Raw genomic sequence first — 138500 nt, 5'->3', positions numbered from 1 at the left:
AATGAAGACAACTCGTGGCTTGGTCAGGAGATAGAATGAGGACCCAGCCTGGAAACTCATGTTTGTCAAAAGGTCTGCAAACAATGCAGCACACACAGTAGCTAAGTTAGCTATTAAAGAAGTTAGGGAAAATGTATGGTTAGAAGATGGTCCAGTTGTGATAAAAAATGCTGTAATGAAAGACACTTCATGTATGACCTGAGCTTTTATTCAATGATATTTAACCTTTCAAAAAAAATAATAATAATAAACGGGGACTCCCTTTGCAGGCCTCATGTATATGCATGTGCCTTTCTGCATAATGACCATACTGCCCTTTTTTCTGAAACTAAAACCAAGAATGAAGTCTCCTATAAACGGAAATCTGAAAAATATTTCTCTCCTCCTGTACAAAGAAGTTCGAGGAGTGGTAGTCATTTTCTCTCATCAACATCGCCCGCATCCTCCTCCATTGTCTGATGGCATTGACTCTCTATTCCCCTCTACCACCGTTAGCTGCCGAGCACGAAAAGAATCTATTTGTGCATAAAAGGAGTCGTTATAATGCTGAGATCTAAGAAGTTTGGTTTCGTACAAACATACACCACATAGATCTTGCAACAACAATCAATAGCTCAAATTATTATCGATCAAGTAATCAGACATACACTTTTGAAACTTTATGAAGCAATCACTCCATACATCTTGAGCAACTGGATAAGACCAAAAAGCATGTTCTATATAGCATATCACTACAAAAAAAAAAAAAACTAAGAATTGCTGACGTTTATATTATCGGCATTTGTCTATGTGCCGGTAAAAATATATTATTGCTGGGGCTTATTTTTTACGCCGGTAAATTATTGAGTTTGCCGACGCTTATATTATTACGTCGGTAGTAATATATAGCTTTGGCAGCGTTTAAAAAAATGCCGACAATTGATTAATTATACGCCAGTAAATTAGGAGTTTGTCGGTGTTTATATTGTTATACCAGTAATAATATATAGTTTTGGCGGCGTTTAAAATAATGCCGATACTGTATCAATTATACGCCGGTAAATGGTTCTAGTAAATTTGAATGAATTACATTTCATAAATTATAACTTGAAGCTAAAGTTATTTTTTAAGTTTTAGTGGTCAAGCTGTATATATCCGTGTTATTTCAATGTCTGTTTTTGCATGAATCTAACTATATTCTATTATTTAAAACTAGGAGATAAGAGTTTGTTTAAGTTCTAGTGGTCAAGTTCTCTCTTTCTCCGATGGGTCTCCACTCACATACGTACGGTTGCACCGCCGTGCACCACCGTACACGGCTATCCATGGTGTTTCACCACCACCACCTTGTTCCTCTCATCACCACGACCTTCCCCAACAAATTTCATGGCCTACAGAGCTGTACACAGCTCTCACTCTCCCTCACTCCCCACGGCACGAAATACACTTCTAGTGGCCGATCCGCTGCCGTGAGCCACCGTATGGCCACCACCTCGCCACCACAACTCCACCACATCATCCTCTACCTTTCCCTAGCTTCCCATGGAGTTCTATGACCTTTATCCACCTCAAGCAAATTCCTACCATTTTGGATTCACTGTTCACGGCGTGATGCCACCGTGCTCCACCACCTTTGACCACCACGAGGCCACCTTGAGCCTTTCCAAGGAGACGCCTAGCTATCCTCAAGCCCAAACCGCCACTTTATGTGGTGGACAGCCACCATACACGATGTTACCGCCATGTACACTCCTTCGACGCTTGATCGTGACGAGCAGCGAGCGACACACGGGTTATCCCGTCGATGGTATAATCCTCTATCTCTAGTTATTTACGTTTATAGTACTTGATTGGTTGGATTATAGACTGTGTAGTTAGTATTTGTAGAATTCGCTGCGTAGTTATGTAGTGAAGTGTTGGGCTTGATTGTGTAGTATTATGGACTGTGCTGTGAGTATGGGCGTGAAATGGATGCCGTAGTTTGGATACGGCGTGAAGTGTGAAGAGAGTATGCGTGGAGCGTACTCTGTGTAGTGCAGCGACGCGCCTTGTGACATGCGTTGTAGTGATGTGTGGCGTAAAATAAAGGGAGTGCGCGTGGAGTGTACTCCGTGTTATATGACGATGCATCGTGTAGTGTGCATCGTGTTAATAAACGTGGTAGCGAAGGGATGTACCGTAAGGCGTGTATCGTAGTGATGTATGTTGTAGTGCAAATGGAAGAGAGTTCACGTGAGTGTACTCTGTACTAGGTCGTGATACACCGGATGTCGTGTCACGAAGGGTTGGATGGCATAGCAGAGAAGTGTGAAGTGTATGGTGCAACGTCGGGAAACTGTGTAACAGTGTCCTGAAGCAATGGGAATGTGGCTGTAGTCCAAGGTGATGGGTGTCACCTTGAGGCTAACTTGTGGCTGAAGGTATGTGTGAAGTGGTGAAAAATGTATCAAAGAGTGCAGCGGAAGCATGATAGGCATCGTGCTGTTATTCGGGAATTTGTCTCGAGCTACATAATGTGATAGAGACGCATTTGTGGATGCAGTCCTCTTATTAAGTGCCTGAAACTGTGTAACAGTGTCCCGAAGTAGTGGTGATATGGCCTGTAGTCCGGGGTGATGGGTGTCACCTTGTGGTTGACTATGGCTAAGAGTATATGGAAGTGGTAGAAAAGTATCAGAGCGTGCAGCGGAAGCATGATGGGTGTCGTGACGTGACTCAGGATTTGTCTCAAGCTACGTGACATGACAAAGGTGTATTTGTGGATACAGTCCTCTCCTATCAAGTGTTGGGATGAACTTGTATAGGACCAAGAAGTAGGAAAAGTCTTATTGACCGGATCTGAGCAAGTTGGTATTGGAGTATGGAGCTTGTTTATACAAGCGGGCATTTATTGGGATTATAAGTTGCTCTTAGGTGATAAAAGGGGATCAGATACAAGTGTCTCTGGCGAGACACGTGTACCAGACAGATTTACCATATGTAATGGTAATCTGTCCTGAGCATGGTTACATGGTGTTTTAGTCCTAGAGTTGGCTTGAATTCATGTAGCCTGTCTGGATGGGAATGAGGATTTAGTATGGGTTAGGATACATGAAGGTAGTAATCGGTAAGTTGTCTAAGGTTGGGACGCATGACTCTGTCGATTGGAATCATGTGTCAGATTGTGGAAATAGAAGAATGAGACGGAGGTCTTAGTGTCTTAACCCTAAGGTGAATCACGAAGGTTCACTTTAAGGAATAAGACCTCGAAGGTTGTAGTATAGTAAATGGCACATAAGAGCCTAGGGATGGACGAAAAGTGTTCCAAGTGAGGCATAGTTCTATTTTTAGAATAGTTCCAAGTAAGGTTATGTGTATGCATGTAGGTTTCCATCTGACATGTACATGAATGGATTGCATGGATTGAGTATGGCATGAAGTCTAGGTAAGTATTACGTTCATACTCTTCTAGAGTTTTTTTCTATATACAAACAAAGAGGAAGACGAAAACTTTTCTCTAAAAGGAAAACGAACCTTTTCTCCACGAGACACGTTTTACTAAAGAAAAAGAACGAAATGTAAGTTTTCAAGTATAAGTACGTAGCGGCCTTCTTTGGCAGCCCCTTTTTATGCACCCAAAGTATGTACGTGTATGCATGTGAATGGATGTTAATTATGAAATATAATGTTTTCCGCTGAAATCTTTAATTAAGAAAAATGAATTTTATTTATGACATGGAATCTTTTGTATCCTGGCATGAATGGAAAAGAAATTTCAAAGGAATCATAATTCCCATCGATTTTTATCAAAATCATTATGAAAAGGACCCACCATAAGGACGGGCGTTACACACTGCTAACTCCCAAAATCGACATCTGAGATCAAGAATGAAAGACAATGTGGTAAGGGAAATCGCGATTTGAGGTCTGCTGTTTTGGTAGAGGAAATCCACATTTGCGTGTTTGCCCTAGATTGCCTCTCCAATCTCCCTTCCATCGAAATCTAGGTAAGCTTCACAGTATTGTTTGGTCTCTGTATTCCTTCGAAATCTAGACTGCGTGTTTGCCCAAATAGCATGATTGGTCTGTATAGCATTCTGGACAAAGTGGACTACCTAGCAACTTTCTTTTTGTGAGATTTGATCGTGTTGATAAGCCATCAAGGCATTATTCTCTCCGCATAACTAAAGTGCATTTTCCATAACTTCTGCCAAACTCCTTTCGGTTTTGTTCCATTAGAGGTTTGTCCCTTTCGCCAAGTAGAAATTCTTTTTTGGAGGTGATCTGGACTCTTGACTGTAAATTTGCCATTTATTATGTCTCTCCAAATTTGCTTGTCATCACATTACAGTGGACGAACAGGCACCTAAATAATTAACTTTGCTTTTATGGATCAAATACTGCATATATGAAGGGTAGTTTACACCATTGTGTGTCAAGTTAATTAAATCAAGAACTTTAGCCTCTTCATTTAACATTTGGAGTGTAGATAGAACAGTATTATAAGAGCAACCCTGCAACCACTTATCTTTCTAGATTTTGATTCTTCTACCATTCCCACCCAATTCTCCACACAATATCTTTAAGGAGACCTATAACAAGAAATATACTTCACCAAGCATACAATTGTTAGAGCCCATCCGAACGATAGAAGGAACCCCATGCATAGTAACCAAATAAGCCTCGTTTGTTTTCACAGATGGGATAAAATGAGTTAAGATTAAAGTTGAAAGTTGAATAAAATATTATTAGAATATATTTTTTAATATTGTTTTTGTTTTGAGATTTAAAAAAGTTAAACTATTATTTTTTTATTTTATGTAAAAATTTAAAAAAGTTATAATGATTAGATGTGATGAGACAAGATAAGTTGAGATGGGTTGTGAAAACAAATGAGGAATCGACTCTCATAGTCTCGAACGTAAGGAAAAACCTTAACGGGTGAACAACTAACAAAGCCCTAGGTAAGGAAAGGCTTCAGCAAACTGAAATAATTGAACGCGTCATTTGGCCAAATAAAGACTTAGGGGATGTTTGGAGAATGAGATGAGATGAGAATTTTATGAATAATAATAAAATGATTTGTCAATAGTAGTGAAATTATTTGAATTAAGATGTTTTATTGCATTTTGAGAAATGAAAGAGAAAAAGTTAAATAAAAATATTATAAAGTTAAAATATTGTTATAATATTATTTTTGTTTTGAAATTTGAAAATGATGTTTTATGTTTTGTATTTTTTTTGGAAGTTTGGGAAAGTTATAATAATTAGGAAATGATTAGATGAAAAAGTTGAAATTTGAAATTGAAAAATATTTGTATTTGAGTGATATTTTGAAATGAAATTTTGAGAAATTCTAAGATGAGATTAGATGGGATGTATTTCCCAAACAAGCCCTTAGGCAAGCAAAGACAAACGAGCAATGTGTGAGCAAGTAACATAAGCAATACAACATTTTGGGTAAAGCAATAACATCGGCGAGCAAATAATAGTCGCTTGTAATGTGGTTGGACAAAGGTTATACAACGGGGAGCAAAGTGTAGCACAAACACTAAAAAGGAGGCGAACAAGAACTAATTAAATAGGTGATGGGTGAGCAACAAACAACATAGTACGAGTTCATGCAAGTGTTCTGAAATGTTTTCACCCTGTCCTACTAAGAGATTTGACTAGTGCCCAAACACATTTCCCTCACTAAAATGTGAGTTTAAACAAAGCGCCTGAAATTGGGAGTGCCTAGAAGCAATATGGGAGCACTTGGAAGTGATGAAGTGCCCTCACAAACTCCTTGTTTCCACCTAAACGACATTGCAACAAACAAAGTCACGGACTCATCATCTATCCAACCACATAGGAATTTTATCGCCACGTGGAAGACATTCAATCACGGCTGACTAGGAGACTAACCCCATTTAAGGAGCCTGTTTCTCCTTAGCTAAACTTCTAGAACGAGGTAGAATTCATCATTACTGCCACTATCGTCTCTTTCAAATCCAGCATACCCTTGGGCAACTAGGAGCTCACCGAGTAACAGACCAATCCTAAAATCAGTGATAGAAGGCCCGTGATGTCTTTTTTTTTTCTTTTTTATTCTCCACGATGATCATCTATTTCCCTCATCTTCCTTCTAAAAACTTAGTCTTTCTCTATATCTCTATCTCCCTCATTCACTCTAGCTGTAACACCTAGGCCTATTGGATTCTTTTTCTTTTCCCTCCTACTTCACCTAGCCCCGATAAACTTCCCCAATCTTTTTTTTTCTCCCATGTTTTTCACGCAGCCATGACACTGAGTAACCTCCCCTAGCCCACGACTTCGTTTAAGGTGAGCTTCATCTTCCCATTTGCATTTTATCATTTCGACAGGTTTCACTTTCGTTTCTGCACATTCTGAAAACCACTCCTCCCAAATCTCCACCATCTCATGTCTCAACAATTTGAATCTCTTTTGTTTTTATTTTCTCTTCATTATTTCATTCCCCATCCAACACTTAGTGCATTTTCTCTATCCATACCTTTCATGTTCTCGGTCATATATCTCTCTCTCTCTCTCTCTCTCTCTCTCTCTCTCTCTCTCTCTCCCATTCACTACAAACCACTAGTCTGTCACCATGATCTATAAGAACCTGCTTCACCACCATAAACCAAACCATGCACACAGCCACCCTCCTACCCCTTCATGTCACAGCCATGCACCATGGTGGGAACAAGTAACCCCACTGCCCAGCACCTTGATAAACTGCTACCACCTTGTCCCCTACCTTAAACGGCAACGCCACCCCTATCTCACAGCACAATAACTCCGAATGGAAACTGATAAGAATGCAAAATGTCATATTTTTCTCCCTTAATGTCTAGTCTCTTATACTTATTTGCCTAAATGTACTCATTATTATCTTATTTTGATTTAGGATGCAACTGGAGTCGTTAAATGCAAAACGAAGTTAATTGGGCAATTTTGGACAGTTTCAACATCGCTTCGTAATCTGGGCATAACTCTCTCATCAGAGCTCTGATTGAGATGATTCAAATGATATGGAACACCAAGAAAAAACTCTACAACTTTCATGTTTGAGTTTTGAGAGATACAGGCTGCATCAAGATCGAAATCGGGCTTGAAGTTGACCCACCTGCACTGCTGACGTTCCGAAACATTCCTTATCATGAAATTCAAATATGTGATTTAACTGCGGACGTTTTGAGATCTGGTGCACGAAAGTTCTAGCTAGAAACACCACTTTCCTATTTATATTAGGACTCTATTTTATTTTTAATATTTTTCATTAATTAGTCAGATTTAGATATTGTTATTTTAGGATAATATTTAGAATATTTTTAGGAGATGTTGTAGGCTTCTAAGAGGGCATGAATGTGAAAGGGGGGGGGGGGGGATCATCATACTACACTACGCATCTTTATGCCATTTTCTCTAACTTCTCCTTTGAGTTTTCATCATGACCATGTGCGGCTAAATTTTCATAATTGGTCGAAGGAAACGGAAGCCTCGGAATCAATAAAATTGTGAGATCTAATTTGTTTTTAGTGTTCAACTTATGTTGAGTATATCAGATGTTCTTCTATGCCTCTTTTCATAATTATCTCGTTTAATTACTAGGAGGCCTACTAGTTTATTATTCATTACAATCTACTACTAGATTAGATATCAAATTCGTAATTGTTTGATCCCTCTAATTTGTGAAACAACTAAGATATAATAATTTCTGATGCAGCAAATCATTAAATCTTAGGAATTATTAGATCTTAGGAAGAACGCTCGATGAAATTAAATGCAACCGCTTGTGCTTGTATTGTTTAGCTTTATCGATCTTTCTAATTCTTAAGGCTGCTACTAGATTAAACCTTTAACGCTTGTCTTGGGTTGTTTAGTAGTTAAGGTTAATTAGATCGCTTGTTTTCAAATTAACTACAACTAAGGAAAGATAGGAAAATAATTCTAACATTGAATATTCAAAGTATGAATTAATATGAAATTGTTGAGAAGCATGATTCTCCTATATTTTAAAATATTAAAAAAAGAGTTGAAAATTATAATTTTCGTAAAAGCCATATATTATATAAAAAAAATTTCTAAGTCATTAAAAAGCATAATACTAACTAACATTTTCCAAAATAATAAAAATATATAAAAATGAAAAAAATAAAATGCATGCAATCCACTACATATTATATTATTTTATCATTTACACATTACATTATAATACAAAATACAAAACTATAAGATATGAATTACAAAATAAATCAAGCAAGTAGCAATTTCGAGTGATCTGATTGAGAGAGATCCTGCACAATTTGTATGTAGAGAAAGTCAGTAGTCTTTAGAGGCTTTAATTGCATAGTATTAATTAGCTAATTTACTACTAATAAGATTATTACTCATTGGAGTTGATGAGGTTGTTGTAATATGGGCATGATCTTCAATCCACCATGCCCATATTACAAATGGGTAATGAAGTGATAATAAATTATATTGGCACAAAAAGTAGGACCAAACATGCTAAAACATGATTAGATTCAGAAATTGGTTCAGTTTCCCTAGAAGAAGATAATTCTCTAGCCTAGAGTGAAACCAACTCAAGAATTGTGAATCCATAATTTATTTTTTACCCATAAAAATAACAAGCAGTTCATGTCAAGGCAAGAAAAAGTAATTTCACTAACACATTACTACAAAAGCAGGCATTTGAAAAGCCCCCCCCCCCCCCAAAAAAAAAAGCATAATATTAGACCTTTAACGTGATTTTTTTTTTTTTTGGTCTCTGATTTGTTATACTTTGAAACCATTTTCACTGGATGGAGCGGTCTCCCCCCTCTCTTCTAAAAGGTGGGGTTTTTCTCTCTACTGTTCTTTAGAATGTAGAGGTACTCTCTCGAACTTAGTTCGAAGAGGCTTAGTGTGGTCTTATTTCTGACTATTAATTTACATAGTAACGTGCATGGCTGAAGAATTATCTAGCCTCTATGAGGGCCTCCGCCTCACGGAGGAGGAGAAACAAGAAGTTTTCATCCCATTAGAGGAAGCCCTAATCTCCATTGAAAAGACTAAGAAATGCTTGGCTGCCCTCGTTGTAGTAGAAAAAGAAGTTAACAGGGGAGCTTTTCAGGCTACTATGAGCAAGGCATGGAAAGTGGAGGGCCAGACTTCTTTTAAGAATCTTGGTTCCAACAGGTTTTTAGTTGAGTTTCAAAGCTCTAAGGAGAAGGAACGAGTACTAGCGGCTAGGCCCTGGTCCTTTGACAGGTCTTTGGTTTGTTTGTTTAACTATGAAGGCTGCTTGGCTCCTAAGGACATAGCCTTCAATGAAGAACCCTTCTAGATATAGTTGCATGATCTGCCTTTTGCTGGCATGAATAAAACCATGGGAGAAAGGTTAGGTGCTGCTGCAGGCACTGTGCTATTGGTGGATGTAGATGCTAGTGGAATGGCCTGGGGCAGTTTCCTCAGGGTTAGAGTACTGATTAATATACTTAAACCCCTCACCCGTGGTAGGTTTATCATATTGGGACAGAAAATTTTTGGATCCCTTTCAGATATGAAAGGCTTCCCATGTTCTGCTTCCATTGTGGTGCCATTAAACATTCTGGATCCTCCTGTCCAACATCACCTTTAAGGGGTAACATTCATGAAGGAACCACTTCACAATATGGTTCTTGGCTGAGGGCTAACACCCAGCTGAGAAGCTTCCAATCCTTTAGCAGGAAGGAGGGTGACTTCGAAAACTCGAGTAGTTGGCACCAAACCAAACCTGCGGACAGTAGATACGAAGAAGGTGGGATGGGACAAAATGCTTCTGGGACTTACAATGCAGATTTCGAGCAAGCCGACCTTGGAAGTTCTAACAACTACCAGCTGAGGGGACCTCTACTTGGAAAAGGCAAAATGAACAGCACCAAGGATCACACAGGATTTCCTCTTCAGGCAAGTTCTAATAGCCTCGAGACCCCTCATCTGACTAATGTGCACTCTAAGGATATTCTTGTCTCTAAAGGGATTCTGTCTAACCATTGTCCTCCCATGGATCCAACTGGACTTGAAAATTCTAGTCCTCCTAGAGACACTGCCCAGGTTAGTTCCCCTTCACATAACTCTCCCATGAAACAACCACTACTGGCATTTCAAAAGGGCCAACGTGGAAGAGGAGAGCAAGAGGCTTGGGCCTTAAAACTCTTTGCCCACCTGACACTATCATGGATGACACTACTGTCCCAAAATAAAAGAAAAGGTCTGGTGCAGACCATATGGGGCCCATCATGACAAGGAGAAGAGCAAAGCAAGCTAGATTGGCAGTGGCTGGTGTCCAGCCCTGCCAGTCTCCATGAAACACCTTGCTTGGAACTACCGAGGGCTTGGGAACCCTCAGGTAGTTCGTGAGCTTCACCTAATGGGGAAGGAAAAGAGCCCAGAAGTAGTTTTTCTCTGTGAAGCCAAATGTAGAAGAAATAGGATTGAGTATACTTAGGACAAACTGCATTTTGATCATTGTTTTTCTGTAGATAGTGTTGGAAGGAGTGGAGGCTTAGCCTTTCTGTGGAAAAAAGAAGTTGATGCTGTTCTGGATTCATACTCTAATCACCATATTTCAATCTCCATAACCTCTGATATCTTTAATAGAAAGTGGACTCTAACAGGCTTCTATGGGCAGCCTGTGTGATGACCCGCTTTTGCGTGTATTTTCACTGAATGAGTTGTTTTTAATTTAATTATATATTAGCTCTTTTATTTTAAATTATTGTAATTTAAATTGGTTTTTATTTTATTTGATGTGGTTAATTTATTTTAGTCGTTTTATATTTTTAATATCGTTTTTGGCGGATCAGTTTTTGGACTCCAGAAGTGAGGATTGGATCTCATTTTCTCTCTCCTTCTTTTCTTTTCTTTTTCTTTTTCTTTTTCTCTTTCCTTTTCTTTTTCTTTTCCTTCTTTTTCTTTTTTCTTCTTTCTTTCTTTTCCCTCATTCTCCCCATGCGCGCTGCTGCTTCCTTTTCTCCTTCCCGTCGCTGACCCTTCGGCCGCCCAGTTCGCCGCCGTGTAGTACACCACCCCCACCAAAATCTTTCCCTCCCACCAGTGATCATCCCCACCAATTTTCAGGGCCATCCATCTAGCCGTTAGCCGCCACGCACGGCTAGAAGTCACGGCACCAGCTCTCCCTTCCCTCTCTGTCGCCGGTTGCTTTCTCAGCCCAGAACCGCCGCTCGCCGGTGACGTGGCCGACACCACCCACCCAGTTTTCTTCCCCTCCCACCGGTGAACATCCCCACCAAGTTTCACCTCAATCCAAGCCACCGTTAGCCGCCACGAGCTCCTCCAAGCCACATGGTTTTTGAGCTTTTTCCGGCGTCGTCGTTCCACCTCCGGCCACCATCTCTTCACAGCTTCTTTCCCTACCTCTTGCGACCTAACCCACCCAATTCCGGCCCCGATCCGTTGCCGGAGCAGCTCCCACGAGCTCAACTCCGTTCAGCCCCTTTTTGGCCTTCCACCGCCACCCACGGCCAAAGCTCACTTCCTTTAGCTTCATAATCATATCAAGGCCATTCCCTATCAATTTTGTGTCTTGGTTTATCCCCGTTCGAAAGTGGGTAATTTATTACCCACGGCCACAGTGTAAAATACACTGTTACGTTGCTTTTCCTCCGCCTTTTAAAATGCCGCGAGCTTTTGAAAAATACCGTATACCGCTGTAAGTATTTTCCAAACTCTAATTTTAGATTTAAATATATTTTACTCTTACAATAAATTATCTGGTTGGTTGGTTGATTCCGGACTGAGTCCGAGGAGTTCGGGGGTCGGATGGATTGAGGACGGAGTTGATTGGTTTGGCTGTTTGTGATTGGTTGGTTGTTTTGTGCCTTGAGGTTGCATTTACATGGTGCATTCACTTGCATTTTTATTTAATTGAGAAAAAATCATGTTCTGTTGGCGTAAATGGATTTTCGGGTGCGTGTGTCTCACGAGCCCAAGCCGGGATGGGTTATTATCTCGGTGGAGCTCCTCTGGTCACTCAGGAGTGGATAATACTGAGTGACGTTCCTTGGGTTGTCGCAGGGCGACGACCGGATCGCACGATACGGTAACGCTGTCGTGTCGACTCTGTGGTCCCTAGAGTGGCGGGGACTAGAGGATGGCCTGGCCAGGGACGCGCTGGGCACGAGTACTGGGCATCGCTCGTTTAGGTGTCACACGCGTAGACGTTACCTGCGATGTGGCACAGAGCCAAAGTGTGTGGATGATCCCTAGGGGAGATCGTGGTGCATGCAATAATTAGATCGTTTTTATGGTTTTGGTTATGGGCCATTTTCTGGGAAAATGGCGAGGTTTGGTTTGAGGCTATGTGATCCATTTTCTGGGAAAATGGTGGTTTGTTTAAGCCATTATCTTGGATAATAGCGAGGAATGGTTTTAATGGTAATGTTTTTGGGCCAAATGGGTTTTTGGCGTGCGTGGAAAAAATATGGTTTTACGGGTCATATGCATTGGCTTTTCTTTCATGCATGTTGTTTGAGTTAATATGTTTTTATCTAGTAGTGTTTGGATCTTACTTACCCGCGGCACCATTTTTGGTACCGTAGATTTTGGTGCAGAGTTCGAGGAGGAGGAGGAGGCTGAGCCCGAGGATGCGGCTCCGCCAGAGTTTTGAGTTGGAGTTTCTGCTTTGTTTTTGGCTTTGAAATAATATTTGTAGTTTGTAATATTTTATTATGTATGATTTGAATAACTTTGTATTTAACTAAGAAAAATTCTAGTACTTAGTTATATGACTTTGCTATCCGCTGCGTGTTTCTTCGTGCACATTTGTTGCTTATACACACACTTGGCACTCGTCAATAGGATGGTGACCCGTGATGTCAACATCCGGACATCTCGATTTTTCCGTGTCCGTACATGGGGATTTTGGGGCGTCACAGGTGGTATCAGAGCGGTTTGGCTCTGGGTAAAACCACATGTCCCGTAGGGAGTACCAGAATGTTTTTTTTTTTTAAGTTGTGTTTTAAAATTTATTTTAAGTAAAGTTGCTATTTGACATGTTTTATTTGTTTTGAATTTATTTGAGCTTGTTTGCTTGTTTTTATTTATTTAGTTATGTTATTGCATGCTGGTTTCTTTTTGTTTCTTGTTATGTGGTTTGGTTTTGGTTTTTGGTTTTATGTTGTTGGTTTTATTTGTTTTTCTAAAAAGGGGGTCAAAGGTTGTGTTGTGGCAGGAAAAATGGGTAGGCCAAGAAAGTCTACTCAAGAGCCTCGGGACGATACACTGAGAGATGATGTTATAGCCCAAGCGATAAGGCAGATGACTGAGTTCATGCAGCAGAATTTTAGGCCGCAACAAGGAGGGCCTTGGCCACAACAAGGAGGGCCTTGGCTACTACCAGGAGGGCCTAGTGGAAGGGTGCAAACTGGATGCACCTATGAGCGCTTTCTGGCGCATAAAACTCCACCCTTCACTGGAGAAGAGGATCCACTTCAAGCTGGAAAATGGGTCAGAGGCTTAGAAAGAACTTTTGAGGTATGTGGTTGCACTGAGGCACAACAAGTACTTTACGCCAGCTATCTGTTGCAAGGCACCGCTTCTGAGTGGTGGGATACCAAGAGGGTAATGCTGGAGTCAGAATTAGGGTCTTTCGCCGCTGTGACCTAGCAGCGCTTCAAGAAAGAGTTTAATGATCGCTTCTTTCCCGCTTCTGTAAGGCGGCAAAAAGCAAGAGAATTCTCAAGCTTGGTCCAAGGGAGCATGACCTTGGAACAGTACGCCCGGAGATTTATAGAACTTGGGCGATTTGCTCCCCACCTCATCGCCTCGGAGGAGATGCAAGCCGAGCGTTTCCAGGAGGGTCTACGTCCTGATATACGCCGAATAGTGGTCAGCCATCGGATATCCACTTTTCAAGATTTAGTGGACATGGCCACCCTTGTAGAGCGAGAGAATAATTTGAGTATGGGCTCCCCTCCAGGACATAAGAGGCGGAGTTTTTCTGGTGAAGGAAGTAGTTCGGGTTCGCCTCAGAAATTTATTCAGCGGACCGGAACTCGACCGCAAGTGGCCTCGGGTGTTCGTATGGGAGGACGAGTGCCAGTTTGCGGAGTTTGTAATAGAGCCCATGTGGGTGAGTGCCCTTCTGGTGGGGCTCGATGCTATAATTGTGGCCAGCAGGGTCACTTTGCTCGTGAGTGTCCTAGGCCAGTTCAAGGAAGCCGTGGAGGTAGACGTGGCGGAAGAACAAATCCAAGGCAAATAGTGCAAGCCCGGGTTTATGTTGTCACACCCGGAGATGTTGATGTTGAGGCACCAGCGACCCATGATGCTGGAGTAATTATAGGTATGGATCTAATTTAATTCAATGTTAGATTTGATTTTTGGTATGCTAACTCGATCTATCTTAGAGTTTGATTACTCTGTAACCATTATCATAGGGGTGATCAGAGTTAAGTTTTTGATATGGAAATTTTCGAGGAGCGTATTTTCTAAGGTTTAGGGGTATTGTTCTAGTTCATAAATGGTTATTATTATGTTGGAGTTATAGTATTCCTTTGCGTAGATGGAGGTTTCAAACCTTTTAGAGTACAATGATGGTCCTAGATAGAGTGCGCGTACTTAGGTTAGATGGCTATTTACTGATTTAAGCTTAGGCAGGGAAATGTCGTGGTTTAGTTGAATCCATAAGGACGAAGGCATGAGCCGTGAATGAACAGAGGTAACAACTAATAAGAGCGCAAAGAATCTAAAGTTAAAATTCTATAGGATTTACGGAATGAGTTTATGGAACCTGAGATGGTAGGTTCAACGAGCATTTGAGGAGTCGATTAAGTTGGAACTTTCAGATTTTGCCTAAAGCAAATTGATGACATTTTGTGAGTTAATTTGTCTACAGCCATTAAGACATCAATTCGTCTAATTTAAGTAATCGATGTGTAGATTTTCAAGAAGAGATTTTTCTCTATGAGACTCAAAGGTAATGTTTTTGCTGACTCATGAAGAGGGTTGTTTTTTTTTAAAGTTTTGGAAATTTATGGTTTAGAAGATGCTTATTCTCGAGTTGGGGGTTATAGGGTTGGTAAATTTTAGGAAATGATTTTTTTTATCGATTCGAAAGATATAGGTCCATCAGGGTGTTGGAAATAGTAGATTTTGTGTTGGTATTGAATACGATTGAATTTGAGGCTATATGATCCATAGACTTTTGCGAATGGATTCTTAGCAGGTTTAAGGTCATTCTCGGTACCAAACTTTAAGCAATGGCTAGCTGCTAATTTAAGGATATAAGTTGAGTAGATTTAGGAATGAATCTTGTTGAGTTGAGGATATAAGTCCAGATGATGGAAATGTGGTAATGGATCACTTGTACGCTTGAATGATTTATGGTGTTGGCTAAGAGTACATGAGATCGATGAGTAGTAATGGTAAGTGTGTATGGGTTTCGGGGAGTGCTGGTCTTAGTCTCATCCATTTTTGACTTGGTAAGAGTTGAAGAGGAATCTGTGTGATAATATTAAATTCAAGAGATTTTGGCTTTGAGTTGTTTGGTAAGTTGAACGGAATGTGTAGTTAGAGCAGGTTACCCATTGGGATGATGGTTTGAAACAACTGTTGTATTTATCTTGAGAATTAATCGTGACTTGAGTTCACTTAGGAATTTAAATTCGGGAGCTATATTATGTCTTAGAGACTAGGTGTCCAGTCGGAAGAATTATAGACATTATTATTTAGTTTGAAGAGTGTTTGTTGGGTCACCATGTGTGGTGTATGATGAAATCTTGGAGGTTGGAACTTAGGCATCAACGGTGGATAACATAAATAGATTTAGAAGGTAATATGGCTTTAGGATCCAAGAGTGATGTGGAATAATTTTGGAGGATTGAAGATTTGAGTAGTATGGCCTGCCTTGAGATTTAATGGGGATGTGCAATTGAAGAATCTAGTCGTATAAATACTGGCTTATGAAAGTAGATATAAGTGGGCAAGTTACCAAGAAGGTTTCAATAATGTTTTGGTGAGTTTTATGGTGGTTCGTATTAAGATTAGTCATTGTCAGGTTATATGATATTCGGAATTTAGGTGATGAGCTTTTAAATATAGATTGTCAGGTAAAAGTTCATAGTCGCTCTTGTGGGTTGGTCGATATAGATTCGAGCCTTTTAGGTTATGTTCCTTACCTGAGATGTGGTAGTTTTATTTTGAAAGGATGATGCTTGTTTTCATTTTGGGATGTTGAGGTTGATGGGTATTGATTTCTGTCAACAATCATGGACATATTTTTGCGGAATGTTGATTTTGATTAGGGCAGCGATGGCCAACTAAGGAATGAGTGGAGATTTGTGGTTTTAGAGGTATATTATTTTCTATAGAATTGTGGTAAAGGTTTTTTTTTGTGATTAGGTGTGGATTGAGCTTGTACTTCATGATGTTAATTTTTTTTTTTTTTTTTTGAGGATATAGCCTTTATGTATTTTGGTGAGTTATCAGAGTGCGCCCGAAAGCATGATTTTTGGAGATACTTAGATATTCAAATTTTGTATTGATTTTGAGGAATTAGTAGTGATTCGGAGTTTTAATGGGAGATTAATCTTTTGGTCGTGCAAATTTTGTTTATTGATGGTTAATTTTGGAAGTGGCTATTAGGTTAACAAGGTTGGAATATGATGAAAATTCGGAAGGTAAAGTAGAGGCATCGTCGATATTAGCAATTTATGGTGTGAAGATAATAACCATTGGATTTGTTGGGAGTTGTCGATGATATATCTCTCAATTATGTTTAGAGTTGTATCTTGTATCTTTTCGGCGCTAATGGTTGATCTTGCAAATTTCGAGGACGAAATTTGTTTTTAAGGGGGGGAGGATGTGATGACCCACTTTTGCGTGTATTTTCACTGAATGAGTTGTTTTTAATTTAATTATATATTAGCTCTTTTATTTTAAATTATTGTAATTTAAATTGATTCCGGATTGAGTCCGAGGAGTTAGGGGGTCGGATGGATTGAGGACGAAGTTGATTGGTTTGGCTGTTTGTGATTGGTTGGTTGTTTTGTGCCTTGAGGTTGCATTTACATGGTGCATTCACGTGCATTTTTATTTAATTGAGAAAAAATCATGTTCTGTTGGCGTAAATGGATTTTCGGGTGCGTGTGTCTCACGAGCCCAAGTCGGGATGGGTTATTATCTCGGTGGAGCTCCTCTGGTCACTCGGGAGTGGATAATACTGAGTGACGTTCCTTGGGTTGTCGCAGGGCGACGACCAGATCGCACGATACGGTAACGCTGTCGTGTCGACTCCGTGGTCCCTAGAGTGGCGAGGACTATAGGATGGCCTGGCCAGGGACACGCTGGACGCGAGTACTGGACATCGCTCGTTTAGGTGTCACACGCGTAGACGTTACTTGCGGTGTGGCACAGAGCCAGAGTATGCGGATAATCCCTAGGGGAGATCATGGTGCATGCAATAATTAGATCGTTTTTATAGTTTTGGTTACGGGTCATTTTCTGGAAAAATGGCGAGATTTGGTTTGAGGCTATGTGATCCATTTTCTGGGAAAATGGTGGTTTGTTTGAGCCATTATCTGGGATAATGGCGAGGAATGGTTTTAATGGTAATGTTTTTGGGCCAAATGGGTTTTTGGCGTGCGTGGAAAAAATATGGTTTTACGGGTCATGTGCATTGGCTTTTCTTTCATGCATGTTGTTTGAGTTAATATGTTTTTATCTAGTGGTGTTTGGATCTTACTTACCCGCGGCACCATTTTTGGTACCGTAGATTTTGGTGCAGAGTTCGAGGAGGAGGAGGAGGAGGAGGCTGAGCCCGAGGATGCGGCTCCGCCGGAGTTCTGAGTTGGAGTTTCTGCTTTGTTTTTGGCTTTGAAACAATATTTGTAGTTTGTAATATTTTATTATGTATGATTTGAACAGCTTTGTATTTAACTAAGAAAAATTATGGTACTTAGTTATATGACTTTGCTATCCGCTGCGTGTTTCTTCGTGCACATTTGTTGCTTATACACACACTTGGCACTCGTCGATAGGATGGTGACATCACATCCGGACGTCTCGATTTCCCCGTTTTCGTACGTAGAGATTTGGGGGCGTCACAGCCTGCAACTTCAAAAAGAAATGAAAGCTAGGACCTTCTTAGACTAATTTAGTCCAAAGTCCATAATCCCTGGCTTTGCATGGGGGACTTTAATGAAATTTTGTTTCAGGATGAACAATTTGACTCTACTACCCGTCCTTTTAAGCAGATGGAGGACTTTAGATTGGCTTTGGTGGACACTGGACTTATCGATATTGGCTTTATAGGCTTAAAATTCACTTGGTGTAATAAGAGGGTAGGGTCTGAATTCACTAAATGTCGACTGGATAGGACCTTAGTTAATGATGAATGGCTAAATCTCTTTGAAGTAAACCAGGCTTATGTTCTACCAGGAATTTGCTCAGATCAGAATCCCTTACTTATTCAAAGTTTGATCCCAGCTCAAGTGGAAGGCCCTAAGTAGAAGGTGTTTAGATATGAAGTTGCTTGGGGGAAAAGTGAGGATTGTGCTGAAATTATAAAAGCTGCATGGATGCAAGGTTACTCTTAGGGTTCTAAGCTAGATATCACTCGAGAAGGTTTAAAAACTTGTAGGGATAAATTGAGGGTATGGAGCAAATAAGCCTTCAAAAACCAGAGAAGGCTACTCAATCAACAAATAGAAAAGATAAGAGTTTTACAAGATTCTAATACTGGCCAATTTACTAGTCAAATTAACTCCCTACAGAAAGAAGTAGATGGTTACCTTGAAGAAGAAGAACTGAAATGGAGGCAAAGAGCCAAGCAAAGATGGCTTCAGGATGGGGACAGGAACACCAAATTCTTCCACAAGAGTGCTTCTCAGAGAAAAAAAGTGAACACTATCAAACAAATAAAAAGTGAAAATGGTATTCTAGCTTCTAGCAAAGAGGAGATAGCTAAGACCTTCCAACACTTCTACCAAATTTTTTTCTCCTCATCTAACTTGAGAAATATAGAGGCTGCTCTTCACTCCCTTCGACCTTCAGTTATTGAAGAGATGAATTGCTCCCTATCTAGGCCTTTTTCTGTTCAGGAAGTGGAAATAGCTATCAAAGACATGAACCTTCTCAGATCTCCTAGCCCAAATGGCTTCCCAGCAGTAGTTTATCACCAACATTGGGCCAACATTGGAAATGAAGTAATAGCAGTAGCTCTTGAAGCACTAAACACCAGAAAGGGATTTAAAGAGATCAACCAGACTTTCATTTCTCTGATTCCTAAGAAGAAATGCCCTCAGTTTGTAACAAACTTTAGACCCATCAGCCTCTACAATGTCTTTTATAAAATCATCTCCAAAGTGATTGCAAATAGACTCAAAATCATATTGCCTAACCTTATCTCCCTTACTCAGAGTGCATTTGTCCCAGGCAGGCTGATTTCTGATAATGTGATTGTTGCTTATGAACTATTACACTCTATGCAAACCAGATTGAAAGGGAAGCATAATGGTTTCATGGCTCTAAAGCTTGATATGAGCAAAGCCTATGATCGAATTGAGTGGGATTTCCTGAATAGAGTGATGCTTAAAATGGGTTTTGAGAGCAAATGGGTGGACCTGGTAATGCAGTGTGTTACCACTGTTAACTACTCCCTTCTAATCAATGGTGTCCCCCAAGCTTCCTTTTCCCCTTCTAGAGGAATCAGACAAGGGGATCCCCTATCCCCATACTTGTTCATTATCTACTCTGAATTCCTAAGTCATAGTCTTAACCCAGCTGAATTGCAGGGCCTCATCTCAGGGATCCCAACTGCTCGAGGGGCTCTCCATGTAAACCATCTTTTCTTTGCAGATGACATCTTAGTCTTCTGCAGATCCAATCCAACAGAATGGATTAAAGTGCAGCAAGTGCTGAGCAACTATGAACAAGTCTCAGGGCAAAGACTTAATCTTGACAAATCCTCTATCTTCTTCAGCAATAATACCAAGATTGAAACCCAAAATGCCATCCTACAGCTTGCAGGAATTAAAGTTTCAGGAACCTTTGATAAATACTTGGGCCTACCTTCTTATGTGGGAAGAAATAAAGCCAAAGCTTTCAATTCAGTGCTGGATAGGATCAACGCTAAAATGGCCAATTGGAAGATCAAGGTGCTGTCTCAGGCTGGAAAAGAAACTTTATTAAAAGCTGTCCTGTAGTCCATTCCCACATACAGTATGGGAATCTTCAAATTTCCCAAAACCATCCTTAAAAGGGTCAACCAGCTTCTACATCCCTTTTGGTGGGGTAAAAAAGATAAAAGTTTAAAAGCTCATTGGTTGAGTTGGCAAACACTCAGGAAATCCAAATAGAATGGAGGTTTGGATTTTAGGGACTTTGAATTTTTCAATTTAGCATTACTAGCTAAACAAGGATGGAGGGTGATCCAAAGCTCTTTATCCCTTGCTGCTCAGGTCCTTAAAGCTAAATATTTTCCTACCTCAGACTTCCTCTCAGCCAAATGTAGACCCAATGACTCCTATGTATGGAAAAGCTTCATCTCTGCAAGACCAGTTCTTAGAGAATGACTTCTTTGGAAAGTTGAAAATGGGAGCAAGATTAGAATTTGGAAGGACAAATGGATCCCTTGCTCCTCATCTTTTCAAGTGCAGTCACCTGTCAATATATTGGAGGCAGAAGCTGTAGTCTCTGAACTCATTAATCCAGCTTCTATGCAGTGGGATCTTCCCCTTATCTATGCAATATTTTTAGAGTCTGAGGTAGCCTTAATTAGCAAGATCCCTATTAGTCCTTGTAGAAGCCAGGATATATTGACTTGGAGATGCTCAGCCAATGGTAAGTTCACTGTGAGAAATGCCTATCATCTACAAGGCTCAATTAAAGAGAACAGAATGGGGCAATCCTCAAACCAGACTTCATCCTCAAGGTTTTGGAATCAAATCTAGGGTATCAAGGCAACTCAAGCTACGAAATCCTTTCTCTGGAGAGCAGCAACCGAGTCCCTTGCCACAAATCTCAACCTGCATAGAAGGAAAATGATTAAGTCACCCCTTTGCCCAATTTGTTCCCTTGAGCCTAAATCAATCTCTCATGCTATCTAGTCCTGTAATGCAGCTCAAGATGTGTGGTCTATGAGCTCAAGAAGAATTCAAAAGCTGAGTATCCCTGCAGGTTCTGTCAAGGAAATCCTGATGCCTATCCTTGCCCAGTTCCTTCCCTTGGAAATCAGTGAAATTGCTGTCACGGCTAAAGCAATCTGGCATAGAAGAAACACCTGGCTTTTTGAGCAGCAGTTCCAATCCCCTTCCCAAGTCTCTAAGCAGGTCAATCATCATATGCACTCAATAAAGTCCTGGCTAGAGGGTGAACCAAAACAGGCAAAGACCTGTAGGCCTCCAAGTAACAAATGGACTGCCCCCCCACCAAACATTTTCAAAGCCAATTGGGATGCAGCCATTGATAAAGGTAACTCAAAACTGGGTATTGGAGTGGTTATTAGGGACTTAGATGGCTTCTTTGTTGTGACCCTTCGCTCATCCATGGACTTGGACCCTGATCCACTACTAGGTGAAGCAGTAGCTGCTCGAAGAGCTACCTCCTTTTGTGCTGAATTGGGACTGAATGATATCATCCTTGAAGGAGATTCTCTTGCAGTGGTTAAGGCTGTCCAACACAGAGAAGACAGTTGGAGCTCCAGTGGAATTATCATTAGATATGTCAAGCTCATGCTTTCCAAGACACGCCACTGGTCAATCCAATATGTCCCTAGGGAAGTCAATGTAATTGCTCATCACTTGGCTAAGTTTGGCCTCACTTACTCAAAAGAATGTATTCTGATTGAGGATTATCCTCCTTGTATTCAACATTTGCTCTAATGAATGAAATATTTTCCTTTCAAAAAAAAAAAAAAAAAAGCATGATCTTTTTAGGAAATGGGCTAAGGAATATGACTACCTTCAGCTCATGAGTCCTTTGCAAAATAGCATCCCCAGAGAAGTAATGCCACAGACAATAGGCTTTTCAATCTGCATGGCTTATCATCAATCTTCATTACAATCATAGTTGTTTATGCTTGCAAGACTTTCATATAAATGCTAAAGTAAAGACTTGATTTTTCTTTTTTTGATAAGTAATAAGTTAGTAAAGACTAGAATTTTTGTTTATTATAATGCCTTTCGTAGGCCACACTTGCAGGTTGACATATAGAGTAGCTTCATCACAATGCTTTGTAAAAGCTAATTCAAGAAGAAACTATTTTGATTTTTTGGAATTTAATCGTAACCGAAACCTTATATTTTTTTGAAAAATGGAAGAACCATAAAAATAAAGAGTTAATAAATAATCTCATAATATGGAAACGTGTTACTTCTATCCCACCATATTAGTAAATTTACTTACATAATCTTTTGTGGCAGAACAAGAATACTACATCATTTATACCATAAAAATAAATCTCTAGTCCCTAAAAAAATTTCACACTTTATCAAGGTTATAAAAATTGATTCATCTATAACCAAATTTCACAAGCTTCCATCAAATATTTGTTAGATTTCTTGGTTACATCATAAGTGAAAAGGGGAAAAAAGGGCATGGATTAGTATTCAACTAACAGAAACCCTAGCTCTCTTCACATAGTCGTTGTGAAATTTCGTGATCTCCATTTCATAGCAACAATCCCATTCTTCAGATCTAAACCTATTCTTCCAAATAATAATAACCCACGGCTCTACCATTTTGCAGCTAAATAGATCTAAACAGAATACTCCTCAAACATTCAAACAGATCTAACCCATAAAAATACTTCTCAAACATTCTAAAAAAAAATCAAAATCAACAAAGAGAGAACACAACAGAGGGAAGAAAGAAAACTTACCCAAACGGAAATACGTTCTAATCTCTTGGATCCTAAAGCACTTCCATCATTTGGCATCGTAGATAGCATATTGAGACATAGAGTAGATGAGAGAGTGATTTCAGGAGGGGCTAGGGCATCATAGACACAGACGCAAAGTAGAGAGAGAGAGAGAGAGCAGATGAGAGAAAGGAAACTGGAGAGGGAGACGTAGGCATTACACTTCGCAAAGCAGAGCACAGAGAGAGAGAGAGAGAGAGAGAGAGAGAGAGAGAGAGAGAATTCTGGGCAGATGAATGGGGTTGGGGGGCGGCTAGGGCAATTCACACAAAACTTTGTTCATTTTATAAAAACCGGGAATTGGGTTTAAAATCTGGTACCTGGCCCAGATTCATCTGGTTTTCTAAATCCAGGTTTCGGCCCGAATTTGACCAGGGCCGAAAACCGGAACCGGAATCTAGTTTATCCGGATTCCAAGCTGGGTTTCTACCAGGCCCGTATTGTGATGACCCGCTTTTACGTGTATTTTCACTGAAGGGTTGTTTTTAATTTAATTAATATATTAGTTTATTTATTTTTAATTAATGTATTTTAATTGGTTTTTAATTTATTTGATGTTGTGTTTAATTTATTTTAATCATTTTACGGTTTTAATATCGTTTTCGGCGGATCGGTTTTTGGTTTCCAGAGTGAGGATTGGACCTCATTTCTTTTCTTTTCTTCCCCGTTTCCTCTCTCCCGCGCGCTGCCCCTTCTTTTTCCCCTTACCGTCGCTGCCACTTCGGCCGCCCATTGCGCTGCCTTCCAGCGGCTGTGTTGTACACCACCCCCACCATTCTCTTCCCCTCCCACCAGAGTTCATCCCCACCAATTTTCAGAGCCATCGGACGAGCCGTTAGCCGCCACGAGCCCTTGGAAGTCACGGCACTTGCCCTGTTTTTCTCCCCTGTCGCCGGTTGCTTTCGCAGCCCAGAACCGCCGCTCGCCGGCGGCGTGGCCTACACCACCCACCCAGTTTTCTTCTTCTCTCACCGGTGAACATTCCCACCAAGTTTCACCTCCATCCGAGCCACCGTTAGCCACCACGAGCTCTTCTAAGCCACACGGTTTTTCACCGATTCCGGCGCCGTCGCACCACCTCCGGCCACCATCTCTTCACAGCTTCTTCCCCCACCTCTTTCCGACCTAACCCACCCATTTCCGGCCTCGATTCGTTGCTAGAGCAGCTCCTACGAGTTCAACTCCGTTCAGCCCCTTTTTGGCCTTCGACCACCGTTTCCACCACCACTCACGGCCAAAACTCGTTTCCTTTAGCTTCATAAATATCTCAAGATCATTCCCTATCAATTTCGTGCCTTGGTTTGTCCCGGTTTGAAAGTGGCTAATTTATTACCCACGGCCACATTGTAAATTACACTGTTACGTTGCTTTTCCTCCGCCGTTTGCAACGCCGCGAGCTTTCAAAAAATACCGTATAGCGGTGTAAGTATTTTCCAAACCCTAATTTTAGATTTAAATATATTTTGCTCATTCAATAATATTTATCTGTTGGTTGGTTGATTCCGGAGTGAGTCCGAGGAGTTCGGGGGTCGGATGGATGGAGGACGGAGTTGCTTGACTTATTGATTTATGGTTGGTTGATTGTTTTGTGCATTGAAATCGCATTTACATGATGCATGCACGTGCGTTTTATTTAAATTGAGAAAATCCTGTTTTATTGGCATAAATGGATTTTCGGGTGCGTGTGTATCACGAGCCCAAGCCGGGATGGGTTATTATCTCGGTGGAGCTCCTCTGGTCACTCGGTAGCGTAATATACTGAGTGACGTCCCCGTCGCTGGGCGACGACGGGAGCGAGGGCTAGAGGATGCTTGGCTACGAACGCACGGGGCGCGGAACTGGGCATCGCTCGTTTAGGTGTCACACGTGTGGTTGTTACCTACGGTGTGACACGGGAGTCAGCGTGTGCGGATGACCCCTAGGGGAGGTCATGGTGCATACGGATTAATTGGTTAATGAATTTGAGTTGGATATGGGCCAAATGTGACTTTTGACGTGATATTTGGAAATGTTATGTTTTTGGGCCAATGGGATTTTTGGCGTGCGTGGAAAAAATATGATTTTATGGGTTTTGAGATGTGGTTTATGAGACATGTGCTTTGGACATACTTCATGCATATTGTTTGAGTTTTATATGTTTTTATCTGATGGTGTTTGGATTTTACTTACCTGCGGCACCATTTTTGGTTCCGTAGATTTTGGTGCAGAGATCGAGGAGGAGGAGAAGGCTAAGCCCGAGGATGCGGCTCCGCCGGAGTTCTGAGTTGAAGTTATGCTTTATTTTGGCTTTGAATTATATTTGTATTTGTAATATTTTATTATGTATGTTTGAACCGCTTTGTATTAAATTAAGAAAAAATTCTGGTACTTAGTTATTGACTTCGCTTTTCGCTGCGTGTTTCTCGTGCACATTCGTTGCTTATACACCCACTTGGCACACGTTGATAGGGTGGTGACCCGTGATGTCATCATCCGGACGTCTCGATTTCCCCGTGTCCGTGCGTGGGGATTTGGGGGCGTCACACGTATGAACAGTCCTAGCCGTTGCCGGGGAGTGATTCTAGTTGCTTTTTATGCTTATTATGATCCTTATTTCGTTCTTGAAATTAAAAAATTTGGTGTGCTATCGCAAGTAACAAGTTCCTAATTGAGTTTCAACTCCTCTCTGACAAGAGGAAGGTGCTTCAGGCCCTCAGGGGATGCCTTGGTCTTTTGACCGTCACCTCATCTGTCTCAAAAACTTCGAAGGGGAACTGTCCCCCAACGAGGTCCTCTTTACCTCGAAACCTTTCTGGGTTCAAGCGCATAACCTGCCTTTTGCAAGCATGAACTAGAAGTAAGGGGAAAAGATCAGGGCAGCCATCAGTAAAGTCCATAAAGTAGAAGTTGACGAGCAGGGTTGTGGTTGGGGCTGTTTTCTAAGACTCAAGCTGGAGGTTAACATTACAAAGCCTCTGATACAAGGATGGATGATCAACCTTGGTGGCAAACAATGCTGGACCTATTTTAAGTATTAAAAGGCTTCCCAACTTTTGTTTCAAATTCGGGCTTTTGAAGCACGTACATGGGAAGTGCACTAGTTTCAGCTTAACTCCACAAAATCAGGATCAATATGGGCAATGAATGCAGGCGCCATCTGCACCTCCTCACTCTTCCTTTGTAAAGAAATATGGAGGCTCATTGGAAATGTCACCACAGGGCACCTCCTTCTGGGAGCAACCTGAGGTAGCAAGTGACCAAAAGGGTGTTTCTGGGAAGTCCCACATTGCGAAGGTCACAAGTTAGAACACAACAGTCATTGCCCAGGAGTCAATCAAACCCATCACTCTACAGGGCAGAGCAACCAGAATAGGGACATGTCATTGCAACAGGACTGCTGTCTAATGAGGATATACGAGGATTCCCAAAATCATGGGAACCTGATTGAACCAAAGAGAGGGCTACCGCTTCACTCAGCAGGATCAATGCAACAGGTTAGCAATATAAAACAAGCCTTGCATTTTTCTTTGATAGACTGTGACAAGCTACCTAACAGCAGTACCCCCATAAAGTTTACCTTCCTAAACAAGTCAACCAGCTCAAAACCAACACCTCCCATCAGTGACTCTCAAGCCCCCCCACTAGCTACTCTTGTAGGCACAAAATGGAAAAGGATGGCTTGAGAACTGCCCCTTACTCTCTCAGATATAACTAACATCTCAAGTGCCCCTATCCATCCTTCTAAGGCTAAAAGGCTAGCTTCGGGTATAGAAACCAAGTCCAGTACCAAGGGCCTAAAGAGACAGAAAACCATGCTCATACCTACAAGGAGCTCAACTCAGGTACCTAAGGTGGAGGCTGCCCAGCAGCCTCACCCATCCAAATGAATTGCATAAGCTGGAATTGTCGGGGGCTTAAGAACCCCCTAACAATTCATGAACTTCTCCTACTGGTGAAGTCCAAGCTCCCACACTTGGTGTTCACTTGGTGTTCCTCATTGAAACCAAGTGCTCAAATGATAAAATGGAAAAAATTCATGTGAAACTGGTGTCTGAAAACTGTTTTAATGTAAAAAGAAGAGGAAAAAGTGGTGCTTTGGCCCTTTTGTGGAACTCCAATGTCAATGTGAAAATGGACTCGTACACTAATTGGCACATATTAGTTTATGTCAAACTGACTAGAGCTGAGAATCCTTGATTGTTGACAGGGTTCTATGGCCACCCTATCACTGCCAAGAGGAATGAAACATGGAACCTCCTTAAAGCCTTAACTCCTGGGCCACTAGTTCCTTGGTTGTGTTTTGGGGATTTTAATGAAATCACAAGTTTAGATGAAAAACTAGGAGCTGCCTCAAGACCCTACAAATAGATCATGGAGTTCAGAAACACCTTACCTTAGATTTATGTGATCTTAACGACCTTGGTTGTGAGGGGGATACATGGGCTAATAATAGAGAAGGAGGGCACTTTACCAAAGAGAGGATTGACAAGGTGCTTGGAAACCCCACCTGCATATCAAAATTCGAGGACCACTCTGTTCACCACTTAGCAGCTTCATCATCAGACCACAGGCCCCTTCTTATTTCCATCCATAACAAGCTGGGTATGAAAAAGGAAACAAAGGATCTTTAGGTTCGAAGCAAAGTGTAGTAAAATGGAGGGTTGTGAGAATCTAATCAAAAGAACATGGGAAAGATCCATAGATCAAACAGACCCTTTGCATAACACATTGTTAGGCCTAAGGAACTAATAAGAAGCTCTGAAGATATGGTGCAGAGATCTTTACAAGTGTGATAGGGAATCCTTAAAGGTAAAATCTGACATGCTAAACCACCTTAAAGAACAAAATGAAGGACATCTTCATGCTGAAATCCAAGGGTTACAAAGGGAAGTGGACTCTCTACTTGAAGAAGAAAACACCAAGTGGCAACAAAGGGCAAAGCAAAACTGGCTTAGGTAGGGGGACAGAAATACAGCTTTCTTCCATAAATGTGCTAGCCAAAGGAGAAAGCAAAATTCCATATCCAAGATATGCAATGAGGCAGGTCAAAAGCTAACAAGCCAGCAAGATACCAGTCATGCCTTCCAACAATATTACCAAACCTTGTTTACCTCCTCCAACCCCACTAGCATTGCAGCTTGTCTCACTGCCTGCCTAGTAAATTCACAACAAAAATGAGGGCCTTGCTCTCCCAACCTTTCACTAAAACAGAAGTCAAGGAGGCAGTGTTCAGTATGAATCCAATGGGATCCCCTGGTCCAGATGGATTCCCAACTATGTTTTTTCAGGATCACTGGTCCATAGTGGGTTCAAGAGTCACCAAAGTAGTCCTATCAACCCTCAACAGCGGTAGGTGGTTAAAGGCTATGAATGAGACCTTTATTGGTCTTATCCCCAAGAAATCAACTCCCTCACAGGTAACTAACTTCAGGCCCATAAGTTTGTGCAACATTTTCTTCAAAATCATTACCAAGACTTTGGCAACAGACTTAAACTTGACCTACCTGCTCTAATATCCCCAGCACAGACAGCATTTGTCCCTGGCAGGCTAATAATAGGAAATATCATAGTTGTCTTCGAGTCTCTCCACACAATGAAGGCCAGACTGAAAGGTAGAGAGGGTAGCTCTCAAACTCGATTAAGCAAGGCCTATGATAGGATAGAATGGCCTTTCTTGAAATCTATACTGGAACAGCTTGGTTTTAACCAACATTGGGTGAGATTGATAATGAGATGTGTAGAGACAGTATCATACTCCATTCTCATTAATGGAGACCCACAAGACAGTTTCTTCCCCACACATGGCCTCAAGCAAGGGGATCCCCTATCCCCTTATCTGTTCATAATGTTCACTGAGGTCCTAAGCTGCATGCTTAACAAAGCTGAGCAATCCAAAGTCATCACAGGTCTACCTAAACTATCTATTAACCACTTATTTTTTGCACATGATATTTTTTTATTCTTTTGCAAAAACCAACTCAATTGAATGGAGCAACCTATATTACTTGCTGGAGTCATATGAGGTTGCATCAGGCCAGAGGTTAAACAAAGAGAAAACCTCAATCTTCTTCAGCACTAATACTCGAGAGGAAACAATGGAGATTATAACCAGCATCGCAAGGATAAGAGGAACCACTTCTTATGAAAAATACTTAGGCCTTCCTGCCTTAATTGGAAGATCACGAGCTCACTCTTTTAAAAGCATCCTAGACAAGGTGAAAGCTAGGATATCAAATTGGAAAAACAAGTTTCTCTCCCAAGATGGTAAGGAAGTACTCATTAAGTCATCATTCAAGCCATACCAGTTTATAGTATGGGCATCTTCAAATTTCCTAAGCAGCACGAAATAAACAAAATGGTGAGGAACTTCTGGTGGGGCAAGCAAGCTCAGGAGCACAAGATACATTGAGTCAACTGGAACCAAATGAAAAGGGCTAAAAGTCAAGGTGGCATTGGTCTAAGGGACTTTGCCAATTTCAACCTAGCTCTCTTAGCTAAACAAGGGTGGAGATTAGCCTCCAATCCTATCTCACTAGTTGCCCAAGTGCTCGAGGAAAAATACTATCCCAACAAGACCTTTCTTACTGCAAAACTGGGCCTAAATACATCTTTTCTGTGGCAAAGCTTCCTAGCTACAAGATCCTTGCTCTCAGAAGGAACGGTTTGGAGGATTGGTGATGGTGAAATAGTTGAGATATGGAAGGACAAATGGCTTCCCAAGAAGAACACTTTCAAGCCTCAGGATTCAATCAGATTTTTACAAGTGGACTCAAAAGTCTTGATCCTCATAGACAAGAACATTTGTGGACCGAAACCATTTGGTCCGATCCCAAGGACCATAAATTTTTTACCGGACCGAATTTCTATATATATTTTAAAAATATTTTTAATAATTTAATATATTAATTTTATATAGTAATTATGTAAGTTAATGATGTAAATTTCATCTAATTTATTATCATTGACCCTATAAAATATTTTTTTAATGAGTTAATTGCATAATCTACATTAATAATTCACTTAATTTTAATTTAGTAATTTAAATAAATTTTTTATTAATTTATTTGGAAAAAAAAAAAAGAAAAAAAATAATTGGATAAGACTGAACGGATCGGGACCTTATGGATGTTCGTTCCATTCCAATCTGGTCTGGGGAAAATGATGCACCGATCATCACCCCTAGACCGGAACGAACCAATTTACACCCCTAAGTATAACATATTAATTAAGGTTTTTTTTAGTACATAATATAGTAGTATACTGATATTATAGTATAGTACTGTTGTAATATAGTACATAGTAGAATATTATAAATTCATTAATAGTCACTTCTTTAACCATTAAGAAAAAATAAAAATAAATAAAAATATACTATACTAGGCACATTTGGGAGTCATATTATTATTTTCCAAGATTTCTTGTCAATTAATAGTATATTAGTGTATATGAGGTACCATTCGAATGGTAAATATTGGTGTTCAAACGATACCTCGTATGAAACTTTGGTTGAACGTTTCATTTTAATGTTTGAACGGCACTGCAAGAACGTAAAACATACATTCAAACAATATAACACATTTAAACGTCTAAATGTCCCTTCGATTGCATTCTCTCTCTCTCTCTCTCTCTCTCTCTAAACCATCCATGTACGCTGCCAAATGCTCCTCTTGCCTTTGAACCGTCGTCTTCATCGTCGTGTTACCGCCACCATCAAATACCACTTCCAGTAAAGAGGTACACAACTTAATAACGTTTAATAGGTTTATTCCGTATTAATTTCATTATTTTTTTTTATAAAATAGGAAAATGAATAGTTTTTTTTTTTTATCAATATACACGGTATGTGCCGCAAAACACAAGGTTGCGATGGCTTTGTGCACATCCTGGCCTTGTATGTGTATTATTTGTGGAAGAACAAAATGAATAGGTGGATTCCTTTCGTTTCAATGGCCATTGAGTTGACTCAACCATTGCTAAGCTCGATCCAGAAACTGTTCGAATGATGGTTTATTCGTTCGAACGGTTGCGAAATATCTCAAATGGTTGAGTGACCGAAATGTTCGAATGATGGTTTATTCGTTCAAACACATATGTTTGATGTTCGAATGCTTGTATGATGTTAATAACGTTTAAACGGTTTTGTAATTATTTGAATTTTTTGTACCGCTTGAACGCTTAATTATTTGTTCAAACGGTATAACACAAAATAGTTTTAAATTATATTAATTAGTACATAATTTTGTGAGGTTTATGTATGATATTTTATAACTAATTTTCTTAATTTTATTTTTTGAATTTTAGGTTAATAATGTCTTATAGGGGACAAAAGTGTGGTAGACCAGGACAACTCTCTAGCGAAGCAGTTCGAGAGAGGGCTATTTTGTTAGAATGTCAGAAGATCTCCGACTTTTAGGATATTCTCTAGGAGGATCGTTCCTTGCTAGCTGTATTCTTCGAGCATGGTTGGACACCAATCCTCGACCAGAAGGATGAAGCATGAGACCTTGTTGCTCCTCCTTATGATGGGAAAAAGAGTATCAAACAAGCAAATCTATCTAGTTTCTTCAAGATTATGAACTTGATTATCGTCAACAACATTGATCCTCAGTAACACAAGACAAAGGCTGGCATGGATAGGGCAAAATTTATGATACACGTCGCTCGTGTGGTGCCTATAGACCTAGTGGGTTATATATTAACTAGCATTCATTTAGAGGCCCAGTATATTACAATAGATATACTGCTATTTGGGATCCTAATCACATGATTTCTACTAAATGTTGGGGTCCTACTTAATATTGCAAAGTGTATCCAGGAGCCGATTGGATCGATCAACTCGTCCACCCTGTCACGAAGCATGGGTCACTTGAGACTTTGTCTTCATGGTCCTATTCCAGACCTGGTCGATACTTAGGAAGATGCATACTTGAGAGATCATGGAGTATCGGTTGGTAAGACATCCACGCAGGTCGAGGCACCACGCAAATGGCATCTACTCTTGAGTATATGGTAGATATAATGCATGTAGAGATCCACAGACAGACATCAGTAGTGATTGATGCAGCGAGTACAGAGATCCGTGGCGCCATCTTTGACTTGCATACAGAGATTAATGCTAGCATCTCTGACGTACATATAGAAATTGATGCCATGTCTACAACTTAGGTCACGATTATTACTTGATTGACACAGCTAGGGACACGCCTAACTGTAGTCGAGGATATGAGTAGAGTTGGGATCGTAGTAATCTTTATCTTTTATTTGCATTATTTTTCTGTATAGATAATATTTTATGTTTTGTAAATTTAATTTAATGATGAATTAAATTGTCTTTGTCTTTTATAAATTAGTTATTGATTTCTAGTATTCATATTATTTAATTGCTAATTTGGATATAAATTAAATATTTAATCATAATTAAGTCAGGTATTTTGTTGCCATTAATAATTGTAAAAATTCTGTAACCATTCGAACAAAATATATCACGTTCAAACATTTCTCCATTCTCGCTAAATATTTCTGCAATAACTCTTCATTTGAACTCTTTATTTTACGTTCGAATATTGATTAACGTATTCATTCAAATAGTATAATAATATATTCGAACGGTAAGTCAATGTTCCTCTAAATTTAGTGACTAAACCCTCTAATTTCCCATTCGATCATATATAATATTTGTTCGAACATTGATTAACCTTGACATTCGAACATTGTTGTATGTTATTCGAATAGTAAGTTAATATTCCACTAAATTTAGTCACTTAACGCGTCAAATTGTCATTTGACCATATATAATATCCATTCAAATGTTTATTTTATTTTGTTTGATGGTTTTTTTGTGGATGTTCGAATGGTTATTTGATTAGGGATGAAACTTTTCGTCTTTACATATACCGTTCGAACATGTTTGAATGGTAAACACCTTCCGCCATTTTTTAGTAACAAAATTTGAATTTCGTCCCTACATCTCATTTTTTGGGACAATTTTCATTTCATCCCAAACAAAAATCATCCCAAAAACAAATTTTTGTTGTTGTGAAGATATATTTATAGGAAATGCCTAATTCTAACAACCAAATTTTACTTGACTAGAGAGTTGGTTTAATAGATTATTTATGCAAATCCAGACCAACCCTACACAAAAAAGAAGAAGAGAAAAGACTCAATTATATATATAAAACAACAAATAGGATATATAGTTTGCTTACGTACTAGTCTATTGTTTAGTAATGGCCGTACAACACAAAAACCTTAATTTATTCTTTGGATTCATTCCAACGGAACTAGATGATTGATTCTTTTTGATATAATTAATTAAGTCTTGATACCATAAAACAAAGGGTCTAAAGTTTCAAACATTAAAAATTCTGAAGATATTGCAAATTATTTGCTGGTAGTTTTAGATTAGGATGTAATTAAAGAATAAAGAAGCTAATGTAGAATATATTTAAAATACTCATTAGCATATCCTCATGATGATAAGAAGAATCTTTCTTTAAATTACCAAGTGACAGTTATATCACATGACCTGTGGTGGATCGAGTTGCAAGTGACCCTCTCCCACTCATAACAATCACTCTTGAGTGGTCAACCTATGAAGGAAGAAGTTGGTAATCTGAATAAGTGTAAGGGATGGATTTAAGATAAGACGACTTGAAGTTAATTAAGCAAGCCAATTCTCTCTTCCTCCAAGCAACCTTTCTGGACAAGAGTTTGAACAAAAACCACTAGCACCCACATAAGCAATGCCTTCATTGGTACTAAGCACGTTGACATGCCCATGTCCATTTCTTTCTAAATGTTTTAGCTGTTATGAATTTTTTAGTTCTGTAACTAAAAATAACCATTAATTATGAGATTAGAAACAACTTGATTTTTCTTACAAATATTTTAATTAATTGCAAGGAAAATAAATTTGTTGGTAAGAAAACTATTTGCAGCCAGAAATATTGTAGTTGGTAATATAAAGTAGTTTTCAACGAAAGTCCGATGAATATAAAATCCAACAAAAATGTTTCCTTGCTAATACCTTGAAATATAACCTTGCAATTAACTTTTTAGTACTATAGGTCATGAAAACTTTTATTGCAATGACAACGTTTATTTACAGGAACAAATTTCATTAGAAATAATCATAGTTGTTGCAACAATTAGATTATTTACAAGGAGTTAATTTTCATTTGCAAAACTCATTATTGTTATAGGAAATGAAGTATCTTTTGTAGGGAGGAAAAAATCGTTGTAAATACCCATTATTTAAAATGAAATGATCATAGTTGTAAAAGGCTTCATTCTAAATGATCATATCTCTAGCTTGTATTGAAAACAGACCAATCCTCTACCAGGAGTTTGGGATTAGCTTCAAGATAGATTGGTTGGAATAGAGATTTTGGCTTAGTTAGGTCAACCTCAAACAACCTCAGTCGTGATAGGTTTGGTCACCATTTTTTTTGTCACTAAACTAATGGGATTAGTTCAGAGGACTAGTTATAAAGAAAAATATTTTTAGTTATTGAAAACACTACCCATCATCAAATAGAATGAAAAGTATAACCAAAAACCAATCTTCATATTTGATCACAATAATTAATTGATTATAATGAAATGCATACACAACAAGCTGTTATCACTATCATGACACTTCCATGGAAAGTCAATATATCTAATAACATATTGATGACCTTTTTTAGAAAATAACAAATATAATAGTAACACGAGTATATAAGATCCTCAATTAAATTGGCTAGGGTACTTTATTGCCAATAAGGATCAATATAAAGATGACTACTAACACGCAAAAAGAACGTGACTTAAGATACCAAGAAGCATGAAAGGAAAACACTCGATTTTATTTCATATAATTTCGTGGTACTTTCATTTGAACATGCACTATGTTGTTGTTGGTTATGACTCATATATTTGGGCAAATTTTCTTAATTTTTTAATTTATTATTGATTTATTTAATCCAATGGACTCACATAGAATGAACAATTCTTAAATATGGAAAACAATATCCATAATCAAATAGAATAACAAGTCTAAGGGAACACATCTTTCATATTTAAGCCCAATAACCAATTATTCAAAACCAAATTCATAGATAACTAACCATTATTACTATCATTAAAAATACCGAAGAGAGTCAATTTATCTAATTACATAGACAGTTTAACAACCTTTCTAAGATTTCAAAAAAAAAAAAAATAACATTTGTATATAAGATCTTCAATCAAGTTGGTGCACCTTTGTAGCCAATAAGGATTAATATAAAGAAGACTAATAACACTAAAAAAGAAAATGATGTAAGTTACCGAGAAGCTTGTATGGAAGACTATAGGATCTACTTCATACCATTTGTAGTCAGTAGCATTTGAAGACTGTCTTGGTGTTGGATATGACTCATTTCCTTTGATGCAACTTTCATCTAGTGGTGGTCCACAAAGAAGTGGGTTTCCTTCATAGCTGCTTTTCTCAAATGTTCCAAATTGTGCTTTCATATCTGGAACTTTACCTGATAGGTTGTTGTTGGCCACATTGAAAACCTCAAGAAAGGTTAGATCAATCAATGTTGAAGGAATCTCTCCACTCAAATTATTATGAGAGAGGTCTAAACTTTCCAATTGAGCCAATTTTGAGAATGTTATTGGAATTTTACCAGTCAGCTGATTATAAGATAAGTTTAGCGCATGCAATGAAGCTATTTGGCCTAACGTAGGAGGGATGCCACCTGTTAGGTTATTGCACGAGAAATCCAATCCAGACATGTAACCAAGGATAGAACCCTTGTAAGAACTAGGCCTATATTTGGTTACAAACTCGATCTCTACTTCTGTATCAACATATTGAAGATATGAGTACTTGTAAGCATCATTGCCTGAGAAACCTTTATATGTGTAAATTGATCCCAAATTCGGAGAGTAAGTATCAACTTTTAGACTAAAATCATCAGAACTAGGATCCGCTATCTTCCCAAAATATATGTCATGGAGGCATTGTGGTATGGTCCCAGAAAAAGCATTCTTGGAAAGATCCATTATGCTTATCATTCTTAACAAGCACAACTGATTCGGAATTATACCTGTAAAATGATTGCCACTCAGCAAAAGTACTCTTAAGCCTTGAAGTTGTTTGATTTCAACAGAGATGTTGCCCGTAAAGTTGTTATATCCAATATCCAATGTCAAAAGAGATGAGGAATTGAAAAGAACTTTCGGTATTGATCCTGTGAATTCGTTCCCTTGCAAATATAGGTGTTTAAGCTTTGGTAGATTCAAGCAAAAAGGTAACGATCCTGTAAATAAGTTGTGAGAAAGGTCTAATGTACCTGTCATACTTAGTTCACATGGGATCCAACCATAAAAACTATTGTTAGCCATAACAAGAGTGCTCAAGTATGACATGTTCCCAAGCCATCGGGGGATAGTATCTGAGATTCTGTTGTTGCTGATATCTAAATATGATAGATCAACAGTTGAATTAAATACTGGTGTGATACTTGTGAATTGATTGTCTTTCATCTGTAGAATTCTCTGGTTTTTCCCAACTAAAATTGTACCGTTGAAGCTGTTATGAGCAAGGTTCAAAATCCGCAATGACAGGCAATCTGTATTTAATCCTCTTGGGACCTCGCCTGAGAAATTATTGGAAGAAAAATCTAATACCTCCAAATACAACATGCCACCAATTGAGGAAGGAAGATTACCTTCAAGATTATTATTGGAAAGATTTAGATATACTAAATTTGGAAAAATCTTGCCAATATTTTCTGGAAGTTTTCCATCCAAGTGATTGGCCGAGACATCCATCCAGAACATATGCGTGTGGATCAAAGTTGGTAAATATAACTGGCCAACAAAAAAGTTATTTCGAAGATCTAGCACACATAATCTTGTATTGTTTTCAACCAACAAATTTGGAAAGCTTCCATTCAACTTATTGTGAGAAAGATTAATTATATTCAGTTCATGCTGGACAAGAAGAAATTTCGGAATATTGCTGGTGAGCTTGTACAGACTACAGTTAGACAATTCAATGATCTTCAGCTGAAACAAAGGGTACCAACCCATCGAACCTTCAGTTTCTATTTCAACTTTATTATTTTGGTCGTTGAATTTAAGAACCTCAAGCTTGGAGTAATTGGCAAATAAGTTGAATGAGAATATCCCCACAAACTGGTTACCACTAAAATCAATGTACTCGAGACTTGTTCCGATGGCTTCTACATATGATGATGAAGTATTTCCATTGAATTGGTTACTGGAAATATCTAACACCACAAGAGATGTCATATTGTTTATGCATGGAGGTAGGATCCCCTCAAAGTGATTGTAAGATAGATCTAACACTTCAAGCTTCTTCAATGTACAAAATTCTGTCAAAAGAAATAGCATCAAAATTGATTATGCTCTACTCTAACAATCGGTCAAACCAATCACCTTTATGTTCAATATAAAAAAAAAATGGTCAATTCATAAGTAATTATAGATCATTAGGGTAATACTAACAACACGTAAATGCCAGCGCAAAAGTAGTTTCCCAACAAATTGAGAAATGATTCCCAAGAGTTATGGTGTCAAGTTTACCTGCTAGAACAAATTTGCACTAATATCCAAATTAATTCTATAACTTGATTAAATTGGCCAGTTCTACTAGAGAGATGGTGTCAAGTTTACCTATAAACTATAAAGATGGACTCCTTATCTCCCACCAATTAATTACCATGCACTCTTTTGATACTTATTCTCGAATTTTGAGTTATAAGTGTAACTCTAATCATAATTTCTTTTTAAGTATCAATTATACATTTGTTAAAAATTCACAATTGATTTTATAACAAATATATATGTCTGAAGAGGCAAAAGTATTCTTAATATTAAACCTAAGCATCTCCAATTAAATGAAAGTTGACAATTTCATATTTTTATGTGTATATTCTTGTTAAAACAATGGTACCTGACAATGGAACTTCAAATACTAATTCTTGTGTTCTTCATGTGTAGTGGATGCAAAAGATCCATAGAATACTAATTGTTCATTAGATGATACAACTTTTTCTTACCTTGGGTTGTTAGTTGTCCACCAAAATTATTTCTTGCTAAGATAAGAACCTCCAAGTTGCTTAAATTTGCAAGCTCTGCATAAAAGTAAAAACAAAAAAAAAAAATGATCACATTTAATTTCCAACATGTAGTTAATTTATAGTTAGTTTATTTTATTATGAAATGACGAAAAAATTTAGCGATTGAGAACGTATATATGAATTACGTACATATTCAAGATTCAAACTTTTGGACAACATGACGTAATAATCATGAATACCTTAGAAGGGATGCACATAATTAAGTCCATTAGAAACGGTTTAAAACAAACATGAAGAGTGAAATAATACTATATACCACTCTCATCCTATTTTTATCCTATTAAGTAAGATATGGTTCATGTATTATCATTGGATGATAAATAAACATGTAATAAATGATTATTTAATGGTGATAAATATGCCACATCATACTTAGTGGGATAGTAGTTTAGTGTATAGAATTTTTCAATTTCTTAATATGGCGAGTCTTTTGAAACCTTGCAAGAAAATTATTAGAAGACACAACAAAATAACTTTTATCAATGTCCTTCAACCGAATTAAAAAGAGAGAGAGAAAATAACTTTCCACTCACACCATTTAGTACGTACTTATAAATACACGTGTAAGAATAGTTATAAATACAAATACATGTATTTATTTAAAAAGCATAATAAATGGATTTGAAAAAATATTGATAATTAAAGCGGCAGACAACTGGTTAATTCACTAGTATTTTGAATGTGGTCAGGCTTATGACTCTATGCATTAAAAGTATTGTTCAAATAACTTGACGAAGATCCGTTTATTTTATTGTTCGGTAGCCGAACTAAAAGAGAAGAGGGGTATTAAGTCTTCTCTCTCTATAACGGCCTGAGGGCGCGAAAGGAGGAGAAGTTCAAAGTCTTCACCGTGGAAGGTGAGGTTCCCGAGTGCTGTTCACGATCGTGGTACAGCGGTTTCCGATGGAGGATTTGGAAAGCATTTGGAAGAGGTTGAGTCTGAATGAAGAGGAAAATGAGGCCATCAGTGTGCGGATTGGAGGCTCGATGAAACTGAAGAACAGAGGAGAGTGCAGCTTGATAGGGAAGGTGTGTTCAAATCGCACCAAGGGGAAGGAGGTGGTGAGTGCTACGATGTCCAAGATTTGGAAGGTAAGCCGACCTCCTGTGTTTACTGAGATTCGTACGAACATTTTTATAGTTACCTTTGCAACTGAGGGTGATAAGAAACGTGTGTTGGAAGGTTGCCCTTGGTTATTTGATAACTTGATGTTTGCACTGAAGCCGTTTGATGGATTGACCCAGCCATCTCAGATTAACTTTGATCTGGCATCTCTTTGGGTGCATATGCACAACTTGCCTTTGTCGTGTATGGAGTATAATGTTGGGAAAGAAATTGGTGAATCCATAGGGAAAGTGGAAGAGGTGGATGCACCAAAGGATGATGTAGGGTGGGGGAGTTATCTGAGAGTAAAGGTGGAGATGGATTTAAGAAAGGCTGTGGCGAGAGGGAGAACTATAGAGGTGGAAGGGAAGAAGCTATGGGTTCCTTTCACTTATGAAAAACTTCCTAAGTTGTGTTTCAAGTGTGGTTGTATTGTCCACGGGGAAGAGGGATGCACAGGGGGTAAATTGTCACAGGCTATAGAGGGGGAGAGGAAAACTCAATTTGGCCCCTGGCTTAGAGCTAGTGGAGGCTCTCGGGGGAACTTTAAGGGATGGGAGGGGAATGCAGAAGGTGAAGGGGGTAGAGAGGGAAAAAAGGAGAAAGAAGTGGAGAAGGAGAGGAGTGAGGAAGAGGGAGGGGAGGTGAAAAAAGATCCTGTAATCAGAGAGGAGAGTGGGAAGATCATAATGAGGGAAGGTGGAGCTATTGTGGAGGGAAATGAAGGGAGGGATGAAAGGGACCGAGGGGAGAGGAACACTCTGGAGAATGCACAAGTGATTAGTGAGGATGAGGGAAGAGGGAATATGCTGGAAAGGGAGAGGAGGTGGAAAAGAAGGGCAAGAGGTAAACAGAAAGAGGGAGGGATTGAGGGGGACCAAACTGTCAAGAAAAAAAGAGAAGGGGGGAGGTAAAGGAAACAGAAGCTAAAAGAGTAAAGAAGGGAGAAGAGCTAGTGGAGATTGACACTTACAATGTAGAGGTGGTGGCTGTGAAGCAGCCCCACCTATTACAATGAATATCCTATGTTGGAACTGCCGAGGGCTTGGGAACCCTCGGACAGTTCAGGATCTTTGCTCCCTAGCAAAGGATAAGAGGCCCAAGATCATGTTTCTAATTGAAACAATGATTGTTACAAAAAAGATTGAAGGAATTAGAAGAAGAGTGGGGTATGAGCAGAGTTTTGTTGTGGATCCTATAGGAAAGGCAGGAGGGTTGGCTCTACTATGGTTTGATGAGATGGAAGTAGAAATTATTAGCTATTCTAGATGGCATATAAGTGCATGGATTCTTGATGTGGAATTGAGAAAGAGGTGGTTATTCACTGGCTTCTATGGCCATCCCGAATCAGCTAAGAGAAAGTTATCTTGGGATTTGTTGAATATGTTGAAACCAGAAGCAGAAGTTCCTTGGTGTGTGGCAGGTGACTTCAATGAGATCATTTGCCAATCCGAGAAATGGGGAGGTGGTCAAAGGGAAGAGAGTCAGATGAGGATGTTCAGGGAGGCTATGGAGGAGAATGAGCTGTTTGATTTGGGCTATAGTGGAGGTAGATACACTTGGAGCAATGGCCATATGGATGGTACTTTTGTAAAAGAAAGGTTGGATAGATGCTTGGCAAATGGCAAGTGGAATGAGCTGTATAAGGAGGTGATGGTAGAGGTGTTACCTGCTAGATGTTCAGACCACAAACCAATTGTGTTGCATTTATCTATGAATAGGGTAAATGGTCCAAGGAAAAGAATATTTCGGTTTGAAGCTTGCTGGACTAAGGATGTGGAGTGTGAGGAGGTAATAAAAGGGGAGTGGAGGATGAATGAAGGGGGAGATTCTTATGTTGAAAAAATGAAGAGAGCTTTAAAAAAATGTGGTGCTGTCCTGCAGAATTGGGGCAGAGTTAAAAATAAAAAAGAGGGAGAGGAGTTGAGAGAAAAAACTAAGAAATTAATGGAGTTACAGGAGGTAGAGGATGGAAGTATAAGTGGGGAAATAAAAAGGTTAAAGGGGGAAGTTGGCTTGTTGTTGGAAAAAGAGGATGTGAAGTGGAAACAGAGGGCCAAAAGAAACTGGTTCCAGTATGGGGATAGAAACACAAGGTATTTTCATGAATGTGCAAGTCAAAGAAGGAAAAAAAACAGAATCCTTCAAGTTTCTGATTCATATGGCAGAGTGATGAAGGACCAGGTAGGGATTGAAGGGGCTTTTAAGAAGCATTTTGTAGAAGTCTTGTCATCAGGAGAACCAACTTTGGAGATGATCAAAGCTGGTACAAAATTTATTAAAGCTAAGGTGAGTAAGGGTATGAATGATTTCCTAACTAAGGAAGTTACTAGAGAGGAGATAAAAACTGCAGTGTTTCAGATGAGCCCTTATAAGTCCCCGGGAAGTGATGGTTTTAGTGCTTGCTTTTACCAGAAATATTGGCATGTAGTAGGGGAGGATGTGTGTTTGGCTGTGATGGAGTTTATGAATGGGAAAGGGGATCTGAAAAGTATAAATCAGACTCTTATAGCTTTGATTCCCAAGGTTAAAGAGCCTGTTACAGTTGGAGAATTCAGACCTATAAGCTTGTGTAATGTCTTATATAAGATAATGGCCAAGACACTAGCAAATAGGCTGAAAGTGGTATTGCCTGATGTGATTTCTTACCAACAAAGTGCTTTTATTAGGGGAAGATTGATCTCAGATAATATTTTAACAGCTTATGAGCTGTTGCACTCCATGAGAAATAGGCAAAGGGGGAAGGAGGGGAGCATGGCGGTCAAATTGGACATGTCCAAAGCCTATGACCGTGTGGAGTGGAGGTACTTGGAAGAAGTGATGAACAAGCTAGGCTTCTGTGATCAGTGGGTGCAATTAATCATGAGAACTGTCTCAACAGTATCATATTCCACACTAGTTAATGGCAGTGTTGGTGAGTATTTTGAGCCTTCAAGGGGGATCAGGCAAGGAGATCCATTGTCTCCATTCTTGTTTGTACTTTGTGCTGAGGGGCTGAGTAGTCTGATCAATGAAGCTGAGAGGAAGGGGGAGGTGAAAGGGGCTACTGTAACTAGAGGGGGAACAGCTGTAACCCATCTAATGTTTGCAGATGACTGCATTTTATTTTGTAAAGCCAACTTGGGAGAATGGAGAAGACTGAAGGAGTTGCTGAAGGTATATGAGGCAGCCTCTGGTCAATGCCTCAATGATCAGAAAACCTCAATCTTTTTTAGTGGTAACACAAGAAGGGAGGAGAAGAGGCAATTAAGGGCAGTAATTGGGGCAAGGCTATATAGTGACAGTGAAAAGTATTTAGGCCTACCTACAATGGTTTGGAAGGTCGAAATACAATGCTTTTAGAGGTATTAAGGAGAGGATTTGGCAGAGACTAAATAATTGGAAAAATCAGTTTCTATCTCAGGCTGGAAAAGAGGTGCTTCTAAAAGCTGTAATCCAAGCTATCCCGACATACCACATGAGTGTCTTTCGTTTTCCTAAGAGGTTGTGTTCTGAAGTATCTTCATTAATGGCAAGGTTTTGGTGGGGCCACAAACAAAATGACAGGAAAACACATTGGAGAAGTTGGGAAAGAATGGGGGCTGCAAAACACTCGGGTGGTTTAGGCTTTAGGGATATGGACAGTTTCAACTCAGCAATGCTGGCCAAGCAATGCTGGAGAGTCTTAACTGATCCAGGATCCTTGTCAGCCACAATTCTTAAAGAGAAATACTTCAGAAGCAAGGATTTGATGTCATCAAAGCTTGGTTGGAGCCCTTCAGCTATATGGAGAAGCTTATGGGGTGCTTTGAGATTACTCAAAGAGGGAGTAGTTTGGAGGGTGGGGAATGGCAAACAGATAGGCATCTGGAAAGATAAATGGATACCCTCATGGTCCTCTTGGAGACCATCTCAAGCTCCTGTACAGATTCTTAGTAGGGAAGCAAAGGTTGCTGAATTGATGGGGGAAGGTAAATGGAAGATAGAGACAGTGGAAGCTGTGTTGGGAAGTGAAGAAGCTAATATTGTGAAAATGATCCCTGTAAGCAGAAAGGGTGCCAATGACAAGCAAATTTGGGGCTACACAAGAAATGGGATCTTCTCAGTAAGAAGTGCATATCATTTAGATATGGAACTGAAAAACAGAAACAAAGGGGAATCCTCTAGTAGGAATTATGGAAGTGGTAGATGGAGGGCTTTATGGAAAATGGAAGTTCCTGCAATGGTTAAAAACTTCATGTGGAGAGCTTTGGACGACTGTCTTCCTACTAAACAGAACTTAGTCAAACGAAAGATGGTGGAAGATGATTCATGTCCCATCTGCAATAAAGAAACTGAAACTGTGGGCCATGCTATATGGAGTTGTGAAGCTGCAAGGGATGTATGGGCAGAAAATGCTAGTCCTCTAAGGAAATGGTCATGCAGTGATGAAGGCTTAAGTGAAGTATGGGAAAAAATAATTCAGAAGCTGCCTAAAAGGGAAGTTGAAATGGTAGCTGTGTCCATGTGAAAAATCTGGTTGAGAAGGAACAAACTGATTTTTGAAGAACATTTTACAGGGCCAAAGTGCTTGATTAGTCAGGCTATTGCAGACTTGGAGGAATACAGAGAAGCTCAAGCAGTGGGAGAGGTTAATAAGTTGTCAGCTACAGCAGTTGGCAGAAATGTGAAATGGAAGAGGCCTGGAGAAAATACAGTGAAGATCAACTGGGACGCAGCTTTTGATCAGAAAACTCAAAAGATGGGAGCTGGTGTGGTGATAAGGGATGAGGAAGGTGAAGTCCTTACATGTTTGTGTATGCCCAGGACTAACATCTGCAGTCCAATAGTTGCTGAATTACAAGCACTATGGCGAGCTGTTGAGGTATGTACAGAACTAAGGTTTGTAAATGTTGAATTTGAGGGTGATGCCCTGACTATAGTAGATGCTGTAAACAATAGAGATGAAAACTGGGCCTGGTATGGACAGATAGTAGATGATTTGAGAAGTATATTGTCTGATGTAAGTAGCTGGAAGTTGCAACACATATACAGAGAAGGAAATAAGGTGGCACATAGCTTAGCCAAGAAAGCAATTGGATTAGATGAGGAAATAGTTTGGATGGAAGATTGCCCAGAAGAAGCGTTTTCTCATGTACTCTTTGACAAAATTGTAACAGATGGTTATAGTGAATGAAATGAGATATGAGGTTCTTTTCAAAAAAAAAAAAAAAGTATTGTTCAAATGCCAACTAGAAAGATTAATAATTACATGCTGAAAATAGGATCCTCTGTCAACTCATTCTAATTTTTAAGGAATTTGACCTAATTATAGAGAAAATAAATTTATATACAAAATTATAAATAATATATAATAGAATACAGTCACCATTAGATTAAATAATATTATAATTATTATATTATATATAATGTATGTATGTATTATACATACGGGGAAGAAAACTATAATAGAATATAATCACCATTTACTCCTTGAGAAATTATATTAAATGCATTACAAATAGAAAATAAAACAATCAATATCATACCTTAAACATCAATTATAAATTAATGTGTAAATTAAAATTCCTAATAAATAAGAATTGCATTTACTTAAATGAAAATAATTAACATGATGACGTAATAATCATAAATATATATAGGAATACCAATAATATGTTAATATAGAAAGCAAATATAGAAAGTACATCCTAAGCTGTAATTATTATTTTGAAATTATTAATATTTCATTCTTATACTATAAATTGATTAGTCAATATCTGAACTAAATTAAATTACATCTCCTAAATTAGTCTTTTGCCTAATGAATTCTACAAAAAGATAAACTCATAAAGTAAACACTATAACATTTATTAAGAAAACATAATAAGTGGACTTGAAAAAAAAAAGTTTTTGTTTCCTAAAAAAATGAAGTCTTTTTTAATCAACTTGTTATCATGTCACTTACACGTAACCTATAGCTAACAGATAAATTAATGATACGTGGAAAATTCTAGATTTAAAGCTCATGAAAGAACAATCCAATATCTGTCTACATATAATAAGCTAAAGTACCGATTGAATATTTAATATATAGCAAAGCTGCCATCGATGAGTCCAAAAATCAGTATACCTTTGGTTGGAAGGGATCCCGTCAACTCATTGTATCCAAGATTTAGACTCTTAAGAGATTTGATCGCAGCAATTGATTGAAAAAGACTACTAGTGTCGTTGAGGGCATTGTCACTAAGATCTAATATCTCCAGGTTCTCCAATCTTGACAACATTTTCCAACCTGTAGTTAATTTATTAATTCATTTTATTATGAAATATTGAAGAAAAAAAATCATACAAAAATGTATTTAGAAGAAACATAGCAATTTAGAACTTATAAACTACATATGACGTAATAATCATATATTAATATTTATATACCATAACCACCAAGACTCATGATGATCACCTTATAAGGAATGTACGCAAGTCATGAATTAGAAACGGTCTAAAACATCATTAAAATAAAAGGATTAAGAATATTTAATACCCATGAATATAATATATATATATATATATATATATATGTGTGTGTATATATGTGAGAGTGAAAACAAAATAACGACAAATTAAGCAAGTAATGAAGACTAGTCTTGTAATTAAACAATCAAACTAAAACACTTAAAATCCTACCCATAACCACCGAGACTCATCATCAGTACCTTTGACATTTGATTCAAAGCAACGACCAATAATTAATAATATGAATACATGCAGGGGATCGGATCACTTCTTTATTATTACCTTCAACGGCCTTTACTCCTTCAACTCCCAAGTAATTTCCTGCAAGGCTTAATGTCACAAGGGATGTAAGGTTACTTAGAGATGGTATGATGCTGTCATCAAACCAATTATAATCGAGGATCAATGTCTCCAAATTTCTCAATACATGAGCGTGCCTTTTGAAACCTGCAAATTAAGAAAATAATTAGAAGATGCAACAAAATAACTTTTATCAATATCCTTCAATAGAAGGAAAAAAAAGATTAAGTATAGATATGAGTGGTGGTAGTTAATCGCCGAGATCAACTAAGATGTATAGGTGGAGAGAACTTTAGACAATTATTAGGGTTATTTTTTCCACGATCTTTATGATAATTTTACGCATTACCAAACCTTGTCAACTTATAAAAAAGAGAGTAGTGTTATAAATGTAAAAAATTAAATAAAAATAAATTAATATAATTTTATATGATATATTTAATTTATTTTATAATAAAAATCATTTTATAATTTAATATACTACTATTCATAAAACGCAAGTAGATAGGAGCATTCAATGAGGTGGGGACAGTTTGATGCTCCTGTCGACGCACTTGTGGTCACTACATTGATTTTAATTTGTGTGGACTTGTGAGGATGTGCAGCCACAGGGGCCCCTCTGGATGCTATCGATTTCACTACGAAAATTCAAAGAATACAAAAAGAGCGTTATATTATAAATTTCATAGAATCAACTATCTGTAATTGAAAACAAAATAATTACAAATAATTTAATAGAGCGTTATTTTGTTTTCACTCCTAAATTAGTCTTTTGCCTGAACTCTACAAAAAGATAAACTCATAAAGTAAACACTATAACATTTATTAAGAAAACATAATAAGTGGACTTGAAAAAAAAGTTTTTGTTTCCTAAAAAAATGAAGTCTTTTTCAATCAACTTGTTATCATGTCACTTACACGTAACCTATAGCTAACAGATAAATTAATGATGTGTGGAAAAATCTAGATTTAAAGCTCATGAAAGAATAATCCAATATCTGTCTACATATAATAAGCTAAAGTACGTACCAATTGAATATTTAATATATAGCAAGAAGGCTGTCATCGATGAGTCTAAAAATCAGCATACCTTTGGTTGGAAGGGATCCCGTCAACTTATTCCAAGCAAGATTTAGACTCTTAAGAGATTTGATCGCAGCAATTGATTGAAGAAAATGAGTGTCGTTGAGGTAATTATTACTAAGATCTAATATCTCTAAGTTCTCCAATCTTGACAACATTTTCCAACCTGTAGTTAATTTATTAATTCATTTTATTATTAAATATTGAAGAAAAAAATCATACAAAAATGTATCTAGAAGAAACTTAGCAATTTAGAACTTATAAACTACATATGACGTAATAATCATAAATTAATATTTATATACCATAACCACCAAGACTCATGATGATCACCTTATAAGGAATGTACGCAAGTCATGAATTAGAAACAGTCCAAAACATGATTAAAATACAGAAATACTTTGGGACCCGAAGTAGTGTCTCAAATAGGTTTTTTTTTTTACTTAGTGATTAAGGAAATGTTTTTTACTGATTTTGTGAATTTTTTTTTTTATTTTTAAAAAGATATTAAGCATATAAAAAATGGATAAAAAAAACTTTTTAGCTTATTCGGTTGGTTTTCGGGCTACATTCTTCTTAAGATTTAGCACCACTCATTAAAATAAAGGATTAAGAATTAATACTCATGAATATGTGAGAGTGAAAACAAAATAATGACAAATTAAACAAAAGGACTAGTCCTATAATTGAACAGTTTGGAGAAAACGTACGTTTATGAAATCCAAAAGGCTAAAAAAGCTTACACGTCATTCATCTCTACAAAAATTAGTTTAATTACATTGCAAAAAAATCCCAATCAAACTAAAATCATAAGTACAAATTTATATACGAGATCAGTATAAATTAATATTCTATAGTACCCATAACCACCGAGACTCATCATCAGTACCTTTGACATTTGATTCAAAGCAAGGACCAATAATTAATAATATGAATACATACATGCAGGGGATCGGATCATCTTTTTATTATTACCTTCAACGCCCTTTACTCCTTCAAGTCCCAAATGATTATCTGCAAGACTTAATGTCACAAGAAATGTAAGGTTACTTAGAGATGGTATGATGCTGTCACCAAAGTTATTCCAATCGAGGATCAATGTCTCCAAGTTTCTTAGTACCTCTAGCCTTTCGAAACCTACAAATTAAGAAAATTATTGAAAGACACAACAAAATAAAATTTTTTTAATTATGCTTCGACAAATAAAAAAAGAAAGATAGAAATACCATTTAGACATTTTAACTCCAATTGAAGAACTCCAAATTAGTTATCATCAATTAACTAAACATGCAGTACTTGCCTTGATTTGGGAGGGTACCATTGTAATAATTCCAGCTTATATCCAGCGTGTTCAAATTTCTCAACATAACTAATTCTACATTAATAGTCCAAGTTGACAATAAAGTAAGATTAGATAGATGCATTCCTGAATGCTCTGATTTAAAATATAAAATTAGATAGAAGAGATGATCACTTTAATTACCTTCAGCTGGAAAGTATCCCTCCAACTTATTCCAAGTAAGATTTAAAGTCTTGAGCGAAGTGATAGCACCCAGAGATTGTAGATTAATGCTATTGTCATCAAAGAAGTTGTAACCAAGGTTTAAATTTTCCAGATTCTTTAGGGTTGAAAGCTTTTCAAATCCTGCAAAATATATCTTAAGAAATAGATAGAATTTATAGATTGAGTGAATAATCTATATATATCCAAGTGGGTTTAGAATTTTTGAGGGGAGCCATATAATTTGCATACACCTTGAATACAAATTTATATCTCCTGGCCACCTATTGAAAGTGAAACACATGCTTTAACGTTAGTTGGCTTCTTACAAAATTACAGTTTATAAAATTACAGATCCGTCAGTATTTATAATTGAAGACCTTTTATATATAAAACTAGTGTTTCGAACAAAAATAAGAACTTAATTAGGTAATTTTATAATTTTTAGTTAAATTAATTCAAACTTTTCTAGGAAGGATATACAAAGGCATTGTTACAAATAAGATTAAAATTAAAAGTAACAGACACAATATGTGAATTTCAGAATATTATATATTTGGAGTATAAGAATATAAAACTGATCTTGATCATTCCTCACAACATACCTTCATCTCGTATGCAACCATCGATTGTATTAAATGATAGATCAAGACTTCTTAACTCCTTGAAAGGCTCCAATAGAGAAACATTTAACAACCATGGTTCCTCATATTGCATGCTTTTGAAATAGAAATTAACATCGTCATCAAAAGTAGGATAATATGGCGATAAATTGTCGAGGGACAATTCTTTCACATGACCTGTGGTGGAGTTACACGTGACCCGCTCCCAACCACAACAATCACTCTTCTCATGGTTGACCCATGAAGGAAGAAGATAGTCTAAATTATAAGCTTTGAGAGGCTGAATGGATATAATAAGAAATGACTTCAAGTGAAGCAGACCAATTCTCTCTTCCTCCAAGCAACCCATGTACTCACTAGTTTGAACAAAAACCACCAAAACCCAAAGCAAAGCCTTCATTGAGAAATAAGATTGTAAGACACCCATATTCATTTCTATCTAAATTCTGCTTGTTTTGGCTCTTCTATTATGAGTATTGTGGCTTTCCACAACTCAAAGATATATATAAGGAAAATGGAAAACCAAACTTTGAGTGTTAGAGTGGTTGAAATTGAAAGTTAGGAGATGTATTGACTTAGACTAATTAAAAATTAGACCCATATCTTACGCAAGAGTGGAAATCACTAATGCCTTAACTTCCACAATAGATTATGGAATAATGTGTCATTTTTCACATTGATGTTAAGACATAAATATAAATAATAAAATCTACATATTTCTATAAGCTGAAGGCTTTGAGACAAATGGTGATTTCATATGAAATTATAGTAGATGTCTTTAAACTTTGGAGACAAGTGGTAATTTCAAATAGTATCAGAGTAAAGGCCCTAAGTTTAAGTTTTGATTGTACACTTCACTCATTTAGTTAAATGTTTCACATGGTAATTTTACAATTGATAGATAGCGTGCCTTTACTTTGGTAGATTTCTTTTTTGTAAGAACGACAAACAAATTGATTACATGATATACTTAATATAAGTAAGAGATTATGTAATGCATCATAATTTTTTTTGTAGTTAGAGGTTATTAGCGCTGAGTTCATACTTAATTGATTCTTTGATTATACGTGGCCTGCTATAGAATAAGAAAAATAGATATTATTTGATGAATTGTTCGTAAGAGTCTAATCTCTCAAGTCATTTACATCAATTAGTTGTCTTAGGAAGTTGGTGTCTAAGTTTTGAATTGGCACAAAATAGTCCTAGCATGCAAAAGAATGGCACATTAATGGGAGAACGAATATAAAGAAGAGACTTTGAATGTTCCGTGAATGAAACTTTATGTAAGGAGGAGCTAAATTATTTCCACATTGACATTGACTTATTGGAATCTAATCCTATGCATGAAAGAGCGGTGCCTTTAATTTCCACATTCACATTGCTTGGCCTTAATTAGTTTCCCCACTACTGATTGTGACTGATCAATGAGCTATCCAAGTTCTGAATTGGCGCAAAACATTCCTAGCATACAAAAGGATGGCACATTAATGGGAGAATGCGTATAAGAAGAGACTTTGAATGTTCCGTGATTGAAACTTCAAGTAAGTGGGGAGCTAAATTATTTTCACATTGACATTGACTGATTGGAATCTAATTCTATGTATGAAAGAGCGGTGCCTTTAATTTCCACATTCACATTGATTGGCCTTAATTAGTTTCCACACTACTGATTGTGACTGATCTATGAGTTGCCATTACTTTCTATATATAATCCATGCACTAGCATTTCAAATTTACTACCCCCGGGGCCCGTTGTTGAAATTTCAAAACTTGATCCAAGAATGATGGGCATTAATTCCCTCAAATTGCACTGATAATCAGTTTAATATGCAATTCCATGCAACTAAACTTTTTCAAACTTTTTCACAAAGCATTTCATCTCAAGTTTCTGAACAAAATACAATAAATTGTTCAACTTTTTCTAATTTCAAAACAAAAGTAATTTTAAAAAATTATTTTCTAATAATATTGTATTTAATTTTCAACTTTCATATCATTTCATCTATGTAACCAAACAAGGTCTAAATGAGGGCCATGTTCAAGGTGGTACAATAAATCATGTATAATTGAATTGTGGTGAAAATTTCATGAGAGAGGAAAAGTCCCTACCCAAAGTGGATCATGTATTATATTTTAATAACCCAATATATATTTGCAAACATTTAGTTTGTTTCATAATGACAAGTAACACAAAGCTTGCTTTAGTGAATGCGAGAAATATTTATTGACTTTTGCTTGACTCGCGTCTTCAAATTCTACCCAAACTGACATGTACATGAAGTTAAAAGGTACATAATAATGAGTTAATAGCTACAATAAGATAAATATTTTTTTTTATTTAAAAAGTAATAGTAAAATAATAATTGAGATAAGCACAGAAAAGTCAAAGAAATAAGTAGTGAAAAATTAATAACCACTATATGATCTACACAATCAAAAATAAATATTATAATTTATATTTATCTCTTTATTAACGATCCCTCAAGTGCTTAAACACTAAAACTTTTCACAATTATCACTCTAAATCCCCTTTGAACACTTTTATTAAAGGGATTAGCATGTCCATCCCTTTATGCTCCCGTTAAAAAATTGTAAAAAAGAAGTTAGCATGCACCCACTAATAAATGTGGTGTCAAAGAACTTTTATGAAATTCTAATAATTAGTAAATGGTATCCAATTCAAAATTTTAATTTGTTTACGCGAAAGTTCTCTCAATAATTAATGTATTTTGAAATATTAAATTAGAATGGACGTTTCCAAAAAATATATGTAATCGAATGGTCTTGGTACATATATTATATTATATCATTTTTTTTTTTACTTTATTATTGTATTTAGACTTTGGACCTATTGAATTAAGAAATATTATGACTCTAAGAACCACTATATGAGAAGCTTTAGAAAAATAGGTTACCGGAGTTGAGAGTGTTCATTGGCTGAAGTTTAAAGTTAGAATGTGTTTTTTCCACATTGACTTGGACTAATTAAATCCCTTACTTACGCATCACAGTACCACTGCATGGGAAACTTTAGAAAAATGGGTTACCAGAATTGAGAGTGTTCATTGGCTGAAGTTTAAAGTTAGAATGCGTATTTTCCACATTGACTTTGGCTAATTAGACCCATTACTTACGCATTACAGTACCATTGCATGAGAAACTTTAGAAAAATGGGTTACCGAGTTGAGAGTGTTCATTGGCTGAAATTTAAAGTTAGGATGTGTATTTTCCATATTGACTTGAGCTAATTAGACCCATTACTTACGCATTACAGAGACCAACCAGCTACTAATTTTTACATTGATAAATTTGGATAGGTGGTGTCACTTTCCCCAATGACTTCATTGACTTGAGGTGCCTTCACTTTCAATACTGGCTGGAATTTAAAATTTGGAACACTATTGACGACTTGGACTGAGGCAAACTTAACCTCAAAAGAGTGGAGTTTTAGGTGCTTTACCTGGGCAAAAAATATAAATATACATGCCCTACGTCTACTCTGTATATTTATACTGCATACTTTGTCCAATTAACATGATATCACATTGTGGTGTCACATAATTTATTAAAAAAGTTTAAAAATTATACATTCAAAACAATATAAAGTACCCAAAAATACAAAAAAAGGAAGGGTAAAACTCTAGATTCTCTTTATTTTTTTTATTTTTTTTTATATTTAGTGATTAAGGAAATGTTTTTTAGTAATGTTTTTTTATTTTTTAAAAAATATTTAAGCATATTAAAAAAAAAAAACGCTTTTTAGCTTATTCAGTCGGTTTTCAGGCTACATGTAGCCCCACTCATTGAACAGTTTGGAGAAAACATACATTTAAAAAATCCAAAAGGCTAAAAAAGCTTACACGTCATTCAACTCTAGAAAAATTAGTTTAATTACATTGCAGAAAAATCCGAATCAAACTAAAATCATAAGTACAAAAACACTTAAATTAAACTCGTAAGTAGTACTATAGTACCATAACCACCTAGACTCATCATTAGTACCTTAATTTGACATTTCATTCAAAGCAAGGACCAAGATATAATAATATGAATACATGCAGGGGATCACTTTTTTATTACCTTCAACGGCCTTTACTCCTTCAACTCCCAAACCATTAAATGCAAGATTTAATGTCACAAGGGATGTAAGGTTACTTAGAGATGGTATGATGCTGTCATCAAACCTATTCCCATCGAGGGTCAACGTCTCCAAGTTTCTTAGTACCTCTAGTCTTTTGAAACCTGCAAATTAAGAAAATTATTGGAAGACGCAAGTTTCTTAGTACCTCTAGCCATATAATTTTTTTTAACAAAATGCAAAAAAAAAAAAAAAGAGAAGAAGAAGAAGAAGATAGATATACCATTTGGACATTTTAACTCCAATTGAAGAACTCCAAATTTATTATCATCAATTAATTAATTATGCATTACTTGAAGAACTCCAAATTAGTTATCATCAAACCTAAATAATTTTGGTATAGGATTCACATTTAAGCTTATATTATAAATTGATTACTCAATATCTTAACTAAATTAACTAAGATCTGTCCATTTATAAGCTAAAAATCACCACTCCTTCCGTTGGAAAGGATCCGGTCAATTCATTGCGAGCAAGATACAAAGTCTTTAAGGATTTGACCGCAATTGAAAAAAATTAGTGTCATTTAGAGAATTTTAACTAAGATCTAATATTATTTTCCAAGTTCTCCAATCATCCATGACAACATTTTCTAACTTGTAATTAATTTATTAATTTATTTTATTATGAAGTGAAGAAAAAAATTATACAAAAATGTATTTAGAAGAAACTTAGCGATTTAGAACTTATAAACTACATATGCATGATTCGACCAATATCTTACGCAGTAGTGGAAATCACTAATGCCTTAACTTCCACGTTTAGATAGATTATGGAATGTGTCATGTTTCACATTGATGTTAAGACATAAATATAAATAATAAAATCTACTTATTTCCATAAGCTGAAGGTTTTGAGATAATTGGTGATTTTATATGAAATTCTAGTAGATGTCTTTAAACTTTGGAGACAAGTTGTAATTCCAAATAGTATCAGAGTAAAGGCCTTAAGTATAAGTTTTCATTGTACACTTCACTCATTTAGTTAAATATTTCACGTGGTGATTTTACAATTGATAGATAGTGTGCCTTTACTTTGGTAGATTTCTTTTTTTTTAAGAACGACAAACGAATTGATCACATGTTATACTCAATATAAGTAAAAGATTATGTAATGCATCATAATTTTTTTTGTAATTAGCCTTAAGTTCGTTCTTAATTGGTTCTTTGATTGTACGTGACCTACTATAGAATAAGAAAAATATATATTATTTGATGAATTGTTGGTAAGAGTCTGATCTCTTAAGTCATTTACCTCAATTAGTTGTCTTAGGAAGTTGGTGTCTAAGTTTAGAATTGGCATAAAACATTCTTAGCATGCAAAAAAAATGGCACATTAATGGGAGAACGCATATAAAGAAGAGATTTTGAATGTTCCGTGAATGAAACTTCCCGTAAGTGAAGAGTTAAATTATTTCCATATTGACATTGACTGATTGGAATCTAATTCTATGCACGAAAGAGCGATACCTTTAATTTCCACATTCACATTGATTGGCCTTAATTAGTTTCCACACTACTGATTGTGACTGATCTATGAGCTATTCAAGTTTTGAATTGGCAGAAAACATTCCTAGCATGCAAAAGAATGGCACATTAATGGGAGAAAGCGTATAAGAAGGGACTTTGAATGTTTCGTGAATGAAACTTCACGTAAGTGAGGAGCTAAATTATTTCCACATTGACATTGACTAATTGGAACTAATTATATGCATGAAAGAGCGCTGTCTTTAATTTCCACATTCACATTGATTGGCCTTAATTAGTTTCCACACTACTGATTGTGACTGATCTATGAGCTATTCAAGTTTTGAATTGGCACAAAACAGTACTAGCATGCAAAAGAATGACACATTAATGGGAGAATGCGTATAAGAAGGGACTTTGAATGTTCCGTGAATGAAACTTCACGTAAGTGAGGAGTTAAATTATTTTCACATTGACATTGACTAATTAGAATCTAATTCTATGCATGAAAGAGCAGTGCCTTTAATTTCCACATTCACATGGATTGCCTTAATTAGTTTTCACACTATTGATTGTGACTGATCTATGAGCTACCATTAATTAACCTTAGGCAGTAATTTGAATTGAGAAATATTTATTGACTTTTGCTTGACTTGTGTGCTCAAATTCTACCCAAACTGACACATACATGAAGTCAAGGTCAAGAAAAATACGTCCCTTAAGTTTTGCTTTTCTCTCCTAACGATGATAATATTCTACCTAGTCCATTTTGGTACTGGAATGCATAAAAACTAACATATTTAATATATCAAGAAGTTAAAAGGTAAATAATAATGAGTTAATAGCAACGATAAGATAGATAATTTTTTTTATTTAAAAAGTAGTAGTAAAATAATAATTGAGATAAATGTAGAAAAGTCAAAGAAATAAGTAGTGAAAAATTAATAACAACTTTAAAATAAAATTTCTTATCTTTTTTTCCTCTCTATTGAATTGGTAATCATAAATCTTAATGTTAAAAAATTAAGATTTATTGTGATAATTAAGTGATCAATACAATGAAAAATATTTTTAACAAGTGAAGGGTTGGGATAGGTCAATAAAATAAAATAATTAACTAGCTCAATAGAATACAAATGATGCTTCATAAATTATATAGATAATAAATACCGACTTAACTTCATATTGATAAAATTCTTATTTAAAATTTAGAATCTAGATTGAGAGAGAAAGATAGTCATATTATATTTAACTAGTCATATTATATTTGCACATCCAAAAATAAATATTATAATTTATAAAGATCTACATTTTATATTTATCTCTTTCTTAACGAACCCCCAACTGCTTAAACACTAAAACTTTTCACAATTATAACTCTAACTCCCCTTTGCACACTTTTATTAAAGGGATTAGCAGGTTCATCCCTTTATGCTCCCGTTAAAAAATTGTAAAAAAGATGTTAGCATGCACCCACTAATAAATGTGGTGTCAAGAACTTTTATGAAATTCCAATAATTAATAAGTAGTACCCAATTCAAAATTTTAATTTGTTTACACGAAAGTTCTCTCAATAATTAATGTATTTTGAAATAATAAATTAGAGTGGACCCTTTCAAAAAGTATATGTAATTGGAATGGTCTTGGTACATATATATATCATTTTTTTTTTAACTTTATTATTGTATTTAGACTATGGACCCATTGAATTAAGAAACATTATGACTCTAAGAACCACTACATGATAAGCTTTAGAAAAATGGGTTATCGGAGTTGAGAGTGTTCATTGGTTGAAGTTTAAAGTTAGGATGTGTATTTTTCACATTGACCTGAGCTAATTAGACCCCTTACTTACGCATTACAGTACCACTGCATGGGAAGCTTTAGAAAAATAGGTTACCGGAGTTGAGAGTGTTTATTGGCTAAAGTTCAAAGTTAAGATGTGTATTTTTCACATTGACTTGAGCTAATTAGACCCATTACTTACGCATTACAGTACCACTGCAACTTTAGAAAAATGGGTTACCGAGTTGAGAGTGTTTATTGGTTGAACTTTAAAGTTAGGATGTGTATTTTCTACATTAACTTGGGCTGATTAGATCCATTACTTACGCACTACAGAGACTGACCTGCTACTAATTTCTACACTTATAAATTTAGATTGGTGGTGTCACTTTTTACCATGACTTCATTAACTTGAGGTGCCTTCACTTTCAGTATTGGCTGAAATTTAAAATTTGGAGCACTATTGATAACTTGGACTAAGGCAAACTTGACCTCAAAAGAGTGGAGTTATAGGTGCTTTACTTGGGCAGAAAATATAAATATATATGCCCTACATCTACTATGTATATTTATACCACTAACTTTGTCCAATTAACATGATATCATATTGTTGTGCCACGTGATTTATTAAAAACACATAAAAACTATACATTCAAAAGCAATATAAAGTGCCCCAAAAAACAAAAAAGGGAGGGTAAAACCCTAGATTCTCTTTACCCTTTTATGTTTTTATTTTTTATTTTTTTAATAAGCTACTTAGTATCACAATGTGGTCTCGTGTCAATGAGACAAAGTGAACGGCATAATTTAATGGGCGTAGTAGCATTACTTTATATCAATTTTTTTTAACTCATTTATTATCTTTACACTTTTGACCAATTTAATTAAGAAACATTATGACTCCAAGTCCACCACCAAAGGAGTTTTTTGGAATACATTCTGTATGTATGGAATTTATTGGATATCAGCACATTTGTTGGTGGTAGTACTATTCATGCATATGCTGATGTGGACTGCTATCCACCCATGTTTGAGCAATTCTGGCCTTTAATATTGTACTCGTTCACCCAAGAATTCACTCTAGCAGCAACAATTGCAAACAAAAAGGAACATATGGGTGTTCATGTCAAATAAAAGGAGTGATCTAGTTACCCTTAATTCAGCAACTTAAAAATTCAAGATATGATTTGAAATTTTAAAAAATGCGAGTCTTTTTGGATTAATGTGCAATTAAGTTATTCATCAATGAACTTGATAAGATGCAAGTGATGAGAGAGTGGATATAAGGAGAAAATTGGCTCGAAGACTACAAGAAATAAAGGGGCAGTTTGTTGCCATGCTAGGAGGAGAAAGAAGGAAGAGGAATGAACAATTAAGAAGCATGAGTAGATTGAACATGTTGTTTATGTGCACTTCTCTCAAGGAAGGATGATTGACGTGACATTATAGTAGCTAATACATTTTTTTTTTTTAAACCTAGTTTCCATTTCATTGTGATTAATTACTTATTATGAATAGGATGCCATGTATATAGCATTACTTTTCTAATTTTGATGAAATACTTACAACAACCAAGTTGTGTGTATTACTAATTGATAGTTCACCAAAAAAGTTTATAATTGTTATGTTTGAATAGATTTTAATAAAAAAAATGATAAACTAACAACTTTTTTACAACTATAGTAGTACAAAATAGTAAAAAGTAATAATAGAATAATTAATAGTAATGGAGTATTCTCAAACCCAAACTAGCCCTAAAACACAAATAATCATGGACACTTTTATAAAACCCAACTCAAGTATGGATTATGTTAGTGGTACAAGGATAACTATTCAGGTAGATTTTCAATGTAAAAATTGTGTGATCAACGTCCATATTTATCCAAGTCTAATCACAAATCTCACATTGATCGTTCTCCATAATTTCTTAGTCATGATCTAGAGGAAGATTAAAATCAAAGAACTAAATTCTTTGAATGACACGAGAAGGTTCTATCAACTCTTCCTGCAATTCATTAAAATGCTTACTTTGGGCCTATGAATGCATACGAAGGTTTTGCGCAACTTCTCGTCTTATACTTAATAGGATGATGCCAAAAATGTAAATAAATTTAATAAAGCTATTGACTGACTTGGCTACATTTTCCAGAGGAAGAAGAAATTCATTTCATATAGTAGCTACTTGATTGTTTCCAATCATGACTAGAACCAACTTTCTTACCAACATTGTGGACCTGCCTATGTTTTTAGGGAGAGAACTTTCCTGCCGACACTTTCTAAACGTCCGTTTTGGATAAAAGAACTGTTACATACACAAAAAAATTATGTAAAAGTAAATTTGCAAACTGGCATACTGCATTAAATCACATTAGTTTGTGGATTTACTTTTGTTTAATTGATTTGTAGTTATAGTATTTCTCTTTAAATAATGCAATTTTTTTTTTTAATTAAGTCTCTTGTTTATTTAAAATGGGAAAATGTTATATAGCCCTCCTCAATAGTAACGTTAAAAGTTACTGCTAAGCATTTTAATTTTTTTTATTTTTTTTATTTTATTTTATTTAATAGTTAAAGAAATGACTATTAATAAAATTATTGTGAAAACCCAAACTTTGGCAAGTCCCCGTCTATTTTATTATTTTATTTTAATTACAAGAGGTCTCTCGATCTTCCGAGGTGGGAGATGACTAAATCTAAGTGTTGGAAAAGAAGCCCTTAGTAGGCCTTATTCTTGGATCTTCAGGATGCTTAGTTTAAAAGGCTCTCAGGTGGGAGAAGTGAAAGGAAGCCCAACAAGGCCCATAAGGAGATTCAACCATCAAGGGAAGTATTAAAGAAGATATCTTGTTACAACCCAAAATGTTTGCCAAGTCCATAGTATTCGAGACAGGGCCCACAGGAACTATTTCTGATTAGATACACCACACAAGATATCTCCAACATATTTCATGATATCATTAAAGAAGAATGAAATCTAAAATGGTGGCCTTAAATTTTTTTTTTTTGTTAGTAACGTAAAATTTTATTAATAGAAGTAAATAGGCATAGCCCAAGAAAACAGGAGGTTGGTGACCTTAATATTTTTTTTTTTTTTTGATAAGTATTGGTGACCTTAATATTTAAAGGACAGATCATAGGAAAAGAACCAAAACTCAATAACAACTAAAACTTTTTCTATTAAATTATGCACATAAAAAATTACAATAAATAAGCCAAAATTATATCATCCAAGTCCATTATGAAGGTATTACAAGGGTCCCTAATATTCTAAGCCAAAAGCTGACTGTAAGATAGGGTCTCAAACCTGGTTTCCAGAGAATAAAACTACAGGGAAATTGAAACCATTGCAGCTCAAGGCTCAGAGCCACAACTGATGGAGGCACTCTTTAACAAAACTCTCTGCAATAACTGGAATACTTCCATATATGCTGGGGAAGGGTACATATTGATGCATGTTTCTTGTGGCATTGTTTCTTTTGCATCTTCATTTACTTAAAATCTTCATCATTATTAAATCCTCAAGAGTATTACTAAAAAGTAATGTAAAAAGTGAAACCCAAGTTTTTTTTGTAATAAGCAGAAAAATTAATTGAAAACTTCTAGTCTGAAATATACACCATCCACATCTTAAGTTTTAATTATAAATTAAATTAACAAAAGTTCAGAAATAGTTTCACCTTGGTGGTGGAGAAGTTCTCTTAGAATTTGGTGGTGGAGAACGACCTCGCCTAGCTACTTCCATAGGACTGAAGATCATTGTCGAAATGAAATGAAAAAAACAAGTCAAATTAAACTGGAAAAAAAAAACAAAAAAGACAACTAATTAGAAAGATGTGTGTTTCTTAAGATTGATTGAAACAAATAATCTTCCTACAAATCAATGTGTTGCAAGTTTAGATAAGTGAATATCAAACTGTTGCCAATTTCTAGGAAAATGAATTTACAAAATTCACAGTTGATTCTGACTAATTATTATTTTTACAAATATTAGATCTTACAATTTCTGCTCGCAGTTTTTTTTTTTATCAGTCACCTTCTGCTCACAGTTGAGAGAAGGGTTAGTGCTCTGGTTGAAAGAAGGATTATTGTTAGCATAAGATGTTATCTCAGGATTTGCCACCCTTCGCCAAAGTTACCAGTGTGACCTTGCTCGTGAGGATTATTGTTGGCGTAAGATGCTATCTCAGGATTTACCACCCTTTGCCAAAGTTACCAGTGTGACCTTGTTAGTGAGACTGAACAAGAAATATAAGACTAAGAACAACGAGAAAAATTTTGCTTGAGAAATGCATGGAATTAAGAACAACGTAGCAGCCATGTGGATGTTCCACTATTTTAAATTTATCATGGTTCAAGTCTCATTAGACAAATCTTATTATGTTATGAAAACAGCATAACGGGATCTTCCTTCTCTCAAGCATTCCCTTTGCGATCAAATAGAGAGATGAGACGCATAGTCAAGAAAAAAAAATGATGATTCTAAGAACTAGACGCCCTTTGCAAATAATAGAATGAACACGGCGTAAGCACAATTCTGCTAATTCTAGAAATTTTTAAATTGGAGGATCTTGCATGGTTTTTTTAGTAATTTTCCTAAACTCTACAAGCAACCAAGAAAATCGTGTACGGTGTCTGCATTTTTATATGAATCATGCTAGGGAGCACCTCATTAGAGAACCAAATTTGACAACCATCAGAACTAAGCTATTTTCTCAATTCTTGTCTTTCCCGAATTTTCTTAAATGAACATGGCCTTTCGTGCTTTTCATTTGAAAAAGTTCAGCAATTTAAAAAACAAATGAGAGAAAAAGTAATTTTACTGATGGTTGTTAAATATATATATATATATATATATATATATATATATATATATGATAATGCGTGACTACCAAACGTGCACACCAAATATACACACTAGTACAAATAAACTTTTTTAGTTTTTCTTATATTTTTCTTTAATATTTTTTAAAACATTCTTAACCATTAAAAAAATAAAAATATATGATAGACACATTTGGTGTACATATTTTATAGTCATACTATCATTTTTCTATATATAAGAAATTAGAGGAACTAAAGCCCAGAAGATTAAATCGGAATGCCCCCCAATTAATAGTTTAGAATTATGTTTTGACTGGAACGAGTCTACTATCCGTAGCTCTTAGATTGTAATTAGGCTCTTGCTTGTATACTCTCTGTGTATTAGGGCTTTGCCTATTTACGTGGATCAATAAAATTTATTTACTTATAAAAAAAAAAAAAGATTAAATCGAAAGGCCAAGAAAGGAATTGACCTCTTCTTCGAAGGCGGGGGGCTTGCGCTGCGAGAACTGATACTACGAGACGGAGAAGAAGATGAGGAGAACGTCCTCGATCGAGATCTGGAACGTGAGAGGGACCGGGACCGAGAGCTGGAACGGGAGTCGGAGCCGGTGTAGGACCTTGACCGAGAGGAGGAGCCCGAAACGGACCCAGATGGCGGCGACCGACGGCCTCGGCTTGGTTTCGCCATGGCTATGGCCAACACATAGAGAGACAGAGAGAGAGAGTCAGAGAGAGAGCGAAACCCTAGATAAACCCCGTAGAATAGATGAGACCGAGCCGACGCAGGCCTGCGGCTAGAAATTAGAATGATAAATAGCACCCAGGCTAGTCTCTTGCGTGTTTTATGTGCCTTTGAGTACGCTGCTTGCGCTAATACGCTTGCGTATTATGTTCAAATGAGACATTTAAAACGGAGAGTTTTTTATGAAAACATATTTTTTCTTATTAATCCCATTTTTTAATCTTGCATAATTTATTTTTTATATGGTATTCTTGTACGATTGGGACTATATGTGCGGGACGTGGCATTTCGTGTTCGTATCATATTAAATTATAGACATTGGACTATATCAGTTAATTTAAAACGGACCAAACCTTTAAATCTTAATACGACCTGTTTAAATAATAAATTATATCATGTTATCTATTTAATAATTAATTAAAAATAGATAAATACAACATGACTCTTTCAATTTATTTTCATGTAAATTAGTTGAAGTGATTCACATAATTCTTTTGACCGATTAATATAATTTTACATAAAACTTAATATTTATATCTATTAGTAATCACAATATCCTTTTAAAAAAATAAGACTACTTACTAATAAGAAATATCAATATTTTTCAAATTTTAACATATAATTAAACCAATATTACAAATCTAATAATTACAAATATGAATATAGATCCAGAATTAAAATCCCAACAATAAAGATATAAGCATATTGAAAAATACCAAAATTATAACTCAACAATAATAAAAATGTAATCTTGAAATAAAATTTAAATATATTATTGCGAGTTGACTTCGGGTAAAGCGGGTTGATCCATTATGGACTCATTTATTAATTATGTCTTAATGGATCAACTAGTTTTAACTCGAACTCATTTATATCAAACTTAAACAAACTAATTTGGTGGTGTATTCTTATTGTATTCACGAATCTATCACATATTACTACATCTAGTGTAGCATATTGAGAACCTAACCTGGACCCAAATAAGCGTACTACCCATCCTATATGGACGGGTAGCCGGCCACCCTAGCTCCCCACTCCCACAGGCGGCAAGGCTAGGATTTTGGCACTACACCCTGGCACCACCTCAACCCCGACTCGTCCACATCCATTACACGAACAGGCAAATTTTCGACATTTTCACTTGTAAAACTGTAATAAATACAACAAAGATACTCAACCATACTACAAAGATGCTTAGCCACAAAAGTGACGAAGAAGATAATGGAAAAAGACAAAGAAGACAAAAAAAAAAAAAAAGAATAAGATAAGAGATATATAGAGTTAGGGTCACGAAGAATTCAGCATTTGTGGTTATAATGAAAAAAATAAAGAATTATCGGGGAACAAGAAATGAAAGAAAGAAAGAATGAAGGAAGGTGGGCAGTGCAAAAATGAGGGAAAAAGACAAGCTACTAAGGTTTGAGGGTAGAATTGTAATTTTAGAGTAAAAATCCTAATTTATTAGTATGGGTGAGCAGGTATAAAACGAGCCGGTTTTTGTCCAAAACCCACCCTCGCCCATTTCACTTAAAATTCTAAAAGAATCCGTACGTCCCACCCGAGTTAACAGGGCGGAAATTCGGGCAAGTTGAACTCTAGACCCAACCCCATTATATTTATAGAAAGTATTGATAATATTCATTAAAGGGGGTTGTTATGTACAGTCATAAACGGGGACTCCCATAAGAAAGTCTCCTCTCTGGATAGCACTAGGGAAAACCAGAGGTGGTGATTTAGTCTTCCCTTCGTGGTTGCATTCAGTCAGTTACGTTTTCCTTCTTGTTTTTTAGAGAATCACACAATGACTAATGAAGAGGATTTTCTGACGGAAGGTCTAGAGGACTAGTGGAGGAATCTCAGGTTGATAAAGGAAGAAGAAGAGGTACTTGTCGTCGAAAACAGCAGGAACAAGGAAATCAAATGTAAGGGAGAAAAAAGCCTGATAGGAAAGATCTGCTATGACCGAATGGTTGGGAAGGAACTAATCAGTAACACAATGTCAAAGATATGGAGGATTAGCAGCAAGGCCATTTTCAAAGAAGTTGGAAAGAACATCTTTATCATTACGTTCGGGACCCATGCAGATATGTATAGGATTCTTGAAGGAAAACCTTGGACTTTTGATAATGCTTTGTTCCTAATAGTGCCTTTATGACGGAACTATGAGACCAACAAAAATGACCTTCGATTGGGAAGTTTTCTGGATGCAAATTTACAACTTGCCTTTGGGCTGTATGTCGTCGGAGTGGGGATACCAAATTGGAAATTCGGTAGGAAGGGCTATTGAAGTCGATATAGAGGACGATGGCACAGGCTGGGGGAGGTGTTTACGGGTAGAGGTGGAGCTACTCCTGCACAAGCCCATTCCCAGGGGCTGCTTCATATATGTTGAGAAGTCAAAACATTGGGTGTTCTTTCGGTATGAAAAATTACCCAAAATATGTTTTCATTGTGGCTGTTTACTCCACGGAGAACAAGGCTGTCTAGCCTTCCCAGGGGACCAAGAAAAAGAGGGAGCAACTGGAACCCAATTGGGACTTGGTTACGGGCTAATAGTAACGTCAAGCGAGGGACCTTCTCATCTAGAAAAGGATTCAGAGAAGGAGGTAAACTTTCAACGAAGGGTGATGGCCAGACAGGGACAGAAACGACCGAAAATAGTATGGAAAAGGGTGGCGGGAAAAAGATTGGGATAGGGGACCGGCTCTCTTGGTATCCCATACATAGAACCAAACGATCGGAAAAAGGGGAGAAAAGATAGGTGCAAACAACAGAGTACAAAGCCACATGGATTCAGAGGAGGGGATGGAAGTGACTGCAACAGTACACCTATCAGACCTAGGGGAGAAGGAAGCACAAAAAAACTCGAGGGAATAATTATGGCAGGAATCTAATTCTGAAACCATTGAGGCTTATGGGCTTAATGAAGTGAGTGGGCCGAAGAAAGTAACTGAGATATGTACATCACAGTAGGGGCCTAACAGCCCAATCCCAAGTTCACCAACGGTCAGTGCTTTCGAATTAGAGGGAAAGGAGATGCAGTTTTCAACTCAGATTCAATCAAATCAGGGAGTTGGTCGCAAACGGAAACGCCAAGCTCGAACCTTGAGGAATCCTACTCCCCTTTCAGTTACAACTCGCTCTAAAGGAGACAAACGGACGGTAGAGGTAAGTCTTGATAGCCTCACTCCTATTAAAAAATTCAGAAAATCCATATTGGGTGAAAAGAAAAGTGAAAATGTTTCATCTTTGGTTTTGGCGGTGGCTGATTCTCAGCCCTGCCAGGTACAATGAGAATCTTAAGCTGGAACTGTCGGGGGCTTGGGAACCCCGAACAGTTCAAACGCTTTGCCTGTTGGTAAAGGAAAAGAGGCCCGATTTGGTTTTTATTATGGAGACCAAATTATCCTACAAAAAAGCTCAAGGGATAGCAAAGAGGTTTAAGTTTGATGGCTGCATAGTGGTGGAAGCAATAGGAAAGAGTGGAGGACTTATGCTACTATGGAAACATGAGGAGTTAGTAGATTTAGTAAACTACTCACAAAACCACATCAATGTGTTTGTAAATGATGAACAACACAATATGAAGTGGTTATTATCTTGCTTCTACGGGCAACCAGCAACGAATTTAAGGAAACAGACTTGGGACTTACTGTTATCCTTCAAGCCTAAGGAAGGAGGATGGGGAATTATAGGAGATTTTAATGAGATGCTGTATAAGGAAGAGAAGGAGGGGGGAATCCCAGAAGTGAAAGGCAGATGGGTATGTTCAGGCACATAATGGAAGAGGGAAACCCTTTTAACCTGGGTTGGACAGGGAATAAATTCACTTGGTGTAACCATCATGAGGATGAGACCTTCACATAGGAGAGGCTCGACAGAGCCATAGCCAATGCTTGGTGGAAAGATAAGTATCCTGAACATTCAGTGGAGACCTTACTAGCTATATGTTCTGATCACAGCCCAATACGGCTTCAAAGTAGTATTGAGAGGTGCTCAGTCCGCTACTTTAAGGCTTCTTTTAAATATGAGGCAAGTTGGAATAAAGAGGAGGGATGCAAAGAAACAGTCTCTGAGGCATGGCAAAGCACAAATGAAAGAGGGAGAGGTCTGGAAAGGGTCATGAGCAAGTTGGAATTAACACAAAAGGGGTTGAAAAATGGAGCAGGAACTTGGAAAGGGAGAGAACAATAGCCATCAGGGAGAAGATACAGCTTCAAAGTTTGCTATATAAAAGAGGAGAAGCGGGCAATGTCCAAGAACAAAAGCAAATTCAGAAAGAGCTTGATTTTTTGTTGACCCAAGAAGACACAAAATGGAGATAGAGAGCCAAGAGACACTGGTTGACTGGGGGAGACAAAAACATGAAGTATTATCATGCTTGTGTAAATCAGAGAAAAAAAAAAGAATACCATCAAAATGAATGTAGATATGGATGGTGTCGAGCTGAGTGAGAGGGCAGGCATAGCCTCAAGTTTTAAAAGACATTTTGCAGCAATCTTCAAGTCTACACAGCCCAGCTCAGTCTGCATAAATCAGTGTACTCAAGAGATAGACCAGAGGGTTACAGTTGAAATGCAAAACAAGCTAGAAAAGGATTTCACAGCAAAAGAAGTTGAGAAAGCACTCAAGCAAATGTCTCCCTACAAATCCCCAGGGCCTGATGGTTTTAGTGCAGGCTTTTATCAAGAACACTGGAAGATAGTAGGACAGGATGTCTCCCAAGCTATCTTGGAGTTCTTAAAATCAGGAAGGATGCCAAAGGATTTAAATCACACCCTCATTGCTTTAATTCCCAAGGTAAATTCACCCCTTTCAGTACATGATTTTCGACTAATCTCACTATGTAATGTCTTCTATAAGTTGATATCCAAAGTTTTGGCAAATAGAATGAAAAGTGTTTTAGACAAGGTGATCTCATGGAATCAAAGTGCTTTCATTCCCAAAAGACTCATAACTGACAATATAATGGTGGCTTATGAGTTACTACATACTATGCAATCAAAACAGAAAGGAAGAGAGGGGTCGATGGCCATAAAATTAGACATGTCTAAGGCTTATGATAGAGTTGAATGGATTTTCTTAGAGACTATGTTGCTCAAACTAGGTTTTGGAAGAAAATGGACTGACCTTTTGATGGCATGTGTCAAATCAGTTTCCTACTCTACTGTCATTAATGGGGAGCCAGGTGAGACATTTTTTCCCTCAAGAGCACTAAGACAAGGTGATCCCTTGTCACCTTATCTCTTCTTGATCTATGTAGAAGGGTTTAGCTCACTGTTATACAAGGCGGAATCAAGTGAAAGCATCAAGGGGGTGGCAGTATCTAGAGGTGGACTGAGAATTAATCACATTTTTTTCACTGACGATTGTGTTATTTTTTGTAGAGCAAGACTGGTGGAATGGTACCCGATTTATGAACTTCTAAATCTTTATGAGGAAGCATCTGGCCAAACCCTTAATAAAGAAAAATCTAGTGTTTTTTTCAACTCTAACACCAAGATGGAGACTAAGAAGTTCATATTGCAGCAAGTGAATGGTTCTAGGTGCAGCAACTACAACAAATATCTTGGCCTCCCCATTGTGGTAGGAAGATCAAAATATGATACTTTCAGAAGCCTTAAGGAGAAGATTTGGAAGAGAATCAATAGCTAGAAAACCAAATTCCTTTCTTCAGCAGGAAATGAAGTGTTAACTAAGAGTGTGCTACAGGCAATTCCAGCCTATTCCACGAGTGTTTTCAAGATGCCAATCTTGCTTTTGAAGGAAATTGAAGCACTCTTGACCCGTTTCTGGTGGAGTCATGGAGGGGAGGGTAAAGGGATACATTGGAAAACTTGGAAGTTTTTGGGCGTAGTTAAAAACCAAGGGGGTTTGGGGTTCAGGGATCTCTACAGTTTTAATAGAGCCATCCTAGCAAAACAAATATGGAGGATGATAAAAGATCCACACTCACTGGTCCATCATATTTTCAAGGAAAAATACTTTCCAAATTGTGATGTAATGGAAGCAAAGTTGAAAGGAGCTCCTTCATTCATCTGGAGAAGTCTCTGGTCAAGCTTGGGGCTACTAAAGGAGGGTTTCGTCTAGAGGGTGGGCAATGGAAGTGGCATAAAAATCTGGAAGGATAAGTGGCTGCCAAGACCAGTAACATACTAGATTCAGACTCCTATTAATACACTGGACTCAGAGACCAGGGTGGAGGCCTTGATAGATAAAGACAGTAGATCTTGGAAGGTAGATCTGGTGCAATCAGTCTTCAGGGAAGAGGAAGCCAAGCTTATTTGTTCCATATCTATCAGTAGGAGAGGGCCAAGCGACAAAATAATATGGGTTGGGTCAGACAGAGGTACCAATACAGTCAAGAGTGCTTATTTCCTATAAACCAAACTGCCAAATAGGAGCTCAGGGGAGCCCTCAACAGCTGGGAGTAAATACTCAGAATGGAGAGATCTATGGCAATTAGAAGTTCCAGGTAAGGTAAAAATTCTTCTCTGGAAATGTTTAAACAACATCCTTCCTACAAAAGACAGTTTATACAAAAAGAATATTGTTGATAACTATCTCTACCCAGTCTGTGAAAGAGAAAAAGAAACAATTGTGCATGCCTTATGGTCCTGTCTTGCGACAACAGACATTTGGGGTGGGGAGACAAGCACTTTTAGGAAATGGAGAAGAGTTTACCCTGATTTCCAACAACTTTGGGGAGAGATGTCAAAGAAACTATCCCAGGATAACATTGAATTGGCTGCTGTACTGTTTTACCATATTTGGACCAGAATGAATGCTTTTACTTTTCAAAATCAACCCAGGAATCCAGCCTCAATTATTGCTTTAGCGCAGGCAGAGTTAGCTACACTCAAGGAGATTAAACAAAGCAGCAACACCATTGCAGAAAGAAGCCAACAAAGAGGTCCCAGCCAGTTGTGGAAATCACCTGAGTGGCCTTTCTTCAAAGCAAACTTTGATGCAGCTTTTGACAAAGACAAAGAATGTATGGGGATGGGGATCATACTGACGAACTCTGAAGGGGGTTTACAAGCAACCCTGACTGCTCCTAAAACCCATATTCTCTCGGCCTTGCAAGCTGAAGTGTCTACTCTACACAGAGCTATGGAACTTTGCAGTGAGTTAGGATTGAATCAAGTTATAATTGAAGGGGATGCCAAAGCAGTAATAGACTCAGTCAACTCCAAGAATGAAGACAACTCATGGCTTGGTCAGGAGATAGAATGAGGACCCAGCCTGGAAACTCATGTTTGTCAAAAGGTCTGCAAACAATGCAGCACACACAGTAGCTAAGTTAGCTATTAAAGAAGTTAGGGAAAATGTATGGTTAGAAGATGGTCCAGTTGTGATAAAAAATGCTGTAATGAAAGACACTACATGTATGACCTGAGCTTTTATTCAATGATATTTAACCTTTCAAAAAAAAAATAATAATAATAAACGGGGACTCCCTTTGCAGGCCTCATGTATATGCATGTGCCTTTCTGCATAATGACCATACTGCCCTTTTTTATGAAACTAAAACCAAGAATGAAGTCTCCTATAAACGGAAATCTGAAAAATATTTCTCTCCTCCTGTACAAAGAAGTTCGAGGAGTGGTAGTCATTTTCTCTCATCAACATCGCCCGCATCCTCCTCCATTGTCTGTTGGCATTGACTCTCTATTCCCCTCTACCATCGTTAGCTGCCGAGCACGAAAAGAATCTATTTGTGCATAAAAGGAGTCGTTATAATGCTGAGATCTAAGAAGTTTGGTTTCGTACAAACATACACCACATAGATCTTGCAACAACAATCAATAGCTCAAATTATTATCGATCAAGTAATCAGACATACACTTTTGAAACTTTATGAAGCAATCACTCCATACATCTTGAGCAACTGGATAAGACCAAAAAGCATGTTCTATATAGCATATCACTACAAAAAAAAAAAAAAAAAAACTAAGAATTGCTGACGTTTATATTATCAGCATTTGTCTATGTGCCGGTAAAAATATATTATTGCTGGGGCTTATTTTTTACGCCGGTAAATTATTGAGTTTGCCGACGCTTATATTGTTACGTCGGTAGTAATATATAGCTTTGGCAGCGTTTAAAAAAATGCCGACAATTGATTAATTATACGCCAGTAAATTAGGAGTTTGTCGGTGTTTATATTGTTATACCAGTAATAATATATAGTTTTGGCGGCGTTTAAAATAACGCCGATACTGTATCAATTATACGCCGGTAAATGGTTCTAGTAAATTTGAATGAATTACATTTCATAAATTATAACTTGAAGCTAAAGTTATTTTTTAAGTTTTAGTGGTCAAGCTGTATATATCCGTGTTATTTCAATGTCTGTTTTTGCATGAATCTAACTATATTCTATTATTTAAAACTAGGAGATAATAGTTTGTTTAAGTTCTAGTGGTCAAGTTCTCTCTTTCTCCGATGGGTCTCCACTCACACACGTACGGTTGCACCGCCGTGCACCACCGTACACGGCTATCCATGGTGTTTCACCACCACCACCTTGTTCCTCTCATCACCACGACCTTCCCCAACAAATTTCATGGCCTACAGAGCTGTACACAGCTCTCACTCTCCCTCACTCCCCACGGCACGAAATACACTTCTAGTGGCCGATCCGCTGCCGTGAGCCACCGTATGGCCACCACCTCGCCACCACAACTCCACCACATCATCCTCTACCTTTCCCTAGCTTCCCATGGAGTTCTATGACCTTTATCCACCTCAAGCAAATTCCTACCATTTTGGATTCACTGTTCACGGTGTGATGCCACCGTGCTCCACCACCTTTGACCACCACGAGGCCACCTTGAGCCTTTCCAAGGAGACGCCTAGCTATCCTCAAGCCCAAACTGCCACTTTATGTGGTGGACAGCCACCATACACGATGTTACCGCCATGTACGCTCCTTCGACGCTTGATCGTGACGAGCAGCGAGCGACACACGGGTTATCCCGTCGATGGTATAACCCTCTATCTCTAGTTATTTACGTTTATAGTACTTGATTGGTTGGATTATAGACTGTGTAGTTAGTATTTGTAGAATTCGCTGCGTAGTTATGTAGTGAAGTGTTGGGCTTGATTGTGTAGTATTATGGACTGTGCTGTGAGTATGGGCGTGAAATGGATGCCGTAGTTTGGATACGGCGTGAAGTGTGAAGAGAGTACGCGTGGAGCGTACTCTGTGTAGTGCAGCGACGCGCCTTGTGACATGCGCTGTAGTGATGTGTGGCGTAAAATAAAGGGAGTGCGCGTGGAGTGTACTCCGTGTTATATGACGATGCATCGTGTAGTGTGCATCGTGTTAATAAACGTGGTAGCGAAGGGATGTACCGTAAGGCGTGTATCGTAGTGATGTATGTTGTAGTGCAAATGGAAGAGAGTTCACGTGAGTGTACTCTGTACTAGGTCGTGATACACCGGATGTCGTGTCACGAAGGGTTGGATGGCATAGCAGAGAAGTGTGAAGTGTATGGTGTAACGTCGGGAAACTGTGTAACAGTGTCCTGAAGCAATGTGAATGTGGCTGTAGTCCAAGGTGATGGGTGTCACCTTGAGGCTAACTTGTGGCTGAAGGTATGGGTGAAGTGGTGAAAAATGTATCAAAGAGTGCAGCGGAAGCATGATAGGCATCGTGCTGTTATTCGGGAATTTGTCTCGAGCTACATAATGTGATAGAGACGCATTTGTGGATGCAGTCCTCTTATTAAGTGCCTGAAACTGTAAAACAGTATCCCGAAGTAGTGGTGATATGGCCTGTAGTCCGGGGTGATGGGTGTCACCTTGTGGTTGACTATGGCTAAGAGTATATGGAAGTGGTAGAAAAGTATCAGAGCGTGCAGCGGAAGCATGATGGGTGTCGTGACGTGACTCAGGATTTGTCTCAAGCTACGTGACATGACAAAGGTGTATTTGTGGATGCAGTCCTCTCCTATCAAGTGTTGGGATGAACTTGTATAGGACCAGGAAGTAGGAAAAGTCTTATTGACCGGGTCTGAGCAAGTTGGTATTGGAGTATGGAGCTTGTTTATACAAGCGGGCATTTATTGGGATTATAAGTTGCTCTTAGGTGATAAAAGGGGATCAGATACAAGTGTCTCTGGCGAGACACGTGTACCAGACAGATTTACCATATGTAATGGTAATCTGTCCTGAGCATGGTTACATGGTGTTTTAGTCCTAGAGTTGGCTTGAATTCATGTAGCCTGTCTGGATGGGAATGAGGATTTAGTATGGGTTAGGATACATGAAGGTAGTAATCGGTAAGTTGTCTAAGGTTGGGACGCATGACTCTGTCGATTGGAATCATGTGTCAGATTGTGGAAATAGAAGAACGAGACGGAGGTCTTAGTGTCTTAACCCTAAGGTGAATCACGAAGGTTCACTTTAAGGAATAAGACCTCGAAGGTTTTAGTATAGTAAATGGCACATAAGAGCCTAGGGATGGACGAAAAGTGTTCCAAGTGAGGCATAGTTCTATTTTTAGAATAGTTCCTTATGCATTAGATAGATGATGACGTAAGGTTATGTGTATGCATGTAGGTTTCCATCTGACATGTACATGAATGGATTGCATGGATTGAGTATGGCATGAAGTCTAGGTAAGTATTACGTTCATACTCTTCTAGAGTTTTTTTCTATATACAAACAAAGAGGAAGACGAAAACTTTTCTCTAAAAGGAAAACGAACCTTTTCTCCACGAGACACGTTTTACTAAAGAAAAAGAACGAAATGTAAGTTTTCAAGTATAAGTACGTAGCGGCCTTCTTTGGCAGCCCCTTTTTATGCACCCAAAGTATGTACGTGTATGCATGTGAATGGATGTTAATTATGAAATATAATGTTTTCCGCTGAAATCTTTAATTAAGAAAAATGAATTTTATTTATGACATGGAATCTTTTGTATCCTGGCATGAATGGAAAAGAAATTTCAAAGGAATCATAATTCCCATCGATTTTTATCAAAATCGTTATGAAAAGGACCCACCATAAGGACGGGCGTTACACACTGCTAACTCCCAAAATCGACATCTGAGATCAATAATGAAAGACAATGTGGTAAGGGAAATCGCGATTTGAGGTCTGCTGTTTTAGTAGAGGAAATCCACATTTGCGTGTTTGCCCTAGATTGCCTCTCCAAGTCTCCCTTCCATCGAAATCTAGGTAAGCTTCACAGTATTGTTTGGTCTCTGTATTCCTTCGAAATCTAGACTGCGTGTTTGCCCAAATAGCATGATTGGTCTGTATAGCATTCTGGACAAAGTGGACTACCTAGCAACTTTCTTTTTGTGAGATTTGATCGTGTTGATAAGCCATCAAGGCATTATTCTCTCCGCATAACTAAAGTGCATTTTCCATAACTTCTGCCAAACTCCTTTCGGTTTTGTTCCATTAGAGGTTTGTCCCTTTCGCCAAGTAGAAATTCTTTTTTGGAGGTGATCTGGACTCTTGACTGTAAATTTGCCATTTATTATGTCTCTCCAAATTTGCTTGTCATCACATTACAGTGGACGAACAGGCACCTAAATAATTAACTTTGCTTTTATAGATCAAATACTGCATATATGAAGGGTAGTTTACACCATTGTGTGTCAAGTTAATTAAATCAAGAACTTTAGCCTCTTCATTTAACATTTGGAGTGTAGATAGAACAGTATTATAAGAGCAACCCTGCAACCACTTATCTTTCTAGATTTTGATTCTTCTACCATTCCCACCCAATTCTCCACACAATATCTTTAAGGAGACCTATAACAAGAAATATACTTCACCAAGCATACAATTGTTAGAGCCCATCCGAACGATAGAAGGAACCCCATGCATAGTAACCAAATAAGCCTCGTTTGTTTTCACAGATGGGATAAAATGAGTTAAGATTAAAGTTGAAAGTTGAATAAAATATTATTAGAATATATTTTTTAATATTGTTTTTGTTTTGGGATTTAAAAAAGTTAAACTATTATTTTTTTATTTTATGTAAAAATTTAAAAAAGTTATAATGATTAGATGTGATGAGACAAGATAAGTTGAGATGGGTTGTGAAAACAAATGAGGAATCGACTCTCATAGTCTCGAACGTAAGGAAAAACCTTAACGGGTGAACAACTAACAAAGCCCTAGGTAAGGAAAGGCTTCAGCAAACTGAAATAATTGAACGCGTCATTTGTGTGATGACCCGTTTTTGGAGTGTATTTTCGCTGAAAGGGTTGTTTTTAATTTTATTAATATATTAGTTTAATTATTTTAATTTAATTGCGTTTTTAAAATTAGTTTTAATTTATTTGATGTTGTGTTTTATTTAGTTGTTTTGTGGTTTTTAATCTCTTTCGGCGGTTTGTTTTGTTTTCCGGGATGAGGATTAGACCTCCTCTTTTCCCTATATCTTTTTCCTTTTCTCTTTTTCTTTTTTTCCTTTTTCTTTTTTTCCCTTCTTTCTTTTTTCTTTTCTTTTTCTTTTTTTTCTTCTTTTCTTTTTTTCCTTCTCCCTCCCGCGTCCGAACCCCCCCCCGATCGGCTCTCTCTCTCTCTCCTCCCTCTCCCTCACGCCGAGACCTTCTCTACTCCGGCCCACCGCCGTCCGGCCACCACTCGGCCCCCCACCGGTCCCAAAAGCTCCCCCTCCCTCCGGCGCACCACCCCACCCAAACTCACCCCCAACCGGCCGGCCATTTGGCCGGAAAAAGCCTCCAAAGCCTCCACGGATTTTGCTCCGATCCGCCGCCGTCGCTCCACCTCCGGCCACCATTTCTTCACCACTTCATCACCGGTCCCTTGCCGTCCTAACCCACCCATTTCCGGCCTCCAACGACCACCGGAACAGCTCCTACGAGCTTAGTTTCCGATTTGCGTTTTCCGGCCATTTCCGGCGATTCCGCCGCCACCCACGGCCAACCACCACTTCCAATAGCTTCACAACCATCCCTAGACTATTCCCTATCAATCCCAAGCTCTAGTTTGTCCCCGTTCAAAAGTGGGTTTTTCAAACCCACGGCCACAGTGAATTTTCACTGTGACGTTGCTGTTTTCTCGCCGTTTGCAACGCCGGGTGTTTTCTAAAATTACCATATAGCGCTGTAAGTATTTTCCAAACCCTATTTTCAGATTTTAATATATATTGCTCATTCAATTATTTATTTATTTATTTATTTATTTAATTGTTGTTGGTTGTTGATTCCGGACTGAGTCCGAGGAGTTTCGGGGGTCGGATGGTTTGAGGACGGAGTGTTTTGTTTGGTTGGTTGTGTTTGGTTGGTTTGGTTGTGCCGTGTGGCGTGCGTTGCATTTTATTTGCGTGCGTTGCATTTTGTTTGCGTGCGTTGCATATTGCGTACATGTGCATTTTGTTTTATTTGGGTAATCATGTTTATCGGCGTTTTTGGGGTGTTTGGGTGCGTGTGTCTCACGAGCCCAAGCCGGGATGGGTTATTATCACGGTGGAGCTCCTCTGGTCACTCGGGAGCGGTCAATACTGAGTGACGTGCCCTGAGTTGTCGCTGGGCGCTGACGAGATCGGTACTAGAGGATGGGTCTAGCCCGGTACGCGCTTGGCGTGAGTCTAGGCATCGCTCTATTCACCGACTCCGTGGCCCTTCGCGATGACGGGAGCAGAACTAGAGGATGGGTCTAGCCCGGTACGCGCTGAGCGCGAGTCTAGGCATCGCTCTATTCACTGACTCCGGGAGCGAAAACTAGAGGATGGGTCTAGCCCGGTACGCGCTGAGCGCGAGTCTAGGCATCGCTCTATTCACCGACTCCGTGGCCCTTCGCTGGCGAGGGCTAGAGGATGGCCTGGCCCGGTACGCGCTTGGCGCGAGTCTGGGCATCGCTCGTTTAGGTGTCGCACGCGTAGCCGTTCTCTACGGTGTGGCACTGAGCCAGGGTGTGCGGATGATCCCTAGGGGAGATCATGGTGCATACGTAGCGGGTTGTGTTATGGTTTTCGGATATGATCCATTTTCTAGAAAATGGTGGCTTGGGCCATTATCGGGGATAATGGCGAGTTTTGGCTTTATGGATGTTTGTGGGCCAAATGGGTTTTGGCGTGCGTGGTAAAAATGTGTTTTGCGGGGCATGTGTTTTGGTTGTTCTTGCACGCATGTTGTTTGAGTTATATGTGTTTTTATCTGGTAGTGTTTGGGTTATACTTACCTGCGGAACCATTTTTGGTTCCGTAGCTTTTGGTGCAGAGTTCGAGGACGAGGAAGAGGAGGCTGAGCCCGAGGATGCGGCTCCGCCGGGTTGCTGATGCTATGCTTTATCTTTGGTTTAATACTGTATTTGTGTTTTCGTAATGTTTTATTTATGTATGTTTTAAACAGCTTGTATTACGTTAAGAAAAATTCTGGTACTTAGTTATTGACTTGCTTTTCGCTGCGTTTTTCTTGTGCACTTTGTTGCTTTTGCACACACTTGGCACACGTCGTTAGGGTGGTGACCCGTGATGTCACCATCCGGACGTCTCGATTTCCCCGTGTCCGTGCGTGGGGATTTGGGGGCGTCACAGGTGGTATCAGAGCGGTTTGGCTCTGGGTAAAACCACATGTCCCGTAGGCAGTACCAGAATGCTTTTTAAAGTTTGTGTTTTAAAATTATGTTAAGTAAAGTTGTTATTTGATTTGTTTTATTTGTTTATCTGTTTGAGCTTGTTTGCTTGTTTTTATTTATTTGGTTATGCTTTTGCATGCTGGTTCCTTTTGTTTCTTGCCGTGTGGTGTTGGTTTTGTGTTTTTGGTTTTATGTTGATGGTTTTTATTTGTTTTTCTTAAAGGGGGTCAAAGGTTGTGTTGTGGCAGGATGGCGGTATAATCGATGATACTATTAATAGGCATAAACATTTAGTATAATAGGTTTGAATTTTTAGCAATGTGGTTTGCTTGTATGATGTTGAGGTTTGAAGGGAATGTCATGGTTTAGGCAATCTTTGTAAGGTGGGAACTCACGTAGCAATGAGGAGAGGAATTAGCTTTAAGTCGCTCAAGATGATTGAGGTCAAGGTTTTGTAGAATTTATGTAACGAGGCTATAGTATAGGAGAGTGTAGGTTCAACAAACTCTAAGGACATGTTTAAGGGAATTTTATTTAAGGTTTACGACCAGATATATGCAAAATGGTAGTTTGCCACCGGATTACAACTTTTCAGGATTTAGTGGATGTGGCCACTCTTGTGGAGCGAGAGCATAACTTGAGTATGGGCTCCCCTCTAGGACATAAGAGGCGGAGTTTTTCTGGTGAAGGAAGTAGTTCGGGTTCGCCTCAGAATTTATTCAGCGGACCGGAACTCGACCGCAAGCGGCCTCAAGTGTTCGTATGGAAGGACGAGTGCCAATTTGCGGAGTTTGTAATAGAGCCCATGTGGGTGAGTGCCCCATTAGAGTTCAAGGAAGCCGTGGAGCTCGTCGCAGTGATAGAACTAACTAGAGGCTTTTAGGTCGGGCTCGAATGTACGCGGTGACTCTTGGTACCGTTGGAGGTGAGGTTACGGAGACTCAGAATGCTGGAGTCATGGCGGGTAGGGGTCTAATTTAATCTTTAGTGATGAACGCCTTGTGTGGTTTGTTTTTATTATCGAGGCTTGGAGAGAATAGCATGATCTGGGTAATCTTTTAGGGAAGTAGAATAATTGAGTTCTTTGGTTCCGTGGAGTTTATGAAATGGTCTATAATGTAGTAGGTTGTAAGTTCAACAAATTTCGATGTTAGATTTTATGAAATTTCAGCAAAGTTTTAAAGTTTGGGGCCTTATAGATTTTAGGAATATAAGTTTATGGTAATTAAGGTGTTAAGTTCGACAAGCTTTGGGGGGGAATAATTAAATTTCGAGTGGTAAATTTCGTGATTCGGATGAGTAATTTGGTGGCAATTGGGGCTTTAGATTTTACAAGCTTTTAAGGTGAATGATTTGGATTAAAACAACCAATCTTGAGAATTTCAGAAAATGATTTATTATCTCTTAATGTTTTGGAATTTGAAAGATTTGGGAGTCTATTGTTCTATTATGAGATGTAAGTTCTTTGATCTTAGAAGTTTCGAAAGATGATTCTTATTTGATTTAAGGTTTTAGAATTACAGAGCCGAAGGACCGATTTATAATAAGAATTGAGTTCTTAGTTTTACAGACTTAGTGCTGTAGCTTGATCTACTCTAGTGAGTGATTAGTTGTAACCATTAAAATGGGGTTGATTCGAGTGAGTTATTAATATGAAAAATTTTTCTAGGGTAGATTTCTTTGAGGATTGGCGGTAATGATCTAGTTCGTGTATTTTTTTGAGGATTGAAGATATCGAGCTAGTTTAGAGAATGATTATTGTTAACTCGAGGTTGTAGTAATAGATTTTAGGATATGATTTTTATCGGTTCGGAAGAAATGGATCCATCGAGGTTTTGGAAACAATAGTTTAATTGTTGGTATTGAATTTGACTGAAGTTGAGACCTCATGTTCTGGAGACTTTTAGGAACTGATTATTAGTAGGTTTAAGGTCATTTTCAGTATAAAGTTTTAAGCGGTAGCTATTTGCTAATGTTAAGGGTATAAGTTAAGCAAATATAGGAATGAGTCATGTTGATTTGCGGATATAAGTCGAGATGATGGAAATAGTGGTAATAGACTATTTGTGTGTTGGAATGACTATTAGTTTCGGCTAAGGACGTATGAGATCGACACGTGATAGTGGTGAATAGATTGGAGTGTTCAGTCGAAACGTGTTACTCAATGGTATATTGGTTGGCAATAATTGTTATAGCTCGAGGTTATAGTGACAGGTTTTAGGATTGATTCATACCGAGTTGAGGATAATAGATGATGCAGGTTTTGGAAAATGAATTTTTGTTTATTTTGAGGATGAGGTACGGATGTTGGAAATGGAAGTGATGGATCACTTATACGTTAGAATGATTATTGATCTTAGCTAAGGGTACATGAGATCCATTTATAGTGGTGGTGAGGGTGTATGGATTTCGGAGAGTACAAATCCTAGTCTCTTTTTGGCTTTGAGTTGTTTGGTAAGTTGAATGGGATGTACAATTGAAGTGGGTTACCAATTGGAGTGATGGTTGGCATTAATGGTTGAGTCTATCTTCAAGAATTAATTGTGACTTGAGGTCACACAGGAATTTAAATTGGTGAGGCTATACTTTTCTTTGGAGATCAAGTATCTAGTTGGGAGAATTGGGGATATGGTTATATAGCTTGAAAGGAGATCGTTAGGTCACCATGTGTGGAGTATGAAGTAATGAATCTTGGAAGTTGAAACCTATGCATCAAAGGTGGGTAGCATGATCATATGTATGAAGTAATAAAGCATTAGGATTCATGAGTGTTGTTTAATAGTTTTGATGGATTGAAGATTTAAACAGTATGGCCTGTCTTGAGATTTATTTGTGAAGTGCTATTGAAGAAATTAGTTGTGCTAAAACTAAAGTTTTTGAGGGTATAAGTAGGTGGGTGAGTTACCAAGAGCGTTTTGATTATGTCTAGGTGAAGTCAATGGGAGTTTATAGTGAGTTAGTTATTGCAAGATTAGATGTTATTCAAAATATAGGTTATGAGATTGAAGTGTAGGATACCGGATAGAGGTTATAGGCGCTCTCGTTGGTTGGCTGGGAAGGACTTGGGCCTTTTGGAGATGTTCTTTATCTTTAGAAGAGACAGGTGTATTTTGGGATGATATTATGTGTTTTCAAATTGGGGCCTGGAGGTTGATTAGTACTGGTTCTGTCATCAATCAATGGATGTATTTTGCGGAATGTTGGTTTTCGATTGGGGCGGCAATGGCCAACTGAGGAATGAGTGGAGATTTAAGGTTTTTGGAGGTATATGATTTTCTATGGAAAAGTGATAAAGGTTTTATGGTGATTAGGTGTGGCTTGAGCTTATACTTCATGATATTAATTTTGAGGATATAGCCTTTATGTATTTTGGTGAGTTATCAGAGTGTGCGCGAAAGCATGATTTTTGGAGATTCTTAGGAGTTCAAATTTTGTGTTGATTTTGAGGATTTAGTAGTGATTCGAAGTTTTAATGGGAGATTAATCTTTTGGTCGTGCAATTTGGTTTATTGATGGTTAATTTTGGAAGTGGCTATTAGGTTACCAAAGTTGGAATGGGATGAAAGTTTGAAAGGTAAAGCAGAGACGTCGTATATATTAGTGATTTATGGTGTGAAGATAATAACCTTTGGGTTTGTTGGGAGTTGTCGATGTTAAGTATCTCTCAACTATGTTCAGAGTTGTATCCTGTATCTTTTTGGCCCTGGTGTTTGATCTTGCAAATTTCGAGGACGAAATTTGTTTTAAGGGGGGGAGGATGTGATGACCCGTTTTTGGAGTGTATTTTCGCTGAAAGGGTTGTTTTTAATTTTATTAATATATTAGTTTAATTATTTTAATTTAATTGCGTTTTTAAAATTAGTTTTAATTTATTTGATGTTGTGTTTTATTTAGTTGTTTTGTGGTTTTTAATCTCTTTCGGCGGTTTGTTTTGTTTTCCGGGATGAGGATTAGACCTCCTCTTTTCCCTATATCTTTTTCCTTTTCTCTTTTTCTTTTTTTCCTTTTTCTTTTTTTCCCTTCTTTCTTTTTTCTTTTCTTTTTCTTTTTTTTCTTCTTTTCTTTTTTTCCTTCTCCCTCCCGCGTCCGAACCCCCCCCCGATCGGCTCTCTCTCTCTCCTCCCTCTCCCTCACGCCGAGACCTTCTCTCCTCCGGCCCACCGTCGTCCGGCCACCACTCGGCCCCCCACCGGTCCCAAAAGCTCCCCCTCCCTCCGGCGCACCACCCCACCCAAACTCACCCCCAACCGGCCGGCCATTTGGCCGGAAAAAGCCTCCAAAGCCTCCACGGATTTTGCTCCGATCCGCCGCCGTCGCTCCACCTCCGGCCACCATTTCTTCACCACTTCATCACCGGTCCCTTGCCGTCCTAACCCACCGATTTCCGGCCTCCAACGACCACCGGAACAGCTCCTACGAGCTTAGTTTCCGATTTGCGTTTTCCGGCCATTTCCGGCGATTCCGCCGCCACCCACGGCCAACCACCACTTCCAATAGCTTCACAACCATCCCTAGACCATTCCCTATCAATCTCAAGCTCTAGTTTGTCCCCGTTCAAAAGTGGGTTTTTCAAACCCACGGCCACAGTGAATTTTCACTGTGACGTTGCTGTTTTCTCGCCGTTTGCAACGCCGGGTGTTTTCTAAAATTACCATATAGCGCTGTAAGTATTTTCCAAACCCTATTTTCAGATTTTAATATATATTGCTCATTCAATTATTTATTTATTTATTTATTTATTTAATTGTTGTTGGTTGTTGATTCCGGACTGAGTCCGAGGAGTTTCGGGGGTCGGATGGTTTGAGGACGGAGTGTTTTGTTTGGTTGGTTGTGTTTGGTTGGTTTGGTTGTGCCGTGTGGCATGCGTTGCATTTTATTTGCGTGCGTTGCATTTTGTTTGCGTGCGTTGCATTTTATTTGCGTGCGTTGCATTTTGTTTGCGTGCGTTGCATATTGCGTACATGTGCATTTTGTTTTATTTGGGTAATCATGTTTATCGGCGTTTTTGGGGTGTTTGGGTGCGTGTGTCTCACGAGCCCAAGCCGGGATGGGTTATTATCACGGTGGAGCTCCTCTGGTCACTCGGGAGCGGTCAATACTGAGTGACGTCCCCTAAGTTGTCGCTGGCGCTGACGAGATCGGTACTAGAGGATGGGTCTAGCCCGGTACGCGCTTGGCGCGAGTCTAGGCATCACTCTATTCACCGACTCCGTGGCCCTTCGCGATGACGGGAGCAGAACTAGAGGATGGGTCTAGCCCGGTACGCGCTGAGCGCGAGTCTAGGCATCGCTCTATTCACTGACTCCGGGAGCGAAAACTAGAGGATGGGTCTAGCCCGGTACGCGCTGAGCGCGAGTCTAGGCATCGCTCTATTCACCGACTCCGTGGCCCTTCGCTGGCGAGGGCTAGAGGATGGCCTGGCCCGGTACGCGCTTGGCGCGAGTCTGGGCATCGCTCGTTTAGGTGTCGCACGCGTAGCCGTTCTCTACGGTGTGGCACTGAGCCAGGGTGTGCGGATGATCCCTAGGGGAGATCATGGTGCATACGTAGCGGGTTGTGTTATGGTTTTCGGATATGATCCATTTTCTAGAAAATGGTGACTTGGGCCATTATCGGGGATAATGGCGAGTTTTGGCTTTATGGATGTTTGTGGGCCAAATGGGTTTTGGCGTGCGTGGTAAAAATGTGTTTTGCGGGGCATGTGTTTTGGTTGTTCTTGCACGCATGTTGTTTGAGTTATATGTGTTTTTATCTGGTAGTGTTTGGGTTATACTTACCTGCGGAACCATTTTTGGTTCCGTAGCTTTTGGTGCAGAGTTCGAGGACGAGGAGGAGGAGGCTGAGCCCGAGGATGCGGCTCCGCCGGGTTGCTGATGCTATGCTTTATCTTTGGTTTAATACTGTATTTGTGTTTTCGTAATGTTTTATTTATGTATGTTTTAAACAGCTTGTATTACGTTAAGAAAAATTCTGGTACTTAGTTATTGACTTGCTTTTCGCTGCGTTTTTCTTGTGCACTTTGTTGCTTTTGCACACACTTGGCACACGTCGTTAGGGTGGTGACCCGTGATGTCACCATCCGGACGTCTCGATTTCCCCGTGTCCGTGCGTGGGGATTTGGAGGCGTCACAATTTGGCCAAATAAAGACTTAGGGGATGTTTGGAGAATGAGATGAGATGAGAATTTTATGAATAATAATAAAATGATTTGTCAATAGTAGTGAAATTATTTGAATTAAGATGTTTTATTGGATTTTGAGAAATGAAAGAGAAAAAGTTAAATAAAAATATTATAAAGTTAAAATATTGTTATAATATTATTTTTGTTTTGAAATTTGAAAATGATGTTTTATGTTTTGTATTTTTTTTGGAAGTTTGGGAAAGTTATAATAATTAGGAAATGATTAGATGAAAAAGTTGAAATTTGAAATTGAAAAATATTTGTATTTGAGTGATATTTTGAAATGAAATTTTGAGAAATTCTAAGATGAGATTAGATGGGATGTATTTCCCAAACAAGCCCTTAGGCAAGCAAAGACAAACGAGCAATGTGTGAGCAAGTAACATAAGCAATACAACATTTTGGGTAAAGCAATAACATCGGCGAGCAAATAATAGTCGCTTGTAATGTGGTTGGACAAAGGTTATACAACGGGGAGCAAAGTGTAGCACAAACACTAAAAAGGAGGCGAACAAGAACTAATTAAATAGGTGATGGGTGAGCAACAAACAACATAGTACGAGTTCATGCAAGTGTTCTGAAATGTTTTCACCCTGTCCTACTAAGAGATTTGACTAGTGCCCAAACACATTTCCCTCACTAAAATGTGAGTTTAAACAAAGCGCCTGAAATTGGGAGTGCCTAGAAGCAATATGGGAGCACTTGGAAGTGATGAAGTGCCCTCACAAACTCCTTGTTTCCACCTAAACGACATTGCAACAAACAAAGTCACGGACTCATCATCTATCCAACCACATAGGAATTTTATCGCCACATGGAAGACATTCAATCACGGCTGACTAGGAGACTAACCCCATTTAAGGAGCCTGTTTCTCCTTAGCTAAACTTCTAGAACGAGGTAGAATTCATCATTACTGCCACTATCGTCTCTTTCAAATCCAGCATACCCTTGGGCAACTGGGAGCTCACCGAGTAACAGACCAATCCTAAAATCAGTGATAGAAGGCCCGTGATGTCTTTTTTTTTTTCTTTTTTATTCTCCACGATGATCATCTATTTCCCTCATCTTCCTTCTAAAAACTTAGTCTTTCTCTATATCTCTATCTCCCTCATTCACTCTAGCTGTAACACCTAGGCCTATTGGATTCTTTTTCTTTTCCCTCCTACTTCACCTAGCCCCGATAAACTTCCCCAATCTTTTTTTTTTCTCCCATGTTTTTCACGCAGCCATGACACTGAGTAACCTCCCCTAGCCCACGACTTCGTTTAAGGTGAGCTTCATCTTCCCATTTGCATTTTATCATTTCGACAGGTTTCACTTTCGTTTCTGCACATTCTGAAAACCACTCCTCCCAAATCTCCACCATCTCATGTCTCAACAATTTGAATCTCTTTTGTTTTTATTTTCTCTTCATTATTTCATTCCCCATCCAACACTTAGAGCATTTTCTCTATCCATACCTTTCATGTTCTCAGTCCTATCTCTCTCTCTCTCTCTCTCTCTCTCTCTCTCTCTCTCTCTCTCTCTCTCTCTCTCTCTCTCTCTCCCATTCACTACAAACCACTAGTCTGTCACCATGATCTATAAGAACCTGCTTCACCACCATAAACCAAACCATGCACACAGCCACCCTCCTACCCCTTCATGTCACAGCCATGCACCATGGTGGGAACAAGTAACCCCACTGCCCAGCCCCTTGATAAACTGCTACCACCTTGTCCCCTACCTTAAACGTCAACGCCACCCCTATCTCACAGCACAATAACTCCGAATGGAAACTGATAAGAATGCAAAATGTCATATTTTTCTCCCTTAATGTCTAGTCTCTTATACTTATTTGCCTAAATGTACTCATTATTATCTTATTTTGATTTAGGATGCAACTGGAGTCGTTAAATGCAAAACGAAGTTAATTGGGCAATTTTGGACAGTTTCAACATCGCTTCGTAATCTGGGCATAACTCTCTCATCAGAGCTCTGATTGAGATGATTCAAATGATATGGAACACCAAGAAAAAACTCTACAACTTTCATGTTTGAGTTTTGAGAGATACTGGCTGCATCAAGATCGAAATCGGGCTTGAAGTTGACCCACCTGCACTGCTGACGTTCCGAAACATTCCTTATCATGAAATTCAAATATGTGATTTAACTGCGGACGTTTTGAGATCTGGTGCACGAAAGTTCTAGCTAGAAACACCACTTTCCTATTTATATTAGGACTCTATTTTATTTTTAATATTTTTCATTAATTAGTCAGATTTAGATATTGTTATTTTAGGATAATATTTAGAATATTTTTAGGAGATGTTGTAGGCTTCTAAGAGGGCATGAATGTGAAAGGGGGGGGGGGGGGGGGGGGGATCATCATACTACACTACGCATCTTTATGCCATTTTCTCTAACTTCTCCTTTGAGTTTTCATCATGACCATGTGCGGCTAAATTTTCATAATTGGTCGAAGGAAACGGAAGCCTCGGAATCAATAAAATTGTGAGATCTAATTTGTTTTTAGTGTTCAACTTATGTTGAGTATATCAGATGTTCTTCTATGCCTCTTTTCATAATTATCTCGTTTAATTACTAGGAGGCCTACTAGTTTATTATTCATTACAATCTACTACTAGATTAGATATCAAATTCGTAATTGTTTGATCCCTCTAATTTGTGAAACAACTAAGATATAATAATTTCTGATGCAACAAATCATTAAATCTTAGGAATTATTAGATCTTAGGAAGAACGCTCGATGAAATTAAATGCAACCGCTTGTGCTTGTATTGTTTAGCTTTATCGATCTTTCTAATTCTTAAGGCTGCTACTAGATTAAACCTTTAACGCTTGTCTTGGGTTGTTTAGTAGTTAAGGTTAATTAGATCGCTTGTTTTCAAATTAACTACAACTAAGGAAAGATAGGAAAATAATTCTAACATTGAATATTCAAAGTATGAATTAATATGAAATTGTTGAGAAGCATGATTCTCCTATATTTTAAAATATTAAAAAAAGAGTTGAAAATTATAATTTTCGTAAAAGCCATATATTATATAAAAAAAAATTTCTAAGTCATTAAAAAGCATAATACTAACTAACATTTTCCAAAATAATAAAAATATATAAAAATGAAAAAAATAAAATGCATGCAATCCACTACATATTATATTATTTTATTATTTACACATTACATTATAATACAAAATACAAAACTATAAGATATGAATTACAAAATAAATCAAGCAAGTAGCAATTTCGAGTGATCTGATTGAGAGAGATCCTGCACAATTTGTATGCAGAGAAAGTCAGTAGTCTTTAGAGGCTTTAATTGCATAGTATTAATTAGCTAATTTACTACTAATAAGATTATTACTCATTGGAGTTGATGAGGTTGTTGTAATATGGGCATGATCTTCAATCCACCATGCCCATATTACAAATGGGTAATGAAGTGATAATAAATTATATTGGCACAAAAAGTAGGACCAAACATGCTAAAACATGATTAGATTCGGAAATTGGTTCAGTTTCCCTAGAAGAAGATAATTCTCTAGCCTAGAGTGAAACCAACTCAAGAATTGTGAATCCATAATTTATTTTTTACCCATAAAAATAACAAGCAGTTCATGTCAAGGCAAGAAAAAGTAATTTCACTAACACATTACTACAAAAGCAGGCATTTGAAAAGCCCCCCCCCCCCCCCCCCCCAAAAAAAGCATAATATTAGACCTTTAACGTGATTTTTTTTTTTTGGTCTCTGATTTGTTATACTTTGAAACCATTTTCACTGGATGGAGCGGTCTCCCCCCTCTCTTCTAAAAGGTGGGGTTTTTCTCTCTACTGTTCTTTAGAATGTAGAGGTACTCTCTCGAACTTAGTTCGAAGAGGCTTAGTGTGGTCTTATTTCTGACTATTAATTTACATAGTAACGTGCATGGCTGAAGAATTATCTAGCCTCTATGAGGGCCTCCGCCTCACGGAGGAGGAGAAACAAGAAGTTTTCATCCCATTAGAGGAAGCCCTAATCTCCATTGAAAAGACTAAGAAATGCTTGGCTGCCCTCGTTGTAGTAGAAAAAGAAGTTAACAGGGGAGCTTTTCAGGCTACTATGAGCAAGGCATGGAAAGTGGAGGGCCAGACTTCTTTTAAGAATCTTGGTTCCAACAGGTTTTTAGTTGAGTTTCAAAGCTCTAAGGAGAAGGAACGAGTACTAGCGGCTAGGCCCTGGTCCTTTGACAGGTCTTTGGTTTGTTTGTTTAACTATGAAGGCTGCTTGGCTCCTAAGGACATAGCCTTCAATGAAGAACCCTTCTAGATATAGTTGCATGATCTGCCTTTTGCTGGCATGAATAAAACCATGGGAGAAAGGTTAGGTGCTGCTGCAGGCACTGTGCTATTGGTGGATGTAGATGCTAGTGGAATGGCCTGGGGCAGTTTCCTCAGGGTTAGAGTACTGATTAATATACTTAAACCCCTCACCCGTGGTAGGTTTATCATATTGGGAGAGAAACATTTTTGGATCCCTTTCAGATATGAAAGGCTTCCCATGTTCTGCTTCCATTGTGGTGCCATTAAACATTCTGGATCCTCCTGTCCAACATCACCTTTAAGGGGTAACATTCATGAAGGAACCACTTCACAATATGGTTCTTGGCTGAGGGCTAACACCCAGCTGAGAAGCTTCCAATCCTTTAGCAGGAAGGAGGGTGACTTTGAAAACTCGAGTAGTTGGCACCAAACCAAACCTGCGGACAGTAGATACGAAGAAGGTGGGATGGGACAAAATGCTTCTGGGACTTACAATGCAGATTTCGAGCAAGCCGACCTTGGAAGTTCTAACAACTACCAGCTGAGGGGACCTCTACTTGGAAAAGGCAAAATGAACAGCACCAAGGATCACACAGGATTTCCTCTTCAGGCAAGTTCTAATAGCCTCGAGACCCCTCATCTGACTAATGTGCACTCTAAGGATATTCTGGTCTCTAAAGGGATTCTGTCTAACCATTGTCCTCCCATGGATCCAACTGGACTTGAAAATTCTAGTCCTCCTAGAGACACTGCCCAGGTTAGTTCCCCTTCACATAACTCTCCCATGAAACAACCACTACTGGCATTTCAAAAGGGCCAACGTGGAAGAGGAGAGCAAGAGGCTTGGGCCTTAAAACTCTTTGCCCACCTGACACTATCATGGATGACACTACTGTCCCAAAATAAAAGAAAAGGTCTGGTGCAGACCATATGGGGCCCATCATGACAAGGAGAAGAGCAAAGCAAGCTAGATTGGCAGTGGCTGGTGTCCAGCCCTGCCAGTCTCCATGAAACACCTTGCTTGGAACTACCGAGGGCTTGGGAACCCTCGGATAGTTCGTGAGCTTCACCTAATGGGGAAGGAAAAGAGCCCAGAAGTAGTTTTTCTCTGTGAAGCCAAATGTAGAAGAAATAGGATTGAGTATACTTAGGACAAACTGCATTTTGATCATTGTTTTTCTGTAGATAGTGTTGGAAGGAGTGGAGGCTTAGCCTTTCTGTGGAAAAAAGAAGTTGATGCTGTTCTGGATTCATACTCTAATCACCATATTTCAATCTCCATAACCTCTGATATCTTTAATAGAAAGTGGACTCTAACAGGCTTCTATGGGCAGCCTGTGTGATGACCCGCTTTTGCGTGTATTTTCACTGAATGAGTTGTTTTTAATTTAATTATATATTAGCTCTTTTATTTTAAATTATTGTAATTTAAATTGGTTTTTATTTTATTTGATGTGGTGTTTAATTTATTTTAGTCGTTTTATATTTTTAATATCGTTTTTGGCGGATCAGTTTTTGGACTCCAGAAGTGAGGATTGGACCTCATTTTCTCTCTCCCTCTTTTCTTTTCTTTTTCTTTTTCTTTTTCTCTTTCCTTTTCTTTTTCTTTTCCTTCTTTTTCTTTTTTCTTCTTTCTTTCTTTTCCCTCATTCTCCCCATGCGCGCTGCTGCTTCCTTTTCTCCTTCCCGTCGCTGACCCTTCGGCCGCCCAGTTCGCCGCCGTGTAGTACACCACCCCCACCAAAATCTTTCCCTCCCACCGGTGATCATCCCCACCAATTTTCAGGGCCATCCATCCAGCCGTTAGCCGCCACGCACGGCTAGAAGTCACGGCACCAGCTCTCCCTTCCCTCTCTGTCGCCGGTTGCTTTCTCAGCCCAGAACCGCCGCTCGCCGGTGACGTGGCCGACACCACCCGCCCAGTTTTCTTCCCCTCCCACCGGTGAACATCCCCACCAAGTTTCACCTCCATCCAAGCCACCGTTAGCCGCCACGAGCTCCTCCAAGCCACACGGTTTTTGAGCTTTTCCGGCGCCGTCGTTCCACCTCCGGCCACCATCTCTTCACAGCTTCTTTCCCTACCTCTTGCGACCTAACCCACCCAATTCCGGCCCCGATCCGTTGCCGGAGCAGCTCCCACGAGCTCAACTCCGTTCAGCCCCTTTTTGGCCTTCCACCACCACCCACGGCCAAAGCTCACTTCCTTTAGCTTCATAATCATATCAAGGCCATTCCCTATCAATTTTGTGTCTTGGTTTGTCCCCGTTCGAAAGTGGGTAATTTATTACCCACGGCCACAGTGTAAAATACACTGTTACGTTGCTTTTCCTCCGCCTTTTGAAACGCCGCGAGCTTTTGAAAAATACCGTATACCGCTGTAAGTATTTTCCAAACTCTAATTTTAGATTTAAATATATTTTACTCTTACAATAAATTATCTGGTTGGTTGGTTGATTCCGGACTGAGTCCGAGGAGTTCGGGGGTCGGATGGATTGAGGACGAAGTTGATTGGTTTGGCTGTTTGTGATTGGTTGGTTGTTTTGTGCCTTGAGGTTGCATTTACATGGTGCATTCACTTGCATTTTTATTTAATTGAGAAAAAATCATGTTCTGTTGGCGTAAATGGATTTTCGGGTGCGTGTCTCACGAGCCCAAGCCGGGATGGGTTATTATCTTGGTGGAGCTCCTCTGGTCACTCGGGAGTGGATAATACTGAGTGACGTTCCTTGGGTTGTCGTAGGGCGACGACCGGATCGCACGATACGGTAACGCTGTCGTGTCGACTCTGTGGTCCCTAGAGTGGCGGGGACTAGAGGATGGCCTGGCCAGGGACGCGCTGGGCACGAGTACTGGGCATCGCTCGTTTAGGTGTCACACGCGTAGACGTTACCTGCGATGTGGCACAAAGCCAAAGTGTGTGGATGATCCCTAGGGGAGATCGTGGTGCATGCAATAATTAGATCGTTTTTATGGTTTTGGTTATGGGCCATTTTCTGGGAAAATGGCGAGGTTTGGTTTGAGGCTATGTGATCCATTTTCTGGGAAAATGGTGGTTTGTTTGAGCCATTATCTTGGATAATAGCGAGGAATGGTTTTAATGGTAATGTTTTTGGGCCAAATGGGTTTTTGGCGTGCGTGGAAAAAATATGGTTTTACGGGTCATATGCATTGGCTTTTCTTTCATGCATGTTGTTTGAGTTAATATGTTTTTATCTAGTAGTGTTTGGATCTTACTTACCCGTGGCACCATTTTTGGTACCGTAGATTTTGGTGTAGAGTTCGAGGAGGATGAGGAGGCTGAGCCCGAGGATGCGGCTCTGCCAGAGTTTTGAGTTGGAGTTTCTGCTTTGTTTTTGGCTTTGAAACAATATTTGTAGTTTGTAATATTTTATTATGTATGATTTGAATAACTTTGTATTTAACTAAGAAAAATTCTAGTACTTAGTTATATGACTTTGCTATCCGCTGCGTGTTTTTTCGTGCACATTTGTTGCTTATACACACACTTGGCACTCGTCAATAGGATGGTGACCCGTGATGTCACCATCCGGACATCTCGATTTTTCCGTGTCCGTACATGGGGATTTTGGGGCGTCACAGGTGGTATCAGAGCGGTTTGACTCTGGGTAAAACCACATGTCCCGTAGGGAGTACCAGAATGTTTTTTTTTTTAAGTTGTGTTTTAAAATTTATTTTAAGTAAAGTTGCTATTTGACATGTTTTATTTGTTTTGAATTTATTTGAGCTTGTTTGCTTGTTTTTATTTATTTAGTTATGTTATTGCATGCTGGTTTCTTTTTGTTTCTTGTTATGTGGTTTGGTTTTGGTTTTTGGTTTTATGTTGTTGGTTTTATTTGTTTTTCTAAAAAGGGGGTCAAAGGTTGTGTTGTGGCAGGAAAAATGGGTAGGCCAAGAAAGTCTACTCAAGAGCCTCGGGACGATACACTGAGAGATGATGTTATAGCCCAAGCGATAAGGCAGATGACTGAGTTCATGCAGCAGAATTTTAGGCCGCAACAAGGAGGGCCTTGACCGCAACAAGGGGGTCCTTGGCCACAACAAGGAGGGCCTTGGCTACTACCAGGAGGGCCTAGTGGAGGGGTGCAAGCTGGATGCACCTATGAGCGCTTTCTGGCGCATAGAACTCCACCTTTCACTGGAGAAGAGGATCCACTTCAAGCTGGAAAATGGGTCAGAGGCTTAGAAAGAACTTTTGAGGTATGTGGTTGCACTGAGGCACAACAAATACTTTACGCCAGCTATCTGTTGCAAGGCACCGCTTCTGAGTGGTGGGATACCAAGAGGGTAATGCTGGAGTCAGAATTAGGGTCTTTCGCCGCTGTGACCTAGCAGCGCTTCAAGAAAGAGTTTAATGATCGCTTCTTTCCCGCTTCTGTAAGGCGGCAAAAAGCAAGAGAGTTCTCAAGCTTGGTCCAAGGGAGCATGACCTTGGAACAGTACGCCCGGAGATTTATAGAACTTGGGCGATTTGCTCCCCACCTCATCGCCTCGGAGGAGATGCAAGCCGAGCGTTTCCAGGAGGGTCTACGTCCTGATATACGCCGAATAGTGGTCAGCCATCGGATATCCACTTTTCAAGATTTAGTGGACATGGCCACCCTTGTAGAGCGAGAGAATAATTTGAGTATGGGCTCCCCTCCAGGACATAAGAGGCGGAGTTTTTCTGGTGAAGGAAGTAGTTCGGGTTCGCCTCAGAAATTTATTCAGCGGACCGGAACTCGACCGCAAGCGGCCTCGGGTGTTCGTATGGGAGGACGAGTGCCAGTTTGCGGAGTTTGTAATAGAGCCCATGTGGGTGAGTGCCCTTCTGGTGGGGCTCGATGCTATAATTGTGGCCAGCAGGGTCACTTTGCTCGTGAGTGTCCTAGGCCAGTTCAAGGAAGCCGTGGAGGTAGACGTGGCGGAAGAACAAATCCAAGGCAAATAGTGCAAGCCCGGGTTTATGTTGTCACACCCGGAGATGTTGATGTTGAGGCACCAGCGACCCATGATGCTGGAGTAATTATAGGTATGGATCTAATTTAATTTAATGTTAGATTTGATTTTTGGTATGCTAACTCGATCTATCTTAGAGTTTGATTACTCTGTAACCATTATCATAGGGGTGATCAGAGTTAAGTTTTTGATATGGAAATTTTCGAGGAGCGTATTTTCTAAGGTTTAGGGGTATTGTTCTAGTTCATAAATGGTTATTATTATGTTGGAGTTATAGTATTCCTTTGCGTAGATGGAGGTTTCAAACCTTTTAGAGTACAATGATGGTCCTAGATAGAGTGCGCGTACTTAGGTTAGATGGCTATTTACTGATTTAAGCTTAGGCAGGGAAATGTCGTGGTTTAGTTGAATCCATAAGGACGAAGGCATGAGCCGTGAATGAACAGAGGTAACAACTAATAAGAGCGCAAAGAATCTAAAGTTAAAATTCTATAGGATTTACGGAATGAGTTTATGGAACCTGAGATGGTAGGTTCAACGAGCATTTGAGGAGTCGATTAAGTTGGAACTTTCAGATTTTGCCTAAAGCAAATTGATGACATTTTGTGAGTTAATTTGTCTACAGCCATTAAGACATCAATTCGTCTAATTTAAGTAATCGATGTGTAGATTTTCAAGAAGAGATTTTTCTCTATGAGACTCAAAGGTAATGTTTTTGCTGACTCATGAAGAGGGTTGTTTTTTTTTTAAGTTTTGGAAATTTATGGTTTAGAAGATGCTTATTCTCGAGTTGGGGGTTATAGGGTTGGTAAATTTTAGGAAATGATTTTTTTTATCGATTCGAAAGATATAGGTCCATCAGGGTGTTGGAAATAGTAGATTTTGTGTTGGTATTGAATACGATTGAATTTGAGGCTATATGATCCATAGACTTTTGCGAATGGATTCTTAGCAGGTTTAAGGTCATTCTCGGTACCAAACTTTAAGCAATGGCTAGCTGCTAATTTAAGGATATAAGTTGAGTAGATTTAGGAATGAATCTTGTTGAGTTGAGGATATAAGTCCAGATGATGGAAATGTGGTAATGGATCACTTGTACGCTTGAATGATTTATGGTGTTGGCTAAGAGTACATGAGATCGATGAGTAGTAATGGTAAGTGTGTATGGGTTTCGGGGAGTGCTGGTCTTAGTCTCATCCATTTTTGACTTGGTAAGAGTTGAAGAGGAATCTGTGTGATAATATTAAATTCAAGAGATTTTGGCTTTGAGTTGTTTGGTAAGTTGAACGGAATGTGTAGTCAGAGCAGGTTACCCATTGGGATGATGGTTTGAAACAACTGTTGTATTTATCTTGAGAATTAATCGTGACTTGAGTTCACTTAGGAATTTAAATTCGGGAGCTATATTATGTCTTAGAGACTAGGTGTCCAGTCGGAAGAATTATAGACATTATTATTTAGTTTGAAGAGTGTTTGTTGGGTCACCATGTGTGGTGTATGATGAAATCTTGGAGGTTGGAACTTAGGCATCAACGGTGGATAACATAAATAGATTTAGAAGGTAATATGGCTTTAGGATCCAAGAGTGATGTGGAATAATTTTGGAGGATTGAAGATTTGAGTAGTATGGCCCGCCTTGAGATTTAATGGGGATGTGCAATTGAAGAATCTAGTCGTATAAATACTGGCTTATGAAAGTAGATATAAGTGGGCAAGTTACCAAGAAGGTTTCAATAATGTTTTGGTGAGTTTTATGGTGGTTCGTATTAAGATTAGTCATTGTCAGGTTATATGATATTCGGAATTTAGGTGATGAGCTTTTAAATATAGATTGTCAGGTAAAAGTTCATAGTCGCTCTTGTGGGTTGGTCGATATAGATTCGAGCCTTTTAGGTTATGTTCCTTACCTGAGATGTGGTAGTTTTATTTTGAAAGGATGATGCTTGTTTTCATTTTGGGATGTTGAGGTTGATGGGTATTGATTTCCGTCAACAATCATGGACATATTTTTGCGGAATGTTGATTTTGATTAGGGCAGCGATGGCCAACTAAGGAATGAGTGGAGATTTATGGTTTTGGAGGTATATTATTTTCTATAGAATTGTGGTAAAGGTTTTTTTTTGTGATTAGGTGTGGATTGAGCTTGTACTTCATGATGTTAATTTTTTTTTTTTTTTTTGAGGATATAGCCTTTATGTATTTTGGTGAGTTATCAGAGTGCGCCCGAAAGCATGATTTTTGGAGATACTTAGATATTCAAATTTTGTATTGATTTTGAGGAATTAGTAGTGATTCGGAGTTTTAATGGGAGATTAATCTTTTGGTCGTGCAAATTTTGTTTATTGATGGTTAATTTTGGAAGTGGCTATTAGGTTAACAAGGTTGGAATATGATGAAAATTCGGAAGGTAAAGCAGAGGCATCGTCGATATTAGCAATTTATGGTGTGAAGATAATAACCATTGGATTTGTTGGGAGTTGTCGATGATATATCTCTCAATTATGTTTAGAGTTGTATCTTGTATCTTTTCGGCGCTAATGGTTGATCTTGCAAATTTCGAGGACGAAATTTGTTTTTAAGGGGGGGAGGATGTGATGACCCACTTTTGCGTGTATTTTCACTGAATGAGTTTTTTTTAATTTAATTATATATTAGCTCTTTTATTTTAAATTATTGTAATTTAAATTGATTCCGGATTGAGTCCGAGGAGTTAGGGGGTCGGATGGATTGAGGACGAAGTTGATTGGTTTGGCTGTTTGTGATTGGTTGGTTGTTTTGTGCCTTGAGGTTGCATTTACATGGTGCATTCACGTGCATTTTTATTTAATTGAGAAAAAATCATGTTCTGTTGGCGTAAATAGATTTTCGGTTGCGTGTGTCTCACGAGCCCAAGTCGGGATGGGTTATTATCTCGGTGGAGCTCCTCTGGTCACTCGGGAGTGGATAATACTGAGTGACGTTCCTTGGGTTGTCGCAGGGCGACGACCGGATCGCACGATACGGTAACGCTGTCGTGTCGACTCCGTGGTCCCTAGAGTGGCGAGGACTATAGGATGGCCTGGCCAGGGACACGCTAGACGCGAGTACTGGACATCGCTCGTTTAGGTGTCACACGCGTAGACGTTACTTGCGGTGTGGCACAGAGCCAGAGTATGCGGATAATCCCTAGGGGAGATCATGGTGCATGCAATAATTAGATCGTTTTTATGGTTTTGGTTACGGGTCATTTTCTGGGAAAATGGCGAGATTTGGTTTGAGGCTATGTGATCCATTTTCTGGGAAAATGGTGGTTTGTTTGAGCCATTATCTGGGATAATGGCGAGGAATGGTTTTAATGGTAATGTTTTTGGGCCAAATGGGTTTTTGGCGTGCGTGGAAAAAATATGGTTTTACGGGTCATGTGCATTGGCTTTTCTTTCATGCATGTTGTTCGAGTTAATATGTTTTTATCTAGTGGTGTTTGGATCTTACTTACCCGCGGCACCATTTTTGGTACCGTAGATTTTGGTGCAGAGTTCGAGGAGGAGGAGGAGGAGGAGGCTGAGCCCGAGGATGCGGCTCCGCCGGAGTTCTGAGTTGGAGTTTCTGCTTTGTTTTTGGCTTTGAAACAATATTTGTAGTTTGTAATATTTTATTATGTATGATTTGAACAGCTTTGTATTTAACTAAGAAAAATTATGGTACTTTGTTATATGACTTTGATATCCGCTGCGTGTTTCTTCGTGCACATTTGTTGCTTATACACACACTTGGCACTCGTCGATAGGATGGTGACATCACATCCGGACGTCTCGATTTCCCCGTGTTCGTACGTAGAGATTTGGGAGCGTCACAGCCTGCAACTTCAAAAAGAAATGAAAGCTAGGACCTTCTTAGACTAATTTAGTCCAAAGTCCATAATCCCTGGCTTTGCATGGGGGACTTTAATGAAATTTTGTTTCAGGATGAACAATTTGAGTCTACTACCCGTCCTTTTAAGCAGATGGAGGACTTTAGATTGGCTTTGGTGGACACTGGACTTATCGATATTGGCTTTATAGGCTTAAAATTCACTTGGTGTAATAAGAGGGTAGGGTCTGAATTCACTAAATGTCGACTGGATAGGACCTTAGTTAATGATGAATGGCTAAATCTCTTTGAAGTAAACCAGGCTTATGTTCTACCAGGAATTTGCTCAGATCAGAATCCCTTACTTATTCAAAGTTTGATCCCAGCTCAAGTGGAAGGCCCTAAGTAGAAGGTGTTTAGATATGAAGTTGCTTGGGGGAAAAGTGAGGATTGTGCTGAAATTATAAAAGCTGCATGGATGCAAGGTTACTCTTAGGGTTCTAAGCTAGATATCACTCGAGAAGGTTTAAAAACTTGTAGGGATAAATTGAGGGTATGGAGCAAATAAGCCTTCAAAAACCAGAGAAGGCTACTCAATCAACAAATAGAAAAGATAAGAGTTTTACAAGCTTCTAATACTGGCCAATTTACTAGTCAAATTAACTCCCTACAGAAAGAAGTAGATGGTTACCTTGAAGAAGAAGAACTGAAATGGAGGCAAAGAGCCAAGCAAAGATGGCTTCAGGATGGGGACAGGAACACCAAATTCTTCCACAAGAGTGCTTCTCAGAGAAAAAAAGTGAACACTATCAAACAAATAAAAAGTGAAAATGGTATTCTAGCTTCTAGCAAAGAGGAGATAGCTAAGACCTTCCAACACTTCTACCAAATTTTTTTCTCCTCATCTAACTTGAGAAATATAGAGGCTGCTCTTCACTCCCTTCGACCTTCAGTTATTGAAGAGATGAATTGCTCCCTATCTAGGCCTTTTTCTGTTCAGGAAGTGGAAATAGCTATCAAAGACATGAACCTTCTCAGATCTCCTAGCCCAAATGGCTTCCCAGCAGTAGTTTATCACCAACATTGGGCCAACATTGGAAATGAAGTAACAGCAGTAGCTCTTGAAGCACTAAACACCAGAAAGGGATTTAAAGAGATCAACCAGGCTTTCATTTCTCTGATTCCTAAGAAGAAATGCCCTCAGTTTGTAACAAACTTTAGACCCATCAGCCTCTACAATGTCTTTTATAAAATCATCTCCAAAGTGATTGCAAATAGACTCAAAATCATATTGCCTAACCTTATCTCCCTTACTCAGAGTGCATTTGTCCCAGGCAGGCTGATTTCTGATAATGTGATTGTTGCTTATGAACTATTACACTCTATGCAAACCAGATTGAAAGGGAAGCATAATGATTTCATGGCTCTAAAGCTTGATATGAGCAAAGCCTATGATCGAATTGAGTGGGATTTCCTGAATAGAGTGATGCTTAAAATGGGTTTTGAGAGCAAATGGGTGGACCTGGTAATGCAGTGTGTTACCACTGTTAACTACTCCCTTCTAATCAATGGTGTCCCCCAAGCTTCCTTTTCCCCTTCTAGAGGAATCAGACAAGGGGATCCCCTATCCCCATACTTGTTCATTATCTGCTCTGAATTCCTAAGTCATAGTCTTAACCCAGCTGAATTGCAGGGCCTCATCTCAGGGATCCCAACTGCTCGAGGGGCTCTCCATGTAAACCATCTTTTCTTTGCAGATGACATCTTAGTCTTCTGCAGATCCAATCCAACAGAATGGATTAAAGTGCAGCAAGTGCTGAGCAACTATGAACAAGTCTCAGGGCAAAGACTTAATCTTGACAAATCCTCTATCTTCTTCAGCAATAATACCAAGATTGAAACCCAACATGCCATCCTACAGCTTGCAGGAATTAAAGTTTCAGGAACCTTTGATAAATACTTGGGCCTACCTTCTTATGTGGGAAGAAATAAAGCCAAAGCTTTCAATTCAGTGCTGGATAGGATCAACGCTAAAATGGCCAATTGGAAGATCAAGGTGCTGTCTCAGGCTGGAAAAGAAACTTTATTAAAAGCTGTCCTGTAGTCCATTCCCACATACAGTATGGGAATCTTCAAATTTCCCAAAACCATCCTTAAAAGGGTCAACCAGCTTCTACATCCCTTTTGGTGGGGTAAAAAAGATAAAAGTTTAAAAGCTCATTGGTTGAGCTGGCAAACACTCAGGAAATCCAAATAGAATGGAGGTTTGGATTTTAGGGACTTTGAATTTTTCAATTTAGCATTACTAGCTAAACAAGGATGGAGGGTGATCCAAAGCTCCTTATCCCTTGCTGCTCAGGTCCTTAAAGCTAAATATTTTCCTACCTCAGACTTCCTCTCAGCCAAATGTAGACCCAATGACTCCTATGTATGGAAAAGCTTCATCTCTGCAAGACCAGTTCTTAGAGAATGACTTCTTTGGAAAGTTGAAAATGGGAGCAAGATTAGAATTTGGAAGGACAAATGGATCCCTTGCTCCTCATCTTTTCAAGTGCAGTCACCTGTCAATATATTGGAGGCAGAAGCTGTAGTCTCTGAACTCATTAATCCAGCTTCTATGCAGTGGGATCTTCCCCTTATCTATGCAATATTTTCAGAGTCTGAGGTAGCCTTAATTAGCAAGATCCCTATTAGTCCTTGTAGAAGCCAGGATATATTGACTTGGAGATGCTCAGCCAATGGTAAGTTCACTGTGAGAAGTGCCTATCATCTACAAGGCTCAATTAAAGAGAACAGAATGGGGCAATCCTCAAACCAGACTTCATCCTCAAGGTTTTGGAATCAAATCTAGGGTATCAAGGCAACTCAAGCTACGAAATCCTTTCTCTGGAGAGCAGCAACCGAGTCCCTTGCCACAAATCTCAACCTGCATAGAAGGAAAATGATTAAGTCACCCCTTTGCCCAATTTGTTCCCTTGAGCCTAAATCAATCTCTCATGCTATCTAGTCCTGTAATGCAGCTCAAGATGTGTGGTCTATGAGCTCAAGAAGAATTCAAAAGCTGAGTATCCCTGCAGGTTCTGTCAAGGAAATCCTGATGCCTATCCTTGCCTAGTTCCTTCCCTTGGAAATCAGTGAAATTGTTGTCACGGCTAAAGCAATCTGGCATAGAAGAAACACCTGGATTTTTGAGCAGCAGTTCCAATCCCCTTCCCAAGTCTCTAAGCAGGTCAATCATCATATGCACTCAATAAAGTCCTGGCTAGAGGGTGAACCAAAACAGGCAAAGACCTGTAGGCCTCCAAGTAACAAATGGACTGCCCCCCCACCAAACATTTTCAAAGCCAATTGGGATGCAGCCATTGATAAAGGTAACTCAAAACTAGGTATTGGAGTGGTTATTAGGGACTCAGATGGCTTCTTTGTTGTGACCCTTCGCTCATCCATGGACTTGGACCCTGATCCACTACTAGGTGAAGCAGTAGCTGCTCGAAGAGCTACCTCCTTTTGTGCTGAATTGGGACTGAATGATATCATCCTTGAAGGAGATTCTCTTGCAGTGGTTAAGGCTGTCCAACACAGAGAAGACAGTTGGAGCTCCAGTGGAATTATCATTAGATATGTCAAGCTCATGCTTTCCAAGACACGCCACTGGTCAATCCAATATGTCCCTAGGGAAGTCAATGCAATTGCTCATCACTTGGCTAAGTTTGGCCTCACTTACTCAAAAGAATGTATTCTGATTGAGGATTATCCTCCTTGTATTCAACATTTGCTCTAATGAATGAAATATTTTCCTTTCAAAAAAAAAAAAAAAAAAAGCATGATCTTTTTAGGAAATGGGCTAAGGAATATGACTACCTTCAGCTCATGAGTCCTTTGCAAAATAGCATCCCCAGAGAAGTAATGCCACAGACAATAGGCTTTTCAATCTGCATGGCTTATCATCAATCTTCATTACAATCATAGTTGTTTATGCTTGCAAGACTTTCATATAAATGCTAAAGTAAAGACTTGATTTTTCTTTTTTTGAAAAGTAATAAGTTAGTAAAGACTAGAATTTTTGTTTATTATAATGCCTTTCGTAGGCCACACTTGCAGGTTGACATATAGAGTAGCTTCATCACAATGCTTTGTAAAAGCTAATTCAAGAAGAAACTATTTTGATTTTTTGGAATGTAATCGTAACCGAAACCTTATATTTTTTTGAAAAATGGAAGAACCATAAAAATAAAGAGTTAATAGATAATCTCATAATATGGAAACGTGTTACTTCTATCCCACCATATTAGTAAATTTACTTACATAATCTTTTGTGGCAGAACAAGAATACTACATCATTTATACCATAAAAATAAATCTCTAGTCCCTAAACAAATTTCACACTTTATCAAGGTTATAAAAATTGATTCATCTATAACCAAATTTCACAAGCTTCCATCAAATATTTGTTAGATTTCTTGGTTACATCATAAGTGAAAAGGGGAAAAAAGGGCATGGATTAGTATTCAACTAACAGAAACCCTAGCTCTCTTCACATAGTCGTTGTGAAATTTCGTGATCTCCATTTCATAGCAACAATCCCATTCTTCAGATCTAAACCTATTCTTCCAAATAATAATAACCCACGGCTCTACCATTTTGCAGCTAAATAGATCTAAACAGAATACTCCTCAAACATTCAAACAAATCTAACCCATAAAAATACTTCTCAAACATTCTAAAAAAAAACCAAAATCAACAAAGAGAGAACACAACAGAGGGAAGAAAGAAAACTTACCCAAACGGAAATACGTTCTAATCTCTTAGATCCTAAAGCACTTCCATCATTTGGCATCGTAGATAGCATATTGAGACATAGAGTAGATGAGAGAGTGATTTCAGGAGGGGCTAGGGCATCATAGACACAGACGCAAAGTAGAGAGAGAGAGAGAGAGAGAGCAGATGAGAGAAAGGAAACTGGAGAGGGAGACGTAGGCATTACACTTCGCAAAGCAGAGCACACAGAGAGAGAGAGAGAGAGAGAGAGAGAGAGAGAGAGAGAATTCTGGGCAGATGAATGGGGTTGGGGGGCGGCTAGGGCAATTCACACAAAACTTTGTTCATTTTATAAAAACCGGGAATTGGGTTTAAAATCTGGTACCTGGCCCAGATTCATCTGGTTTTCTAAATCCAGGTTTCGGCCCGAATTTGACCAGGGCCGAAAACCGGAACCGGAATCCAGTTTATCCGGATTCCAAGCTGGGTTTCTACCAGGCCCGTATTGTGATGACCCGCTTTTACGTGTATTTTCACTGAAGGGTTGTTTTTAATTTAATTAATATATTAGTTTATTTATTTTTAATTAATGTATTTTAATTGGTTTTTAATTTATTTGATGTTGTGTTTAATTTATTTTAATCATTTTACGGTTTTAATATCGTTTTCGGCGGATCGGTTTTTGGTTTCCAGAGTGAGGATTGGACCTCATTTCTTTTCTTTTCTTCCCCGTTTCCTCTCTCCCTCGCGCTGCCCCTTCTTTTTCCCCTTACCGTCGCTGCCACTTCGGCCGCCCATTGCGCTGCCTTCCGGCGGCTGTGTTATACACCACCCCCACCATTCTCTTCCCCTCCCACCAGAGTTCATCCCCACCAATTTTCAGAGCCATCGGACGAGCCGTTAGCCGCCACGAGCCCTTGGAAGTCACGGCACCTGTCCTGTTTTTCTCCCCTGTCGCCGGTTGCTTTCGCAGCCCAGAACCGCCGCTTGCCGGCGGCGTGGCCTACACCACCCACCCAGTTTTCTTCTTCTCTCACCGGTGAACATCCCCACCAAGTTTCACCTCCATCCGAGCCACCGTTAGCCACCACGAGCTCTTCCAAGCCACACGGTTTTTCACCGATTCCGGCGCCGTCGCACCACCTCCGGCCACCATCTCTTCACAGCTTCTTCCCCCACCTCTTTCCGACCTAACCCACCCATTTCCGGCCTCGATTCGTTGCTAGAGCAGCTCCTACGAGTTCAACTCCGTTCAGCCCCTTTTTGGCCTTCGACCACCGTTTCCACCACCACTCACGGCCAAAACTCGTTTCCTTTAGCTTCATAAATATCTCAAGATCATTCCCTATCAATTTCGTGTCTTGGTTTGTCCCGGTTTGAAAGTGGGTAATTTATTACCCACGACCACATTGTAAATTACACTGTTACGTTGCTTTTCCTCCGCCGTTTGCAACGCCGCGAGCTTTCGAAAAATACCGTATAGCGGTGTAAGTATTTTTCAAACCCTAATTTTAGATTTAAATATATTTTGCTCATTCAATAATATTTATCTGTTGGTTGGTTGATTCCGGAGTGAGTCCGAGGAGTTCGGGGGTCGGATGGATGGAGGACGGAGTTGCTTGACTTATTGATTTATGGTTGGTTGATTGTTTTGTGCATTGAAATCGCATTTACATGATGCATGCACGTGCATTTTATTTAAATTGAGAAAATCCTGTTTTATTGGCGTAAATGGATTTTCGGGTGCGTGTGTATCACGAGCCCAAGCCGGGATGGGTTATTATCTCGGTGGAGCTCCTCTGGTCACTCGGTAGCGTAATATACTGAGTGACGTCCCCGTTGCTGGGCGACGACGGGAGCGAGGGCTAGAGGATGCTTGGCTACGAACGCACGAGGCGCGGAACTGGGCATCGCTCGTTTAGGTGTCACACGCGTGGTTGTTACCTACGGTGTGACACGGGAGTCAGCGTGTGCGGATGACCCCTAGGGGAGGTCATGGTGCATACGGATTAATTGGTTAATGAATTTGAGTTGGATATGGGCCAAATGTGACTTTTGGCGTGATATTTGGAAAGGTTATGTTTTTGGGCCAATGGGATTTTTGGCGTGCGTGGAAAAAATATGATTTTATGGGTTTTGAGATGTGGTTTATGAGACATGTGCTTTGGGCATACTTCATGCATATTGTTTGAGTTTTATATGTTTTTATCTGATGGTGTTTGGATTTTACTTACCTGCGGCACCATTTTTGGTTCCGTAGATTTTGGTGTAGAGATCGAGGAGGAGGAGAAGGCTGAGCCCGAGGATGTAGCTCCGCCGGAGTTCTGAGTTGAAGTTATGCTTTATTTTGGCTTTGAATTATATTTGTATTTGTAATATTTTATTATGTATGTTTGAACCGCTTTGTATTAAATTAAGAAAAAATTCTGGTACTTAGTTATTGACTTCGCTTTTCGCTGCGTGTTTCTCGTGCACATTCGTTGCTTATACACCCACTTGGCACACGTCGATAGGGTGGTGACCCGTGATGTCATCATCCGGACGTCTCGATTTCCCCGTGTCCGTGCGTGGGGATTTGGGGGCGTCACACGTATGAACAGTCCTAGCCGTTGCCGGGGAGTGATTCTAGTTGCTTTTTATGCTTATTATGATCCTTATTTCATTCTTGAAATTAAAAAATTTGGTGTGCTATCGCAAGTAACAAGTTCCTAATTGAGTTTCAACTCTTCTCTGACAAGAGGAAGGTGCTTCAGGCCCTCAAGGGATGCCTTGGTCTTTTGACCGTCACCTCATCTGTCTCAAAAACTTCGAAGGGGAACTGTCCCCCAACGAGGTCCTCTTTACCTCGAAACCTTTCTGGGTTCAAGCGCATAACCTGCCTTTTGCAAGCATGAACTAGAAGTAAGGGGAAAAGATCAGGGCAGCCATCAGTAAAGTCCATAAAGTAGAAGTTGACGAGCAGGGTTGTGGTTGGGGCTGTTTTCTAAGACTCAAGCTGGAGGTTAACATTACAAAGCCTCTGATACAAGGATGGATGATCAACCTTGGTGGCAAACAATGCTGGACCTATTTTAAGTATTAAAAGGCTTCCCAACTTTTGTTTCAAATTCGGGCTTTTGAAGCACGTACATGGGAAGTGCACTAGTTTCAGCTTAACTCCACAAAATCAGGATCAATATGGGCAATGAATGCAGGCGCCATCTGCACCTCCTCACTCTTCCTTTGTAAAGAAATATGGAGGCTCATTGGAAATGTCACCACAGGGCACCTCCTTCCGGGAGCAACCTGAGGTAGCAAGTGACCAAAAGGGTGTTTCTGGGAAGTCCCACATTGCGAAGGTCACAAGTTAGAACACAACAGTCATTGCCCAGGAGTCAATCAAACCCATCACTCTACAGGGCAGAGCAACCAGAATAGGGACATGCCATTGCAACAGGACTGCTGTCTAATGAGGATATACGAGGATTCCCAAAATCATGGGAACCTGATTGAACCAAAGAGAGGGCTACCGCTTCACTCAGCAGGATCAATGCAACAGGTTAGCAATATAAAACAAGCCTTGCATTTTTCTTTGATATACTGTGACAAGCTAGCTAACAGCAGTACCCCCATAAAGTTTACCTTCCTAAACAAGTCAACCAGCTCAAAACCAACACCTCCCATCAGTGACTCTCAAGCCCCCCCACTAGCTACTCTTGTAGGCACAAAATGGAAAAGGATGGCTTGAGAACTGCCCCTTACTCTCTCAGATATAACTAACATCTCAAGTGCCCCTATCCATCCTTCTAAGGCTAAAAGGCTAGCTTCGGGTATAGAAACCAAGTCTAGTACCAAGGGCCTAAAGAGACAGAAAACATGCTCATACCTACAAGGAGCTCAACTCAGGTACCTAAGGTGGAGGCTGCCCAGCAGCCTCACCCATCCAAATGAATTGCATAAGCTGGAATTGTCGGGGGCTTAAGAACCCCCTAACAAATTCATGAACTTCTCCTACTGGTGAAGTCCAAGCTCCCACACTTGGTGTTCCTCATTGAAACCAAGTGCTCAAATGATAAAATGGAAAAAATTCATGTGAAACTGGTGTCTGAAAACTGTTTTAATGTAAAAAGTAGAGGAAAAAGTGGTGCTTTGGCCCTTTTGTGGAACTCCAATGTCAATGTGAAAATGGACTCATACACTAATTGGCACATATTAGTTTATGTCAAACTGACTAGAGCTGAGAATCCTTGATTGTTGACAGGGTTCTATGGCCACCCTATCACTGCCAAGAGGAATGAAACATGGAACCTCCTTAAAGCCTTAACTCCTGGGCCACTAGTTCCTTGGTTGTGTTTTGGGGATTTTAATGAAATCACAAGTTTAGATGAAAAACTAGGAGCTGCCTCAAGACCCTACAAATAGATCATGGAGTTCAGAAACACCTTACCTTAGATTTATGTGATCTTAACGACCTTGGTTGTGAGGGGGATACATGGGCTAATAATAGAGAAGGAGGGCACTTTACCAAAGAGAGGATTGACAAGGTGCTTGGAAACCCCACCTGCATATCAAAATTCGAGGACCACTCTGTTCACCACTTAGCAGCTTCATCATCAGACCACAGGCCCCTTCTTATTTCCATCCATAACAAGCTGGGTATGAAAAAGGAAACAAAGGATCTTTAGGTTCGAAGCAAAGTGTAGTAAAATGGAGGGTTGTGAGAATCTAATCAAAAGAACATGGGAAAGATCCATAGATCAAACAGACCCTTTGCATAACACATTGTTAGGCCTAAGGAACTAATAAGAAGCTCTGAAGATATGGTGCAGAGATCTTTACAAGTGTGATAGGGAATCCTTAAAGGTAAAATCTGACATGCTAAACCACCTTAAAGAACAAAATGAAGGACATCTTCATGCTGAAATCCAAGGGTTACAAAGGGAAGTGGACTCTCTACTTGAAGAAGAAAACACCAAGTGGCAACAAAGGGCAAAGCAAAACTGGCTTAGGTAGGGGGACAGAAATACAGCTTTCTTCCATAAATGTGCTAGCCAAAGGAGAAAGCAAAATTCCATATCCAAGATATGCAATGAGGCAGGTCAAAAGCTAACAAGCCAGCAAGACACCAGTCATGCCTTCCAACAATATTACCAAACCTTGTTTACCTCCTCCAACCCCACTAGCATTGCAGCTTGTCTCACTGCCTGCCTAGTAAATTCACAACAAAAATGAGGGCCTTGCTCTCCCAACCTTTCACTAAAACAGAAGTCAAGGAGGCAGTGTTCAGTATGAATCCAATGGGATCCCCTGGTCCAGATGGATTCCCAACTATGTTTTTTCAGGATCACTGGTCCATAGTGGGTTCAAGAGTCACCAAAGTAGTCCTATCAACCCTCAACAGCGGCAGGTGGTTAAAGGCTATGAGTGAGACCTTTATTGGTCTTATCCCCAAGAAATCAACTCCCTCACAGGTAACTAACTTCAGGCCCATAAGTTTGTGCAACATTTTCTTCAAAATCATTACCAAGACTATGGCAACAGACTTAAACTTGACCTACCTGCTCTAATATCCCCAGCACAGACAGCATTTGTCCCTGGTAGGCTAATAATAGGAAATATCATAGTTGTCTTCGAGTCTCTCCACACAATGAAGGCCAGACTGAAAGGTAGAGAGGGTAGCTCTCAAACTCGATTAAGCAAGGCCTATGATAGGATAGAATGGCCTTTCTTGAAATCTATACTGGAACAGCTTGGTTTTAACCAACATTGGGTGAGATTGATAATGAGATGTGTAGAGACAGTATCATACTCCATTCTCATTAATGGAGACCCACAAGACAGTTTCTTCCCCACACATGGCCTCAAGCAAGGGGATCCCCTATCCCCTTATCTGTTCATAATGTTCACTGAGGTCCTAAGCTGCATGCTTAACAAAGCTGAGCAATCCAAAGTCATCACAGGTCTACCTAAACTATCTATTAACCACTTATTTTTTGCACATGATATTTTTTTATTCTTTTGCAAAAACCAACTCAATTGAATGGAGCAACCTATATTACTTGCTGGAGTCATATGAGGTTGCATCAGGCCAGAGGTTAAACAAAGAGAAAACCTCAATCTTTTTCAGCACTAATACCCGAGAGGAAACAATGGAGATTATAACCAGCATCGCAAGGATAAGAGGAACCACTTCTTATGAAAAATACTTAGGCCTCCTTGCCTTAATTGGAAGATCACGAGCTCACTCTTTTAAAAGCATCATAGACAAGGTGAAAGCTAGGATATCAAATTGGAAAAACAAGTTTCTCTCCCAAGATGGTAAGGAAGTACTCATTAAGTCATCATTCAAGCCATACCAGTTTATAGTATGGGCATCTTCAAATTTCCTAAGCAGCACGAAATAAACAAAATGGTGAGGAACTTCTGGTGGGGCAAGCAAGCTCAGGAGCACAAGATACATTGAGTCAACTGGAACCAAATGAAAAGGGCTAAAAGTCAAGGTGGCATTGGTCTAAGGGACTTTGCCAATTTCAACCTAGCTCTCTTAGCTAAACAAGGGTGGAGATTAGCCTCCAATCCTATCTCACTAGTTGCCCAAGTGCTCGAGGAAAAATACTATCCCAACAAGACCTTTCTTACTGCAAAACTGGGCCTAAATACATCTTTTCTGTGGCAAAGCTTCCTAGCTACAAGATCCTTGCTCTCAGAAGGAACGGTTTGGAGGATTGGTGATGGTGAAATAGTTGAGATATGGAAGGACAAATGGCTTCCCAAGAAGAACACTTTCAAGCCTCAGGATTCAATCAGATTTTTACAAGTGGACTCAAAAGTCTTGATCCTCATAGACAAGAACATTTGTGGACCGAAACCATTTAGTCCGATCCCAAGGACCATAAATTTTTTACCGGACCGAATTTCTATATATATTTTAAAAATATTTTTAATAATTTAATATATTAATTTTATATAGTAATTATGTAAGTTAATGATGTAAATTTCATCTAATTTATTATCATTGACCCTATAAAATATTTTTTTAATGAGTTAATTGCATAATCTACATTAATAATTCACTTAATTTTAATTTAGTAATTTAAATAAATTTTTTATTAATTTATTTGGAAAAAAAAAAGAAAAAAAATAATTGGATAAGACCGAACGGATCGGGACCTTATGGATGTTCGTTCCATTCCAATCTAGTCTGGGGAAAATGATGCACCGATCATCACCCCTAGACCGGAACAAACCAATTTACACCCCTAAGTATAACATATTAATTAAGGTTTTTTTTAGTACATAATATAGTAGTATACTGATATTATAGTATAGTACTGTTGTAATATAGTACATAGTAGAATATTATAAATTCATTAATAGTCACTTCTTTAACCATTAAGAATAAATAAAAATAAATAAAAATATACTATACTAGGCACATTTGGGAGTCATATTATTATTTTCCAAGATTTCTTGTCAATTAATAGTATATTAGTGTATATGAGGTACCATTCGAATGGTAAATATTGGTGTTCAAACGATACCTCGTATGAAACTTTGGTTGAACGTTTCATTTTAATGTTCGAACGGCACTGCAAGAACGTAAAACATACATTCAAACAATATAACACATTTAAACGTCTAAATGTCCCTTCGATTGCATTCTCTCTCTCTCTCTCTCTCTCTCTCTCTCTCTAAACCATCCATGTACGCTGCCAAATGCTCCTCTTGCCTTTGAACCGTCGTCTTCATCGTCGTGTTACCGCCACCATCAAATACCACTTCCAGTAAAGAGGTACACAACTTAATAACGTTTAATAGGTTTATTCCGTATTAATTTCATTATTTTTTTTTATAAAATAGGAAAATGAATAGTTTTTTTTTTTTTATCAATATACACGGTATGTGCCGCAAAACACAAGGTTGCGATGGCTTTGTGCACATCCTGGCCTTGTATGTGTATTATTTGTGGAAGAACAAAATGAATAGGTGGATTCCTTTCGTTTCAATGGCCATTGAGTTGACTCAACCATTGCTAAGCTCGATCCAGAAACTGTTCGAATGATGGTTTATTCGTTCGAACGGTTGCGAAATATCTCAAATGGTTGAGTGACCGATCGAAAGCATTCAAACACATATGTTTGATGTTCGAATGCTTGTATGATGTTAATAACGTTTAAACGGTTTTGTAATTATTTGAATTTTTTGTACCGCTTGAACGCTTAATTATTTGTTCAAGCGGTATAACACAAAATAGTTTTAAATTATATTAATTAGTACATAATTTTGTGAGGTTTATGTATGATATTTTATAACTAATTTTCTTAATTTTATTTTTTGAATTTTAGGTTAATAATGTCTTATAGGGGACAAAAGTGTGGTAGACCAGGACAACTCTCTAGCGAAGCAGTTCGAGAGAGGGCTATTTTGTTAGAATGTCAGAAGATCTCCGACTTTTAGGATATTCTCTAGGAGGATCGTTCCTTGCTAGCTGTATTCTTCGAGCATGGTTGGACACCTATCCTCGACCAGAAGGACGAAGCATGAGACCTTGTTGCTCCTCCTTATGATGGGAAAAAGAGTATCAAACAAGCAAATCTATCTAGTTTCTTCAAGATTATGAACTTGATTATCGTCAACAACATTGATCCTCGGTAACACAAGACAAAGGCTGGCATGGATAGGGCAAAATTTATGATACACGTCGCTCGTGTGGTGCCTATAGACCTAGTGGGTTATATATTAACTAGCATTCATTTAGAGGCCCAGTATATTACAATAGATATACTGCTATTTGGGATCCTAATCACATGATTTCTACTAAATGTTGGGGTCCTACTTAATATTGCAAAGTGTATCCAGGAGCCGATTGGATCGATCAACTCGTCCACCCTGTCACGAAGCATGGGTCACTTGAGACTTTGTCTTCATGGTCCTATTCCAGACCTGGTCGATACTTAGGAAGATGCATACTTGAGAGATCATGGAGTATCGGTTGGTAAGACATCCACGCAGGCCGAGGCACCACGCAAATGGCATCTACTCTTGAGTATATGGTAGATATAATGCATGTAGAGATCCACAGACAGACATCAGTAGTGATTGATGCAGGGAGTATAGAGATCTGTGGCGCCATCTTTGACTTGCATACAGAGATTAATGCTAGCATCTCTGACGTACATATAGAAATTGATGCCATGTCTACAACTTAGGTCACGATTATTACTTGATTGACACAGCTAGGGACACGCCTAACTGTAGTCGAGGATATGAGTAGAGTTGGGATCGTAGTAATCTTTATCTTTTATTTGCATTATTTTTCTGTATAGATAATATTTTATGTTTTGTAAATTTAATTTAATGATGAATTAAATTGTCTTTGTCTTTTATAAATTAGTTATTGATTTCTAGTATTCATATTATTTAATTGCTAATTTGGATATAAATTAAATATTTAATCATAATTAAGTCAGGTATTTTGTTGCCATTAATAATTGTAAAAATTCTGTAACCATTCGAACAAAATATATCACGTTCAAACATTTCTCCATTCTCGCTAAATATTTCTGCAATAACTCTTCATTTGAACTCTTTATTTTACGTTCGAATATTGATTAACGTATTCATTCAAATAGTATAATAATATATTCGAACGGTAAGTCAATGTTCCTCTAAATTTAGTGACTAAACCCTCTAATTTCCCATTCGATCATATATAATATTTGTTCGAACATTGATTAACCTTGACATTCGAACATTGTTGTATGTTATTCGAATAGTAAGTTAATATTCCACTAAATTTAGTCACTTAACGCGTCAAATTGTCATTTGACCATATATAATATCCATTCAAATGTTTATTTTATTTTGTTTGATGGTTTTTTTGTGGATGTTCGAATGGTTATTTGATTAGGGATGAAACTTTTCGTCTTTACATATACCGTTCGAACATGTTTGAATGGTAAACACCTTCCGCCATTTTTTAGTAACAAAATTTGAATTTCGTCCCTACATCTCATTTTTTGGGACAATTTTCATTTCATCCCAAACAAAAATCATCCCAAAAACAAATTTTTGTTGTTGTGAAGATATATTTATAGGAAATGCCTAATTCTAACAACCAAATTTTACTTGACTAGAGAGTTGGTTTAATAGATTATTTATGCAAATCCAGACCAACCCTACACAAAAAAAAAAAAAAAAAAAAAAAAAAGAGAAAAGACTCAATTATATATATAAAACAACAAATAGGATATATAGTTTGCTTACGTACTAGTCTATTGTTTAGTAATGGCAGTACAACACAAAAACCTTAATTTATTCTTTGGATTCATTCCAACGGAACTAGATGATTGATTCTTTTTGATATAATTAATTAAGTCTTGATACCATAAAACAAAGGGTCTAAAGTTTCAAACATTAAAAATTCTGAAGATATTGCAAATTATTTGCTGGTAGTTTTAGATTAGGATGTAATTAAAGAATAAAGAAGCTAATGTAGAATATATTTAAAATACTCATTAGCATATCCTCATGATGATAAGAAGAATCTTTCTTTAAATTACCAAGTGACAGTTATATCACATGACCTGTGGTGGATCGAGTTGCAAGTGACCCTCTCCCACTCATAACAATCACTCTTGAGTGGTCAACCTATGAAGGAAGAAGTTGGTAATCTGAATAAGTGTAAGGGATGGATTTAAGATAAGACGACTTGAAGTGAATTAAGCAAGCCAATTCTCTCTTCCTCCAAGCAACCTTTCTGGACAAGAGTTTGAACAAAAACCACTAGCACCCACATAAGCAATGCCTTCATTGGTACTAAGCACGTTGACATGCCCATGTCCATTTCTTTCTAAATGTTTTAGCTGTTATGAATTTTTTAGTTCCGTAACTAAAAATAACCATTAATTATGAGATTAGAAACAACTTGATTTTTCTTACAAATATTTTAATTAATTGCGAGGAAAATAAATTTGTTGGTAAGAAAACTATTTGCAGCCAGAAATATTGTAGTTGGTAATATAAAGTAGTTTTCAACGAAAGTCCGATGAATATAAAATCCAACAAAAATGTTTCCTTGCTAATACCTTGAAATATAACCTTGCAATTAACTTTTTAGTACTATAGGTCATGAAAAATTTTATTGCAATGACAACGTTTATTTACAGGAACAAATTTCATTAGAAATAATCATAGTTGTTGCAACAATTAGATTATTTACAAGGAGTTAATTTTCATTTGCAAAACTCATTATTGTTATAGGAAATGAAGTATCTTTTGTAGGGAGGAAAAAATCGTTGTAAATACCCATTATTTAAAATGAAATGATCATAGTTGTAAAAGGCTTCATTCTAAATGATCATATCTCTAGCTTGTATTGAAAACAGACCAATCCTCTACCAGGAGTTTGGGATTAGGTTCAAGATAGATTGGTTGGAATAGAGATTTTGGCTTAGTTAGGTCAACCTCAAACAACCTCAGTCGTGATAGGTTTGGTCACCATTTTTTTTGTCACTAAACTAATGGGATTAGTTCAGAGGACTAGTTATAAAGAAAAATATTTTTAGTTATTGAAAACACTACCCATCATCAAATAGAATGAAAAGTATAACCAAACACCAATCTTCATATTTGATCACAATAATTAATTGATTATAATGAAATGCATACACAACAAGCTGTTATCACTATCATGACACTTCCATGGAAAGTCAATATATCTAATAACATATTGATGACCTTTTTTAGAAAATAACAAATATAATAGTAACACGAGTATATAAGATCCTCAATTAAATTGGCTAGGGTACTTTATTGCCAATAAGGATCAATATAAAGATGACTACTAACACGCAAAAAGAACGTGACTTAAGATACCAAGAAGCATGAAAGGAAAACACTCGATTTTATTTCATATAATTTCGTGGTACTTTCATTTGAACATGCACTATGTTGTTGTTGGTTATGACTCATATATTTGGGCAAATTTTCTTAATTTTTTAATTTATTATTGATTTATTTAATCCAATGGACTCACATAGAATGAAGAATTCTTAAATATGGAAAACAATATCCATAATCAAATAGAATAACAAGTCTAAGGGAACACATCTTTCATATTTCAGCCCAATAACCAATTATTCAAAACCAAATTCATAGATAACTAACCATTATTACTATCATTAAAAATACCGAAGAGAGTCAATTTATCTAATTACATAGACAGTTTAACAACCTTTCTAAGATTTCAAAAAAAAAAAATAACATTTGTATATAAGATCTTCAATCAAGTTGGTGCACCTTTGTAGCCAATAAGGATTAATATAAAGAAGACTAATAACACTAAAAAAGAAAATGATGTAAGTTACCGAGAAGCTTGTATGGAAGACTATAGGATCTACTTCATACCATTTGTAGTCAGTAGCATTTGAAGACTGTCTTGGTGTTGGATATGACTCATTTCCTTTGATGCAACTTTCATCTAGTGGTGGTCCACAAAGAAGTGGGTTTCCTTCATAGCTGCTTTTCTCAAATGTTCCAAATTGTGCTTTCATATCTGGAACTTTACCTGATAGGCTGTTGTTGGCCACATTGAAAACCTCAAGAAAGGTTAGATCAATCAATGCTGAAGGAATCTCTCCACTCAAATTATTATGAGAGAGGTCTAAACTTTCCAATTGAGCCAATTTTGAGAATGTTATTGGAATTTTACCAGTCAGCTGATTATAAGATAAGTTTAGCGCATGCAATGAAGCTATTTGGCCTAACGTAGGAGGGATGCCACCTGTTAGGTTGTTGCACGAGAAATCCAATCCAGACATGTAACCAAGGATAGAACCCTTGTAAGAACTAGGCCTATATTTGGTTACAAACTCGATCTCTACTTCTGTATCAACATATCGAAGATATGAGTACCTGTAAGCATCATTGCCTGAGAAACCTTTATATGTGTAAATTGATCCCAAATTCGAATAGTAAGTATAAACTTTTAGACTAAAATCATCAGAACTAGGATCCGCTATCTTCCCAAAATATATGTCATGGAGGCATTGTGGTATGGTCCCAGAAAAAGCATTCTTGGAAAGATCCATTATGCTTATCATTCTTAACAAGCACAACTGATTCGGAATTATACCTGTAAAATGATTGCCACTCAGCAAAAGTACTCTTAAGCCTTGAAGTTGTTTGATTTCAACAGAGATGTTGCCCGTAAAGTTGTTATATCCAATATCCAATGTCAAAAGAGATGAGGAATTGAAAAGAACTTTCGGTATTGATCCTGTGAATTCGTTCCCTTGCAAATATAGGTGTTTAAGCTTTGGTAGATTCAAGCAAAACGGTAACGATCCTGTAAATAAGTTGTGAGAAAGGTCTAATGTACCTGTCATACTTAGTTTACATGGGACCCGACCATAAAAACTATTGTTAGCCATAACAAGAGTTCCCAAGTGTGACATGTTCCCAAGCCATCGGGGGATAGTATCTAAGATTCTGTTGTTGCTGATATCTAAATATGATAGATCAGCAGTTGAATTAAATACTGGTGTGATACTTGTGAATTGATTGTCTTTCATCTGTAGAATTCTCTGCTTTTTCCCAACTAAAATTGTACCGTTGAAGCTGTTATGAGCAAGGTTCAAAATCCGCAATGACAAGCAATCTGTATTTAATCCTCTTGGGACCTCGCCTGAGAAATTATTGGAAGAAAAATCTAATACCTCCAAATACAACATGCCACCAATTGAGGAAGGAAGATTACCTTCAAGATTATTATTGGAAAGATTTAGATATACTAAATTTGGAAAAATCTTGCCAATATTTTCTGGAAGTTTTCCATCCAAGTGATTGGCCGAGACATCCATCCAGAACATATGCGTGTGGATCAAAGTTGGTAAATATAACTGGCCAACAAAAAAGTTATTTCGAAGATCTAGCACGCGTAATCTTGTATTGTTTTCAACCAACAAATTTGGAAAGCTTCCATTCAACTTATTGTGAGAAAGATTAATCATATTCAGTTCATGCTGGACAAGAAGAAATTTCGGAATATTGCTGGTGAGCTTGTACAGACTACAGTTAGACAATTCAATGATCTTCAGCTGAAACAAAGGGTACCAACCCATCGAACCTTCAGTTTCTATTTCAACTTTATTATTTTGGTCGTTGAATTTAAGAACCTCAAGCTTGGAGTAATTGGCAAATAAGTTGAATGAGAATATCCCCACAAACTGGTTACCACTAAAATCAATGTACTCGAGACTTGTTCCGATGGCTTCTACATATGATGATGAAGTATTTCCATTGAATTGGTTACTGGAAATATCTAACACCACAAGAGATGTCATATTGTTTATGCATGGAGGTAGGATCCCCTCAAAGTGATTGTAAGATAGATCTAACACTTCAAGCTTCTTCAATGTACAAAATTCTGTCAAAAGAAATAGCATCAAAATTGATTATGCTCTACTCTAACAATCGGTCAAACCAATCACCTTTATGTTCAATATAAAAAAAAAAAATGGTCAATTCATAAGTAATTATAGATCATTAGGGTAATACTAACAACACGTAAATGCCAGCGCAAAAGTAGTTTCCCAACAAATTGAGAAATGATTCCCAAGAGTTATGGTATCAAGTTTACCTGCTAGAACAAATTTGCACTAATATCCAAATTAATTCTATAACTTGATTAAATTGGCCAGTTCTACTAGAGAGATGGTGTCAAGTTTACCTATAAACTATAAAGATGGACTCCTTATCTCCCACCAATTAATTACCATGCACTCTTTTGATACTTATTCTCGAATTTTGAGTTATAAGTGTAACTCTAATCATAATTTCTTTTTAAGTATCAATTATACATTTGTTAAAAATTCACAATTGATTTTATAACAAATATATATGTCTGAAGAGGCAAAAGTATTCTTAATATTAAACCTAAGCATCTCCAATTAAATGAAAGTTGACAATTTCATATTTTTATGTGTATATTCTTGTTAAAACAATGGTACCTGACAATGGAACTTCAAATACTAATTCTTGTGTTCTTCATGTGTAGTGGATGCAAAAGATCCATAGAATACTAATTGTTCATTAGATGATACAACTTTTTCTTACCTTGGGTTGTTAGTTGTCCACCAAAATTATTTCTTGCTAAGATAAGAACCTCCAAGTTGCTTAAATTTGCAAGCTCTGCATAAAAGTAAAAAAAAAAAAAAAAAAAAAATGATCACATTTAATTTCCAACCTGTAGTTAATTTATAGTTAGTTTATTTTATTATGAAATGACGAAGAAATTTAGCTATTGAGAACGTATATATATGAATTACGTACATATTCATAATTCAAACTTTTGGACAACATGACATAATAATCATGAATACCTTAGAAGGGATGCACATAATTAAGTCCATTAGAAACGGCTTAAAACAAACATGAAGAGTGGAGTAGTACTATATACCACACTCTCATCCTATTTTTATCCTATTAAGTAAGATGTGGTTCATGTATTACCATTGGATGATAAATAAACATGTAATAAATTATCATTTAATGGTGAAAAATATGCCACATCATACTTAGTGGGATGGTAGTTTGGTGTATAGAATTTTTCAATTTCTTAATATGGCGAGTCTTTTGAAACCTTGCAAGAAAATTATTGGAAGACACAACAAAATAACTTTTATCAATGTCCTTCAACCGAATTAAAAAGAGAGAAAGAAAATAACTTTCCACTCACACCATTTAGTACGTACTTATAAATACACGTGTAAGAATAGTTATAAATACAAATACATGTATTTATTTAAAAAGAATAATAAATGGATTTGAAAAAATATTGATAATTAAAGCGGCAGACAACTGGTTAATTCACTAGTATTTTGAATGTGGTCAGGCTTATGACTCTATGCATTAAAAGTATTGTTCAAATGCCAACTAGAAAGATTAATAATTACATGCTGAAAATAGGATCCTCTGTCAACTCATTCTAATTTCTAAGGAATTTGACCTAATTATAGAGAAAATAAATTTATATACGAAATTATAAATAATATATAATAGAATACAGTCACCATTAGATTAAATAATATTATAATTATTATATTATATATAATGTATGTATGTATTATACATACGGGGAGGAAAACTATAATAGAATATAATCACCATTTACTCCTTGAGAAATTATATTAAATGCATTACAAATAGAAAATAAAACAATCAATATCATACCTTAAACATCAATTATAAATTAATGTGTAAATTAAAATTTCTAATAAATAAGAATTGCATTTACTAAAATGAAAATAATTAACATGATGACGTAATAATCATAGATATATATAGGAATACCAATAATATGTTAATATAGAAAGCAAATATAGAAATTATTAAAATTTCATTCTTATACTATAAATTGATTAGTCAATATCTGAACTAAATTAAATTACATCTTCTAAATTAGTCTTTTGCCTGAACTCTACAAAAAGATAAACTCATAAAGTAAACACTATAACATTTATTAAGAAAACATAATAAGTGGACTTGAAAAAAAAAGTTTTTGTTTCCTAAAAAAATGAAGTCTTTTTCAATCAACTTGTTATCATGTCACTTACACGTAACCTATAGCTAACAGATAAATTAATGATGTGTGGAAAAATCTAGATTTAAAGCTCATGAAAGAACAATCCAATATATGTCTACATACAATAAGTTCAAGTACCAATTGAATATTTAATATATAGCAAAGCTGCGATCGATGAGTTTAAAAATCATCATACGTACCTTTGGTTGGAAAGAATCCCGTCAACCCATTCCAAGCAAGATTTAGACTCTTAAGAGATTTGATCGCAGCAATTGATTGAAGAAAATGAGTGTCGTTGAGGGCATTGTGACTAAGATCTAATATCTCTAAGTTCTCCAATCTTGACAACATTTTCCAACCTGTAGTTAATTTATTAATTCATTTTATTATGAAATATTGAAGAAAACAAAATCATACAAAAATGTATCTAGAAGAAACTTGGTGATTTAGAACTTGTAAATTACATATGACGTAATAATCATAAATTAATATTTATATATCATAACCACCAAGACTCATGATGATCACCTTATAAGGAATGTACGCAAGTCATGAATTAGAAACGGTCTAAAACATGATTAAAATAAAGGATTAATAATATTTAATACCCATGAATATAAACTCATAAAGTAAACACTATAACATTTATTAAGAAAACATAATAAGTGGACTTGAAAAAAAATGTTTTGTTTCCTAAAAAAATTAAGTGGACTTGAAAACATAATAAATCACCAGCATTGATAATAAGTGGTTTTTGTTTCCTAAAAAAATGAAGTCTTTTTTAATCAACTTGTTATCATGTCACTTACACGTAACCTATAACTAACAGATAAATTAATGATGTGTGGAAAAGTCTAAATTTAAAGCTCATGAAAGAATAATCCAATATCTGTCTACATATAATAAGCTAAAGTACCAATTGAATATTTAATATATAGCAAGAAGGCTGCCATCGATGAGTCTAAAAATCAGCATACCTTTGGGTGGAAGGGACCCCGTGATCAACTCATTCCAAGCAAGATTCAGCTTTTTAAGAGATTTGATCGCAGCAATTGATTGAAAAAGACTACTAGTGTCGTTGAGGGCATTGTGACTAAGATCTAATATCTCCAGGTTCTCCAATCTTGACAACATTTTCCAACCTGTAGTTAATTTATTAATTCATTTTATTATTAAATATTGAAGAAAAATGTATCTAGAAGAAACTTGGTGATTTAGAACTTGTAAACTACATATGACGTAATAATCATAAATTAATATTTATATACCATAACCACCAAGACTCATGATGATCACCTTATAAGGAATGTACGCAAGTCATGAATTAGAAACAGTCCAAAACATGATTAAAATACAGAAATACTTTGGGACCCGAAGTAGTGTCTCAAATGGGTTTTTTTTTTTTTTTTTTTACTTAGTGATTAAGGAAATGTTTTTTACTGATTTTGTGAATTTTTTTTTATTTTTAAAAAGATATTAAGCATATAAAAAAATGGATAAAAAAAACTTTTTAGCTTATTCGCTTGGTTTTCGGGCTACATTCTTCTTAAGATTTAGCACCACTCATTAAAATAAAGGATTAAGAATTAATACTCATGAATATGTGAGAGTGAAAACAAAATAATGACAAATTAAACAAAAGGACTAGTCCTATAATTGAACAGTTTGGAGAAAACGTACGTTTATGAAATCCAAAAGGCTAAAAAAGCTTACACGTCATTCATCTCTACAAAAATTAGTTTAATTACATTGCAAAAAAATCTCAATCAAACTAAAATCATAAGTGCAAATTTATATACGAGATCAGTATAAATTAATATTCTATAGTACCCATAACCACCGAGACGCATCATCAGTACCTTTGACATTTGATTGAAAGCAAAGACCAAGAATTTATAATATGAATACATGCAGGGGATCGGATCACTTTTTTATCATTACCTTCAACGGCCTTTACTCCTTCAACTCCCAAATCATTATATGCAAGACTTAATGTCACAAGGGATGTAAGGTTACTTAGAGATGGTATGATGCTGTCATGAAACCGATTACCATCGAGGATCAATGTCTCCAAATTTCTCAATACAGCGAGCTTTTTGAAACCTGCAAATTAAGAAAATAATTGGAAGATGCAACAAAAATAAATTATATCAATATCCCCATACAAAATAAAATAAACATTTCAATAATAAATCATATATATATAATGTATGTACGTAATTATACATACGGGGAGGAAGACTATTCTAATAATAGAATATAATCACCATTTACACCTTGAGAAATTATAATAAATGCATAACATATAGATTAACCCCATCTGATGGGTTACCAACTTACCGTAGAAAAAAAAAAAAAAAAATCAATATCAAACCTTAAACATCAATTATAAATTAATATGTAAATTACAACCTAATAAATAAGAATTTAATTTAGAAAAATGAAAATAACATTAGTCCAACAACTATTACTTATTTTTATGAATTATTATGCAAAATAAGATGAAGAGATTTGCTATTGTTTTCAAATAATATTATATAGGAATACTAATAATATTTTTAAATCTAAATATATAGATATATAAAACATCCTACGCTTTAATTTGTTCCAGAATATTAAAATATTCTGGAACAACCAGAAAAGAAAAGATGCTGGAAGAGAAGAGTGAGGGGAAGAAGTCAGGTGGGCCAGGTATATCCTCTAAATTTAAGCTCAAAACGCACAAAAACTGATGATGATGTGGATTTAATGGTGGTAGGGGGGGGAAAGAGGGCAAAGATGAATGAGGGTGCAGAGCCTATGTCAAATCTCTGTGAGGTGGAGGCTGTTGAACAGCCCCACCTGGTATTATGAAAATGATTTGTTGGAACTGCTGAGGGCTTGGGAACCCTCGGACAGTTCATGATCTTTACCTCATGGTAAAAACTAAGCAGCCCAATATAGTGTTTCTAATGGAGACAAAGATGTATGGGGGGAAGGTAGAGATGTTAAAGGGGAAATTACAAATGGAGGGATGTTTTGCTGTGAGCTCGATGGGGAAAAAAGGTGGTTTAGCTATTTTTTGGAGAGAAAAAGAGGAGGTGGAATTATTGAACTTTTCTCAGTGGCATATAAATGTTCTTATAAAAAAGAAAGGGGAAATGAAGGAGTGGTTTTTCACTGGGTTTTATGGCCATCCGGATGTGAGAAAGAGAAGTAAGTCATGGGAATTGTTGGATAGTTTGAAACCTTTGAACCAGGAAGCATGGTGTGTTGCAGGTGACTTCAATGAAATCCTCATACAAGCAGAAAAAAGTGGGGGCAATTTGAGGAGTGAGGGGCAGATGGCTCAATTTAGAGAGGTGCTTGAGAAGAATAGTCTATCTGATTTGGGTTGTAGCAGTGGCTTCTTCACATGGAGTAATAGGCATGGGGACATTACATTCACAAAGGAGAGGTTGGACAGGTATGTGGCAAATAATCAGTGGAGGAATATGTTTGAAGGGGTGAAAGTGGAGGGTCTCTCAGGAAGGTGCTCAGATCATCTTCCCATCTTATTAACTATGATGGGAAAAGAGGCAAGGCACTATAGGAGGAAATTTCCTTTCAGATTCGAGGCTAGTTGGATTAAAGAAGATAAATGTGAGCAGCTTGTTAGAAAAGGTTGGAGTAGGAGGGGCCTGATGGTAGATCCTATTAGAAGAGTTTCTGAGTTGTTGGAGACTTGCAAAGAGGGACTTGTGGGATGGTTCAGAAAGAAGGATCGTGATAGGGTGAAAGATATAGATGAGTTGACTATTAAGATTCAAAAGCTACAAGAGCATGAAGGACCACAGAATGTTGAAGAACTCAGATATCTTCAGGATAAAGTGGGGCTTTTGCTAGAACAAGAGGATCTTAAATGGAAACAACGAGCAAAGAGGAACTGGTACAGTTTGGGAGACAAGAATGCAAAGTTCTTTCATGCCTGTGCAAACCAGAGAAAGAAGAAAAACATGATCTCATCAGTAGTGGACTCAAATTCAATTCTGAGGTTGAATCAAGAAGAGATTGCTGAAGCTTTCAAAGATTATTTTTCTGAGATATACTTGACAGCAGATCCTCCTAGTACTACTATTGAGGCTTGCTTGAGTGCAGTAAGAGGGAAAGTGACAGAAGACATGAATGAGTACTTGATAAAGACATTTACAAGGGAGGAGGTGGTGGAAGCTGTAAGATCGATGGGCCCTTTAAAATCACCAGGTCCCGATGGTTATGGGGCATGTTTTTATCAGTCATATTGGGAGATTGTAGGGGGTGATGTGTGTGAGGCAGCTTTAAAGTTTCTAAATGGAGGGGGGATGGAAAAGGGCTTAAATCATACTTTCATTGCTTTGATCCCTAAACTGAAAGAACCTAAATATGTCAGTGATTTTCGCCCCATTAGTCTTTGTAATGTAATGTATAAGATCATTGCAAAGACTCTAGCCAATAGATTAAAGATGATTCTTGGTGATGTAATCTCAAGAAATCAGAGTGCTTTTGTCCCTCAGAGATTGATCACAGATAATATAATCACTGCTTATGAGGTATTACATTCTATGCAAACAAGGCAGAAGGGCAGGGTGGGAAGTATGGCTATTAAATTGGACATTTCAAAAGCTTATGATAAAGTAGAATGGTCTTTCCTGAAAGAAGTTATGAAAAAGCTGGGGTTTTCTGAAAAATGGGTGTCTTTAATCATGGAGTGTGTGTCAACTGTGACATATGCAGTTTTGACAAATGGTAGCCCAGGTGAGGTTTTAAAGCCAACAAGGGGATTGAGACAGGGGGATCCACTTTCCCCCTATCTATTCTTGCTATGTGCAGAAGGATTGAGTGCTATGCTTCAATCAGCTGAGGAACAAAGAGAGTTAAAAGGGGTAACGGTGGCAAGAGGTGGTACAAGAGTAACTCATCTGCTGTTTGCAGATGATTGTATCATCTTTGGCAAAGCAAGCTGGGGTGAGTGGAGGAAGATAATGAGCATATTGGAGATATATGAAAAAGCCTCGGGACAAAGCTTAAATAAGCAGAAAACCACTATGTTCTTTAGTTCTAATGCAAAGAGAGATGTGAAGGAGGGTGTTTTAAAGGAGTTGGGGGCCAGATTGATAACAAGCTGTGAAAAGTACCTGGGATTACCAATTACTGTTGGCAGGTCTAAGTACAATTCTTTCAGAAGCATAAAGGACAGGGTATGGCAAAGGGTGACCAACTGGAAGCATAAGTTCCTATCTCCTGCTGGTAAAGAAGTCCTCCTAAAAGCTGTCATTCAGGCAGTTCCAAATTACCATATGAATGTCTTTAGACTTCCGAGAAAACTTTGTAAGGAAATAGCTGCAATAATGGCCAAGTTCTGGTGGGGCTTTAAGGAAAATGAAAGGAAGATCCAGTGGAAGAGTTGGGCCAAAATGGGGTTGTCAAAAACTGAAGGGGGGTTGGGGTTTCGTGAACTTGAATGTTTTAACACTGCTCTACTTGCAAAACAGTGTTGGAGAATCTTTACTAATCCTCAATCCTTGTCAGCTATGATTTTAAAAGACAAGTATTTCAGGCACTCAGATTTCCTGCATGCAACTTTGGGTCATAGACCCTCTCTGATTTGGAAAAGCCTATGGAGCTCTTTGGAGTTACTGAAGCAAGGACTGGTCTGGAGGGTAGGTACTGGTCAGAATGTTAAGGTGTGGGGTGACAGATGGATTCCAAAACTAGTGACACATTGTATACAATCTCCTGTTGCTGTCTTGAGTAGTGATGCAAAGGTTGAGGAGTTAATAGATGGTAGAAGTGGGGTATGGAAGGAAGAGCTTGTAAAGGAGGTGTTCACTGAAGATGAAGCCAAGATAGTATGTAGTCTACCTATAAGTAAATCTGGTTTGCCAGACAAACAGATTTGGGGCTACACAAAAGATGGTTTATTTAGTGTTAAAAGTGCTTATCATATGGAGATGTGTAGGAAAAGAAGGGAGAAAGGGGAAAAATCAGAGGGGAGTTGGTTTGATTGGAGGAAGTTGTGGAATCTGAATGTGCCAGGGGTTGTCAAAGTCTTCCTTTGGAAAGCCTTAAATGACTGCCTGCCAACCAGAAACAATTTGAAGAAAAGGAAAGTGATTGAAGATGCATACTGTCCCATTTGTGGAACTGAAGAGGAGACGGTTACTCATGCCTTATGGAGTTGTAGGGGGTCTATGGATGTTTGGGCTGAACAGAAGAGCCCTCTTCAGAAATGGCCAAGTAATGAGGTTCATTTTTATGAATTATGGAACAGGTTATTGAGCTTGGTTGCAAAGGTGGATCTCGAGCTGGTTGCAGTGGTGATGAGAGGGGTGTGGTTTAGAAGAAATGCTTTTATTTTTGAGAAGAAATTCACAGGTCCGGGCACTGTAATTGAACAAGCTGCAGTTTCTCTTGAGAATTTCCAGAAGGCACAAACTATAAGAAAGGAGGTAAGGGTGAGACCTGAAGGGGGAAGAAAGGGTTGCAGATGGAAGGCTCCGGTTGGAGATTTCATTAAAGTGAACTGGGATGCTGGAATGAGTGTTAAAGATGGGAGAGTGGGGACTGGGGTTGTGATCAGGGATGGAAAGGGAGAGGTGCTGGTATCCCTATGCTGTTCGAAAGAGGGCTGCTGCAGTCCAATTGTAGCTGAGCTCTTTGCTTTATGGAGGGCTATGAAGCTTTGTGCAGAACTTAATTTTGAGAGTGTGATTTTTGAAGGGGATGCTTTAGCTGTTGTGAAGGCTGTTAATAGTGAGAGGGAGAGCTGGGAATGGTATGGGCAGCTGGTTGAAGACATGAAAGGAGTGCTAAAAAACAGAAAAAGGTGGTCAGTGCAGCATGTGTTCAGGGAAGGTAATCAAGTTGCACATCATCTAGTTAAAGTTTCTTTTTCTTTCATAGAAGAACAAATCTGGATGGAATGTTGTCCACCAGAAGTTCAAAAGATAGTTATACAAGAAATTTTGTATACAGTTAATTCATAAGTAATATAAAGGAGGTTTCTTTCAAAAAAAAAAAAATGGGTTTTTTTTTTACTTAGTGATTAAGGAAATGTTTTTTACTGATTTTGTGAATTTTTTTTTTATTTTTAAAAAGATATGAAGCATATAAAAAATGGATAAAAAAAACTTTTTAGCTTATTCGCTTGGTTTTCGGGCTACATTCTTCTTAAGATTTAGCACCACTCATTAAAATAAAGGATTAAGAATTAATACTCATGAATATGTGAGAGTGAAAACAAAATAATGACAAATTAAACAAAAGGACTAGTCCTATAATTGAACAGTTTGGAGAAAACGTACGTTTATGAAATCCAAAAGGCTAAAAAATCTTACACGTCATTCATCTCTACAAAAATTAGTTTAATTACATTGCAAAAAAATCTCAATCAAACTAAAATCATAAGTGCAAATTTATATACGAGATCAGTATAAATTAATATTCTATAGTACCCATAACCACCGAGACGCATCATCAGTACCTTTGACATTTGATTCAAAGCAAAGACCAAGAATTTATAATATGAATACATGCAGGGGATCGGATCACTTTTTTATCATTACCTTCAACGGCCTTTAATCCTTCAACTCCCAAATCATTATATGCAAGACTTAATGTCACAAGGGATGTAAGGTTACTTAGAGATGGTATGATGCTGTCATGAAACCAATTATCATCGAGGATCAATGTCTCCAAATTTCTCAATACAGCGAGCTTTTTGAAACCTGCAAATTAAGAAAATAATTGGAAGATGCAACAAAAATAAATTATATCAATATTCCCATACAAAATAAAATAAACATTTCAATAATAAATCATATATATATATAATGTATGTACGTAATTATACATACGGGGAGGAAGACTATTCTAATAATAGAATATAATCACCATTTACACCTTGAGAAATTATAATAAATGCATAACATATAGATTAACCCCATCTGATGGGTTACCAACTTACCGTAGAAAAAAAAAAAAAAAAAATCAATATCAAACCTTAAACATCAATTATAAATTAATATGTAAATTACAACCTAATAAATAAGAATTTAATTTAGAAAAATGAAAATAACATTAGTCCAACAACTATTACTTATTTTTATGAATTATTATGCAAAATAAGATGAAGAGATTTGCTATTGTTTTCAAATAATATTATATAGGAATACTAATAATATTTTTAAATCTAAATATATAGATATATAAAACATCCTACGCTTTAATTTGTTCCAGAATATTAAAATATTCAATTTAGATTATATTTAAATTATTGATATTTCACTTATTATTATTTTATTGTAATTAGTATTAGAACAACAGAGAAATCACTAAATGAGAACAATACTATAAATCAAAAAATCAATCCACTTTGCCCAATAAATGGACCTGCAGACTGATAAATCCAAGCATGAAGTTACCAAAAAAGTCATTGATTCACCTCATAGTAGCTAACCTATCTCAAAACCAAAAAGCTCAGTCTCAATCATAAACAATTTCAACTTCAAGACTCATGTGTAAATCCTAATGATAAAGATTAATTGTAGACTGAAACCAATTAATATTTGTATTAACATCATCAAAGTGAAACAAACACACCAAATCTTATAACTACATTTTAATACAAAACCTATACCTAGAATCTACATATAACTAAGAGACCCAAATCTACATCTAAATTTTGGAGTTTGAAACTTTAAATCTTGCCTTGCAGGTGCAGATAAAAGATGAGAGAAAAAGAAGACAAAAATCATCATATAACTAAGAGACCCAAATGATGAAAAAATAGAGCTAAGAGAGATTAATTTCCTACATGATACATTACATAGATTTGCTAATTCTACATAACATTAAAAGAAATAATAACATTTTGACTATAGCATAATAGAATTTGTTGTAATAACATATTTCATGCTGCCATTAGTATCAGTACTTGTGAGCATCTTCATTGCCTTAACGTCAATGATTTAGAATTAGATTAATAACAAATCAATGATTTTAAATTATTTTGTTGTTAAGTCACATTTAAGCTTATACTATAAATTGATTAGTCAATATCTTAACTAAATTAAATAAGATCTGTTCATATATAAGCTAAAATTCAGCATTCCATCCGTTGGAGAGGATCCGGTCGATTCATTGGGAGCAAGATTCAAAATCTTTAACGATTTGACAGCAGTAATTGATTGAAAAAAACTATTATCATTTAGAGAATTTTAACTAAGATATAATATTAATTTTCAAGTTCTCCAATAATCTATGACAACATTTTCTAACCTGATTTAGAAGTACTTATAAACTACATATACATGATTCGAACGTATTACGTAACAATATTAAATTAATATTTATATACCATAACCACCAAGACTCATGATGATCACCTTATAAGGAATGTACGCAAGTCATGAATTAGAAACAGTCCAAAACATGATTAAAATACAGAAATACTTTAGGACCCGAAGTAGTGTCCCAAATGGGTTTTTTTTTTTTACTTAGTGATTAAGGAAATGTTTTTTACTGATTTTATGAATTTTTTTTATATTTTTAAAAAGATATTAAGCATATAAAAAATGGATAAAAAAAACTTTTTAGCTTATTCGGTGGGTTTTCGGGCTACATTCTTCTTAAGATTTAGCACCACTCATTAAAATAAAGGATTAAGAATTAATACTCATGAATATGTGAGAGTGAAAACAAAATAATGACAAATTAAACAAAAGGAATAGTCCTATAATTGAACAGTTTGGAGAAAACGTACGTTTATGAAATCCAAAAGGCTAAAAAAGCTTACACGTCATTCATCTCTACAAAAATTAGTTTAATTACATTGCAAAAAAATCTCAATCAAACTAAAATCATAAGTACAAATTTATATACGAGATCAGTATAAATTAATATTATATAGTAACCATAACCACCGAGACTCATCATCAGTACCTTTGACATTTGATTGAAAGCAAGGACCAATAATTTAAAATATGAATACATGCAGGGGATCGGATCACTTTTTTATTATTACCTTCAACGGCCTTTACTCCTTCAAATCCCAAACCATTATCTACAAGACTTAATGTCACAAGGGATGTAAGGTTACTTAGAGATGGTATGAATCGTATGATGCTGTCACCAAACCAATTACCATCGAGGATCAATGTCTCCAAGTTTCTCAGTACCTCTAGCCTTTCAAAACCTGCAAATTAAGAAAATTATTGGAAGATGCAACAAAATAAATTTTTTTAATTGTGCTTCGACAAATAAAAAAAGAAAGATAGAAATACCATTTAGACATTTTAACTCCAATTGAAGAACTCCAAATTAGTTATCATCAATTAATTAAACATGCAGTACTTGCCTTGATTTGGGAGGGTACCATTGTACTCATTCCAGCTTATATCCAGCGTGTTCAAATTTCTCAACGTAACTAATTCTACATTAATAGTCCAAGTTGACAATAAAGTAAGATTAGATAGATGCATTCCTGAATGCTCTGATTTAAAATATAAAATTAGATAGAAGAGATGATCACTTTAATTACCTTCAGCTGGAAAGTATCCCTCCAACTTATTCCAACTAAGATTTAAAGTCTTCAGCGAAGTGATAGCACCCAGAGATTGTAGAATGCTATTGTCATCAAAGAAGTTGTAACCAAGGTTTAAAATTTCCAGATTCTTTAGGGTTGAAAGCTTTTCAAATCCTGCAAAATATATCTTAAGAAATAGATAGAATTTATAGATTGAGTGAATAATCTATATATATCCAAGTGGGTTTAGAATTTTTGAGGGGAGCCATATAATTTGCATACACCTTGAATACAAATTTATATCTCCTGGCTACCTATTGAAAGTGAAACACATGCTTTAACGTTAGTTGGCTTCTTACAAAATTACAGTTTATAAAATTACAGATCCGTCAGTATTTATAATTGAAGACCTTTTATATATAAAACTAGTGTTTCGAACAAAAATAAGAACTTAATTAGGTAATTTTATAATTTTTAGTTAAAATAATTCAAACTTTTTCTAGGAAGGATATACAAAGGCATTGTTACAAATAAGATTAAAATTAAAAGTAACAGACACAATATGTGAATTTTAGAATATTATATATTTGGAGTATAAGAATATAAAACTCTTGATCATTCCTCACAACATACCTTCATCTTGTATGCAACCATCGATTACATTAAAGGATAGATCAAGACTTCTTAACTCCTTGAAAGGCTCCAATAGAGAAACATTTAACAACCACCGTCCCTCATATTTCACCCTTTTGAAATAGAAATCAACATCTTGATCATCATAAGTAGGATCATATGCCAATAAATTGTCCAGGGACAATTCTTTCACATGACCTGTGGTGGAGTTACACGTGACCCGCTCCCAACCACAACAATTACTCTTCTCATGGTTGACCCATGAAGGAAGAAGATAGTCTGAATTATAAGCTTTGAGAGGCTGAATGGATATAATAAGAAATGACTTCAAGTGAAGCAGACCAATTCTCTCTTCCTCCAAGCAACCCATGTACTCACTAGTTTGAACAAAAACCACCAAAACCCAAAGCAAAGCCTTCATTGAGAAATAAGATTGTAAGACACCCATATTCATTTCTATCTAAATTCTGCTTGTTTTGGCTCTTCTATTATGAGTATTGTGGCTTTCCACAACTCAAAGATATATATATAAGGAAAATGGAACTTTGGACTTTTGAGTGTTAGAGTGGTTGAAATTGAAAGTTAGGAGATGTATTGACTTAGACTAATTAAAAATTAGACCCATATCTTACGCAGTAGTGGAAATCACTAATGCCTTGACTTCCACGTTCAGATAGATTATGGAATAATGTGTCATTTTTCACATTTATGTTAAGACATAAATATAAACAATAAAATCTACATATTTCCATAAGCTGAAAGCTTTGAGACAAATGGTGATTCATCATAATTTTTTTTTTTTTTTTTTGTAGTTAGAGGTTATTAGCAATGATTTCGTACTTAATTGGTTCTTTGATTGTACGTGGCCTGCTATAGAATAAGAAAAATAGATATAATTTAATGAATTGTTCGTAAGAGTCTAATCTCTCAAGTCATTTACATCAATTAGTTGTCTTAGGAAGTTGGTGTCTAAGTTTTGAATTGGCACAAAACAGTCCTAGCATGCAAAAGAATGGCACATTAATGGGAGAACGAATATAAGAAGAGAATTTGAATGTTCCGTGAATGAAACTTCACGTAAGTGAGGAGCTAAATTATTTCCATATTGACATTGACTTATTGGAATCTAATCCTATGTATAAAAGAGTTGTGCCTTTAATTTCCACATTCACATTGCTTGGCCTTAATTAGTTTTCACACTACTGATTGTGACTGATCAGTGAGCTATCCAAGTCTGAATTGGCACAAAACATTCCTAGCATGCAAAAGAATGGCACATTAATGGGAAAACACGTAAAAGGAAGAGACTTTGAATGTTCCGTGATTGAAACTTCCAGTAAGTGAGGAACTAAATTATTTCCACATTGACATTGACTAATTGGAATCTAATCCTATGCATGAAAAAGAAGTGCCTTTAATTTCCATATTCACATTGATTGGCCTTAATTAGTTTCCACACCACCGATTGTGATTGATCTATGAGCTACCATTAATTAACCTTAGGCAGTAATTTGAATTGAGAAATATTTATCGACTTTTGCTTGACTTGTGTCCTCAAATTCTACCCAAATTGACACGTACATGAAGTCCGGCTCAAGAAAAGTACGTCACTTAAGTTTTGCTTTTCTCTTCTAACGATGATAATATTCTACCTAGTCCATTTTGGTACTGGAATGCATAAAAACTAACATATTTAATATATCAAGAAGTTAAAAGGTAAATAATAATGAGTTAATATCAACGATAAGATAAATAATTTTTTTTATTTAAAAAGTAATAGTAAAATAATAATTGAGATAAGTGTAGAAAAGTCAAAGAAATCAGAAGCGAAAAATTAATAACCACTCTAAAATAAAATTTTCTATCTTTTTTGCCTCTATTGAATTGGTAATCATAAATCTTAATGTTAAAAAATTAAGATTTATTTTGATAATTAAGTGATCAATACAATAAAAAATCTTTTTAACAAGTGAAGGGTTGGGATAGGTCAATAAAATAAAATGATTAATTAGCTCAATAGAATACAAATGATGCTTCATAAATTATATAGATAATAGATACCGACTTAACTTCATATTGACAAAATTCTTATTTAAAATTTAGAATCTAGATTGAGAGAGAAAGATAGTCATAAGATGTAAGTCATATTATATTTAACTAGTAAATATTTAATGATGTTCAATATATGATCTACACATCCAAAAATAAATATTATAATTTATAAAGATCTACATTTTATATTTATCTCTTTCTTAACGAACCCTCAACTGCTTAAACACTAAACATTTTCACAATTATTACTCTAACTCCCCTTTTGCACACTTTTATTAAAAGGAATAGCATTTCCATCCCTTTATGCTCCCATTAAAAAATTGTAAAAAAGATGATAGCATGCACCCACTAATAAATGTGGTGTGTCAAAGAACATTTATGAAATTCTAATAATGAATAAATAGTACCCAGTTCAAAATTTTAATTTGTTTACACGAAAGTTCTCTCAATAATAAATGTATTTTGAAATATTAAATTAGAGTGGACCCTTTCAAAAAGTATATGTAATCAGAATGGTCTTGGTACATATATTATAGTGTATCATTTGTATTTTTTTTTACTTTATTATTGTATTTAGACTTTGGACTCATTGAATTAAGAAACAATATGACTCTAAGAACCACAGCATGAGAAACTTTAGAAAAATGGGTTACCGGAGTTGAGAGTTTTCATTGGCTGAAGTTTAAAATTAGGATGTGTATTTTTCACATTGACTTGGTCTAATTAGACCCCTTACTTACGCATTACAGTACCACTGCATGATAAACTTTAAAAAAATGGGTTACCGAAATTGAGAGTGTTCATTGGCTGAAGTTTAAAGTTAGAATAAGTATTTTCCACATTGACTTTGGCTAATTAGACTCATTACTTACACATAACTGTACCATTGCATGAGAAACTTTAGAAAAATGGGTTACCAAGTTGAGAGTGTTCATTGGCTGAAATTTAAAGTTAGGATGTGTATTTTCCACATTGACTTGAGCTAATTAGACCCATTACTTACGCATTACAAAGACTGACCAGCTACTAATTTCTACATTTATAAATTTGGATAGGTGGTGTCACTTTCCACAATGACTTCATTGACTTGAGGTGCCTTCACTTTCAGTACTGGATGGAATTTAAAATTTGGAGCAGACTTAGACTGAGGCAAACTTGACCTCAAAAGAGTGGAGCACTATCCATAAGCTGAAGGTTTTGAGATAATTGGTGATTTTATATGAAATTTTAGTAAATGTCTTTAAACTTTGGGGACAAGTGGTGATTCCAAATAGTATCAGAGTAAAGGCCCTAAGTTTAAGTTTTCATTGTACACTTCACTCATTTAGTTAAATGTTTCACGTGGTGATTTTACAATTGATAGATAGTGTGCCTTTACTTTGGTAGATTTCCTTTTTTTAAGAACGACAAACGAACTGATCACATGTTATACTCAATATAAGTAAAAGATTATGTAATGCATCATAATCTTTTTTGTAGTGAGAGGTTATTAGCCTTGAGTTCGTTCTTAATTGGTTCTTTGATTGTACGTGGCCTACTATAGAATAAGAAAAATAGATATTATTTGATGAATTGTTGGTAAGAGTCTGATCTCTTAAGTCATTTACATCAATTAGTTGTCTTAGGAAGTTGGTGTCTATGTTTTGAATTGGCATAAAACATTCTTAGCATGCAAAAGAATGGCACATTAATGGGAGGACGCATATAAAGAAGAGACTTCGAATGTTCCGTGAATGAAACTTCACGTAAGTGAAGAGCTAAATTTCTATATTGACATTGACTGATTGGAATCTAATTCTATGCACGAAATAGCGATGCCTTTAATTTCCACATTCACATTGATTGGCCTTAATTAGTTTCCACACTACTAATTGTGACTGATCTATGAGCTATCCAAGTTTTGAATTGGCACAAAACATTCCTAGCATGCAAACGAATGGCACATTAATGGGAGAATGCGTATAAGAAGGGACTTTGAATGTTCCGTGAATGAAACTTCACGTAAGTGAGGAGCTAAATTATTTCCACATTGACATTGACTAATTGGAATCTAATTCTATGCATGAAAGAGCGATGCCTTTAATTTCCACATTCACATTAATTGGCCTTAATTAGTTTCCACACTACTGATTGTGACTGATCTATGAGCTATCCAAGTTTTGAATTGGCACAAAACATTCATAGCATGCAAAAGAATGGCACATTAATGGGAGAATGCGTATAAGAAGGGACTTTGAATGTTCCATGAATGAAACTTCACATAAAGGAGGAGCTAAATTATTTCCACATTGACATTGACTAATTGGAATCTAATTCTATGCATGAAAGAGCAGTGCCTTTAATTTCCACATTCACATTGATTGGCCTTAATTAGTTTCCACACTACTGATTGTGACTGATCTATGAGCTACCATTACTTTCTATATATAATCCATGCACTAGCATTTCAAATTAACTAACCCTACGATTCTACTATTAGTCTGTTAGGGACCCCCCTATGGCCCAATATTGAAATGTCAAAACTTGATCCGAGAATCATGATGGGCATTACACTACAAAAAAAGACACAATTGGCGGCGTTTATATGCGCGGAGTTTGTTTATGCGCCGGTACATATATATAAATTTACCGGCACTTAATATTTCCGTCGATAAATTATTGAGATTCCCGGCGTTTAAATTGTTACGCCAGTAATAATATATAGCTGTGGCGGCGTACAACGCCGCCAATATAGTACTTATGCGCCGAGAAATTAATAGTTTCCTAACATTTATATTGTTACGCTGGTAATAATATATGTTTTTTGTGGCGTTTTAATAAATGTCAATAATTTATTAATTATACGCCGTTATATTAACCATGTTTGTCGGTGTTTATAATATTACGCCGATGATAATATATAGCGTCAGCGTTTCACAAAACGCCGACAATTAATAAAGTTTACGCTAGTAAAGTATTAAGTTTTTCGACGTTTATATCGTTTGAACAAATGCCAGCCAATGATTAATTTTACGCCAGTACATAAGTCGTTTTCCAGCATTTATATAATTACTACGATAATAATTATATAGCATTGGCAACGTTTACAAAATGTCAAAAATTGATCAATGAAACGTCAGTAATTGATAAATGCGACGGCGTATATATTGTTATGCCGGTAATAATATATAGCGTCAGTTGTGAAGGCTATTATAAATTTATTGGTAGTAAAATAAATAATACAAATAATAAAAAAAAAAACTTATTTAAATAATACGAAAATACCCCCAAAATTTTAGTTGAATTTCTGGGATGCCCTATCGATAAATAAGAAGGTTTGCCGACGTTTATAAAATCTCCGCTAATTTATTAATTATTTGTTAACATTTGTTAGTCTTTTTAAATATATATATATATCTTAGAACATTCTCATTGGAATAGCCAAAGCCAAAGCCAAACACAAATTTTAGCTAATATGAGAAGAATTTAGTTTTGGATATTCCATTTCATCAAATTTCCATATTAGATTATCTATTTATTGATTATATAATAATAAAATAATATAAAAAAAATTAACTTTAACTATTTCATTCACATCAAATCTCTACGTTGAATTATCTATTTATTCATTATATAATAATAAAATCATATTAGTTTAATTTTTAATTTATTTAATTTTATAATTGTACCAATCATATGTTAATTAATAATTATATTCTAATTAAATTATTAGTTAAAAAATTATATTTTCAATAATCATTTAATGATAATAACCATAATCGTCTAATTAAACACTTAAAATTCTATATAAATTTGCTATCATTTTGGTTGCAGTAATTGTTTGAGATTGGAAGGGTCAAATTCAAGCAACTGTTGACAAAAACCATATGCTGGACAGAAACTTGGACAGAAATCAACATAGCTCTATACAAATATGAGAGGAATTTTCATCGAAGATAGCTCTATACATGAGAGAAAGTTGGACATAAACTCACAAAGCATAGCCATCCCAATACTTCCCACTTAATCCCGTTACTTCATACTATTTACAATCACAATACAACTACACAGTAGTGCCCCAATTCAACTACATCGCCACATTACAACCCCTCCATTCATAGATCACAACACAACACATTTCCCAATATTCCATTTCAGCTTCACAAACATAGCAATTCTTGTGATAAAGAGAGAGAGATTTATACACAAAATTATGAGGCTGAATTGCTGCTGCTACTTGCTAGTTCTTCACGGTGGTCAGCTTAGGGCTGTGAAACAGGGGGTAAAGAACTCAGGGGGAAAGGGGGATCCAATGAATGGCTGGTTTGTTTGGGATAGGCAGCGGATGACTTGGTTTTTATTGCTGTCCGTGGTGGTTCAAGGTGGTTGATGGCTGGTCACAGGGCTTTTGAAGGAAACAAGGATGTTGTGTGGGGTGGAAGACTCTGGTTGTGTGATGGGGAATCGTGGTGCTGGATGGCCGTGTATGGCGAGGCAGAGAGATCGTTGGCCTTGTAGTGTGGCGATGTACGGTGGAGAGAGAGAGGGAGGGAGTGTGTGCTGGAGGCCGATGGAGGGAAGAGAGAGAGGAAAGGCCTCGGCTGGCTGGGGCACGGGACTGACCCCGGGTGGCCATGGGTGGTGTTGGCTGAGATCCCCACACCTTGACGTGGCAGTTCACGGCGGCACGGGAAGGCGAGGGCCGTGGGTTGAGAAAACAGAGGAGGAGAGGGAGAGACACGGGGGGCTGGCGGTCGTTGGATGGAGGTGGCGCTCAACCTGGGGGAGGCTCACGGCGGCTCGGCGCCACGATTTGGGCTAAGCTGCGGCAGCGACGGGAGCCCGAGGGAGAGGAAGTGGCTACGGGGAGAGGGAGAGACGGCATGGGCTTCGGGAAGAGAGATCCGCGGAGGGGGAAGGGATCAGAGGGTCGCCGTTGAGGCCGTGAGAGTGGGTCTACGACGGCGTTGCGGTGGGGTGGCTGGCTGCGCAGGGAGGCGTCGGGGAAATGGAATCGGGGAAGAGGGGGGCAACAGCTGGGCATGGGAGAAGAGAGAGGGAAGGGAGGAAAGTGAAAGGCATGTAGGGTTTTAATCTAGGCCTTTCATCCTAAGGTTTCTAACGTGATCTATGGGTAGAGATTTAAACACTTAAAAATAAATAAATTAAATAATAGATAAATGAAATAAAATGCAATGGGATTAAATTAAAAATCAAACTTTGTTTTATAAAATCACAAAATAATATATTTCATCATAAAATATAATAATGGAGTTCACTAAATATTTTTTAGGAGAATTAAATCTATCTAAATAAATAGAATTTTTAACATAAAATAAAATAATAAATATCACATAATATTCTTAAAGAAATAAAATCATTTAAATAAAAATAATTTTCTAATTATATTATTTTCAAGCTTCACAAAAAAAAAAAAAACTAAAACTAACTTGAAAATATGGGCTTGGTTCAAAAATACCCATCTTTAAAATAATTTTAGACATTTAAAATATTTCAAAAACTTTAAAATAGTGGGCTTCATTTAAAAATCATCCACTGTGTTTAAAAACAAAACTTCAATATTTAAATCGCGTAGATAAGACTCGTGATCAATTAAGAGAAAAATGAGTTATTTGTCACAAATAAAATAAGTGATTTAACTTTCATCTCATTTCATCTGTGTAACTAAACGAAACCTAAGTGAGGGCCATGTTCAAGGTGGTACAATGGGTCATGTATAATTGAATTGTGGTGAATATTTCATGAGAGAGGAAAAGGATCCAAAGTGGATCATGTATTATATTTTAATAACCCAAAATATATTTGAAAACAATTAGTTTGTTTCATAATGACAAGTAAAACAAAGCTTGCTTTAGTTAATTCATAAGCCCATTTAATTAACCTTAGACAGTAATTTGAATTGAGAAATATTTATTGACTTTTGCTTGACTTGCGTCCCCAAACTGACATATTTATTAATCTTAAGTTTTGGTACTGAAATGCTTAAAAACTAACATATTTATAATATCAAGAAGTCATAAGGTAAATAATAATGAGTTAATAGTTACGATAAGGTAAATAATTTTTTTGTTTAAAAAGTAATAGTAAAATAATAATTGAGATAAGTACAGAAAAGTCAAAGAAATAAGTAGTGAAAATTAATAACTACTATAAAATGAAATTTCTTATCTTTTCTTCCTCTCTATTGAATTTGGTAATCATAAATCTTAATGTAAAGAAATTAAGATTTATTGTGATAATTAAGTGATCAATACAATGAAAAATCTTTTTAACAAGTGAAGGGTTGGGATAGGTCAATAAAATAAAATGATTAATTAGCTCAATAAAATACAAATGATGCTTCATAAATTATATAGATAATAGATACCGACTTAACTACATATTGACATTCCCTAAAATTCTTATTTAAAATTTAGAATCTAAATTGAGAGAGAAAGATATTCATAAGATGTAAGTCATATTATATTTAACTAGTAAATATTTAATGATGTTCAAGATGTGATCTACATATCCAAAAATAAATATTATAATTTATAAAAATCTAAATTTTATATTTATCTCTTTCTTAACGAACCCTCAACTGCATAAACACTAAAACTTTTCACAATTATCACTCTAACTCCCCCTTTGCACACTTTTATTTTTATTAAAGGGATTATCATGTCCAACCTTTTATGCTCCCATTAAAAGATTGTAAAAAAGATGTTAGCATGCACCCACTAATAAATGTGGTGTCAAAGAACTTTTATGAAATTCTAATAATTAATAAATGGTACCCAATTCAAAATTTCAATTTGTTTACCTGAAAGTTCTCTCAATAATTAATGTATTTTGAAATATTAAATTGGAGTGGACCCTTTCAAAAAGTAAATATAATCGGAATGGTCTTGGTACATATATTATATTATATCATTTTTTTTTTTTACTTTATTATTGTATTTAGACTTTGGACCCATTGGATTAAGAAACATTATGGCTCTAAGAACCACTGCATGAAAAACTATAGAAAAATGGGTTACCGGAGTTGAGAGTATTCATTGGCTAAAGTTTAAAGTTAGGATGTGTATTTTCAACATTGACTTGGGCTAATTAGACCCCTTACTTACGCATTACAGTACCACTACATGAGAAACTTTAGAAAAATGGGTTACTGGAATTGAGAGTGTTCATTGACTAAAGTTTAAAGTTAGAATGTGTATTTTCCACATTCTAGAAAAATGGGTTACCGAGTTGAGAGTGTTCATTGGCTGAAATTTAAAATTAGAATGTGTATTTTCCATATTGTTTTGAGCTAATTAGACCCATTACTTACATATTACAGAAACTGACCGGCTACTAATTTCTACTTTATAAATTTGGATAGGTGGTGTCACTTTCCACAATGACTTCATTGACTTGAGGTGCTTTCACTTTCAGTACTAGCTGGAATTTAAAATTTGGAGCACTATTGACGACTTGGACTGAGGCAAACTTGACCTCAAAAGAGTGGAGTTTTAGGTACTGTTTGACCATCAAGATTTCTCATCTCAAACATAAAATTCTCATCTCATCATTACAACTTTCCCAAATCCCCATACAAAATATAATAAACAATTCAACTTTTTCTTAACTTTTTCAAATCTCAAAATAATAATAATATTAAAATATAATATTTTAATATTTAATCTTAAAACTCAAAATTTTCATCTGAAAAATCTCAATGGCTAAGCAAAACCTTAGGTGTTTTACCTAAGCAAAAAATATAAACATACATGCCCTACGTCTACTATGTATATTTATACCGCTTACTTTATCCAATTAACATGATATCACATTGTGGTGTCACATAATTTATTAAAAAAACTTAAAAATTATACATTCAAAGCAATATAAAGTGTTCGAAAATACAAAAAAAGGAAGGGTGAAACCCTAGATTCTCTCTACCCTTTTATGTTTGTATTTTTTATTTTTTTGAATAAGCCACATAGTATTACAATGTGGTTTCGTGTCGATGGGACAGAGTGAATGGCATAATTTAGTGGGCATAGTAGCATTACTCTATATCAATTTGTTTTTTTTTTTTTAACTCTATTATTATCTTTACACTTTAGACCTATTGAATTAA

The 138500-nt window shown here is 37.3% G+C and overlaps 2 protein-coding genes across 8 annotated transcripts; both read right to left on the bottom strand.

The window, feature by feature from the left end:
- Positions 1-34886: 34886 nt before the first annotated feature.
- LOC122289749 (receptor like protein 21-like) lies at positions 34887-128867 on the bottom strand. Of its 6 annotated transcripts, XM_043096997.1 has the most exons (13): positions 128345-128862; positions 127727-127885; positions 127544-127618; positions 127211-127381; positions 124752-124913; positions 119131-119292; positions 118167-118331; positions 117390-117548; positions 46956-47114; positions 45848-46012; positions 45183-45344; positions 37906-37980; positions 34887-37218 (listed from the first exon to the last, which is right to left on the bottom strand). In XM_043096997.1, the coding sequence occupies exons 1-13, from the start codon at positions 128796-128798 to the stop codon at positions 35036-35038; spliced, it is 4251 nt and encodes a 1416-aa protein (XP_042952931.1). In that variant the 5' UTR covers positions 128799-128862; the 3' UTR covers positions 34887-35035. The 6 variants fall into 6 exon arrangements, with proteins under 6 accessions (XP_042952931.1, XP_042952933.1, XP_042952932.1 ...); XM_043096999.1 differs by lacking the exon at positions 127211-127381; XM_043096998.1 differs by lacking the exon at positions 118167-118331 and having other exon boundaries at positions 128345-128860.
- On the bottom strand, positions 57463-62119 carry LOC122289750 (serine/arginine-rich splicing factor SR45-like). 2 transcript variants are annotated; one of them, XM_043097005.1, is made up of 3 exons: positions 61756-62119; positions 60139-60207; positions 57463-57541 (listed from the first exon to the last, which is right to left on the bottom strand). In XM_043097005.1, exons 1-3 carry the CDS (start codon positions 61971-61973, stop codon positions 57478-57480), a joined length of 351 nt encoding a protein of 116 aa, XP_042952939.1. In that variant the 5' UTR covers positions 61974-62119; the 3' UTR covers positions 57463-57477. The 2 variants fall into 2 exon arrangements, with proteins under 2 accessions (XP_042952939.1, XP_042952938.1); XM_043097004.1 differs by lacking the exon at positions 57463-57541 and adding an exon at positions 58685-58763.
- Positions 128868-138500: the final 9633 nt, after the last annotated feature.

Source organism: Carya illinoinensis, chromosome 12 (genome assembly GCF_018687715.1).
Source record: "Carya illinoinensis cultivar Pawnee chromosome 12, C.illinoinensisPawnee_v1, whole genome shotgun sequence".
NCBI lineage: Eukaryota > Viridiplantae > Streptophyta > Magnoliopsida > Fagales > Juglandaceae > Carya > Carya illinoinensis.
This window is presented reverse-complemented; position numbering and strand designations above follow the sequence as displayed.

What these genes read in the sequence shown, in the direction of transcription:
- LOC122289750 (XM_043097005.1), bottom strand. Translation starts at nt 61,973, where the DNA reads ATGGCGAAACCAAGCCGAGGCCGTCGGTCGCCGCCATCTGGGTCCGTT. An exon ending in CCCCCGCCTTCGAAGAAGAG is followed by an intron (nt 60,208 to 61,755) that starts GTCAATTCCTTT and finishes AATGATCTTCAG; the next exon opens with TCCTATGGAAGTAGCTAGGC. An exon ending in AGAACTTCTCCACCACCAAG is followed by an intron (nt 57,542 to 60,138) that starts GTGAAACTATTT and finishes TGTTGCTGCTAG; the next exon opens with AGTGAATTCTTGGGTGAACG.
- LOC122289749 (XM_043096997.1), bottom strand. Translation starts at nt 128,798, where the DNA reads ATGAATATGGGTGTCTTACAATCTTATTTCTCAATGAAGGCTTTGCTT. An exon ending in GGGATCCCTTCCAACCAAAG is followed by an intron (nt 46,013 to 46,955) that starts GTATGCTGATTT and finishes CTTAATTTGCAG; the next exon opens with GTTTCAAAAGGCACGCTCAT. An exon ending in GGGATCCCTTCCAACCAAAG is followed by an intron (nt 37,981 to 45,182) that starts GTATACTGATTT and finishes ACTTTTATGCAG; the next exon opens with AGCTTGCAAATTTAAGCAAC.